Genomic DNA, 144,179 nt, shown 5'->3' with positions numbered 1-144,179 from the left:
GTGTAAAATAGTGATAATCATAGTACCTACATCATTAATGTTCACATAGAATTCTGTACCTTAACCCATGGCCTCTGGAGTGGGGAGGAGACTACTCTAATTTGTAAATCTATAGCCAAAAGCGAAGGGACAAAGTTGTGTTCTGAAGGAATTTTTCTAACTACCTGATTAACTCACATTAATGTCAAAAAACACTGCAGAATATATAACAGTACAAAAAATAAAAATTAAACATTCTCCTATCACCTGGAGGAAAGTGTCAGTGATCATTATCTTTGTATGCATTGTGGCCCTCAATTTTTACACAAAAATATCAAGTATACCATTTTATAAGCTACATTGTCACAAAAGTATCATGAAAGTGGCCCACATCATTACAGTCTTGATGAAGTGTCTCTTTGTTTGTTTGTTTATATGACTAGTTGGTATTACAGATACATCTAATAAAGGTACATAAGTTATTTAACCAATTTAGTCAGTTTCCTGGGTGTTTGGATTAATCCCTTCTCAATTTTCAATGTGGCAACATTCTTTGATGAGACACATTTATGTATGCACATCTCTGTTTCCTTTCCCTGAAATCCTGATGAGCAATCACTCCTTCAAATGATAGGAGCACTTTCTAAAGCTTCTGATACCTGTGCCAAATTGTCCTCCCTAAGTTTGTTCCTATCTGTGCTGATTCATGGTGTGAGGGAGCGTTTGAAGATACAAAGGAGTTTTATCATCTGACAAGAGTTACTGCAGATGCTATGACAGAAAGGAAGCCTCCAGACCTCACACACCCAGTCTTATTTGAAGTTTGGCTTAAATTTTCACCTCAACACTCTTAGAAATTCCACCATGTCTTGGTTCTCTGGAAGCTAATGAACAAAATGAAAATGCTAAGTCATCAATACCAAGCTTTTCCTTGCAAAAATCTGTGATGACTATTAAATTCTAGAGAGCAGAGGAAACTCTGATTTGTCTCGTCATCTTAAGGACATGACCCCCATCCGGTATGTTTTATGTCCTGGCTTCACTGAAAGAATCCTTCTGCAACACTCCCTAATTGTACTGCTCCCCAGGTGGATTGTGAGATGTGACCTAAGGTGCTGAGTTAGTTCCCATAAGGTGTTAATGGAAAATAATGTGCTTTCTTTCATTCAACACTTACTAGGCACCTGTTATGTGCCAAAGACCCCTGCTAGGAATGAAGGTGCAAAGTCCAGAAGCCTTCAAAAAGAAAGTAACTTTTAAATTGCTTGAAAGTGAGGACTTCCACTGTTTAATTCAAAAATTACCATGGCACAAAGGGAGAAATACAAATAGCTAAAAGCAGTCCCAAAGGCTGAGGAAGTGATCGCATGCTCATCAGCTGAACCAAATTGCCTGTGCTCTCAGCTCTCTTAACTCACATCCTTCTGTGCAAGTTTGCAAGTTTGCATGGCAGCAAGAATGCCAACCCCAACCCTCCAGGCTTCTCCTCCTCCTCCACACCTTCTTTAAGGAACTCCTCAAAACACTACTTTCCACACTAAAAAAGCCACATTGGTTTCAGTTGCTTGAGTTTCTACATTTTACAGTAACTAACAAGATGGCATGCCTACAGTTGCCTGGGTGGTGGAAGCCCTTCAGTTTCCTGCAAGATGATAGATGCCTCCCTGGGCTGCTGTGTCTTCTGCTTCCTGCTGCCAGCTTCACTGGCCCTCCCCAGTGTCCTCATCTCCTGCTGCTCACATCCCCTCAAGGTCTACCCAAGGAGACTTCCAACAAACTCCCCCTTCTCTCCTCTGTAAGCTCCATATATAGCATCCCTGTTTCTTTATTCTCACTTCTTTGCCCTTCTAGTCCATCAATCTTTCATGTTATGTTTGTTTGCCTGTGTTGAGCCACATTTTTCTCTTCTGCTAACCCACAAAAATACCTACAGAATAACCCAGACAGAAGCTATGAGTTGTTATATTTTAGGAAGACCTCAAATAAAGATTATAATGGTTACATGTTGAAATCCTATAAGAGCTTCAGAAAATCACAGACATGTTGCCCTACATAATGCCCTTATTTTTTAGCTGGGGTGCATTTGACTTGAAAATGCTTTTCATTGATTTTGAGGCCACACTTGCTTGTGGCCACTTTTAGCTCCAGAGAAGTTAAAAATCATGAGTCCAAGGCTGTTGGCCATGTTCTCTTCCTATCCTTCCAGAAGCAGCCGGTTGGAGCGACTTACTAATTTCTCTGGAGGAAGAGGATTTGTTAGGTTCATGATTTAATGATTATTTGTCTTCTACAAATTATAAAATGCCCCTCTACTCTACTCCTTTCTGTATTTCTCTTCTCTCTTCCTACTAGCACAGAGACTTGTACTTCCTACCAAATAGGTTGGCACCAGGTAAAGACATTCAAGAGAATTAGATTAATGTATCAGGCTCCCTCAGACTCCTGGGTAAAAATGGATTGGGGCCAGTGTGGTACACATGCAAACAAGAGTTAGGAGGTCACTATAGTAGTTCAATAAGGGACTATGGTGCCCTTGGCTGGGGTGCTCTCAGTATGTGGCATCTCCTAATGGGAGTGGCTAAAGAATCAGAACACTCATATGAGCACAAGCTCTAGAATTACTTGGCTCTATAGTCATTTGGGAAAAGATATTTCATCTTTCTAGGCATTGATTAGGAGCTGTATCAGATTAAGAGTCCAGAGTCAATATTGTCTGAGGGCCTTTCCAATCTGCCTCCTTACCTTCCTCCTTCCCAAAAAAGCTTTGCATTCAAAAATAAGCTGGTGAAGGTGATCCAGGGACCAATCTGTGTTCCCCACACCTACTGTCTTATAGCAGAATGAGAAGAAAAACTAATGTGCACCAACCTCAGTATACATGAGCAAGTCACTCCAGGATGTGCAATTATCAAGAAAAAGCTAACAGAGCACATACCTGCCTGCTTTGGAGTTATAAGGAGGACAATGTTTCTGAGGCTGACTAAGTCATAGAAGGTTCTGATCCTTTCTAATAATCAAGTCCAAAGTAAGTGGGCAAACATATTCCCAGACACATTGACAGCTCATTTATACCAGCACTTGACAAATCAGCTCCCTGAATTATCAGTGAAATCCTTTAGTTTCTGATGGGACAACTCCTGAATTGATCTCTATGGTTAGGAATTGCCACAATTTGATTGGCTTAGGCATGAGTCATCCACCAGTGACTAAATCAGAGGCCCACAAGGAACCTCGGAGTCAATGCCGCAAACTGCATAGCTCCTACACAATGGAGTAAGGTAGAAAGGATATTGGGAATCTACCACAATGCCCCTGTACAGGGTGCATAAATATCTAATAGAGTAAGAGAGAATACTGTCATAAGAGATAGCACACTAAAGTGTTATGAGTACTTAGGGCTGACCCAGAAAGTACATTTTTTAAATTTGAACCCTGGGTTCTTCCCATTGTCTTAGTATGGCACATATGGTTGTCCACCTGAAGAGTATGCAATAGAATTAATCTGTGTACTATTAGTTCACAATACCCTATACACCAATATCTACAAAGACATGATTCATTTCCTCTACACCAGGGGTGTCAAACTCATTTTCACCAGGGGCCACATCAGCCTGGTTGAAGGCAGCCTGGTTGCCTTCAAAGGGCCACGTGTAATTTTAGAACTATATAAATGTAACTACTCCATAACAGTTAAGCAAGAGCTTGGCACTGCCACCAGGTAGAAACAAGGTGCAGGGCCGGATAAAACAAGGTGGAAGGATTTGGCCCATGGACCTTGTGTTTGCCACCTGTGATCAACACGGATGATGCAAACACCACTGTAATATTAGCACTGGGCCCAAACAAACACTCAGAGGGCTAGGCTGTGCCTTTCCAAAAGAACCTCACTGGATTATAATTTTTTTACTTACATGCTGATCTCATCCATTAACCTGTGGATATTTCATACTTAATAACCAGGCAGTGTTCTTATCTTTGAATATATCACAATGTTCCATTAAGCAAACATAAACTCTGAAGCTATTTTATCCTTCTATATTAAGATTGTCTTATCACCTGGCTGGCGTAGCTCAGTGGATTGAGCGCGGGCTGCGAACCAAAGTGTCGCAGGTTCAATTCCCAGTCAGGGTACATGCCTGTGTTGCAGGCCATGACCCCCAGCAACTACACATTAATGTTTCTCTCTCTCTCTTTCTCTCTCCCTCCCTTCCCTCTCTAAAAATAAATAAATAAAGTCTTTAAAAAAAAGATTGTCTTATCAGAAAAGGATATCTGAAATTTAAGAAAACTCTAAAACTCCCAATTCTCTTAATTATTTGACTACATAAGAATAAAACATGAATTAACCTGATTTTTAGATAACAAATGCAAAAACTGATCATGATCCCTGCAATGGCCTAATATGACTTTTCTCATATAAGTCAGTGTTTCCTAACCTTGCTTACTCATCATGCTTGCTAGACAACTTTTAAAAATCCAGCTCCCCAGGTCCCATCTTGAAATTCTTACTTCATAGATCTGAAGTCAATCAAGGCATTTGCATCCTTTAAATGTCCCTGTGAGATGGTATAATTATTCATAAAAATTCTCCATGGCTCCCTGGGGAGAACCACACCTCACAGACCCACCTTGGAAACTAATGAACTTAGATCCTCTGCAGAGCCATCTCTCTGCCATAGCATACTGGACAGGTTGGCAGGGCCGTGTGGTAGCAGAGAGCAAAGGAAGGAAAGGGGATGCCAGCAAAAACACAACTCGGTCGGCATGCATAATACCATGCACCAACTCCCTTCCTCCGTCCTCCCTCCCCACCAGTGAGCCTGGCAGTTCCCTTCCTCATTATGCTCTTATGACAGCTCCTAAACCAATGCAACCAATGACCCTGGATGTTGATGTTTACAGAAGTCCATGGAACACTTCTGCTTCTTGACAACTAAACTGAAGGGAAGCCTGGGACTGCAGTGGGGTGAGGAACTGTGAGGACCAGTGAAGCCCAAGAGACTATTACTTCTGGGCTGCAGAGAAGGGTCCCAATGGAATACTTGATTCTAGCGAATCCTCTAACCCAATCCTAAGTGGATTCAGGTTTTTACCACAAATAATGCAGCAGAGGATTTCTACTGTAAATCAAACAACTTTTACATTTTCTCATAGGACTACTATTCCCTTTATATGTGTAGATTTAAATGTCTAAAAGGTGAAGGCAGGTGCACCTCTTCTTAGACCACAAACAGGAGTGGCCACTTTTCAGCTTGGTAAACATATAACTACCTATGGCCATTCCTCTCATGAATTCCAGAACCCTTTGTGTTGTGCAGTCCAAACTATATTGTCAACTTATGGTTCCAAATTCTGAATCTCATTCACTATACTGAAAATATACATAAGAGTTCTGCATGGATTTTGTGCATCACTCAGGCTGAAAACAACCCTTGCTTGTTCCAATTCTAGCAATTCTCTGCCTCTCTCTCACCCTAACCTGGGTTGACCAAATCAACTCTGACATGCTTGTGATCAAATCAAACATAAATTGGCTGATTGGGCTTCTTGCTTGCGCTTCACTAAACACAGCAAAATCTGTTCCACCTTTTCAAAGGTCAGAGATTGCCTGACCACAAAGCAGACAGATCATCATAAATACATTAGTTGACTATTTTATTCAAGAAATGCATGTTTCTAGGTTCATTTAAGCACAATTTAAATATTAAATGGATAAAAGGAAGTAGAAAGAGGAAAAAAGGGCAATGCATCACACGTGGAAAAAAATAAAAAAGCAAATCTTAGACATTCCAAAAGAAATGCTCAAAATAGCCAGAAAAGACAGGATTATTTTTATTCATGTTTGCATGCATTTTTTCTGAAATAGTATTTAATGCTGCATCTCCTTGATATTCTCTCTCAGACCAAAATAAGTAAACATGTCCTTTTAGTCTTAAGATTCATTCCAGGGACTTTGTGAATTGGTTGGACTTAAATACTAGTGGCAAAGGAAGGGGGTCTTTCTCATTTTTATTTTCTGGAGCAAATCACAAGGCTAAGAGACTCCTACAGTTGTTTCTGGATATTTTGTAATTACAAGCATGTTGGAGATATAAAGGAGAAAGGAAAAGGTCAGTGTCATTAAGCTTCAAGGAATTACCATTAAAAGAAATTTCAACTAATATAAAAATTTGGGTTAGCAGGCTTGGTATTAGTCCTTACATTTCTTGGACTTAAATTACATACTAATTAGATCAATTTTATCAGAGGTAGAGTGCCCTTCCATCATTAAATAATAAAAGTCTGCTTCTACCCACAAAGTACATTTGTATGTGAATGTACATAGAAATTTCTATCATCAAAGGCTTAACTAGACATGCAGGACTCATAAAGGGAGAAAATATGTGCCATAAATATTAGAGTTTTAAAACTTGAAACAAATTTGAGTTATGAATTTCCAGCTCTGGGGCAGGAACATGAGAGATGGGGTGTCTGAGTGATTTTCCTGCACAACATGCAAAGCATTGTTTTGCATCATTGAAACCAAGCACCGGGGGGAGTGAGCAGAGTCAACACTGAGGCGTTGTGTTTCTGCAAAGAAATTTAATCATAAGAGACATTGTGTGCTAAACACATCATCCTTCAAGCTCTCCTAATATAATACATCAGACAAACTACATCAATTAAAATAATGTAACAAAACACGGAGGAAAGTAGGAAAGAGAAAATTGCTTGTGGTACTTCAAAGGTACCACATGTACCCTGAATTCCCAGGAGGATTTCCTGTATGGTAAAAAAAACAATGTGAGTAAGCATGCCTTCCAGCTGCAGAGCCCAAATACAGCGACTGATGAAGAGGGCTCAGATTCTAGCTCTTCAAATAAAATTCCAGGTGTTTACCTCAAGGATTGCCTGGAAGAAACAAGTACAACTGGACGCCTAGAAATGAAACTAAAGGAGCTTAAATGTGAAGTAAAACACATCCATCCAGAACTGACTTGCAACCCTAGCACAGGGGATGCAAGATTGGGGTGATGACTAGCTCAGCAGGTGGAAGGCTCTTCTGGAGTGCTGGCCTTGATCCACACCATGGGAAAACACAACTCCTCTCACCTCCACCCCACACCTCCAAAATCAACTCATATGCATATTTCAGAATAAAAGAGGACTCTAACTCACGTTTGATGGTGCTGAAATTTTCTTCCACAGAAGACAGTTTTCTCACTGTGCTATTACTTTAAAAGGCATCTGGTCAAAGGTAGGAGCTCCTTCTTTCTTTCTGCTGCATAGAATTCCACTGTGTAAATGTACCACAGTTTTTTGATCCATTCATTTACTGATGGGCATCTTGGTTGCTTCTAGCACTTGGTTATTGTAAATTGTGCTGCTATGAACATCGGAGTGCATAGGTTCTTTTGGATTGGTGTTTCAGTGTTCTTAGGATATAATCCTAGCAGTGGAATTGCTGGGTCAAAAGGCAGATCCATTTTTTCATTATGCTAAGTGAAATAAGCCAGGCAGTGAAGGACAAATACCATATGATCTTACCTTTAACAGGAACCTAATCAACAAAACAAACAAACAAGCAAAATATAACCAAAGACACTGAAATTGAGAACAGGCTGACAGTGACGGGGGGGGGGGGCGAATTTCAGGGAAAAAGGAGAAGGGTTTGCAGGAACAAGTGTAAAGGACACATGGACAATAACAAGCAGGGGTGGAAACAGGAGGGGGGGTTGGGGTGGGGAAAAAAGGCAGAAAACTATACTTGAACAACAATTAAAATAAAATAAAATAAATAAATAAATTCTCTCCAGGTGAAAAAATAAAAATAAAAATAAAAGGCATCTGGCCAAACCATTAATGAAGATGCAGCCTCCAAGGAAAAATGAAGAAAAGGGATTCTTTTTTTTTTTTTTGCTTTTCTAGTAAGGAAATGGTTTCTGTTTGCTTGTAAAGTTGGGAATTTGAGTCTTTAAATACACTGCCCTGCCTATTTTTTGAGCATATCCAAAAGAATGTGCTAAAGAGCATATAAATGTTGGACCTGATTACAGTTATAAGAATGACAAGGTTCTGGGAATAAGAACTGCAAAAACTGACTTTCCACACACTGGCCATGACTACTGTGGTCATTTCATCAAGTGATGAAAGGCTATAGAGATACAACCCAAATAGCAAAGAGGACACATGGGTGCTCAGTTTTATGAGTGGAATAATTAGTTTAGAGTTGGGATCACTGCCAAGTCAGGCCAATGGGTGGTGTGGAAGTGAACTCTTATTTTGGTCACAAGCACATTAATTGACGGAGGCATTGTGAGTCCAGTGGCTGCATTAGAGACTATGGTGTTCTCATAAATTAGCACTTGGGACTACTGATTTATTCCAAATGAAAAATGGGCTTTTCTTTTGATTAGTGAAGATGATCAGGATCATAATTCAGATAATGCAACTTTCACCTAGGGATGTGACTTTCAGAGAGAGTTAGAACAACCACTGGGTCCAATTCTCAAGTGTCTAAAAGTTTTCAATGTCTTCTGTCTTCTTGTCTATTTGATGTGTCCTTGGGCCTCATTTTCCAAGCTTTAGATGATTATTTTGATAGTTTCTTTACCTTTGGCATGTTCTGTCCATTCAAGCCTGATTTTGAAGATCATATTTAACATAGCTTGAACTTTTATGCACTAGTCCCTGCCCTTGAGCTCCCTTTATGCTAAAGGACATTTATATTTCTGACTTCCCTAATAGATAATAAAGCACTAAAAGACAGGGACCATGTTGTACTCATCTCTGAATCCCAGTGCTAAATGTAATCCTTGCCTTCTATCAAAGTTTTTCCAACATTTTTAAAATAAATTTTTCAAAGGATTTTTGCAGGAATGAATAAAGGATGCACCAACATATAATTCAATGTTAAGTAGAACACTTTGGAAACTAGTATTTTCACAATTTAGCTTCTATTTGTCAAAAATTCTAAAATATTTTTAAACATCATTTACAAAAGAAACAGATTCTCTATTTTCTAGTAAAAGGTGCTATTAGCTGTTTGTAATCTACAGCAACATGTTTGAAAATGAAAAATTTGACCATCTCCATAGCTTGGGTAGAGGAAGGGGAGGCCCCAGCTGGGAATGACTTAAAAATATGTAAATGAAGTTCTCTGACCAACCATCTTTTTCACAAGTGACTGCTGAAGATGTGTAAAAAGAGGAAGCAAAATATGTGAAACACAGGAGAGAGGAAAGCCAGACTGTGGTTCAAGGAGGAACTGGAAACAGAGAAGAGCAAGGATCCTGAGCACCTGGATGGGGAGACACCTGGGCCAGATGTCTACCAAATGCAAAAATGCCTCCTCTTCATGTTGCCTGCATGCCCTTTGCCTAGTGATGCTTATTGTGCAGGAAATTCTAAGGTTTTGGAGAGCTGTGAGCCAGGAACTGCAGATAAAGACCAAATATATCTGAGAAATATATTTCAGTCATCTAAATGACCAAATATATATTTCTCATAAATCACAATATTGCAAATGCATAGAACAGCTCCCATCACAAATAATTATCTGACCCCAAATGCCAATAGTTCTGAGGTTGCAAAATCTTGGTCTAAAGAATAAATTAGAACTCACACATGGGAGAAATTGAAATATGGTGTTGGAATGATCTGTAAAGTTGGGCAATTAGTTACTGGGCAGGTACAGGTCAAAGTTCAGGAAGGAAACAGAAGGCCAACTGAAATACTGCAGTTTGAGAAGATTTGAATCAGGATGATGCTCTCAGTGATCTGCCCATATCCCTTGGGATTTCTGTACCATATTCTGTGCACACCAGCTCCCCAAGTCTTAGTACCAAATACATGAAGAGTTTCTGCATATATGTACCAAAAGGACAAAGATGCAGTAGAAAAGTTGGCAAACGCTGTGGCCAGGTAACTTATAGAAGAGGAAACACTGGACTACAGTGTGGCTATGGAGATGCATTACTCAGATCTCCTTTCAAGAGGGCCTCCTTTGGGGAGAAGAGCTGATTGACAGCCTAAAACTAGAGCATACCAAAGCAATCTTGAGAAAGAAGAAAGCTGGAAGTGTCACACTCCCTGATATCAAACTGTACTACAAAGCTATAATAATAAAAACAGCATGGTGCTGGCATAAAAACAGACATACAGATCAATGGAACAGAATAAAAAACCCAGTAATTAAGCCATGTTTATATGGTCAATACTCTATGACAAAAGAGGCATGAATTTATGATGTGAAAAAGACAGTCTCTTCAATAAATGGTGTTAGGAAAACTAGACACATACATACAAAAAATAAAGCTGGATCATTTTCTTACACTATACACAAGAAACTCAAAATGCATTAATGACTTAAATGTCAGACTTAAAGCTGTAAAACTCCTAGAAGGAAACATAGGCAGTAAACTCTTGACATCACTCTTAGCAGTATTGTTCTGGGTATGTCTCCTCAGTCAAGGACAATAAAGCAAAAACAAACAAATGACACTGTATCAAACTGAAAAGTTTTCACTCACTGGAGGGAACCATCAACAAAAGAAAAAGGCTACTCAATAAAGGGGAGAAGATATTTACAAATGATACATCCAGTAAGGGGTTAATATCCAAAATATATAAATAACTCATACAGCTCAACATTAAAAAAGAAACAAACAATCCGGTTAAAAATGGGCAGAGGGCCTGAATAGATACTCCTCCAAAGAAGGCATACAGATGGCTGACAGACATATAAAAAGATGCTCAACATTTTAATCTTTCATATAATTAGCTTTCCAAAATGCTGCTGAAATCCTGGAGAAGAATCACAGGAGATGAAGGCCATGGCTGCTGCCTTTACCAGAACAATTTACTGAGTTAAAGGTCCCATTTTAAAATACACTTAAAATGACAGAAGTTTGAAGTGGGACTAACGCTGGGAAAGCTCCATCGTTTGTTGAGCTGTTTTGGGCTCGACCTTTGGACTCACGTGTCATTCTTCTGTGCCCAAAGCTAGCATTGGGCAGTTTTAAAAAATGGGTTCTCTAAGATTGGACAGCATTTCAAATTTCCGTAATGGGGGTCATTACACACTTTTAAGACTTGAATAGCCCCACTACCTCCTGGCTGGCTGTTTAAAAACACAAAGGGTTGGCAGAGTTTAGGCGAATTGCTCACATTTGGGGTTTTTATGTATAATTTTTAGACATATGAAAGACAAAATAAGGTGCAAAACCCCGTTCATAAAAGGCCCCATCTGCTGCAAGGAAAATATTGTTATCATGTGTGAAAATTCAACTACATGGTTAAGGGTAAAAATCAGAGTATAATCTAAAAGTAAAAAAGATCACGTTTCCTTAAATTCCATCTCTTACTCTGTCTCCTCCAGTTCATTCCAGTATAAGGTACACACAGCAGACCTTCAGCTCTGTGCAACCGTCGCACCAAATATAGCATTTGTTTTTAATCATGGAAAACTTGATTTTCATTCATTTAAAACCCAGGGTAACCACGAACTTATGTGAGAGTTCAGAGTGAGGCGAGAGATGCCCTGGGCCCGCCCCCTAGAGAATCTGATTGGTCTGAGCTTTGGGCTCACAGTGAATTGCTTTCACCTGCGGGGGTCTCAGCCGGTTGACGCTGACTCATGCTGCCAGCGAGCTCAGGGAGAGCGCTGAAGACAGCTAATGGGGCGCCTGAGCTGTGACATCTTAGAGGCCTCTGCTCACTTGATGTTTCCAGTGCTAAAAGGTCTATGCCTCACTGCTGGATTTACTCCCTTGATCCTCCCTGAAAGGAGGTGGAACAATGACTTATGACCAGCAGGATTTGAAAAGACAAACACTGACTTACAAATCGCCAACTTAAGAGATTTGTCAGAGTTTGCAAAGGCAGTCTGAATTTAAGGTTATATTCAAAATAATATTAATATTGAAGAGCTGTTTTCCATCTCGATAAAATGCTAAGAGTATAAAGAGATGTTCTAGACAGGCTTTTGTCTTAGGGGGAAAATGTAGCATGAAATGATACCACCATTTACCTAATTGTTCAAAACAGGTATTCATCCCCAGCCTTCCCCGCCCAATGGGTTCAAACTTCTGTTGAGTTATCAACTTGTCTTTTTTATTGTGTTTATTAAGAACTGAGTAAACACAAAAGAATATGTATACTATGTTTTTTAAATCATTATAAAATATATTCTTGAGCTTGCATTACTGAATTAATTCCAGAAAATGAACATTATTGTTATTGTGTTCCTTTCATGCCCCACCCCAAACCCACTGCCTTTCTGGAGGTTTCTAAACCTCAGCATCTATGTTATTTGGGACTGAGTCATTGTTTGCTGTGGGAGGCTGACCTGTGCATTGTAGAATGTTCAGCATCCTCGGTTTCTACCCACTAGAGTGCCCATAGTACCTCCCAGACAAAGAAACCAAAAATGTCTTCAGAAGGTGCAAACTTTCCCATGAGAGCCAAAATCACCCCCGGTTGGGAACCATTGCTATAGAGGTAAATCTTATACTGACTCTTGTGTTTATTATTTCTGGCTTATAGTCTTACCACATATATTTGCAATGTCATCTAGCTTTGCTAAATATCTTTTTTAATTTTGCTAAATATTTAAGAATTTAAAAATTCTCATAAATCTAATTGTTAAGAAAAATATATCCCTGGCTGGTGTGGCTCAGTGGATTGAGTTCTGGCCTGTGAATCAAAGGGTTGCCCATTCGATTCCCAGTCAGGGCACATGCATGGGTTGCAGGCCAGATCCCCAGTTGGGGGGCATGTGAGAGGCAACCACACATTGATGTTTCTCTCCATGTCTTTCTCCTTCCCTTCCCCTTTGTCTAAAACTAAATAAAATCTTCTTTTTAAAAAGAAAAATATAGAACAAACTTACAATTAAGGCAAAAGGATGTATTGAATCTATTCATCAATTGGCAGACAACTGATAACTTTATAATATTGAGTTCTGTGGCAGTTTCAAGTATGTCCAAAAACTCCTTGACATTCCCTTCAAAAGATAGAAGATATTTCTCTTCCCCTTGAATGTAGGCTAGACTTGGTTACTTGTTTCCCATAAATAGAAAAAAAAAACAGAAGTGTCAGAAGTGACAGTATGACTTCAGAGACTCTCTCTTTGGACCTCTCACTGGTGGGGAGGGGGCATGGTTAGCCAGCTTTCAGGTAACCTTACTGAAAGTCCCGTGTGGTCAGGAACTGATGCCTCCTGCCATGTAAGCGAGCTTGAAGTGGATCCTCTAGCAGCTAGCTCCAGTGAAGCCCTCAGATCACTACATCTGCAGCTGACATCTTGATTGCAACCTCACAAAATACCCTAAGCCAGACCACACAGTAAGCTGCTCCTGAATTCCTGACCTACAGAAACTGAGAGAATAACCAGTTGTTGTTTTGAACTCTTAAGTGTGGGATAATTTGTTATGCAGCAAGAAATAACTAATACATGTTGATTTCTGTGAATATGCTGTGACTTTCCATTTTATTAATGTTTCTTAATGATATTCAGTAAGTCTTTGTAATTATTTCCATCAAGTTCTGTGGAAATTATTCCCAAATACCTTCAAGTTTTGATACTGTTATGATTTTTTTCTTTTCTTCATCTTCTGTTTGTTACTGGTGAAGTAAAATATAGTTAATTCTGTGTGCTTATTTTGTATTCAGCAATTTCAAACACTTATCTGCAAATGATCTAGGGTTTTCTATGTAGATAGTCATATTATCTGTGAATAATGAGAGTTCTTTTTTTAAAATTCCTATAATAATTGTGCTGGCTAATATCTCCAATACAATGATGAAAAGACTACCAACAGCAAGAAATTCTTTCTTACATGTGACTTTAAATGGAATACATTTAATATATCATCATTATGTGTAAAATTTGCTGTAATTTCTTTGTAAATATTCTTTATTAAACACTAGGGATTTTTTTCTATTTCTTGTTTACCAAGACTTTTTATAATAAATGTTGAATTTTGTTAAAATCCTTTTATGCATCTATTGACATGATTATATGATATTTCTCCTTCAACTTCTTAATAACATTTCTTGATTTTTCTCTTATTAAAAATATTACATTTCTGAACTAGACATTTATTTCTAAATAAATTGTCTCAATTTTGGAAGCAGAAATGAGGGTTCAAGACTTAACTGCCCCACCAAAATGGTTAACCATCCAATATGATTGTAATCTTAGCAAGCAGGGAAATATAACTGATTTTTGGTTTTAAATGTACTCATAAAACAATTTTATTTATTATTGATGATCTTGAGCTACTTTAAAAGCGAATTTTCTCCAAGTATAAGACATTCTGGAAAAGGAAAAACTGTGGATACAATAAAAATATCAATGGTTGCCAGGGGAGAGAGGGATGAATAGGTGAAGCAGAGAGCATTTTTAGGGCAGTGAAACTCATCTGTATGATATTATGAAGGTGAATACATGTCATTATACATTTGTCAAAACCATAGAATGTACAACACCAAGAGTGAACCTTAATGTAAACTATGAACTTTGGGTGATAATAATGTGTCAATATAGATTCATCAATTGTAACCACTTTAGTGGGAGATATGGGTAGCTGGGAAGACTGTGCATATCGTGGGGGAAGGCAGTGTGTGGGAAATCTCTGTACTTACCACCCAATTTTTCTGCAAATGTAAAACTACTCTAAAAATAATGTATTTTAAAGAGGGCCTTTGGTTCTTGTTTCATGTTGTAATGTATATTAGAGTGATTAATGAGCTCTAGGTTTATTCCTAGAATTGACACGCACTGAAACATTCTTGAAGCATGCTTTTATAGTTTTTCATTTAGCAAAGAATGGGATTGGATAGAGGGGAAGTGGAGGAAAAGAGAGACGTAAACAGTTTTGAATATTACATTTCCATGATTTGACACTGTAACACTACATTGTTATTGGAAAATATTTATGTTTGCAAAAACCTGCTGTAACTGAGGATTGTTTCAATTTATATTGCTTTTTTTTCCTCAAGAAAACAGAAACAATTATAAATAACAACCCACTCAATGCCGCAGATGAGTTAATGTTGCCAGATTTTGTGATACTATATACTTGAAATTATATTGTGAGATTACAATCATAATTAAGTCTTTCTTGTGTGTACTTTTGCTATTCATTTTTTTCTCTATCCTGCCTCCTGCTCTTAGTGAAAGTGAGATATCTGAGCCCACAGTTTACTGGATTGTAGTTGTTCATTTGTTTTGTGGGTGACACATGTAAGGCACCATGCATAAATGCTGTGGTTCAGTCCTTCTACAATGAAATAGAAGACCTCATCAGAGGGTTACTAAGCTATTCTGGGATCTTAACAATGTTTCACTCACAGTCTCAAGTCAAAAGGGTAGAGGGATTCTTGCTAAAGGCAGGCCAAAGACTTAGACATTAAAAGTGGAGGATGAGGAACTTGGTCAGATATCAAGGGTGATTGGATATCAAGCCTGGCAAGGACAGGATGACCACAGAAAGCCAAGGCAGAGGCCTAGTCAAGAACAGGGCTCAGAGAAGCCTAACCAAAGTTTGGTCAAAGAGAGGAACTTTGTCACCTTCTACATACCAGTCAAGATTTACATCCTCCTGTTCTGGCAAACTCAAGGGCAAACATTGATCTTTCCTAAGATCTTGGTTGAAAATGACTGATTAGTCTGGTATGGTTCACATGCACATTTTTTAACTGACCATCATGTCTAGCATGATATACCATGATTGGTCAAGCTTGGTTTATGTTTCCATCCCTTTTAATAACAAAGAGCCCACACTGGGACCATATAGAAGAGAGGAAAAGATTCTCAAAGGAACTAGAAAACAAGGACATGAACAAAGGAGCTTTCCCCAGCCAAGTGCTTCTACCATCTGCATGTGATAGACTACTCTTAAGTCAGCTCTAATTATGAAAGCCATCCCCATCCTCCAGGGCCTCAATATAATTGCCATCTCCACCATGCTGCTTTTCTAGTGGGCATGGTGCATGTCTCATCACTCACAACCCTGCAACTCCCTTAGATTGTGAGTTTTTTAAGAACTGTGTCTCTACCTCAGACAAGGGTTTAATCTCCAAAATATATAAAGAACTCACATGACTCCACTCTAAGAAGACAAGCAACCCAATTAAAAAATGGGCAAAGGACTTGAACAGACACTTCTCCAAGGAGGACATACAAAAGGTCCAGAGACACATGAAAACATGCTCAGTATTGCTAGCTATCAGAGAGATGCAAACTAAAACCACAATGAGAAACCACCTCACACAGGTCAGAATAGCCATCATAAACAAAGCAACAAACAACAAGTGTTGGAGAGGTTGTAGAGAAAAGGGAACCCTAGTGCACTGTTGATGGGATTGCAGACTAGTGCAACCACTATGAAAAACACAATAGAATTTCCTCAGAAAACTGAAAATAGATCTGCCTTTTGACCCAGCAATTCCACTGCTAGGATTATATCCTAAGAACCCTGAAACACCAATCCAAAAAAACCCATGCACTCCAATGTTCATAGCAGCACAATATACAATAGCCAAGTGCTGGAAGCAACCTAAGTGCCCATCAGTAAATGAATCGATCAAAAAACTATGGTACATTTACATGATGGAATACTATGCAGCAGAAAGAAAGAAAGGAGTTCCTACCCTTTGTGACAGTATGGATGGAACTGGAAAGCATTGTGCTAAGCAAAATAAGCCAGGCAGTGAAAGACAAATACCATATGATCTCACCTTTAACAGGAACCTAATCAACAAAACAAACAAACAAGAAGAATATAACCAGAGATACTGAAATTGAGAGCAGGCTGACAGTGACCAGAGGGGAGGGAATTTCAAGGAAAAAGGAAGAAGGGTTTGCAGGAACACATGGACACATGGACAATAATGGGGGGTGGAAATGGGAGGGAAGTGGGGAGGGCTGGGGGGTTGGGCTGGGGCAGGTGGAAAAGGCAGAAAACTATACTTGAACAACAATAAAAAAATAAAATAAATTTTAAAAAAAAGAACTGTGTCTCTTACAGTGTGACATACAGCTTAGACAGCTTCAACATAGTTCTACAATTGAAGCTGGATTTCAAATAAAATTTGCTTAATGAACTAATATATTGATTCCCGTTTCTTTTTTTTTTTCAGGTGATTCCCATTTCTTAGGAGTGCATTCTGAATGTATAATCTCTTAATTTTTGGTAAAGCTTTCTCAAAGCTTTACCTTAAACTGAATGATTATTTATTTTGGGGTTCACTTATATGACTATCTGTAGGCATAGTAAGAGGATAGTTTAAGGCACTCTTTGTTAATCCTTTGGAACTCTGTCTTATCACAGAGCAAGCATTCAACTGGGAATCAGAACACTTGGCTCCTAGAACCAACAATGTCATCTATGAAGAGTTGGACCTGGTCAAATTATTGATTCAATACTTCTTATCAGTAACTTAGAGGACACCTCCAATGTTCTTTATGGCTTGAAAACATTTCTATGGTTTCTTACTGTTCCCTATGTACTTGTGGTCCTTTGTCATCTTATAGACTCTCTTCACACTAATTACTTTTCATTACTTCACACTACTTACTTCACACTTCACATTACTTCACACTAATTACTTTACCAAACTGCCTAATTCTTTCTTGATGTAACAATGAAGACTTATATCTGTATTGAGCTAAATACTTTATTAAGAGGTTTAACAACAATTGCATTAGGTTTTCATAAGCATGCTTCCTGGTAGATATTATTTTCCCCATTTTAATGATGAGAACACTGAGTTTCAAAGAGGTCCCATGACTAGTGAGTAGAATGTCAGGTGTTGGACCCACATCTTTACACTCCAAGTTTAGTGCTCTTTCCACTAGTCTACAATGTCAGGAAAGGGCCTAGGACATATTTTTTGTGCTTTCGTATAAAATGAATTAGAATATAAATTAGTATTTCAATATTCACCATAAGACTGGCCTGATCTCCAGAGAAAGGCAAGTAGAACTCAGATCACATGGCCTCAGTTCTCAGAAACTGGAGTAAGAGCTGGTGTCTGGAAGTGGAAAGGAGATGATGTATGGATTCTCAGCCCACATTTGTTTTTATTTTACATGAAATTAGAAATAATGTGCAAATATGCAGAAGGTCAAACAACAGTGCACTTGAAGAAACCTCCAGGCAGAAGGACACTGGTAGGCAATCACACAAGCCTGCTTATGATAACCTTGGAATACTGATAGGAAACCTAAGAGCATTTTTCTTTGAAAGAGCACCCCTATTTCACCTATCTTTCCTCCTTCTTTGATCTTCTTCATCTCCTCCCCAGCCATCCTATCTAAACAGAAGCCTGACAATTTCTTTCAAAATGGCTCTCCATGGAGTACTCCCCTAGGGATTATTAATTAATTTTCTTGGAGTTTTGAAAGCCACTCAACCAACAGGACTCTACCCTTTTTTTACTGCCTATTTTTGAGGTTATTTTATTCTCATCATTGTTACTGATGATCCCTGAGATGTGAGTTATAATACCTAAGACCACAAACCCAGCCCCTGCTGATCACACCCCCACTCACCACTGTTGACTGTCACTCAACTGGTGTGACCCTCAAACAATTTCTTTCAAATCCATATGTTTAATATGGGCCAGTGGCATGATGTTCAGAGACAGAGCTGTTCTCAGTAGGTTGAAAAGGGAAAGGCAATGAGGGGAGGTTAACACCATCTGTGAGGAATAACTGAGGAAATAAATTTAATAGCAACTTTACACAACAGTAATGACCATTAAGCCATATCAGCTACAGGAACTGAGCCAACTCAAAAATGAAATGAAAATAAAGAGGGGATCAATGAAGATGAAATATGTTTCAAGTATCTAATGTTCAGGTGCTTCATATTTTCAAAACTCAACTGGTAAACTCATTCCAATTTGATCTTGCATATGCCTCTAAAAAATAAAGGAATTCAGATTTTCCAAACATCTACAATAGTGTCAACCAAATGAAAACACACAAGAATTTGTGTGTGTGTTGGGAATAGGGGGTTCCTCATGTTCTCCCTTGGAAAGAACAGTAGGTGCCTCTTTCAAGATTGCAACTAACTAGCTTTTTTTTTTTTCCGCCCTGTGCAAGTTACTTATTCCTTCTTATCCTCAGTTGCCCCACATGTAAAATCAATGTAGTTACACTGGCTTCAGAAAGTTCTGGTAAGTAATAAATGAGATATGTGTAGAAAATACCCAGTCCAGTTCCAGGCAGAATGGATGAGCAATTATAGAAAGGTGCTGTATTTTTATTGCTGTTATCAAAAGTTCTGCATGTCAGTATCTAGATGCATGTCAATATCTAGAACCAAGTCTAGTTCTGTATTTCAATATTTGAATATCTGTATGGCAATGCATAGCTATCTGTAGGTCCATATCAAAAACCAAGGATCCTGTCCTGGCTGGCGTAGCTCAGTGGATTGAGCGTGGGCTGCAAACCAAAGTGTCACAGGTTCGATTCCCAGTCAGGCAACATGTCTGGGTTGCAGTCCATGACCCCCCAGCAACTGCACATTGATGTTTCTCTCTCTCTCTTTCTCCCTCCCTTCCCTTTCTAAAAATAAAGAAATAAAATCTTAAAAAAAAAAAAAAAAAAAAAAAAACAAGGACCCTGCCACCATTCTTCCATCCAGCCATGGAGAATGAGAAAGATTTCTTAGCTACTAAATTGCAAGTCAAGAAATTAGGAAAATATAGTATATAACAACTTTGTTTTATGGACTATATATTATTTGCCTTTCAGCTGGAGAACCAAGGCCCAAATGACATTAAAATAGCTAGAATAAATGCTAAAGAATATAATATATTTTGTATCAAATATTTGTAACTTTAATACAAATATATGGCTTTAATTGCAAAATATATTAACATGCCTCACATTTTAACATGCTGCTCTTATGTAAAGACTGCATGTGGTAGGCTGAATAGTTACCCCAAAGATGTCCATGCCATAATTCTTTGAACCTCTGACTGACTTATCTTATCTGGCAAAAGGACCTCACTGATGTGATGAAGTTAAGGATCTTGACATGGAGAGATCATCCTGGATTACTCAAGTGGGCACAATATAATCACAGGGGTCCTTAGGGAAGAGATGGAAAAAGAAGGGGAGAACATATAAGGATGGAATACAGAGTTCAAAATGCTATACTGCTGGTTTTGAAGATGGAGGAAGGGGCCATGAGCCAAGGAATATGAACAGCCTCTAGAAGCTGGAAGAGATAAAGAAACAGGTTCTCCCATAGAGCCTCCAGAAGGAATGCAGCCCTGTGGACCTATTGTAGACTTCTGACCTCCAAAACTGGAAGACATAAATCTGTGTTATATTAAGCCACTAAGTTTTTGTATTTTGTGGTAGCAGCAGTAGGAAACTCATACACTACAGAAATATGGTATGACTCAGCACCTCTCATTGGCAGCCCTAGAAACAAATTGCTATACCTTGCACTCCTCTTTTTGGACAAGGGTAGGAAGTTTATTACCCATTTGTACCTTGACAATTTGAAAGCTCTGATGATGTATTGCAGATGTGTCTAGCAAGCACCACCACAGCACTACTCCATCATTATTTTTACCTGACCATATGCATAAAAGTATCCTGAAACAAAGATTCCATGTAAATATGACCTGAAGTTTTAGATGCCTGTCATCATATGTCAAATCTCTTGTTTGCAAATTCAGATCAACCATTTATTAGAGCAGCTTAAGTCACAATTTATAAGAAACTCAGAGATAACTGGGGTCAGCAGTGATCTACTGTTCCTGGTCCCTAAGGCAATATGGAAATGCAAAAAACACACAAAGGTACTACTTTCTTTCTCATTATAGTAGGTTTTTGACCCTCAAGTATTAATAGCCATCAGTTCTCTACAACTCCCAGAGTCACTCACAGTGTTTTGCCTTGCTGGGCAATTTTTCCAAGAATTTTCCCACTTACCTTCCCTTATGGTGGTTTCTTTCCTTCCCATTTTCTCTTCATACTCGGTGTTATTTGACTAAAGAATAATCTTCTAGCATATTAGAGGTCTAGATGAGTGAATAAAAGAGCTGTGGTACATATGTACAATGGAATCTTACTCTGTTAAAAAAAATGAAATCTTGACCATTTGCAACAGCATGGATGGACCTGGAGGGTGTTATGCTAAATGAAGTAAGCCAGTCAGAGAAAGACAAACATGATTTCACTTATATGTAGAATCTAGTGAACAAAATAAACAAACAAACAAAATTGAAACATGAAACATAGCTATAGATACAGAGAACAGACTAACAGTTTCCAGAGGAGAGTGGGGTCGGGGGATGGGGTGGAAAAGGTGAAAGTGTTAAGAAGTACAGACTGGTGGTTACAAAATAGTCATGGGGATGTAATGTACAGCATAGGGAATATAGTCAATAATATTGTAATAACTATGTATAGTGCCAGGTGGGTATTAAAAAAACAGGGAAACACTTTGTAAAGTATATGATTGCCTAAGCACTATGCTGTACACCTGAAACCAATACAAAATAATATTCAATGTCAGCTGTATTGAAAAAATATATAGCAGATGTGCCCTGGCTGGTGTGGTCCAGTGGATTGAGCACTGGCCTGTAAACCAAAGGGTCACTGGTTCGATTCCCAGTCAGGCACATGTCTGGGTTGCCGGCCGGGTCCCCAGTAGGGGGTGCACCAGAGGCACCCACACAGTGATGTTTCTCTCCCTCTCTTTCTCCCTCCCTTCCTCTCTCTCTAAATATAAATTAAATATTTTTAAAAGATTTTTTAAAAAGAAAAAATATATAGCAAATGAATATCTGGGAAGTCAAAATAATAATAATAAATAAAGTTTTCGGTTAGAAAAAAAAACAGGAATCTATATGAAATCCTGCCTGGTGCTATACACCTTGATGAGTTCTTTGGAGTAAATGTGATCCTAAAAGAAAATTTCCCAGGCTTTTCTGAAACATTTCCTGGCACTAAAAGAAAACTTATGGATTCCGGGCTTGTGGTGTGTTTGATCCAGGACTGGTCCAGAAAGAGCATTTTCCATGAATTCTACATTTCCTAATCTCCTGTCCACTGGTCCATTGTCTCAAATCTTCAATCAGTTCTGTTGGTTCACTCATGTTAGCTCCCTCCCTCCCTTCTTTCTTTTTTTCTCCTCTCCTTTTTTTCTGTTTCATGTCTTTTCTTTCTTTTTCTTTTTTGTTTTCTTTATCTCTCTCTTTCTCCCTCTTGCTCTCCCTCTGTGCTTTGACCCAGGCCATTTAAACCAGGTTTTCCTAACCCTCAAATGCAGAAGGCTTATCATAAGACTTCATTGGAGCAAGTCAATTTTCCAAGGCCACATAGTTGGTCATGGGTGTTGGGAGCTTTGGAAGGCCCTGGAGAATTTTTAATAGACTCTCTAGTTGGAATTAGCCATTCCCATGTTAATGTCAGACTATAGTAGGGGGGCCTGCAGATGGTGATTTGGAGGGATTTATACCCCCATTAGCTTCATAGATTAGACTTGAGGTAAAGAAATCCCCATGCGCACAAGAGAAAATAAATGACTAAATAATGTGTCATCAAATGACTAGGCTAGTTCTTTTGTAATCTTATGTTTATAAGGTCACGTCCTACAAACATACAGGAAAATAAAAAATTGCTTCCTGGGCAGCAGGAGAGTGAGTGTGAGGTTATTGACTTTTCTGCCTTCCCAGGGCCTGAGTTGAATTCTTGTTTTGCCACTGACAAGCCTTGTGACTTTGAACAAGTTAATTCAACTCTCTGAGCCTTAGTGTGGTAGTCTAAAAAATATCTGCATAGTGTTTTACTTGCCTCATAATGTTCCAAGAATTAAATGAGAAAGGGCATGGAAAATGCTTAACATGGTGTCTGCCCCATAATAAAACCTAATAATTAGCAGCTATTATTGGTTTATCATTGAGAGCTGCTGTAACAAAATACCACAGACTGGGTGGCTTATAAACAACAGAAATATATTTCTCACAGTTTTGGAGGCTGGAAATCTGAGACCGGAACACCAGAATGGTGAGGTTGATGAAGGCCTCTTCCGAATTGCCAACAGCAGTCTTTTCACTGTGTCCTCACATGGTGGAAGGAATAAGGGAGCTCTCCGGGTTTTTTTATAAGAACATTAATCCCACTCATGAGGGTCTACTGTCATGACCTAATCACCTTCCTAAGGCCCCACTTCCTAATACCATCACATTGGGGGTTAAGATTTCAACATATGAATTTGGGAGATGAGACAGAAACATTCAGACCGTAGCAGGGAAAGTGAAAGAAAAGAATTTTTAGCCTCTCTGAGCATATATGATCTAAGTTAATACCCATAACAACTCCACCCAGTACATCCTGTTAAGTCAGAAACTCTGGAGAGTCTGAGACCTTATCCTACTTGATCTGACTGGAGGCAAGAGGCTTTCTGTATTAGAGAACAGACAATTTATTACTCAAGGCAAAACAACCAGAGCAGCATCTTAGCACCAGTTCCCCAAGCCTTAATCCCCATGGGGTGATGGAATGGAGGCCAAATGTTACATCCACATGCAACACAGTTCCACCCTCTAAGAGGAACCCCCAATTAGGAGACCTGAAGCTTATATAGCCTGCTGGCATATCTGCCCACCCTCCCCTCCAAAAAAGAAAGATGACTCGTGAAGCAAACCTCACCCATCTAGGGTCAGGGGAGGTCTCTAGCTTTACTACTCTGAATGTGAGCAAATGTCTCTGAGCTCAGTCCCTAAATCTCTCTGACTTCAGGGACACACTAGCTTCTGAGACCTTTGCTCAGAAAACCTGAACCATGAGGAAACATGAAAATAGTCATGGAGAATCATCTCCCTTCTGGTGCCAACCACATTATACAGATATAAGAGTTGTCCACCTTGGGATCAGGAGTAGGAGACACTGAGGCTGGGTCATTATGCCAATTCTGCTTATTTAATTTGTCCCCACAACCCATAAATAGTATTATTTATTACCTTTGTAAGAGCCAGGTCTTAAAGTACTTAATTCAGCTGAACCATTTGTGTGTGCTATGGAAAGCAAAATAGGCTATAAATTACTAAAGTCAGTCCATAGAGAATTTTCCTGCAACATACCCCTATCATTTGGACTTACTACTTATCCAACATTAAAATTGAATTTTTATCTGTTCCATTTCTTTGGGGCATTTTAAAATAATACTAAAAATTAAAATTTACTTTGAGTATTAATGGAATCTAAAGAATTTGTATTTCACATGGAACACTATTAAGAAAAGTCCTGAGACTTCTGGCAAGATGGAGGCATAGGTGGACGCACCATACCTCCACGCACAACCAAGATTAGAACAACAACAATTTAGAGGTAGAATAACACCCAGAACTGACAGAGAATTTATCTGAATGGAAGTCGGACAGCCAAGAAGTTGAAGTAGACCCATTCATCCAGACCGGTAGGAGGAGCGGAGACGAGCGCGGGTCGCAGTGCGTGGAGTGCGGGGAGCCCTGGGTGCCTAAGGCAACCGGGAGTGAGTAAGCCCTCCGGGGCGCACAGCAGGTGGACCCTGAGCACACGAGCGGCAACTGGCGGACCCAGTGAGGCTGCGATTGTGGACCAGGGCAGAGCATGCAGCCCAGGACCCCAGGAGAGGTACTGAGATCCCAGGAGAGTAGGGCTGCCACCATTGTTCGCCTCCACCCCGGCCCCCACATACCACGTCACAACCTAGCGACTGGGGTGCCCAGCCCCGGTGAACACCTAAGGCTCCGCCCCTCACCGTAACTAGACCGACCAGACCGGAAAAAAAAAGAGAGAGAACAACGGCTCAAATAGAAGAACAAATCAGTGCCCCAGAACTCATCCTTTTGAGTGACTAAGAAATAGCTAACCTATCAGATGCACAGTTCAAAACACTGGTGATCAGGAAGCTCACAGAATTGGTTGGTTTTGGGCACAAATTAGATGAAAAAATGCAGGTTACCATAAAAGAGATGAAGGAAGATGCACGGAGAACCAACAGTGATAAGAAGGAAGCTGGGACTCAAAACAATAGAGTGGACCAGAAGGAAGAAAAAAGAAACCAAACAGGAAATAATGAAGAAATAAGATTTCAAAAAAACGATGAGAAGCTTAGGAACCTCCAGGACATCTTTAAACGTTCCAACATCCGAATTATAGGGGTACCAGAGGGGGAAGAGGAAAAGCAACAGATTGAGCATGTATTTGAACAAATAATAAAGGAGAACTTCCCCATTCTGGCAAAGGAAATAGACTTCCAGGAAATACAGGAAGCTCAGAGAGCCCCAAAGAAGTTGGACCCAAGAAGAAACACACCAAGGCACATCATAATTACATTAGCCAAGGTAAAAATGAAGGAGAGAATCCTAGAAGCAGCAAGAGATAAGGGGACAGTAACCTACAAAGGAATTCCCATCAGACTATCAGCTGATTTCTCAAAAGGGACCTTACAGGCAAGAAGGGGCTGGAAAGAAATATTCCAAGTCATGAAAAACAAGGACCTATACCCCAGATTACTCTATCCAGCAAAGCTTTCATTTAGAATGGAAGGGCAGATAAAGTGCTTCTCAGATAAGGTCAAGTTAAAGGAGTTCATCATCACCAAGCCCTTATTTTATGAAATGTTAAAGGGACTTATCTAAGAAAAGAAGATAAAGAGAAAACATGTACAGTAAAAGGATAGCAAACTCACAATTATTAACAACCACACCTAAAGCAAAACCAAAATGAAACTAAGCAAACAAGTAGAACAGGAACAGAACCACAGAAAGGAAGATCACATGAAGGGTTAGCAACAGGGGAGTGGGAGGTGGAGAGAGGGGGAAAAGGTACAGAGAATAAGTAGCATAGATGGTAGGTTGAAAATAGATAGGGGGAGGGTAAGGATAGTATGGGAAATGTAGAAGCGAAAGAACTTATAAGTATGACACATGGACATGAACTAAAGGGGGGAATGTGGGTGGGAGAGGGTGTACGGGGGGGAAATGGGACAACTGTAATAGCATAATCAATAAAATATATTTAAAAAAAGAAAAAAGAAATGTCCCAAACTTGCAAATCCTAATGAAAGTTTTCAGACAACCAGATATTTCGGTAGAATGACATGTCTCACACAAAACACACCTCCAATTAACAACTACAAGCACATTCATATGCATTGTTTTATTCAATCCATTAAAATACCCAGGGCAGAGGCACTTCAGAGGAAGAAATAGAGTTCAAGGTTAAGTGTGTCTTAGAGGTTAAGTAGAAGTAAGTTGCAACATGGATCCAAGTCTTCATATTTGAAAGATGCTAGACTTTTGTTAGCACTTGAACATTCCAAACCAGTGATTCTCAACTGTAGTGTATATGTGTTGGAGGCAGTTCTTTAGGAGGGTCACCATGTCAGATTCACCTGGATGGGGGTTCAAACCATGACCCTTTCAGAGATTTTGCTGTCCTCCTTGAATGAAAGCCACATTGGTTTTGGGAACCTTGCTACTGATAAGATAGTGACCTAGCCCAGGGGATGTTCAGAGAGAAAAATTCCTGAGAACTACTAATCCAATGTTATAACTAACCAACATACTTTCAATGGTTAATAGAAATAATTCCACGTAGTCATAGAGATATGATCATAAAATGAATACAGAAGTTTTTAGTGCATTCTATTCTAGAACAAGTGGTTTATACAGCATGCGCATAAATATTCATATTACTATCTTTGCATAAATATTTTTCATTCTTGATTTCCTTTCATTTAACCAGGTGTATAATAGTTTTACGTCTGTTTATATTTTTACAATGACAGCTAAAGGTTACATCTCAGAATGTGGAAGTCTGACTTAAGTGTGGTGCTTAAATTGTAATAATAATGAAAAATAACTCATCAGTGGGTACCCTTTTGGAGAAGATCACTCAAGGAGAAAATTGTTCTTGACAGTGTTAAGAGCTCTGCTCCACTCCACCAACAGGCAATCATGGAGCATGAGAGAAAATCAGCATTAGCATCAGATAACATTCTTCCAGATGCCATCAAAATTCCTCTCATCTTCCACAAGTACAATACTCTGTTCCTCACCACCTGTTTCATTTGAATTAGTTGCCAGACAGAGGAAAGGAGTGGTGTACATTTCACCGCTGCGCAGTTTCCCAGAAGCCAGACTTTATAATGTAAAATATTTGAGTTTTGTATATTTCTTGAAGTGGGAACATCAAAGGAAACCCAAGACAAACAAGAGCCCTAGGTTGTATTCACCTTCTGCTGAATTTGAAGTGCAGGCATGCCGTCTTCGCTATGGTAGTGCAGGACTGTAAAAATGATCATGCAGGCTGGGGAAGGAATTATGATTGTACTGGGAATTACAACATCTATGTCAAAATATTAAAAACTCCCTGTCAGTTATCAATGTACAGGGAAATAAAACATAGCAAAACTAATATTTATTAAGTACACTGTCATTAGAAACATTAAGAATCGAAGTGTTTCATTGATTTGTAAAATACTCAAATAACTTACAATGGAGCATCTTTTTTGGGCCTTGGGAAATTGTCATACACCTTTCTAAATCTCGATTGGCTGCTAACATTTTATCCTTTGTACCTTCAATATCATAGACTATGTCTGAGAGTTCATTTGGTGTGAAGATTTTTGCCAGCATCACTTCCTCTGGGACATGTTCATTTTTTGTCATAACCACTCTCCTCATCCATGTTGCTATGTTTGAGCTTTCCCATGTTTGGTATGAATTTCACTTCCAGTGTCAGCACATTTGCTTTCTTTGCTGCTCTTTCTTTTCTTTCTTTTTTTCAGCCAATTACTTCTCTCATTTATCCATTTTATATAATATCATGTGAGTTTATCCCTGGAGGACAAGGAGGCAACACAACTATCTGCTTTGCTGTCTGTATGAAAACTGAATGGCAGATACACTGATCAATAAAGTTTGAAAGAAGTGATCACCAACTAGCCAAATGCCCCATACACCAAATGACCAATTTGTTCAACTGAGAGATCAATTTTCAAAATGATAATTTGCCAAATGACCAACTGATTGAATTTGCCAAAATTGCTCATTGCCTAAAACATTCCTTTAAGAGATAATAGTCTTCTTGAATATATTCAATAAAATAAATATTTTATTTTTAGGATCATATTCTTGCTAATGATAGTAAATAAAAATATTAAATCATTAGGTTTTAGAATATAGTCAAGAATATATTCAGTATATTTATAATATAAAATCTTTATAATTATTAATATATTCAATAAACTTTATTAACATGGTTTTCCACAAATATGAACATTAATGGAAAATATATTCATGAAGTCCAAACCAGCCTAAAACCAAGAACTTTTGACAAGGTAATGTGTCTAGGAAAAATACATTAATTGACTATACTCAAGAAGAATATTCTTACAATAAATGTTTGGTAAACTTATAAACTTTGATGAATCAGCCATTAGGTATTAAGTGTTTTGGTCATTGGGAAATTAGCTCTCAACAAGTTGGCTCTTGGCAAACTGGTTTTCAGCAAAATGTCTCCCAGCTCACCTCTCTGTCTCTCACAATATCCCTCCTCTAGGCTGGTTTTGATATCCCTGCCACATGCCCCCCGATGTCCTGTACTCCTCTATCATGGTAAGCATTGTGCTGTTTTTAACCTTGTGTGTCTGTATCCACTTTTCCTGACCTGCAAGGTCCATGAGGTCAGACACCAAGTCTGTTGTCTGTGTCCTGGTACCTAACACAATGTAAGTACCATTCCTATAGGAAACATTGAATTTTTCCTCCAAGCTGGGCATCATATTGGTCCTTTGCATGCATCATTTCATTTATTCTTCATGCAGTCCTAGGAGAAGGATGAAATTATTGCTACCATTCTATAAATGAACTGAGGCTGAAGTAACACAGTAAATACATGACAAAATTAATTTAAAAACTTGCTAAGCAACTTCTCAGTATTAGGAGTTCATAAACATATGTTGAATCGAATACTAATGTTCATTCATAGAGCAGATGCATGGGAGATTATTGTATGCCAACAACTTCTGTCTGCATCATTTCCAAGTAACACAAGCAGGATCCTTATACTGCAAGAACAGGCTTTGAGCTGGGCCCTCAGGAATTAACTCTGAAACCCACTGCAGAACTAGTTCTGCATGAGCATTGCCACCTCTCTTAGTCAAGGTGGAGACCAGGAAGCCACCTCTGCAACTGTTGGCTCCAGGGGCTGCACCATGCATGCTAGGTCTACACCAAAAAGAAAAGAAAGAATGATGCCATGAGACCTGCCTATCAACCGGTACACTGGGATCTTTGGTAATGCAGAAACAGAAAACACTTTGCATACATGACCACAACTGGCTTTGCCAACATAGAGAGCAAAAGCCAGCTCCACCTTGCTTCTCCCTTCTAAGTTTCTCATGAGTGCATCTGATTAGAGGAACCTAAGGCATGCCTGAACCAAGCTGCAAATGAGACTGTGAATTTTATTTAGTGATTGGTGTTCCAACCTAGATGGAGAGTAGGATAGATGGTACATGCCAATTTGCTACCTTTACCATCCACAGTGAACTAATCCTGGTGTTGTCACAATGCCACACCTTATAATGATCCTATCATGTCTACCTAATTTCTTTTTACAAGAGATGGGAAGAGTTGTCCTTAACTCATGTATACTCTCAATACTAACTTAATTGTTATCTAAAATACATAATTGACAATGGGAAGGCCCAAGTTTGGGGAACAAAATAAAGGAGACTAATCTGGCTGATTGGGATTCTAAACCTACAATCCTAACTTTATCAGTACATTGTCCCCATGAGCCCTCTCACATTAGACAGTAACAGTCACTGAAGTTATTTCATCAGTCAGCTTCAGCCCCCTGCCATCACATAACCATGTGTGCATTCCAAAAGAATGAGCATTCATGGTCCCAGCCTCAAAGAGACCTCAGAAACATGACATGTTAAGGGCAACCATAACAGACGTAGAGGAACCCATTTGCAGTGAGGCTGTGAACACTTTCCCAAGAGCCACAGATAAGTTAAATATCTCCAGGAAAAAGAAGGCTGAAAGTAATTTAAACGAAGTTGTTCAATGGAGAAGGGGAAAGGGTCATGAAGAGCAGTATTTCCTAGGAGGTTATTGATTCATAAAGAAGGAAGTAATCCTTGGATTAACACCACACATGCAAGAGTAAAGCACAGAGAAATGACCCTGGTCTGTTTGGCACAGTATCTCCTGCTGCAACCACCAGACCAGTCAGACTTAGGCTGATCCCTGTGAGCCCAAGAGACATATGGAGCCTTCTGGCTGTAAACTGGAGAATGTGATACTTGTACCCAGACTTTCCTCTGGTGTAACCATCCTGTGAGCTTTTTACTGGACTGGCCAAAAAGTCCATATGTTTTCTGTCTGTAAAATAAAAGACACACTTTTCAGTTTCACCAATACTTTATTGGTTTGGATATTTTGAGTGTATTGGCTGTCTCACATGTGGTAGGACATTGATTGTTCTCAATTAATGTCTCAATTTGATCGCTGTCAACTTCAGCTGGTCTACCCATCCAACCATGGAGCATCGTCCAGTAAAATATGTCTAGCATGGAACTTTGCCAACCACTTTGACATATTCGATCAGTCATAGCACCTTCTCCATACACAGCACAGATCTTTTTTGTGTGTCTTTCACTTGCATTTTTACCTTTTTTGAAATAATAAAGCATAATATGCCAAAATGTTGCTTATTTTCTTCCATCTTCAATATTGAAAATGGCTACACAAAAATTCACCAATTTTAATAAGTTTTTTAATGCACACTGATATGACAGCTGTCACAATACAATCTAATAACATCGCTTCAAATGAAGTTAAAGACAACTAAACATCACTAGAGCCATTGTACGGAAAAAAACAAACAAACTTTTTGGCCAACCCAATAAATTTAGATTTTTTTTAAGATCTAAAATTTTGTGTTCCAGGACACGTTTGTATTAATATTCCCCACTAAGTTTTCACTCACTTGAGAACAAGTTAAGAGTAAAATGTACCTGACAGCGGAATATATTTCTTTAATATCTTTATTATAAAAGCCAAAAGGAATGTGCCTAATATTCTCTCTTCTAGCATTTTCATAAATCTTCAAAGGAGGGAAATGTGACAATGAAAAGCTACTCTTTGACATGATGGCCAGTAAACAAACATTTATTGCATACCTTCCCCCTTTAACAGGCATGGAACTAATGTTGTGCATGTACTGACTTAAATACATCAATACTCTGAAGAAGCTCTGTTCTCATTCCTGTTCTATAGCTATGGAAGCTGAGATATAGGCAAGATGAGTAACAGACCCAAAGTCACACAGATATGGGGTGTTCGAACTCGGCAATTCCCTTCTGAATCTAGTCTCCAGATTTAATCATTATCCTTTATTTCATCACTTCATTTCTTCAACAAGCATGTATGGAGCATCTTCTCAGGTAAGAACCTATCCTAGGCATTGAGGGGACAAAGCTAAGGCCCAGCGGCTAGTCTTAAAATGCATTCCCTCCACTTGGGGGCTATGACATATAAACAGACCACCTGGCCCCAGGTCTTCACTGTTGACTATTCCATATCCTTCCACTAAAGACAAATTTGTTTTCATTTCTTTGGTTACTTCAAAATTGTACTTTTCCATAAGAATGAGTAATAATTCAAGTTTATTTCTGAAACTTGTTAGTTTTTCTTCCACTGCTGGGAAATGGTTTCCCAGGAAGATTCCAAGTGTTTCAAAGGCATAATTTATACACAGAGCCTCAGAGTTCACATCAGCTGGTGGCTCGGTTCCTTTTGCTTTGCTTTGCTTTGCTTTGCTTTCCAAATGATGGAAGGGGGCCAAGTAGGCATTTCTAAATAGCTGAAGTCCAGGGAAATGGAAATTAATTCAAATTAACACAAATATTTACTAGGGTGACTTTAGAATCTTACAAATGTTGAAATATCAGAGAAGGAAAATTAATTACGGTGGCAGAGTATATTTCCTAATAGTCTTTGGTTGCATTTGGCAAAAATCAGCTTGAGCCGTCTTAGGCAGAAAAAGGATTTATTATAAACCTATGGGGTGTCTCAGAACCAAGAGAAGGAATAAAGTTAGGCCTTGGGGAGGAAATGTAAACAAGAACCAGAAAGGAGTCCCAAAAAATGTTGAGGGCTGTGTGTGTGTGGATGCACATGTGTATATGTACATAGCGTTGATTGGCTTTTTGTACTTCACTATTCCTGTGGCAAAATATGACTAATCTAACACACCCTCAATTTAAATGCTACTATTCCAAGAACACTGAATTCAACTGTATTTAGTGCCAATTTAAGTTCCTAAGAAAGAATCTCATTAGCCCATTCAGTCATATGTACAATCCTGATCTCATCAGTTTCAGACAGAGTGAGTATGATCCCATGTCATACTCAAGGCTTCCCAGAGGGTCATTCATTCATCCAGTCTTCCAACAAGTATGTATGAAGTGCCTACTAGACCAGGTATTGGGGAAACAGCAGCGATCACACGGACATTTTCATTCTTGTGGACATTTCTTAAAGGAACAGGATAGCTTATGACCTACACAAACTCCCCAAAGATTTCTATCCTACAGTCTCTAAGATTTTTTTAGAAGGAAGGAAAGGGAGGGAGAAGTAGAGGGAGATAAACACCAATGTGAGAGAGAAATATCCATCAGTTGCCTCTTGAGTACATCCAGACTGGAAATTGAACTGGTGACCTTTTGCTTTGAGAGATGATGCCCAACCAACTGAGCTTACGCTGGTCAGGGCTCAGTCTCTAAGCTGTTTAAAATTGTTTTAAATCACGAAACTTACTACATCACAGGGTTTCCCTAAAACCCTAATCTTAATCTTTAGCTTTTATGCATTTATTCCTTTTTTTCAATAACATTTATTGAGCCTCTTCTGTGTATTAGATGCTAAGGAGACTAAGGTGTCCCATCCTTTTTTTAAAAATTTTTAAATTTTTTAAATTTTTACTATTTTATAATGTTTCATTATTTATGCTGTTACAGTTGTTCCAATTTTCCCACTTTGCCCTCCTCTGCCCAATCCACCCCCCACTTCCACAGTAAATCCCCACACCATTGTCCATGTCCATGGGTCCTTCATATATGTTCCCTGACACATCCCTTCACACAGTCCCCACTTCCCCCATCCCCTCTCACCACTGCCAATCTATTCCATGATTCCATGCCTCTGGTTCTATTTTGCTTATTAGTTTAATTTGTTCATTAGATTCCTCCTATACATGAGATCATATGGTATTTGTCTTGCACCCATTGGCTTATTTCACCTAGCATAATGGTCTCCAGTTCCATAGGATACCCTTTTCTTGAAGGGCTTAAGTTCTTTATGAGGGATTCAGACTTTTCAACAAAATTCAGCCAGAAATTTATTAAGGTGCAAATACAGAGATATACATGGGAAATATTGGGGAACCAAGAGGCAATGAGGTTCATTCAATCTTGGGGCAAAGAAGGAATGGAAAGTTGATTTTGTGTTGCTCTACCATTATAATATTTAATTCTTTTTAAATTTTTAAATTTTAAATTTTTATTTTTAATATATTGTATTGGTTATGCTATTACAATTGTCCCATTTTCCCCCCTTCACTCCCCTCCACCCTACACACACCCTCCCACCCACATTCTTCCCCTTTAGTTCATGTCCATATGTCATACATATAAGTTCTTTGGCTTCTGCATTTCCAATACTATTCTTACCCTCCTCTTGTCTATTTTCTACCTACCTTCTATGCAACTTATTCTCTGTACCTTTTCCCCCTCTCTCCACCTCCCACTCCCCTGTTGTTAACCCTCCATGTGATCTCCATTTCTGTGGTTCTGTTCCTGTTCTAGTTGTTTGCTTAGTTTGTTTTTGTTTTTGTTTTAGGTGTGGTCATTAATAACTGTGAGTTTGCTCTCATTTTACTGACATGTTTTTTATCTTCTTTTTCTTAGATAAATCCCTTTCACATTTCATATAATAAGGGCTTGGTGATGATGAACTCCTTGAACTTGACCTTATCTGAGAAGCACTTTATCTGCCCTTCCATTCTAAATGATACCTTTACTGGATAGAGTAACCTTGGGTGTAGGTCTTTGCCTTTCATGACTTACAGTACTTCTTTCCAGCCCCTTCTTGCCTGCAAGGTCTCTTTTCAGAAAACAGCTGACAGCTGATGGGAACTCCTTTGTAGGTAACTGTCTTCTTTTCTCTTGCTTTTTTAAAGATTCTTTCCTTATCTTTCATCTTGGCTAATGTAATTATGATGTGCCTTGGTGTGTTCCTCCTTGTTCATCTTGGCTAATGTAATTATGATGTGCCTTGGTGTGTTCCTCCTTGGGTCCAACTTCTTTGGGACTCTCTGAACTTCCTGGACTTCCTGGAAGTCTATTTCCTTTGCCAGACTGGGAAAGTTCTCCTTCATTATTTGTTCAAATAAGTTTTCCACTTGTTGCTCTTCCTCTTCCCCTTCTGGTACCCCTATAATTCAGATGTTGGAACATTTAGAGATGTCCTGGAGGTTCCTAGGTGTCTCAGTTTTGGTTTTGTTTTTGTTTTTTTCTTTTTGAATTCTTGTTTCTTCATTCTTTTCTGATTGGATGTTTCTTTCTTCCTTCTGGTCCTCACTATTGATTTAAGTCCCAGTTTTCTTCCCATCACTGTTGATTCCCTGTACATTTTCCTTTATTTCACTTAGCACAACCTTTATCTTTTATCTGATTTGTGACCAAATTCAACCAATTCTGTGAGATCCTGATTACCAGTGTTTTGAACTGTGCATCTGATAGGTTGGCTGTCTCTTCATTGCTTAGTTGTATTTTTTGTGGAGCTTTGACCTGTTCTTTCATTTGGGCCTTTTTTTTTTGTCTTGATGCACCTGTTACATAGTGAGGGGTGGAGCCTTAGCAGTTCACCAGGGCAGGGTAACCCACATCGCTGGGTTATGATGCTGTATGTGGTGGAAGGGTCCAAGAGGGAACAGTGGCACTTGCTCCACTCTCTGCCAGATTTCAAACTTCCCCTGCTTCCCACAAGCAAATTGGGCCTTTTTGGTGCTGATTCCCACGTGGGTGGGTTTGTGTATGTTCTAGGACCGTGTGGGTCTCTCCAATGAACTCTCCTGTGAGGCTGGCAGTTTCTCCTGCTGCTGCCTCAACCCCCACAGGTATTTTCAATCAGTGGTTTGAGACTTTATTTCCCCACGCCGGGACCCTGGGTTGTGTGATCAGTCCTGCTCCCCCTTTGTTTTGCCCAGTTTATCTACGTGTAAATGTGGGACCACCAGGTCTGCCAGCCACTGACTTGCCAGCCAGCTGTAGCCTTGTGTGCCCCGTTCCACAATCTGCCACCTCACTGGGTCTGCCAGCTGCCACCTTGCGTGCCCCAGTCAACTAGCTGCTGCCTTGCTGAGAGTCCTCTCTGCCCCAGCTGCTTGAATCTGCCCCTCCTACCCCTATGGATGAATATGTCTTCTTTAACTCCTTGGTTGTCGAACTTCCATACCGTTTGATTTTCTGTCAGTTCTGGTTGTTTTTTTATTTTAAAATTGTTGTCTTTCTTTTGGTTGTGCAAGGAGGTACAGTGTGTCTACCTACACCTCCATCTTGGCCAAAAGTCCATATATTTAATTCTTATATATCACCTAATAATATGCAATTATTCATGGAGGAACCTTAAATGCATATCACTAAGTGAAAGAAGCCAATCTAAAAAAAGCTACATACTATATGATTCCAACTCTATGACATTCTGGAGAAGAAAAAAACTATGGAGACAGTAAGAGGACCAGTGGTTGCCAGAGGATAAAGGGGGTAGGGAGGAATGAACAGGCAGATCTTGGACTCACTGCTGCAGGATGGGTAATTTACCATGGACCATCATACCAAGAGCAGTGTACAGTTCAGTAGTATTAAGGATATTCACATTGTTGTGTAACCACTACCATCACCATCTCCAGAACTCTTTTCATCTTCCCAAACTGAAACTCAGTCCCCACTAAATAATCCATTACTCTCTCCCCTGGCCCCTGGAACCCACCACTCTACATTCTGTCTCTATGAATTTGCTAAAATTCCTTGAAGTGTAAAAGTGGATAAACCCAAACCAACTGAGATTGTAAACTAGCATATACATACTCATAAACCACTTGCAGGGGAATAGAAAAGATGAATGGATGAGTCTGGTATTTACCAAAACTAGTACCACGTGCTAGTGTAAATTTCCTAATAAGTGATGTTGTTGCTAAGGAATCTGCCCTAACACCCTGTTACCTTCTTCCCATACTGCACATCTCATTTCTCACCAGATTCTAACCAGTCTTTGTGGCATATTCATCTCCTTAAACTTAAGAACTCTAATAATCAGGTAAGAGCAGTGGAAAACCAAAATACTATGATGCTTATTTTTCCCTTTCCTTTTGTTCTAATCTTTGAAAGCTGATGTTACTCAAGAGTCTGAGCAGAATCATGTCATCAGCATCAGATGTAGAAAAAACCCTCCAACAGGCCAAATGTGGGTGATGATGCCAGCCAGGTTTAGGAGGTCACAGCACAGGAGTGAGCCAGCATTCCTCTGGATGCCTGGATGCAGAGTTCAAAGGAAACTCCAGCAAATTCTAACTTTAGTAAATCCCCAGGCCAAAGGTAGACTTTTCAGTAAATTAATAATCTCTGAATGACATTCGATGAGTTCTTTCAAAGACATTTCCCTTCATGCTGCCCTGACCCCTAACCTTACAAAATGAATGGAGCCCATCACAGTGACTTTTTCAACATGACTCTCTTTCTCTCTCCCTCTCTCTCTCTTTTTCTCTCTCCACAAAGCTGGAGAATGCCAGCTAATCAATTTATACTTAGGTCTTTCTGAAAAAGCTGAATGTTTGGCGCCTTTAATGTTTATGTTTTTGATTTTAGAGAATTTTGCTTTAACAAAAATTTAAAAAGTATAAATTCAGATGAGAAGCAAAATGATGTTTCATGAATGCATTGGGTATTTACCCAAATAAGCAGCTCTCAATTGTTTTTAATGCCATAGTTGTCTTTCCCTAATAATACAGAAGGTTAATATTGTAAAGCTCAAAAGTGAAAAATTATGGGTAACTATAAATGCACACCTCAAGGCTTAGTTCAGGAGTTAAGTTGCATGTTGCAATTGCAATCAAAGAGGAAATAGCAACATGGCATTAGGGGAAAGAGAACTGACATTTTCTGAGCCCTACCGTGAGCTAGGAATTCTGCTATACCTTGTGCTTGACCCTACTACCACTGCAACAGCTACTACCCTCCATTTTGCACATGAATAATTTGTTTAAGGTCACATAGTTGATAAGTGGCCAAATCAGAATTCAAATCATGTTCTTTTTATTCATTTCTTCATTCAGAATTAGTTATTGGGTACTAGGGAGGACCAAGTGTGGAGGACCCATCATTAATCTTCATGGAAGCCCTAATACATACCAAACACTCCTTTATATGAATTATCAAAGGACCTCATACTTACCCTTGAAACTAATACAAAATAATTTTGAAAGTAAAATGAAATTGAAAAAATTAAAAAATAAAAAGTCTTCACACCAACCCTAACAGTCGGGTGATACTACTATCTTTGTATTGACTATGGAAGCTAAAGAGGATGAATAACTTGTCCAAAGTCACATAGCAAGCAAGCAATGAAGCTACATTTTGAATCTAGGTCTGTCTGGTTCAAAAAGCAATATTTTAATTATTGTTTTAATTAACATCTCTGAACCTCAGTTTCTAGCCTAAAAATGAGACTTACAATAGTTCTGTTCAGAATAGCCAAAAGGTAAAAATGACCCAATGTCCATCAAATGGTGAATTCATAAGCAAAATATGGTCTATCCATACAATGGAATATCACTGACCCATAGAAAGGAATGAAGTACTAACACAAGCTACAACATGGATGAACCTTAAAAACACTATGCTAAGTAAAAGAAGCCAGGCATGAAAGAGCACATATTGTGTGACTCCATTTTCAGAAACGTTTAGAATCATAGAAACAGAAAGTAGACTAGTGATTGCCAGGGACTGCAGGGAGGGGGCAATGGGGAGCGACTGCTAAAGGGTATAAAGTTTCTTTTTTGGGGTGATGAAAATATTCTGGAGTTAGTGCTGATGGTTGGACAACCTTTGTAAATATACTAAAAAACACTGTAGTTTACACTTTACAATGATGAATTTTACAAAATGTGAATTATCATCTCAAAAATAAATAAATAAGGTTAACTTGCATACTAATTACTCAGACTTGCAAAGATTAAATGAAGCAATTTCAGGGAAGTACTTGGCACTATCTAGGGCTTTTTAGGTACATAAAGGCCTCACTAACTTTATTATTATTATTATTTTAGCCCTTGCCAACTTTAAACATTGAAACTTTGTGAAGGAAATTCTGACTTGGCCACTTATCAACTATGTGACCTTAAACCAGTTATTCATCTGCAAAACTAAGGGCAGTAGCTGTCACAGTGATAGTAAGTGAGGTCACATGAGGGGAAGGGCTGGGTTTTGTGTGCCATCACAGACTTGCACTGGGTAACTTACTCTCTGCCCTTTGTTCCTTCCTCTGGGACAGCCTCTTGTCTGTCCATCTGTCTGTCTATGGAACTTTGAAACCACCACCCCACCACCAGTTTCCCACACTGTCTGCCCTCGTTACTGCTTCTCCTCCAGGCCAATGAGAGCAAAGCAAGAGCAGCCTTTGGGTGTTCCTTGTTTGGGGTTATGGTTCCCTAGTTGTGGCCTCATATCATGCTGATAACTGGACAAAAGAACTCAGAGCCTGAAGTAGAACTCACAGGAAGAGGGTAGTTTAAAAATGCCAGTACATGTGCAGTTCTTCCCAGGTGAGGAGAGACGAGGAGAATGGAAATAAATGTGAATATGCAAGCTATATTTGAGAAACTGTGAGGAGGTCAAACACAGCTAGCTCAAAGATTCCAATAGAAAGAAGAAAGGAAAGACAAGCATGGATGAGAGCATGAGGGGTCTCATAGACTCTGCTATCATGTTTGAACCTCATCCTAAATATCCTAGGGATCTCCTGAAAGATTTGACTGAGGGAATGCTATGGTCACATTTCTATTTTAGAAAAAATATTCTTGCAGCATGCAACAAGTAACAAGGCTATCAGTAAAGGAAGAAATTGAAGGGGAGAGATGGTGGACAATGCTGAGTCTAGTTTGTGTCATTTTGAGTTGAACAAGCCTATGGGAACTGGAGATGGAGCTTTCTGGAAAGAGTTGGGTGGCTGCCTGGAGCATCAGAGGGATCCCTAGGAGAGAATGTGAAGAGCGCCACGTGGTAGAGGGAGCATGAGTATTGTTGAGGTTCCCAAAGGGAGAGGGACAGAGCAAGACACAAAAGGGGTTGTGGTGGGGAACTCCAGCAAGTGCTGGCATTTGTGGGCAGTGAGAGCAGAGTACTGAGAACATCATCATTTTTTAAAAGACAGATGCGCAAATTTCAACATGAACAAATGTTGTGATGGGCAGGTGGGTGTAGAGGAGGCATGCAGAAATCAACTGGCTACAGCGTAATCATCTGTTTAGTCCACCATAGTTTTCATAGATTTTGTCTTCCATTTTGAAATGGTCATCATTTTCACACTGTTACAGAGCAAATAAGAGTAACATATTGTCCAATTTGCAAGGCCAACTGCACATCATTGTGACTGTCCCCTCACACTTCTAAGGGCCAAACTTTTTCACCTTGCAAAGTAGAGACATGCAGGAACCCTTCAAACTACATTGAGAAAACTAGCAAGTCAGTTCCCTCCCTACTTTCTTCTGGCTACTTTAGCTCTCTCTTTTTTGGGCAACATGATTCTCTAGCAGCCCAGACAATAAGGGAGCAAGAGTTGAAAACTGGCCATACTTTAAACTCTTTCCAAGAAATTACTTGCTTTTTTTTGAAACATATATATTTCAAAAAGAAAAACGAGTTTAAAATGGTGCTAGTCTCAACATATTCCAATTGAGCCAACGTAAAGGAATATGTTAAGTCTGTTCTTAAAGGCGATGCCCATTCCAGACACAGTCAGACGTGATGGAGCACTTAAACTCTTTATCGTAAATGTGAGCCCTCCTTAAATACCACTGATTACCTCCTCCATGGCCTGTCAGTTTCATCAGAACCAAATATAGCCCCAGATTCCTTCTTCCTTTCGGCCGGAGAATCCTGGACTGTGGAACACACAGCCATCTGGTTCCCCTTCGGAATTGCCGTGTATTATAATATACACTCACATGTGATAAAAGAAAACACAGGGAACATATGGTGTGAGGGTCCGAAGGCATTTGAATGATTGCACCAACAGCCACTTTTAGCTCATTTTATACATAGCCAGAATTTTTTAAAAAAATCTTTTTTGCAAAGTCATTTGCAACAGTGTATTTGTTTGCCCAGCATGATTGCATTCTTAATCCACCCTTTTGATGTTAAATCAGAAAGTGACAGTGAAGCAGAGGGACCATAAATCAACAGGTAACGACTGGGTCTCTCTGGCATTCTTCTCCACTCAGAATGTCATGTCAACCAGCACATATTGAGGCAATTCTATAAATTGGGTTATCTTGAGAAGGGGAGAAGTCAGCAAGAAAAAGGATGGGGGGAAAAGAGCATAGCAAGCTCAAAGAAGCTTGAAATTCCTGATTTGAACCAGGATGCCTTAGTGTATGTGATGGACTGTACCCATAGCTTTGTCTGTCCTGTACACAACTTGGCTCTGACTTTTCAGGATATATGTCTCTATTTCAATGACCCACAATAACATGCTAGTAGGAATGACTTACCTTGATTACAGAAGAAAATAATGTATTTTCCCAAAAGAATATCTTTCTTTCCTTCCAAAGCAGAATCTATTTGTTCTGTCAACCCAAGACTCCTAAACATTATCTTATTGTTTATTTAACAATTACTTACTTAGGAGGGCTGGGTGGGAAGGGTGAAGGGATTGAGAAGTACAGATTGATAGTTACAAAACAGCCACAAGGATGTAAAGTACAGCATAGGGAATATAATCAATGGTATTATAATGTATGGTGTTGGTTGGCTACACTTCCTGGGAAAATATCATGGGGAACACTTTGTAAAGTATATGATTATCTAACCACTATGTTATACACCTGAAATCAATACAAAATAATATTGAATGAAAACTGTAATTTTAAAAAGTTTTTTAAGATACAAAAATTAAAAACCATTTACTTATACAACAGTTTTTACATGCCAGCCATTGTAAGGAACTATAGAAATGATCCCTGCAAGTATAGTCTTACATGCCAGCCATTATTTCAAGGGGTTGCAAGTATATTAACTCTCATACTGTAAATATTATAACACTCAAAATGATCATATGACATAGGCATAATTATTATTCTCATTTGCCAATGAGGAAACTGAAGCCCAAAAGTAAACTGCCCAGGACACAGAACCAGTAGCGGGCAACCTAGCTTTGTGCCCTGATTGGGAATTGAACTGGCAACCTATTAGTGTACAAGACAACACTCCAACTGAGCCATACCAGTCATGGCTCAAAGCCATTTGTTGAGTCATTTTGTTGGAAATAAAGAAAAGAGAAATAGTTGGTTATCCCAGGCAAAAAGGAACATCTCATAATGCACATGGACTATTGGAATTAACCCCGGAACTGAAAACCTCTGGGCAGCACTAGAGACTAGAACTGTTTCTGCCTCTCTCAGTCATGGTCTGTGTCTCCCAGAATCTCCCCTTCTCTCTGCACATCTCCATGCTTCCAGCTTGCTTGTGACCACTCATGGCTCCTCTTCTTCCTCACAGATCCTCGCCCTTTTAGCTACACTCTACATCATGCTCCTTCTCCCTCTCTGTGCTTTTGACTCCATATTCCCCAGAAAATGGCTGGTAGCTCTGTCAGGCCAAACCACATTGTAGTTCCCTGGACAACCTAGCATTGCTGTCCTTTGACTTGAGTCTCAAGTCCACTCCTGCCACTAGACTAATTATCGATACATAAGTATGATAACTAGTCCACAAAAAGAGCTCCCAAGAGTTCTGCTCACTCCTGTATATGTGTGCTATGACAAAGGAGTCTATTTCCTCTCCCCTTGGATCTGGGCTAGGCTGTGGTTTGCTTTGGCAAATAGTTTGTAGAATTTACTAAATCTATTTGTGCAAGTACCATCCAGAAGTTCAGGGGGTTAGTGTGCTTGCTGCAACTCTCAACTAATAAAAGATGGGAGTTAGTGGATTAATGCCTCCACCTCCCATGTTTCAGAGTGACGATTCTTAGCCATGTTCTACACAGTTCCATAGGAGACCCTGGTAGGATTGAGTTTATTGTCCACAGCTGTGACCCACTCATTAACACACCCTTTATTCGTTTCTCCACCCTCCCTGCCTCCCTCTCCCTACTCTCTCACCCACCCCTGCTTCCTGTGATCGCCTCTCAAATTTAAAAAACTGCATCTAAGTCCTTATCACAGGCGCTCATCTCAGGGACTAAGACTGAGATACAGCTGGAAATGAGGGAAAGAAAAGATGAGGTGCTGAAAGAAAATTACACACTTTGGGTGAAAGGCGAGAGGCTGATTGAAGCCAGAAGAGTCTTTACAAAGACAAACCTCCTAGATCCCAGATTGCCCTATGGCTGACCTTGCCTAAAAACAACCTCCCTGTTACATGCTGAAGAACTGAGCAACTGTTGGCTGAAATCTGAACACTCCAGTTAGGGCACTCTTCAAGAAAGTCTCTTTCTAATAAATGATGCAAAAAGTCACTAACTATTGATACACTCAACTTGGATGGATCTCAGTGGTATGCTGAGTGATAAAGCCAATCTCAAAGGGTTACACACTATACAATTCTATTGATATAACCACCTTGAAGTGATAAAATTATAATGAGGAAGAACTGATCAGCTGTTGTCATGAGCTGGGGTTGGGGGAAGACTGTGACTACTAAGGTGTAACATGAGGGGATTTTTTTGTGTGTGCTGATGGAGCAATTCTTTATCCTGATTGTGATGGTTACTTGAATTTACATGTGTGGTCAAATTTCGTAGAAATACACACAAAAGAATGCTTTAATAGTATTGCATCAATGTTAATTTCCTGGTCTTGACAATGTACTCTTTACATATAACATCTTATTGTTGGGGCAAGATGAGTGAAGGACACATAGAAACTCTATCATTTTCCAACTTCTCCCTTTCAAACTATTTCAAAATAAAAGGTTATAAAACTGAAAACTGTTTGAAAAAAATTGAATGCCAAAAGCCAGAGAGACACAGAGAAAGCACACACTTCCCCTTTTGTCTCTCTCAAACAGCTGTTTTGGCCATATTACAGGCATCCAAGGATAAACTAATGAGATAATCCATGTCAAGGGCCTGCTCCAATCTGTTCAGAATACACTTTATCAGTTATTATTATTGACAAAGATACTATGAATTGTTATGCCAGCCACCTAATCAGCCAATAGACTAAGAATATAGTGCAGGCATTTATTGTACTGCTTAAGATAAGGGAATTGAAATATTATCTGAACATTTTCCTTATCCTGATTCCCCTTGGCCCCAACTGCTAAAGAGAATTTCAACTTGGCTGAACATGATTCAAATTGAAGCTGGGAAATAGAGGGGCTGATATCAGTGACCAGGAAAGCAGTCTTTGATCGGGGCACCATCCAGTGAACTTTATGCAACAGTTGCATTGAAACTGATTCTGATGAAAAGAAGATCTGCCTGCCATATGCATGGCTTCCACACAGAAGGCTCTGAGTCTGAAATGTAGGTGCAGGCATGCATATCTGAGAGTCCCAGGGCATAAGAAACTATTTGACTAAAAGCCATATGATGGGACAGAGAGTTGGGGCCAGGTGGTGAGGAAAAGGCTAGCAGCCACATGATGGGAGAATCAGTCACTAGGAGCAGATGTTAGAAACCAAAAGTAGGCTCTTGGAAGGAAAGCAGAATTATCAGAGAGCCTGCAAGGTTTAAATCTTTTCATGTAAGCAATGAAGCAGATCATCAATGTGAAATGTTTAACAATACTTTTTAAACTATTTTTGTCTCTTAAGTGTTAAAGAAAGCTTGACTATTAAAGCTGTCAAATTTTAACTTAAAAAATTTCTCAAAGATATACATTCCATGACCATCTCCCTTGGGTCATTTATCTTTTAACAAATTAAGGGCTAAAAGTTCACCACAAGTCATGAGAACAGGGAAGAGAGAAAATCCACAATGAAAACATGAACAGAGGGTAGGCACAATGTTTTGCCTGGCTTCAAAATGGAAACCTCCCAACCCAGGGGACAATAGCATCAGTAGGAAGTCACTATGAACCCCAACAGAGTGCCTGCAAAGACAGAAAATCAAGGCCATGCCAAGAGATATCTAGCCACTCACATCCCCCAAATGAGACTTCAGAGCAGTGTTTTCCTCACCCAGTTTAAGCTGTAGACCTGCCCCAGCACTCTAAACTCTCTATGCTAAGACCACTATTGCTAAGGCAAGGTTCAAGAAAAGCAAAGTGGTAGGTTTGAAGGTGGCAAAAATATGCTAGGCTGGTTCAGGAACCAGAGGTTGGAACAATTGATTATGAGGATAAATAGTGACTTGTGAAGAGACATGTTAGAAGGGGATTCCATTTTCGGAGTGAAGGCTTCAGGAGAGCTGGGAACCATGTTACAAGTAGGAGGACCTAAGAGAGGACCCACCCAATTTCTACCACATAGTAGGTATTCAATGAAATATTTATTGGACAGACAGATGGATGGATAAATAGATGGAGGAGCATAGGTGTGAAAGGAAAGAACACTGTGTTTCTAATTCAGGTAACACTAAAGAATGACACTAGAGAAGCTACTTAATTTTTTAAAAAATAAACTGCTTTAGAGGGTAGGAGGCAGGGATGGGTGGTGCAGGGGGCACGAGGGGGAATGGAGACAACTGTACTTGAACAATGAGAGAGAGAGAGAGAGAGAGAGAGAAATATTAATTAGAGTGAAAAGCCACAAATTAACTAAACTAAGCTAAAATGCTTTATGTTTTATTAAAGTAAAAAAAAGTGAAATCTTTTCCTCTAGAAATACATGAGAGAGGACAAGGAAGCCCATGTGTCAGTTCTCACAATAGAGCTTGTCATATACCGCCAAATTCTCTTCTCCAGTGGTCATTCCTGAGCCAAGTTTGAGGCTCCTGTGAATAGAGATGTCCAGGAGAGAGGATTCTGGGGTTGGGAGCCCAGCTCTCAGGTGAAAGATTTGAATATAAAGCAAAGTTTTAAAGATTTGTAGCTGACATCACAGGAGTGACTGGTTGACACATAGTGGGGTTAGGTAAAGTGACAAGCAAACCAAAGGCGGAGCCATGGAGGAACACCAGTGTTCACAGGATGGTGAGAGACAGAGGGTTGACAAGGGGTCCAAGAAAGACAAAATAAACAGGAGTAAAATGCAAGACAGTAGGAAAACACATTTCAAGATGGAGAGAATAATGCTGAACCATGAACATTTTTTTGTTTTCTGTGGGCTAGAGAAAAGGTGCCATTTAGAAAACAGGAAGATCAAGAAGAAAAATATTCAATTTACCAAAATTAATGATGATTAAAATCTTTATAAAGTTAATGTGTTATTGCATCATGTCCTATAAATGGTTGAGAGGTTTTATATAACTTCCTGTGTGGGTACATAATTTATATATAGACCCTTTTCTGCAGATGGAAAAGACTTCAAAAATAGGGTCAGTACAGTAACCAGAGGGGAGGTTGGGAGGGAATAATGGGGGCAAAGGGGGGAAGGATTTTCAGGAAAAACTATAAAGGGCACATGGACAAAACCAAGGGGGTAGAATCAAGGGAGAGATGTAGGGATGGCTGAGGTGGGGGGAGGAGTGCTAGTGGGGAAATGCTGACAACTGTACTTGAACAATAATAAAATAAAATGAAATAAATAGGGTCAGTAAACTTATTCTGTAAAGGGCCAGATAGTAAATATTTTCAGCTTTGCAGGCCAGACAGTCCCTGTCACACTACTCAGCTCTGCTGCTATAACCCCAAAACCTCCATAAACAACATGCACTCGAATGGGCATGGTGGTGTTTCAATAAAGGTTTATTTACAAAAATAAGAGATAGCTAGATTTTACCTGAGGACACTAATTTGATGACTCCTCATCTATAGTAATATGTTTACAGGTCTTCTCCATCTTCACAGTCAGTTGCCAAAAGGAGGAAAGAGAATAAACCACATTCAGAAGAACATATCTTTTTACTGGAAGTAAAGACTGCTGCTGAAAATGTCATGTTGACCTTTAGCCATCACAGACACTAGTAAATATTCACAGGAATTGAGAGATATTTTTTAAAAGATTTTATTTATTTATTTTTGCAGAGAGGAAGGCAAGGAGAGAGGGAGAGAAATATCAATGAGAGAAATATCAGTGTGTGGTTGCCTCTCGAATGCCCCCTACTGGGGACTAGCCCGCAACCCAGGCATGTGGCCTGACTGGGAATCAAACTGGTGACCCTTTGGGTTCACAGCCCACACTCAATCCACTGAGCTACACCAGCCAGGGCAGGAATTGAGAGCTATTTGTTTATGGCAGAAAGCTCTTCTATTAGAGAATATGTGCTGTGTCTACAAATTAAAACACAAATTTTTTACTCCAAGCTCCATATACATGCAAATGTCATTGTTTTGTTTCTTTCAACTACTCATGTTGCAAGTCACTTTTAATAGTCTGTGTAAAAACAAAAGAATTCTAATTAGATATACACGTGTATGTTTTAGTTCTTTCCACAAACAGCATTTGTATACAAAATGTTGAGAAAGAGGAAGGTTTTGAAGTCTTAAGAGGGAGATTTCTCAGGAAATTCTTAAGTGTATTAAATACAATGCAAGATTGCAACCCAGTTAAAATCTTGGAAATGTTGTATTCCCTTTAGGGAGAAAAAAGTCAGTATTCTATAAGTGTGTGTGTTTGCCTCTGACAGTGAGTCATTTGAGTTTTGACTACTCATGCAATTGCGTATACTAGACTTTGTTAGTGCTGTGCATTAAATATTCCTAGCATACAGTAGAATTGCACTTCTTGCCTCCTTTAAAGGCAGTCATCTGATTTGCCTTGACCAATCAAATGTGAGCCAATGTGGTGTGTCACTTTCAGGCAGAAGGTTTAAGAGCCACAGATGGCTCTTTTCCTTGGCCACAGTGACCAGTAAATTACAGATGGTAAATGTTCTTTCAGCCTAAGTTCTTGTTTCTAGTATTAGATTCTTACCTGTCAGACACTCAGTTTTTCTGACTAGATAGACCCTGACTAGTAAACAAGCTGGGCTAATTTAATACCCTTGTCTAAACAGCAGTTCTACTGAAGCATGGGTTAAACAGTCTTTTCTGTAAAGGGCCAGAGATGACAGTAAGTCCTCACTTAACATCATCCATAGGTTCTTAGAAATTGTGACTTAAAGCTAAACAACAGATAATGGAATCAATTTGGCCATAGTCTGATTGATATCAACAAGAGTTAAATGCCTACAGCATAGTTCTGGTCACAAAAACATCACCAAATTTCTAAATAAAGACCCCAACATTCTTAATATGAAATATTGAAATACCTGTGAGCTACACACACATTTGAGAAAGATGAATAAACACAAGTAGAAGAATGATTTTCTAACCCGCAGAGTCCAGTTCAGGGTCAAGGTGGCTGGAGCCCCTCCCAGCAGCTCAGGGCAGCAGGCAGGACCCACCTGGACAGTTGCCCTTCCATCGCAGGGCCCCTCACCTCCACACCTGCACTCACTCAGACTGGGGCAATGTAGACATGACAGTTCCCCTCACAGGCACATCTTTGCGATATGGGAGGAAACCAGAGTCCCCAGAGAAAACACAAAGAATATAAGACTGAGTTACACTAGAGCCCTTGGAAAACTACATCCTGTGCATTTCCTCCTGGTCAGGGGAGAGCTCCTAGACACTCTAAGGAAGGGGATAACCAGAGCTCAGTGGACAAACCTATTCAAGCTTGTGTCTCCCAGTGGCTGCAAGATGAGCCTACCAGAAATAAAAGACCAGAAAAACTACATGACTCAAAGTTTAGCAGAAGTGGAAGTACAGAAACTGCTATGGAAATAAATGTTGTGGGTATAAAGAATTGGTTATACAATTATGTGTACTTTTGTATTAATTCAAAATTTCCCAAATCTTGATTACAATACTTCATGAAAGCTTTTTTAAAGATGATTTCTGGGAATTAGTATAATTCATGGCTTTATATTTGGCAAAATTCACATAAAAGAACATTATGGCTGGAATCATGGCCAGTATTTTATCTCAGAATAGCACATGCATTTTGTTTTAATGATTTCTCTACTCCCTGAGAATCTGTAAGGGCTCAGCTGGCCCCTTAATCTATGTGACATTTTTATGACAATTAAAATATCACCCCAAGGAGGGTCTTTCATTCTATTGTCAGGTTTTATTGGGCTATTATAAGCTAACAAAGCAGAATAAAATTATATAGCTAATATTATATTTAAAACATGAATTTACTATATTTAGGGCTATACCAAAAAATACATTGGTCTTTGGTGTCAACCAAATACAATTAATCAAACAGATGTTCAATGTCTGATTATAATTTCTCCCTAAGAGTGAGTTTCTTTATTTGGATCACAGTTAATAAGATTCATCCTCCCAAACATAATGAGAGTTTTAACAGCAACTAAAAATCATCTTATGTGTTTTTGTCAGTCCTTTTCAGTACAGTTGTCCCCCATTATCCTCGGGGGATACATTCCAAGACCCTCAGTGGATGCCTGAAACCTCAAATAGTACTACACCCTATATATACAGTGTTTTTCCTAATCACACACACCTGTTCCCTTAGAGGAAGCATTTTATGGCTTCTCTTTGGCTTTCTGTATTTGAATAGCCAGCATCACTACTCAAGCACATTGCGGCCATTATTAAGTAAAATAAGGGCAACTTGAACACAAGCACTGCTATACCATGACTGCCGATCTGCTAACTGAGATGGGTACTGAGTGACTAATGGGTGAGGACTGTCTATAGCATTGAGATGCTGGACAAAGGGATGAGTCATGGCCCAGGCAGGATAGAGTGGGACAGCATAGGATTTCATTATATTTTACCATTATTGTTATTCATAATAAGTATTAGAGAATAGCTAGCTCTTTTTCTTTCTCTAGAACCACTAGCTTTTTTCCAAAAATTCCCTAATCCCTTGATCTAGTTCTGTTACCCATTGATCATATTTGGCCAAAGATCCTGGGCATGGTCCTAGAAGAGTGCATGTCCCTGTGTGGTCTATTATACGTTAAATCTAGCTAAGCTGCACAACCAACATGGGACACTTTAAAAAACACAACTTCTCAGACCCAACCCAAGACCTACTGAGTTGCAAGCTTCAAAGACAGTGGTCAGTAATCTCCATTTTTAATGAGCCCCCACTCTGATGCAGCTCTTAAGCAAGTGGCCTGGTATTATCCATAAAATCTGTTTTGTTGTCACTTATGTGGCAGGGCTTATAATCAATGTCAAGATCCCTTTCCTTAGCCACAATCTCTAGGTGCTTGTCACACCTCTATATAAAATCCAAACTTCAACTTTTCAGAAGACAAACCTAAGAAATACAAGAAAAATATAAGAAATGCACCAAAAACTGTTTTTGTAATAAACTGCTTTCTTCTATCATGAGCATTTTCATATGTAAGGCAGACTTTACAGTCTATATAAACTGGAAGAAGAAAGTTAAAGAGCATAGCCTCCCAAAATGTCACTGATATATTGAGGATGGTGGCCACTGACATTACAAGGTTCAGGATACTATTCACATTCAATTGTTCCTCTTCAATACCAACCTTTTTCTAGTTATTCCTTCAGAATAAATGCCATCTATGGGTGCTGATTTTTCAAGCAATGTCAGTTTTCATTTTGCTTTTCATAAAATCATATTGTCCCAAGAAGACAGACTGGCAACAGAAATCATATCCCCAATGTATAAATACTAAAAGCCTGAGTGCACCGCCACCAGCAGATGCCCAGCAGCATCTGCCTGGGACCAGGGAAGCTCACAAACACTAGGCCAGTTTGGTACTCCTGGGGGTCAGGTATAATGACAAAATAAAGCCACATTCCTCTTTTTACCTTGCTTACCCCCAATACAGTCTTTTTTATTCTTTACTCTGTCTCTGTAATGTTTAAGGGGTGGTCTTGATCAGAGTTCATATTAGCCAAACAATAGCAGAAGCACCAGCACCCTTTAAAAAGAATTTTCCTCTTCTGATCAAGAGGAAGGCCTAGGTAACATGATTTGCCTCCTCACACAACCACAGAAAGAATTACTAGACCTCAAAATAAATAACACCCAGAACTGTCAGAAAAGCAAGCTGTATTGAAGTCCAACAACCAAGAATTTAAAGAAGCCACATTCATTCAGACACATAACAGGGACAGAGACATGGAGATAGGCGGAGAGACATAGAGACTCCATGTGACAGGAGAGGTGGTGGCGGCAGAATGGGCAGTCCCACATTCACATGTGATGGATAGACTTTGGGATAGATACCTTCAGAGAGGCAGATCCCAGCCCCAGGCCAGACCACACAGCCCAGAGTTTCAGCACCAGGAAGATAAATCCCCATAATTTCTGGCTGTAAAAACAAGTTGGGGTTGAGATGGTGGGAGAAACTGCCATATTTTCAGGAGACTCCACTTAAAGGGCCTGCATGAACTTAGAATGTACACAAACACACCCCTCTGTGATTTACCACCAGGGCAACAGCTGGAAGGGTGCCAGCTATATATGGGGAGAAAGTGAAGTGATTGGAAAAAGGGCGAGTGCCAGGTAAACCTCCAGAAGCCAGGCAGTGGCATTGTTCCCTCTCCAAGCCCTGCCCCCACACAGAGCCATGTGGCAGTGAAGCAGGTTGCCCTGCCCTGGCGATTACCTAGAGCTCTACCCCACACAATTTACAGGTGTCTTTTCTATGTAAGCCATTACATGCTAAGACAGGAAGCAAAAGCAGCTCTACCTAATACACAGAAACAAACACAGGGAGGCTGCCAAAATTGAGGAGACTAAGAAATGTGGTCAAATGAAAGAATAGAACAAAACCCCAGAAAAAGAACTAAACAAAAGGGAGATAGCCAAACTATCAGATACAGAGTTCAAATCACTAGTGATCACTATGCTCAAAGAACTCACTGAGTATGGCAACAACATAGAAAGAAAAGAAAAGAAATGAAAGTTGCACTAAGTGAAATAAAGAAAAATCTATAAAGAGCCAACAGTGGAGAGGATGAAACCAGGATTCAGATCACTTGGATATGGAACATAAGGAAGAAATAAGCATCCAACCAGAACAGCAAGAAGAAAAAAGAATTAAAAAAAGAGAGTAAAAGGGGCTTCTGGGACATCTCCTAACATACCAACATCCAATATATAGGGATGCCAGAAAGAGAAGAGGAAGAGCAAGAAGTTGAAAATTTATTTGAAAAAATAATGAAAGGAAACTACACTAATTTGGCGAAGGAAATAGCCATACAAGTCAAGGAAGCACAGAGAGTCCCAAACAAGTTGGACACAAAGAGAACCACACCAAGACACATCATAATTAAAATGCCAAAGATTAAAGATAAAGAGAGAATCTTAAAAGCAGCAAGAGAAAATCAGATAATTACCTACAAAGGAGTTCCTATAAGACTATCAGCTGATTTCTCAAAAGAAACTTTGCAGGCTAGAAGGCGTCGGGAAGAAGTATTCAAAAGTTATTTCAAAAGAAGTATTTTCAAAGTTATGAAAAGCAAGGACCTACAACCTAGATTATTCTATCCAGCAAAGCTATCATTTAGAATGGAAGGGCAGATAAAGTGCTTCCCAGACAAGGTAAAGCTAAAGGAGTTCATCATAACCAAGATAATTATTACAGGAAATGTTAAAAGGACTTATTTAAGAAAAAAGAAGATCAAAACTATGAACATTAAAATGACAACAAACTCACAACTATCAACAACTGAATCTAAAAAAAAAAACTAATCAAACAACCATAACAGGAACAGAATCATAAATATGGAGATCACATGGAGGGTTATCAGTGGGGAGGGGGAAGGGAGAGGGTGGAGGAAAGGAAAAGGGAATAAGAAGCATAATAGGTAGGCCCCAAATAGACAGTGGGATGTTAAGAATAGTATAGGAAAAGGAGAAGCCAAAGAACTTATATGCATGACCCATGGACATGAACTAAGGGGGAGGATTTCTGTAGGGAATAGGGGTACTGGGCAGAAGGGGGAAAGGGGGGGAAACTGAGACAATTGTAATAGCATAATCAATAAAATATATTTGAAAAAAAAAGAAGAATTTTCCTTCATTCCTTGAATTGTCTTTTACAACAACCCTAAAAAATAATAATGTTGTCCCCTTTTAACCAGCGATAAAAGTGAGGTTAGTAAAAGTCTAAGTGGCTTGTCCAGAGGCAGGGAGCTATGGGTAGAGAGGTCAATACGCTCTCAGGATGTAAAGCTCTTGGCACAGCCTACCTCCTTTCACTTGGCTCTGGTGTGAAAAAAGGCTGAAGTTGGCAAGCTTGACTTTGCCTTCCTTTTCATTGGGTTGGTTTCAAGAGTTAACCATTCTAAAAATATTTGTACTACATTGGAGAAAGGGGGATTCTTGGAGACCAAAGCGTTTTAAGGACCCCATGGAACTTTAATGAGAGAAAGGGAGAGACGGAGGAAGTGAGAGAGGAGAAAGAAAGGGGGAGAAAGGAAGAGAGAGGAAGGAAAGAAGAATCTGTTGCTGGCGGTGACAGACCAACCAGAGATAAACCTCGTAGCTGAGCCACCCACATGTCCATCTGAGCACTCCTGATTTAGAATGGTCTTCTCCCGCTTCAAGAAATTTGGTCTAATTCCTTCAACCAAAGCCAAACTTAGTTTCTATTTCACTCCCAGCCTGCTAACTGTCATGGCTTCTTCTTGTTAAAACAGTGTTTCCTAAAGAAAAAATTATATGTGTATATATACATACACACACACATACTGAATACACAGAGTTTGGTCCCTTAAGCAAAGAAATTATTTATACTCACTTTGCTAAAGTAATTCATACGATTGATTTACACTATCATAACTTCTCTTTTTCATGTCATTAAATGTTGATAATTTTTGTACTATCAGCCAATGCCCTATTTTCACCAATGGCTAGCACATTGGAATCCTTTTCTCACCAAAGACAGGCATGTGACATGGGGTGTTTATTGGACTGGGAGGAAAGCAATTGGATCCTGTTTTCAACTCAGCTGCAAACCTTTGGTAACTCATCCAAGCTCCCTGGGTCTCCACCTACTCCATCTACTCCATCTATAAAATAGGTGGGGAGATCCTCACTCTTTGAAGTCTACTGCTTGGACTAACAGCATCAGCATCACCTGGAAACATGATAGAAAGGCAGAATCTCAGGACCCACCACAGACCTGCTGACTCTGTATCTGATTTTAACAAAACCCCTGTGATTTGAATGCATGGCTAAGTGGTGAGGCCTTGGGAAAGATAGCTTCTGTGAGTACAAGGGTACCTCACCTGAGACTCTCTATATGGCCTGGATTCTTGGCTCTTACTGAACATTGGAATAATTTGAGGAACTTTTAAACTTCTGATGCCCAGACCAGTTAAATTCAAATATCTGGCAGTGCCAACCAAGCAAGAGTACTGTTTAGATGCCCCTGGTGATTCCAATATGCAACCCTGATTGGAAGCCTCAGCCTAAGTAGTTATTCTCTTCTTTGGTGCCCTGTAGTTCATTGTCTCATGTGTTATTTACTCTAATGTGCATGTTTTTTCCAGTCTCCAAGAGTAAAACAGAATTTAATCCCTTCAGTTCTGACCACTCTCTGGCACAACTAACTGCAGGGAGTTGACAATAGCAGCCTTCAGCCACCGAGTCCGGGAATTTAGCGACCACTTCGGGCATCTTGGATTTTTATTTAGGGGAAGCCAAACAATATTTGCCACAAAACCACTAAGAATGGAACCACCACCAGTAACAACACCTATTAAGCACCTCTGGGTTGTGAACACAATAGAACACAAAGAAGTGGAACAATCATGTATCCCTTCTTATTCCTATACACACACACCCTTTCTAGAGCACTCAGAAGAGAAGATCAGCAGAAGAGGAAAGAGGGAAGAAACAAGGGAGGGAGAGAGAGAATCCAAACCTGATCCCAATGAAAGCCATTCTTACAGCTGCCTGGTGAACATCACTGATGAACAGGTCTTGGGATGGGCAACAAGACCTTCTAGAGTAGTTTTTTATAGTTGCACTTGGCTATGCACCACATATCCTTCTTTCATGTTCCTAATATCCTGGGTTAATGGACTCCATCATGGATTGTTATATGCAGACCAGAGTATGGGAAGCAGAGTAATGGCTCCCAAAGATGTCCACATCCTAATAATCCCTAAAACCTGAGATGGTGTTACCTTAGATGGCAAGGGGGATTTTGCAGATGTAATATAGTTAAGTGTCTTGAGATGGGGAGATTGTCCAGGGTTATATGGACACAATGTAATCACAAGTATCCTTACAACAGGAAAGTGGAAGAGTCAGAGTCAGAGAAAGAGATGTGATATCAGGGTCAGAGTCTGTAGTGATGCCACTGCTCTCTCAAAGGGAGGCAATGAGCCAAGGAAGTAGAAAAGGCAACAGAGGGGTTCTCCTCTGAGCTTCCAGAAGGAACCAGACCTATCAACCTTGATTTTAGTCCCATTTAGACCTATTTTCAGACTTCTGACCTCCAGAACTGTAAGATAATGTACTTATGTTGTTTCATGCCACTAAGTTTGTAGCAGCAGCCATAGGAAACTAATACACCAGGAATAAGAACAGCCTTCCTATCATAGCCAAGATTCCTCAGCCCACAGGGAGCAAAACCAGGTTCCTGGCCACACTGACAGAGTCCCATGTTAGGAGCATGTCATTCATTGGGATGTGCTTCAGATGACACCAAGACCATGGTCCACTGTGCCTAAAGAGGCTCTCCCTAAAACACCAAAGGACAGGACAATTTCCCCCTGCCCCCACCACTACCCCCATGCCCAACCACTTCTCCTACTTCTATAAGTAACAACTACTACAGTCTAAAGAAGTCAGGCTTCCCAATTTGCCTGAACATTTAAGATATTTTAAGAAAAATGAAGGATTATTTTACCACAGATCCCTTTGTGATAGATTTACATAATCCAGACCACCAGGGAGGCCATCAAATTTAATCAGTAGTTGGAACAATTAGTTCATCTGATAAGATCAGAAGAGTTCATGTTGCTATCTATGTTGAGTACAATTACATAGCTATTCCATCATATATAGCATCAAATATAACATCATAAAGATGCTCCATCAAGATCCTATAATTTCCTAAGTGTTCCACTAGTCTTGACAAACTTTGTAAAAGTTTTGCTATACCTTTTGGTGTATAAGTAACCAATGGCAGGCTTTAGCCAGAGCATGCAATCTTTCATTTTATGTATCCCGATGATCCTGTCAACTACTATGTCATTTTTCCAACACCAGGCATGTCTCTCATTTCCTACAGTAACTGGATGTGCTGCAATTTAATTCAGTTGAGGCAATAACTACCTGGAATTAGCAAAGACCACACAGGTTAAAGTTTAGTCCCATAAAACTGTTCTTACTTCAGATACCAGTCCTAAATGGGGTTCCCAGGCTACTGACACTTATGCCTAGACAACTACAAATGTGGGGGTTCCCACAACCTGCCCCCCTTCAGGTTTAATATTTCACAAGAATGACTCACAGAACTCAGGAAAGCACCATACTTACAATTCTACTTTATTGTAAGATACAAATAGACAGCCAGATAAAGAAGTACATAAGGTGAGGTCCAGAAGGATCCTGAGCACAGGACCTCTGTCCCCCTGGAATTGGGGTATGCCACCCTCCTGGTACATTGATATGTCCATCAACCAGGGAGCTCCCCCAAACCTCATCATTCAAGACTTTGGGAACTATGAGCCAGCAACCATGGATGAAGACCAAATACATAACCAAATATATATTTTTCTGATAAATCACAATATTTCAACATCCTACAGAGAGAATAGAGAGAAAGAAAGACCTTTCTAGTGGTGAATGGCTGTGCCCAGCTCAGCTGTGGGAGAGCCAGGCTGAATGGCCTTCTCTATTTTGAAAAGGTCAGGCCATCTGTGTCAGGCTACCTATGGTTTATCTTTAATAAGTTGTGCCAAACAAAGAATGTATGCCAAGTTCATGGCTTGAGGAAGACACCAGCCTCCACAGCTTTTGGCAGAAGGTATTAATATTTTTTTCATTTTAAAGTCAGGATCAGAATGAGCAGAACACATCCATTAGACATGGTCAGAGACCAGCAGATGCCTACATGTGTAATTTGGCAGCTGTGTGTACCAGGAACTAGAAGGTGATATTTCCCATAAGTAAAATTACGGGTCATTAGTCCCTGGTAGGTGAAAACCTATTACTCAGAATTTATGAATTGATAATTCTATTTATCACAAGGATATGATGACTCATTATTTTCCCTCCCAGAAAGAAAGCAAGTTTTTCCTTTCTTGTGGTTTCCATTGAACATATTTTGATTGTAAGGTCAACTGAAGAGGAACTGTTGCCCTTTTTATCATCTACAGGTGTGTCTCACTTAATGCAATAGGTAGAATCCAGAAAAAATTATGACTGCATTAAATTTCTAAATAGGGAGTCATATTTTAAACCTGCAGGGAGAACAAACAACTTCAATGAAACTTGTAGTGAGCAATTACACACTTTATTGCTAAGTCCTTGTTCTTTCTCACGGGTTATAATAATGTTACAGAGATAGCTCCCACTTCCTCCAGGCTGCCTCATACCCTTTGGTAAGGCAGGATAATGAAAAACAGAGTAAGTGCATTCATTTGTTAATTTTTTATCGCATAGAGAAATGAAGACTCTAGCACAAGAACAACTGACAGCCTATTTTTTAGTTTTGCAAGCTTTTAAAATTTTATTTTTTATGGCAAACACTAGGCAAGTAGAAGGCCAAAGGTTGGCAAAGCCTTCTAATTAACTGGGCATTAAAATTCTCTGTGTGTGTCCCTCAAAATTGCAACTATCTCCAGAGGGCTTCAGGGCCTGGGGCAAGTCACAGGGGATAACTGAGTCCTCTAGTACTGAAATACATTTCCTCAGGCAAAATCTGGTTCAAATGAACTTCAAAGCCCCCTCAGGTCAGGAGAAACCAGAGCATAAATGTCAGGCTCCAAAGACTATATAACACTGTGATTAAAATAAAAGAAGTTATCACAAGGGTAGGAAAAGTCACAAAGAGCAATATTCAATTATTTGTTTGCAAATGATTTCTGGGCCTCTCCTCACAATCCCAGAGGATGAGATTCAACAAGGAAATAGGCACTGTTGCATATATCAAGAAACTCACAAAATAGCAACGGAAATATATGCGCATGTACCATGAGAAAAAGTCTCTAATTAGATGCTAAATAGCCTGGTGGGTCATGGAGGGCTTCACAAGAGTGAACATCCAAATCTTATTTTTAAATATTCATAATCTTAAAAAAAACTAAAATAAAAAGGTCTGTATGCATATATGTAGATGGATACACACACTTCTGAAACTGTGCATTACACAATCTTTGAATAAATTTGACTTCAGACTTATTATCCTGTAGCCAAATTTGGTCTCCTGATATTTCTTAACTCATATATTAGCAGCCCCTCTTGAAAATACAACATGCCCACTTTTGCATTCTGTGTTTCCATCCCTTCTGGTTCTAAGTTCTGGTGGAGAAAACCAAACTAAAGGGAATTATGAAGTTCCCAGACATGTCATTATAACACGATATTTATAACATGGTAATGAAGTATACAAATCAACAAACAAGTGTTGGAGAGGATGTGGAGAAAAGGGAACCCTAATACACTGTTGGCGGGAATGCAGACTGGTGCAGCCACTGTGGAAAACAGTATGGAATTTCCTCAGAAAACTAAAGATGGAACTGCCTTTTGACCCAGTAATTCCACTGCTGGGATTATATCCTAAATTAAGAGCCCTGAAACACCAATCCAAAATTACCTCTGCACCCCAATGTTCACAGCAGCACAATTTACAACAGCCAAGTGCTGGAAGCAACCTAAGTGCCCATCAGCAAATGAGTGGATCCAAAAACTATGGTACATTTACACAATGGAATTCTACGCAGCAGAGAGAAAGAAAGAGCTTGTACCCTTTGCAACAGCCTGGATGGAACTGGAGAGCACTATGTTAAGTGAAATAAGCCAGGCAGTGGGGAACAAGTACCATATGATCTCACCTTTAACTGAAACATAATCAACAAAAGAAAAAAGCAAACAAAACATAACCAGAGTCATTGAAATTAAGAACAATCTAACAATAGCCAGAGAGGAGGGGGGAGGAGACAATGGGAAGAAGGGTTTTCAGGAACTACTATAAAGGACATGAGGACAAAATCAAGGGGGAAAGTGGAAGCAAGGGAGGGAGGGAGGTTTTGAGGGGGTGGGGGAGGGGGTGGGGAGAAAATATAGACAACTATAATTGAACAACAATAAAATAATTTCAATTAAAATAAAAATAAATAAATTACAGTTTACCTATCTTTTTAAGATTTTATGTTGATTTTTCTTAAAGATTGTATTTATTTTTAGAGAGGGGGAAGGGAAGGAGAAAGAGAGAGAGAGAGAAACATCAATGTGCGGTTGCCTCTCCCATGCCCCCAGCTTGGGACCTGGCCTGAAACCCAGGCATGTGCCCTGACTGGGAATTGAGCCAGCAACCCTTTGGTTCACGGGCCTGCGCTCAATCCACTGTGCTACACCAGCCAGGTCAAGATATTATTTATTTATTTTCATAGAGAGGGGAACAGAGGGAGAAAGAGAGGCAGAGAAACATCAATGTGAGAGAGAAACATTGATCGGTTGCCTCTTGCATGTGCCCTGACCTGGAACTGAACCAACGACCCAGATATGTGCCCTGACCAGAATAAAACAGGTGACCTTTCACTTTGTGGGACAATGCCCAACCCAGCCACATCAGTCAGAGCGGTATAGCTTTCTCTTGTAAAGGTGCCTACCTCCTTAACTGGGACTGGAGATAGAATATTAAGTGGTTAGCTTCTTCAGCTGCATAACTAGACAATTTCATTTTTCCTGAAGCAGAATCCTATAAGAAAACAGCAAGCACATTGGTGGATTTTAAAGAGAATGAGTATATTTTCCTAAAGAGAAATTCAACTGTAAATTCCTCCCCCCAAAATGATTTCAGTTTGAATGGCTAAATTCTGAAAAGCACACCTAAGTCATAAATGCCCAAACAACAGAGGCTGTTTTTATCTTGCTAGAAAATACACCACTGGCACCCTGAACAATACCTGATATGCTGCAGGAGCTCAATAGGTGGGTGGGTAGGTTGGTGGGTGGATAGGGTGTTATCCTGAGTATAACACCCTGAGTTTTTTGGTCAAACAAACAAAAAATTCAAATCAGCTCCTTAAAAAATAGTACCTGGAAGTTATAACACAACCCTATAGCATATGCTTTGGAATTTCACATATTTATCTTACTGTTAAAATGGATATAGTTCTGTTTCCGTAGCATGATTCATTTCTTCTCAGCATATCCTTTCATTACCTTCACGAAGTCCCAGGTTAAGGAAACTCTCTGGCTATATTATAAATTGGTATATCAATTGAAATCAAGATAACCATACCCAGAGTGTGGGCAAAACAGGTGGGCAACAGCCTTTGCATATTTTTGTCTCCACCAGCTTTATTTCTGTCCAGATGTGCTCCATTTCCCATCTGCTTTGCCTAGTGCAAGGTCATCTCTGCTGTTGTTCATACCTGGAGATCATCACGCTGTTTATTGTGAGTGCTGAATCATTTCTCAAGACAAAGACACTAAGAGCAAGCAAAGTGTTTCAAATGCAACCTGATTGATCTTTATCCTCTCATAGTGGTTTCTGGTCTAATGATAAGGTATTGCTTTCTCTTTCTATTGAGTGGCAACTGAATTTCCTTTTGCAACACACACTGGTATTTTTATTGATTTGCTACATCTGTCTAGATGCATCGAAGCTGTCTTCATTCAGCCACTTTCTTTGACCTTTGGGTGAGATACTGGGAGTAAGGCAAGGGTTCCTCTTTATCCTCTCAAAGGGTGAGGTCCCCTCAGCACCCAGCATTAACTTAGTCAATAAACCTTTAAAGCCTGTAGCCATACTCAGGCACTGTTCTATGCCCAGGCAATGTTTGATTATTCCCCTGAAAGAGCTCATGGCTTAAGATAGGAAACAGAGAGTTAAGTGGAAAAATAATTTCATTCAAAAAAAACTTCTGTTAAAGAAATATTTGCCAAGGCTCAACTACAAGCACAAGAAAGTGGCCACAGCAAGCTCCTGAGCATAAGAGCCTCTCCCGGACCTCTGAAAACCAGGTTTCTACCTTCATGATTTAAAACACAACCATGAACAATCCCAAGGGAAGCTACAAATCTAGCCCAGTACCTAAAGAACAAGGGCCAGAAGATAGTTGGTGGGAATGCAAACTGGTGCAGCCACCATGGAAAATAGTATAGACATTTCTTAGAAAATTAAAAATGGAACTGCCCTATAACCCAGAGATTCCACTTCTGGGAATACATCTGAAGAAATCCAAAACACTAATCCAAAAGAATATGTTCACCCCTATATTCATTGCAGCATTATTTACAACAGCCAAGAGTTGGAAGCAACCCAAGTGCCCAACAATAGACAAATGGATAAAGAAGAGGTTGTACATATGTAGAGTGGAATATTACTTGGTCATAAAAAATGAAATCTTAACAATTTATGATAACACAAATGGACCTAGAGGGTATTATACTCAGTGAAATAAGTCAGACAGAGAAAGACTTATATGATTTCATTTATATGCAGAATCTAAAGAACAAAAAAATACCAAAACAGATTCATGGATACAGAGAAAAGATTGATGGTTGCCACATGGGATGGGGGTTGGAGAACTAAGTGAAATAGGTAAAGGGAATGACAAGTACAAATTGCTAGTTACAGAATAGTCATCAGATGTAAAGTACAACACAGAGAACATAGTCAACAATATAGTAATAACTATGCATGGTGTCAGATAGGTGCTAGATTTATTGGAGGGAGGTTACTTCATAAATTATATAATTGCCTAACCCCTATGCTGTATACCTGAAATTAATACAAAATAATATTAAATGTAAACTGTAACTGAGAAATAAATTTTTTCAATAATTAAATTCAAACAAACAAAAAGAAAAAAGCCAATATTATACCCATAAAAATATCAAGTACTAGAATCAATAGATACAGGATATAAATTAGCCATACCCACTCAAAACTTGGGATTCTCTCCTCTCTCCCTTTATCTGTCAAGATCTCTTATCCCCTGGGTGAACATCAGTTACTTCCTCACCTGCCCGTTGTATGCCATTTGAGTTCTCCAGGAAGCAGGCACTGAGATGGAGTTAGGAATGCAAAAGGTATATTAGAGAGTAACCCCTGAGGAAGTAGGATTGGGCAGAGGAAGCGGCCAGACTTTGATGTTGACCTGACAATCTCTCCATCAACCCAAGAGGGAATTCCAGAGCCATGATTGGCCCTGGAGGAGTCCTGCATTGGGAAAACTAAAGCCTTGTTCAGTTTTTATCAGGGACTACCCTGTGAAGAGCATTATCTTGACTCTAAAACTGAGGCAGCAAGCCAAACACATGCCTTGCGACTCAGCAGTGACCTTTCTCTTGAAGGTTGAAACAGGATCTGAGCAGCATACCTCCATGTCTGCCATAGACAATCACCTCTTCACTGGGAAAGAACCTCAATGCCATGTAATTCTAACAAGGCAAGGAGTCAAGACCCTTTGCTTTTGTTGTCACAGGGATGAGCACATGCCCCAAGGAGGAGCCATCAGAACCCATTTTGAGCACGATACATAAAGTGGTGATGAACTCTAAGGACCATATAAGCTTGTTGCTTCTTGGAGACATCTTGCTACTATGGGGACAAGCCTGTCTGAAGATCAGGTAGATGCAAAGAGAGATGGAGCAATAGAGAGCTACACTGGTGGTGAGTAAGGTATCTTTATGAGCCACTTGGAATCCTCTTGGCCTCTGCTCTCACTCTGTCCTCTGCAATTGAGAACAGCTTTATGCAGGCTTTGACCAGCCTCGTGCAGAAGCAACCTGAGAATGTTTGCCACCACAGGACTTCTCTGACCTGCAAGAAGTTCACTTTCTACCCTGAGGCTTCTTTCCTGTGGGACACCTATGGAACCTGCCCAGCACTCACATGTGCAACCCATAAACGTGGGAGGAGTCAACACCCATAGGGTCATACTTGATGAATGGGGGACAGAGCCGATGAATCAATGCATCCCTTTTTGTCTCTGGGAAGGACAGTGTTGAGAAGCACACACTCCAGTTTCCCATAGTGCCAGGCAGCTCATTCGTACATCTTTCACTTAGTTCTCCCCATCCCCTTTTCAGTGCTGTGCCAAATAAGCTACCAGCATACAAGCCTTTGTCTCAGGTTCTTTTACAAAGGAACCCAGTCTATGACAGATAACATTATTTGAACACTTGGATCCAGCTCTTCCTCATACTACTTCCTTGGACTCTCTAGTTTCTTGAGCCAATAAAATTACAAAGTTCTTTTTGCTGTTGTTGTTGTGTGTGTATATGAATATGTGTGTTTAAGCTACTTTGAGTTGAGTCTTTGTGACTTGCAACCAAAAAAGAATTCACCTCTACAACCTCATTTCCCCTTTTAACTCATTCATCACCCCATCACATCGCCACCACTTCCACCTTACCAACCCTCCCTACCTCTTAGTCAGCTCCAGTATGGTGAAGTGTCATTGATGGCTCCTCCCTATCCAGATGCCAAAATTTGCAGCCTATCAGAGTTTTTCATCTAAGTGTCTCTTTTATTTTTAAATTATTTTTCTTGATTATGCTATTATGGTTTTCCCAATTTTCCTTCCTTTATCCCCCCTCCAACCTGACCCCCTAACCCTCCAGCATTCCCCCTCCCTTAGTTCATGTCCATGGGTTGTACATATAAGTTCTTTGAGTCCTCTGTTTCCTATACCATTTTTTATTTTTCCCCATCTATTTTATGCCTACCAATTGTGCTTCTTCTTCCCTGTACCTTTTCCCCACTATTCCTCCCTTCCCCCTCCCCACTGAAATCCCTCCATGTGATGTCCATTTCTCTGATTCTGTTCATGTTCTGGCTGTTTGCTTAGTTTTTGGTTTTGTTGTTTTTCTTTTCTTTTAGATTTATTTGTTGATAGTTATGAGTTTGTTGTCATTTTATTGTTCATACTTTTTACCTTCTTTTTTCTTAGATAAGTCCCTTTAACATTTCATATAATAAGGGCTTGGTGATGATGAACTCCTTTAACTTGACCTTATCTGGGAAGCACTTTATCTGCCCTTCCATTCTAAATGAAAGCTTTGCTGGATAGAGCCATCTTGGATATAGGTCCTTGCCTTTCATGACTTGGAATACTTCTTTCCAGCCCCTTCTTGCCTATAAGATTTCTTTTGAGAAATCAGCTGATAGCCTGATGGGAACTGCTTTGTATGTAACTGTCTCCTTTTCTCTTGCTGCTCTTAGGATTTTCTCTTTGTCTGTAATCTTGGTAACGTAATGATGATGTGCCTTGGAGTGTTCCTCTTTGGTTCCAACTTCTTTGGGACTCTCTGGGCTTCCTGAACTTCCTGGAAGTCTATTTCCTTGGTGATATTAGGGAAGTTTTCCTTCATTATTTGTTCAAATAAGTTTTCAATTTCTTGTTGTTGCTCTTCTCCTTCTGGCACCCTTATAATTCGGATACTGGAATGTTTCAGGTTGTCCCAGAGAGTCCTTAGCCTCTCTTCGGTTTTTTGGATTCTTGTTTCTTCATTCTTATCCAGTTGGATATTTATTTCTTCCTTTTGTTCCAAATTGTTGCTTTGAATTCTGGTTCCCTTCTTGTCCCCGTTGGTTCCCTGAATATTTTGCTTTATTTCATTCTGGGTATCTTTCATTTGTTTTTTTTATTTCATTTTTCAACCAAGTTCAATCAGTTCTGTGAGCATTTTGATTGCCAGAGCTTTAAATTCTCCATCAGTTAAGTTGGCAATGTCCTCATCACTTAGTTCTGAGGTTTTGCTGTGTTCTTTCACTTGGGCCATATTTCTTTGTCTTGAAGCACCTGATAAGTTGTAAGGGGTGGGGCCTTAGGTATTTTGGCAGGGCAACCCTCTTTGCTGCACTGCCTGTGGGGAAGGGGCCATAGAGGGAGCAATGCAGCTCACCTGCTTGTCTCTAGTGCACTTTACAACAGATTCTCATGTCAGACTGGAAGTGTCTCCCACCCTGGCAACCCCAGCTGTAGCCCACAGTCAGCTCTGAGTCTCAGTTTTCCCCTTAAGTCAGTCCCTCCTGAGCATTTCGGGAGTCAGCCCCACCCCTCAACCACCTCCCTACAGTTTTTCTGAGTCATCCACCAGGCGGTGTCTGCCTTACTGGTCTGGTTGTTCTGTTTGGCTGTTTCTTTAATTCCATGGTTATTGGAGTTCCATGCAGTTTGATTTTCTGGTGCTTCTGGTTGTTTATTGATTTTATATTGGTTGTTATCGTCCTTTTGGTTGTGAGAGGAAGTGAAGGGTTTCTACCTACGCCTCTATCTTGACCACAACTCTGAAGTGTCTCTTTTAAACAGCACATTGAATTTGAAGTTCCTTGGGGACCTCTAGCTGCATTCTGAACAGGAAGTTAGAGAAGCCCATCTGGATTTCCAGAGAATCAAGGCCAGGATGTGCGAAAGATGGTCAAAACTGAGAGCCTGGGCGATCTTGCACAGACAAGAAGGCCAAGGCTGGTGCCCTACAAGCCCCATATTTATGGGTTAGAAGAGGATATTGATTATTTTTGCATGTCACATAGGCCCAGAAAAAATTTCAGCAGCAAAATTTCGAATGCTTCAAAAGGTAAAGAAGAATCTAAGAGGTTGCAGAAGCCTCGCTGAGTGCAGTGCCCCTTTCCTCATATCCAGACTCCATCTGAAAAGGCATCAGCAAGGATCTGGATAACAGAGGTGGCAGCAAGCCCTTTTAGCATCTTCAGCCATATCTCTGAGTATCAAGTCTCCTGCCAAAATAGTTCCCTAGTTATTGCCAATTAGATCATTAAGACTGTTGACCGAGGCAGGAGCATGGTTTTGGAAGGCTGAACCCCAATTTCTGCCCTCTTTCCTAGGCTAAAGTATCTCACTTGTTATCTTTGATTTCCCATTTTCCATTAAAACCCTGTGAAGTTTCTGGTGGCTGTTGATCACTTCCATGGCAGAGTGGCAAGCCTGAAATGCACTTCATTCTGAATTTGTGTACAATTAAGGGTTCAGGAAAGGTCCCCAGGCTTCACAATTGTACTCAAACTGTACCATGAGGAATTTAAGAGGGGACAGAGAAAGAACAAACAGTTTACAAATCTGATCAAACTTAACTTAGAGAGGATTGGGAAGCGCACGTCGGAAGCAAGATACTATACTAGATCAGATGAATAAAATGGGAGGTGACAGCTGATTTTTGAGAAGACATTTTAATGAAGTTTCTAAGTGAAAAAATAGTTGCTGACAGCTGTTGCTACTATGATAGCAGACAATTTTCTTGGCCTTTAACTAAGAAGGCATTTTGTCTTAACCAACATGTCCATATTGCAAATGCCAGACCATCGGCACATGCAGCACACAGTTCATGACATTTAAAACTTTGGGTGTTGGCCTTCTCTGCTCTTTTGTTCTTTCCAAACCTCCTGCTGCTAATATTTGCCTTTCAGGATTACATAGTAAAAGACAGGATAAATTCATTGGTCACAATTTCTAAAACATTAGTTTGCCAAAACTAAATTATATGTCACAAAAACAAATAGAATCTGAGCCTCAGTGCTTGTGTTTTTGCAGGATATGTGCTCCAAAAAGATGGTCAGGGAAGTAGGAGGGGGAAGCTGAACTTCAAAATGCAAAAGGCGAAAACATTCTGTTCACCTCCCTGATTCTGGGTGTCTCCTTGGCCTGCACACTCATTTGCAAAGAGAAGCCTTGCAGCACTCATTTTTCTGAGTTTTGATGTACTATCTATAAGATCTGTGGGCTAGCTTAGCATGAGGTGTCAGATGGTTCTTACTTCTTTCAACATCATGATGTTGCAAATGAGATGTACAGTTTGTCAAGCCAAAAAGGATGATTTAGTATCTGACATAATGCCAAACCAGGGCCCCTAGGGTCAAATCCAACTCACCACCTATGTTTGTGTGGCCCACAGAGCAAGCTGGCACTGTGATCCAGGGGACTAGCCAGGGTATCATCCTCCACCCTTATTTCCCCTCTACTCCCAGAAGTAGCTGCTGCTCAGGGTCCATACTGGTTGCCGGTTACACATGGGGGCCTCTGCTGTTGGCAACTCCTGGGCAGTGAGCAGCCAAGGACCCTCCAGCCTGCTTCCTGCTGAGCAGGTTTGGCTCCTCAGGAGGAGGGAAGAGTGTGCTGGAACCTGGGTGGCGGTCACTGAGACAGAGATTGAAACTGATCAAGACAGCATGCCCACCCCGAACCCACCACCGCACCCTGTTCTGCTCTGTGGCAGACCCCAGCCCTAGGGCTGGTCACTGTTCCTCTGGAAGTCTCCTGCAGATGGCATTGGGCACAAAGTTGCCCATCACCCAAGACCAGCCACCTCAGTAAATGGGACAGGTCATGGCAGGACCTCTCTCTTGTTATATCAGAATCTATACAATATCCCCAGTTTTGCCTCTTGGTTTTCAAAGTCAGAAATATGTACTACCTAGCCCTGTGTTGGAAAATCAGAAGTTCTTAATATGCATTCAAAAAAGAAATACAAGCTATATATTATATGTATACCAGAATGTACACACTTGTGAAAGCTGCATTAATTCTTTAACTTTTGTGTCATTTGCACACCAGCCTTGGTTATATTGGGTATTTGAATGCCACCTACTGGGCACAGATGGCCTCCACTCATTGGACATGATCATTCACCCTCTAGAACAGGGCAGTGACAGCTGTCATGTGCTTGCGTTGCTTGTGCTGGGTCACACTGCACATGGCAGCTGTCTGAAGGCCTTGAAACAAACCAAAAGGTGTTCTCTGCCACAATCACCATTTATCAGTTATGGACAAGCAGGGCTCCTCTGCCTCTTTGTGGCAGGGGCTGTCCTCTGCTGCGTAGTATGGTTCTCAGCATCCCTGGCTTGTATTCATGTAGTGGGTTCAATGTGATCCCTTCAAAAAGTATGTCCAAATCCCAACCCCTAGGACCTGTGAACATGACCTTATTGGAAAACAATGCCTTTGCAAATGGAATTAAGTGAAGCGTCTTGAGATGAAATCATCCTGGACTTGGGATAGGCCTTAAATCCAATGACAAGTGTCCTGCTAACAGAAAGAGAAGGGATATCTGAGACACACAGAAATAGAGGGAAAGGCCATGTGAAGGCGAAGGCAGAGAATGGAGCAATGCAGCCACAAGCCACAAAACGCTAAGGACGTCCTCCAGAAGCTAAGAGAGAGTCACAAAACATGTTCCCTGCAAAGTCTTCACAAGGTACCAATTCTGCCAACATCCTTTCAACTTCTGGCCTCCAAAAATGTGAGGGAATAGACTTCTGTTATTTAAGCCATCCAGTTTGTAGTAGTTTGATAGAGCAGTGTCAGGGAATTAATATAACTCACTAGATGCTAGGAGCTCCTTATCCCAGCTGTGATGAGCAAAATGTCTCCAGATATTCCCAAATGTCCTCTGAGGAACAAAATCACCCCCTGGTTGAGAACCACTGGGGTGGCATTATAGACTCTAGACTCTAAAGGGAAGAAATCTTCCATCCTAACCAGAAGGTAAATGATAGCCAGCCATCACACCAACTGAACCCAGGTTAAGACCTTCCACTTGCTAGCCAGATAGGAAAGGCATATTGAGGGAGTTGAAATGCAGAAACAACCAGTATCTTTCTCTCTGTTCATTAGACATCCTCTCTGAACCACCACTGGACAAGAGCAGGGGCCCTTTTTAACCCATTTTGATCACTAAACATTAAGAGAATTGTAATCATCACTTGTTTGCATAGTGCAGGGTGGGGGGCAGTTAGAAGTAAAGTCCAGCATCCTGGAGCTCAGCACCCTTACTCACTCAGGGAGGCTCTCCTTCACAAAGGTGTATTTTGGAGAAAATGCATCAATGGTCTGCTTTGCCTCCGGACCCTAAGCCTCTTCCACTACCAGTGAAATAGAGATGCTGACTTCAGCTCTATCTCTGGGGAAAATAGTAGGTGACAGTATTGTTGCTAATTAGAAGTGGGCTCAAGAGTCATGCTGCCTGGTTTCAAGTAAAGCTCCCGTGAGGCCCCAAACCTCCCCAATCCCCACAGTCCTCATCTGTACAAGGGGGTAGCCATGGCCTACCCAGCTCAGATCGAGTATTCGAAAATGAAAACATGGTGAATGTAAAAAGAACTCAGTCTGGAGTCTTACTGGTAGAGCAAAGGGGTCAGGAAATATTTGCTATTATTATGGAGAATAAAACCCATTCTTAAATTACCACACCAATTTGGTGAGAAAATAGAAATTACTGGTGCTGCGTTGAAGGCTCAACCAGAGGTGCACAAGGAACTACAACACCATTTTGCCTCAGCCTCCTTGAATCCCCCAAAAGGAGTCAAGTTGCAGTGTCCTGGGATTTGCCTACCAACCCAGAGTCTCCCTGTGAGAATTTTGGGCTGATGGACTTCAGCCACCTTGGATGTCACTTCGCAAAAGATTAGTATGCTCTATCTCTAGCTATATTTTTATTCCCCTATAGACATGGCTATTAAATGTACCTCTTGGATACTTTTCCACTAAGTAAATAGAATCATTTTCTTATACTTAAAAGAGAGAATCTATTAACCAAATCCAGAAATACTGAAATTTAATCTCATTTGTATGCTCTCTCAACACTGAACACCAAAAGAATTTTCCAGTTGGTGGAGCATTTTTCCCCTTTGATGTGACATGTTCAGCAAAGTCATGAGCATGGATTTTCTGAGCCACTAGTCTCTGCAGATTCAGTTTGATCAAAGATGCACCAGGCCTAGGAGAATCTTGAGATTCCACCTTCACATTCTGTCTTTGGAAGTTCAAGATCTCTCAGCTGAGCAGCCCTTCTCAGGCTGGGAAACACCAAGTTGATTACCACTTTCTTTTGACATGTGACATTTTATACAATGGTGGATCTGTCTCTTGTGAGGAAACACTATATGTCTCCAGCAAACTCTGCCAGGATTATTTTTTAAAGATTTTATTTATTTATTTTTAGAGAGAGGGGAAGGGAAGGAGAAGGAGAGGGAGAGAAACATCAATGTGTGGATTCCTCTCACGTGCCCCTACTGGGGACCTGGCCCTCAGGCAATGAGTGGGAATCAAACCAGCAACCCTTTGGTTTTGCAAGCTGACACCCAATCCACTGAGCCACACCAGCCAGGGCTATTTTCTTGATTTATTCTAGGAAAAAAATCAGAACTGAAGAACAGGTTTTCAGCACTTATCTGTTCTGCAAAAATATGTAATGATTACCATCAATATACAAAATACTAGAACTGACACTGAAGAAAGGCAATGGAGACAGAGCTCCTTGATCTTGAGAAACTCATAGATTTGACCAACAATCCCAGTTTTCCCCTTCAGAATTCCCACTTTAGGAATCAATACTCTATATTAGCTCTGATCTGAAGAAATAAACTAGAACCACAAGTTATCACATCTGCTTTCAGAGACTGTGCTTTGGAACTTAAAATTAAGCTATTATGTAAAGCAAGGCCTGCTCTCATGAACTCTCAGAGTCAAACCTGAATGTCAAAGTGCAGCTCTGAAACCATCACAGGCTCACATGGTCCCACCCATCTTGGAAACAGCATGTGCTTGGCAGTCACAGTCTCGAGGCCCAGTAATTGCACAAACATGCTCAGCTCAATGGCGTTTATTTCCCCCACAACAGCCCTTGCTAGGAGTCTGCAATCACTGTTTATCCTTTCCCATGTCAGTCTGCGGGAGGCCCCCTCTCTGCTTTTCTTCTCCCCTTGGCAGCTGGTGCTGTGTATGTTTGGTTGAAACAAACATTCTTTCCCGGGGCATGCACGTCTGTCCCCTCTCGGCGACCAGCACAAGGCCTTGAATTATGTATGTCTTGGTGGGGTTTTCACATGGGGAATGGCAATGCTTTGGAGGGGAGGCACTGAAAGGGACTGAGGACAAGGCTGAATTCTTTCACCCTCATGCCACACTGAGGTGTCCCCTCCCCTTGACGAGCCTTGACTGATGATGCCTCTCTGTATTCCATCTCGGGGACAATTTGGAGCTCACATTACAATATGACTTCTGGAGACTTTGAAGTTCCAGCTGCAGGGGTAAAAGCACTGTAGTGATTAGGGGCCCAGCCCTCTCTGGAAGGGGGATGGCTGTACAATTGAATATGAAATGCAATTAAAAGGAGCACCTGGGCTGAAATCAAAGCACAAAATGGGACTTGGGCTCCAAGCAGAAGAGGGCTCATTCAATCACACAAGAATGTTCAGCTCTAAAAAGTGCTTGATTCAGGAAAACCCAAAACTTTACAAAACAAAAAATGAAACAAAACCAAAAAGCCCCTCCAACTTTGCCGGCACAGGAAAGGGATGCATGAATTGTTGCTAACAGCTCCTGGGCACACGTAGTCCAAGCATGTTAGCAGAGGCTCCCTCGGACGCTGGTGAGATCTTCACTTCTTCCTGCTGCCCTGGTGTCTTCATACTCTGCCAGGCGGCCTTGACTTCTTACTTTTTCCATCCCTTCTCACACTCATTCTGCCCCTGTACATCCAGGGCTAATTTCCCAGAGGCAAGGCCTGTTCCAGGTGCATATTCTCAAACTTGAGCTGCATCCTAATCAGCTGTTCAAACTCAGGTCACTGGGCTCTGTCCCAGGACTTTCTGGTTCACTAGGTCCAGGGTGGGGCAGAAAACATGCATGTCTAACAAGCTGCTGGTGGACCCTGCTGCTGGTGGGCCAGGGACCGCACTTTGAGAACCAGTGGGTTAGGCCAACCTGTTTGACTAAGAGACTTATGTGAACAAAGGTGGGTTGTCATGTTGTAGGAAAAAAGATCCTGGACTTAAAGGCACCAAGAAGAACCAAGCTTCAGCTCTAATCAGACTGTCACCAGGCTATATTTACTTGGGTGAGCCCCTGGAGCCAGAGGTTCTCAAACCTGACCATGCTTTAGGTCTTGATAAAGGTGATGCCAGGCCCCACCCAAGAGTGGTTGAATCAAAGTGTCCAGGAATGGCCCCAGGGCACCGGTGAGCTATAAAAACTCCACAGCTGCCTCTGCTATGCTTTAACCTCTTAGAGCCTCAGCTTCTTACCCTGAACAATGGGTATCATCATTTTTATCTCACAGGATCATTAAGAGGAATAAACACAAATAAATGTGAAAACCCCTTCAAAAATGACAAAGTACAAGTCAAAGGTTAGGGGTTGCTTTCCCTTGCGGAAAACATATTTAAATTTAATAGAGATCACTGATACCTCTTCATATCCAAGTCAGGACAGAGATTTCTGGCACAGGTATAGCTGTGGGGGAAACTTGGAAGGTAGAAAAGCATTTGAACATGTTCATCCTATTCCACTAACATGCACATCTTTACTTATTTCTGTTTTAAAATCTCTCCATATTTTCCATCCAGTCTAAGAAAGAAAGTTATATTACCCCTGATGGCTATCCAGTGGCTTGGTGACCCTAATCTACTCTACTTCAGGAGTCGGCAAACTTTTTCTGTAAAGAGCCAGATAGTAAATGTTTTAGGCTTTGCAGGCGAGGCAGCCTGCCTTTATTGCAGCTGCTGAACTCTGCCACTGTAGCTCAGAATGAGCCACAGACAATTCAACAACAAATGGGCATGGCCATGTGCAAACAAAACTTTATTTACAAAGACGGGAGGGTGGCAGGCTGCGTTTGATCCACGTGCTGTACTTTGCCAAGCATGGCTCCAAACTTTCAATAAAGACACAAAAATGTTCAGAGTCAACTCAAGAAGCCACCTGGGAGTCTTTCTAATGAGATGGAACAAGCAAAGATCACTGAGGAAGGGGGACAGGGCAGATCATGCAGCCAGCTGAACCGAGGAGCATTCACTTCAAAATCCCCAGCTGGTGTGAGATGTGTGCCCAGGTAAGATAACTGTGATCTTTCCAGGAGCCTTGTCATAGTCTCAAAAAGAGGCAAATGTCCCCTCTTCCATAAATTGTTGCTTTCTGCTTCCCCAGCCACATAGACACACTAAAGCCTGTCCCCAGGCCTTAGACTCCCCACCCTGTCTTTGCCTACCACCAAGGAGTTTCACCCAGCTTTATGAAAAACTCACCAAAACTCCCGAACCCTCCCATTCCTGGCAGGGCTTCCCAAGGGCTGGCACGTGGAACCCCAGTCCCATGAAATGAAACTTACCGATTCAGTTAGCCACAAAATCCACTCTTTTCCTCGGGCACCTAGCAGCATCCTGCAGAAACAGTGCCTCCTGGAAGCACTTTGGGAAGTGCATCCCCACCAGGTGGTGATCTGGTGGTCCTCCCCACGCTGTAATAACTACCTGAGACTCCTGCCCCATGGAGTAACTGGGCACTGGGCAACATCCTGGAGAAAATGCCTTGGTGATCATGTAGACCACCCATAGCCATTCTTGTAAAGGCTCTAGTCTTTCTGGGGACAGCCTGGGTTTGAGAAATGCTTGAAAAGGAAACCTGTTCATCAAAAGGAAGCCAGCACCCATTTCCACTTGGGTGACTATTAGCTGGAAACAGGTGGAAGCCCTAAGAGTGGGTGTGAGTGTGTGAAATCAACATGGAGCCCTGCAGAAGGCAGGAATGTTCTACCACTGGCAAGTGTCCTCGGGACGCAATCTGTCTGGCACTCTGCAGGACAAGAATATATGTATGTGCTTTCAGTGCTCTCACAGACTCTGTTTGGACCGAGGACAGCTGTGTAATCTTTGGCATATGTGTTCCACAACAAGCGCTGGAATGACATAGAAATTGCTCCCTTCATTCTGTGAGCCAAACCCTGAGTTTGGGGGGTTGGAAATCCCCACAAGGTGCACTTTCCTATTGCTCATTTGGAAAGAAAAAAAAAGCACGTCTTTAATGAAATGCAATTTTTAAGAAACTGCCAAAAATAGATGCTCCCTATCTGCCTTCACAGATGGTAGCTTCTTCCTAGCCAATTAACTACCGATGAACTGGGAAAGAGCTATAGCAACAGGCATGCCAGGCTCCCCCGTGCTCAGCCAGCCTGATTGTCCCGGGGAGACACAGGAGTTTCTGGTCCTGTCTCAAGACATGAAAGCTCAGGAAGAAGGCCGCCCAACCCCAACATTTCTGTGCAAGGCCATTCTGGTTCACTATAGCTAAACTCCCAGAATTAAACCTGGTGGGTTGTCACCTTTCAGACAAATCATGTTCATTTATTCTCCCTCTCTGGTTTTTAACTACATAGTGCTGAATGGAAATATCCAAGGCCCACAAAAGGCTGGTTTTTCATGACTTTTACTAATGAGATGTATTTCTACATTAACACCATGCTGGTGAGATTGTTATGTCTGGAAGTATAGTGGGTATTGGGTTTTTACATTGTCTGAAAATTAGCAAGTTACACACAGTCTTGTGTTTCATGAACTCTTGATCCAAATTTTAAACTAATCAAGAGCTCAATATTTACACATATTTATACATTTCTGCCCCCCCCCAAGCCAATACAAAGCTACAGAAAAATGGAATTTCTTACCAAGTGGTTTCTTTTCTAATGATTTCCTATTAATTTGGAGTCGGAAAGAATTTTTTTGACATTCCCTTAAGTGATCTGAGGTTTAGCTTGTTTTGTTTCATTTTGTTTTTTTTTAAATGACCTCAGAAAGAGTTGGAAACACAGGCAATTGGTTAGCTCAATCTGTGTTTACTTGTAGGGGTGTTGTAATTAAAATGAAGTGTAATGTGTCCTTTAAGGACATAAAGTTAATTAATTAACAATTAAAGCTACTGGGAGGGCTTCATAACAGGAGATAATATCTACCATTTGTGTGGCCTATTCCAAGCCAAGCACTTTACAATAATTAAATCACTTAATTCTCACAGCTATGCCACTGGTCAAGAACAGTAGTTGGCTCTACAGAGATGGGGAAACCCAGGCTCAAAGAGGTTCAGTCCCTTTGACAACGTCACACAGCTAAGAGGCAATGGAGCTGGAATTCAAGTGCAGTTGTCTAAGTCAGTGTAACTCCCTGAAAGCTCAATACAGTATTGAAAGTTGGTTAGAATGCTGGTTATGTTTGGTCTTAGGATACCATTAGACCACAAAAGTTTCCAGACATGGCTTTAATACCACTGATATACCAATGGCTTGATTTATGTCTCCAACCCTGATTCCCCTCAACTCTGCACTTGAGTGTCCAACTAATATCTCCAATGTAACACTTCCAAAATAGAATTGTTTGCCTAGTCTAGCCCATCTCAGTAAATGGCAAATTTGTTGTACCATTTTATATCCACTCCACCAGCAAATCTGTTGGCTCTCTCTTAGAAATGTATATGGAATTCAAGAACCCTGGGGAAAGCCTCCATCATAACTCACTTACTGGCAATAGCCTCCTAGCTTCTAGTGTTGTTTTATGACATCCTAAATGGTTCATGTACAATGCAAATCAAATTATGTCATCCCTCTGAATCCCATGTCTTTACCTGGCCCTACAGGCCCCTGAAGCATCTATGTATATCTACCTTTCCCCACAAGGCAAGACAAAACCAACTTGAAATACCTCACTCCCTCCCCAAGGACCACACATCCTGCAGCCACTTGCCCGTAGCAGGTCCTCAGCGGGCTAGACCTGTTTCCACCTCAGGACATTTGCACTTGCTGTCTCCTCTGCTGAGGATAATCTTCCCCAAGCTGTCCCTGGGACTGGCTCCCTCCCTAATCAGAGGGGACTCCTCTCTCTGCCTCTTCCAGGTAAAACATATGTGGGCTTTCTTTGTGCTATTTTGTTTCAAATTTTCTGTGAAGTTGAAATTTTAAAAATAAAAATATGGTAGGAAAGAACATAATTCAAATCCTACATTCTCAGAGTAATAAATAAAAATGTTCTGTTGAAATAATGAAAGAATGAATGTTAGACCACTACTCAAGCTGTGCTCCCAGGCTCCATGCACAGAGCAGACACACAGATGGCCTAAGGACAATGGTCCTACCCCATCTTGGGAAATTGTAGCCTCAGTCTGAATGTTTAGCTGGCCATCATCCACCAGGCTAAGAACAATGGATTTTAAAGCTGACCAAACAAATGTCACAATCTTGCATGACAATGTTAAGACAGGTCTCTAACTTGGCCAGATACTTCAGCAGTCACCAGAATCAGGTAGAAATGCTGTAAAATCAGCATCTCTTCCATTTACATTGTGCTTCTTGAGAAGTCTGTGCTTGTTATATTTTTAAAAATAGAGTTTAAATATTTAATTTTTAATAAGGTGCCAATGTTTACACAGTGTTACAATAAAAAAAATTGCTTTGTGGTTGCTCCAACACCAAATGCAAATAGATCTCATAAAAATTGCACGTAGGCTCGTTCCCAGCACACCAAGGCTGTTGAAAAGCTCGTTATGACCACGTGGGTGAAAATGGAGTCTGCTTCATGCTCCCTGAGTTAGGCATACAGCCTCTCCCTTCCTGTAAATCATTGCAGAGGTTGGAAGCTGAGTCTGATAAAGCACTGCCCAGTGAGATTAAAACAGAGATGTACTACGACAATTATGTAATTCACTTCTCCAACTCAAGTTTCTTCTCTCTTCAGCTCATCACCTGATAATGAACACTGAGTAGTATTTGCATGTGTTGATCACTTAAAGTAGCCAGCTCTCACCTAAGTAAAACAAACTGCTCAAAGTTTTTCAATTTCTGTGACTTATTAGGACCAAAAATGTATCTACTGACCTGTCTTCTCCTTTGTGAGATCTTTGGGAAGGACTGAATGGAGAAATTTGAGATTGCCTTTTCGTAAGTTAACAGCAAACACTGAATGCTATTTGCTTCTAGCACATTCCCTTTCTCTAAAAGCCACACACACACCTGCATTTCCAGGTGGTGTCTGACTTCTACGACACAGTTCCTTTGTAACAGGGAGAGCAACAGATAGGTCGATGAGCCTACTTAGAGAACTCCTTTTCCTTTGTGTACTTATGTCTATTTACATTTAAAAAACAATTCAGAGAGAATCCAGTAAGTTCTACAGATGTCTAGAGCCTTTGGTTCTGGAAATGTTCCTCTGAAAAATGTTTATTTCATCTCCACATTCCAGCTCTACTCCTCTTGCTCATTAGATCACCAGGTTAAGTGATGAAGTGCTACAGTAAATATTTTGTAAATCCCTACCCATGTGCTTTTTAACAAGGAGTGACGAAGTTGAACAGCATGTTCCCCATGGAGTGTGATGGGTGGCTGAGTAGACTACAGGGCTGAGTTAGGGCTCCAGGTAAGGAAGGCAATTGGCTCTTGTAGCCCCTCTTGCAAACTCCCCCATCCTTGACCTTCACCTGCCTGTCTGACTCTGGCCCTTAGTTGAGAAGAGCCTGGACCCCACAACAAATTGGAGGTTCAACTTATGAAGGAAAACAAGGTTAGGTTATTTAACTCAAGTAACACTCCCAACTGTTCCCTGTGAATTCACAGATGTCTCTACGTTAAGCATTGGGGTGAAAGACATAACTTCCCTTGGTGACTTTGGCCCAGAGGGAAGTACCCTCTCCTCCCTCTATGGCCTCAGCTGGAGGAGAAGGTCATTCTCTGGTGTCACTGATCTTTGGCTGTCTTTTCACTGTTTCATGTTCCCTACTGAAGCTCCTTGTTTTCAGCTAAAAGGCTATCCTGGATTACCTAACCCAGACTATGACTAATACTCTTTGGAACGCCACATGGGAATAAGAGGGGAACTACATGAAGCAATCCCTAAGACTTTTTCAGATTTAAAGTCCAGGAAACTCCAGCTTCACTTGCATTTGTTCCATGGAAACCCAATAACAATACTAATATTAGGATCTGTTACTCAATATGTACGTGCCATGGATGAAAGAACAAATTTTGTTCTATTTTAAGAGTGAATACTGAATTCCCTACTCCTGTATGTCCACACTGAAGTAGCCATCTGATATTATTTTGGAGGGAGCCAATTACAGAAACAAATTGTCCATAGTTTGTCAGTGTGATCTAACTTAAACTTTTTAAACATATCAACTAGAAATTGTCATAGAAAACCACTTTTAGGTAGGTTTTTATCCAAGATTAACATTTTTATTTGGGCTAAGAAATTGTGGAATCTGATTAGGAATTCTGTGTCACATCTGAAAGAGGAGTGGAGACTGTAAGGTTAGAAGAGAGTGTTCAAAGGGCTTCAGCAAACAAAGGTAAAGAGGATAGGAAGGACAATGACAGGGGCACAATGATGGCATCCAATACAGCAGACAACACCCCCCCTCCCAAGGACCAATACCCCTTCCTCATTAAGAGAATCTAAATCTTGTTCAGAGAGTAATATGCCTCACTAAACGCTGTCCTTCCCAGACTCACATGTAGCTGGGGGTGCCAGGTGACAGAATTCTAGCCAATGGGTGAAAGCTGGGCATTTCTTGGACAGCTTTGCTTTCTTGATATTATCATTGCGCCTGTTATTAGCCTCCTCCTGCTTAGAAAGCAGACATCACACCAGCAGTTCAGTAACCATCTTGAGACTATGCCACAAAGGATGGTGGGAAAAAAATACCAAGGAGTGTGGACCCTTGATGATACTATGGAGATGATAGTCCTGGGTATGCAATCCCAGGTTTCCTATTCAGCTCATCACTGTTGATTGGATTTTCTTTGATTTGCAGCCAAATGCACCCTTGATACATCAATATCCAATAATGATATTGAGAAGGATGAGGATGACGCAGTGAAAAGAGAACAGACTAAAGAGAAAGAGCAACCAGGATAACTCTTATTCACATAGATCATACAGTGGACCTAAAAAACATAGCTTAATTTCTTCCCCCAGAAAAGACAGAAGTCCTGACTGAAAGAATAAATGCATCATTACATTCAATACAAAGATGCCCAATGCACAAATTGGCTGTCTAGAATTTAACTCCGTCCTTCTGTGCTTTGATTGCTGGTATGAAAATGCATGCTTATACATTAAAGCTGGGCATTTTGCATCCTACAGAGAAGAGAATGGAACAGATTTAGAATCAATTTAGTATTTCTCTTGCAATCCATTTGGAGGAGTTCCCACTGAGAACTCATATGCCTCACCCTCTCTGCAGTCATATTTCTTAAGATCTGAGAGGGAAAATAAGTAGTAACACTGGGTAGCCTGTTCTGATTCTTGTATAGGCTATTTGGAAATTAAAGCACACTTATGGCAAGCTGGCAGCATATAGGATATGGCCCATAGAAAGTGCTGCACTGATCAATATTTAAGAATGCGCAGGCAAAAGCAATAAATAAGCAAATGCGATGAGGATGCAAATCAGTGATTGGGTGTGTACACTCTCAAAACAAGAATGAACCCCTTTGCATGGAAGGGAATACAGTGCAGCACTAAATGTTCCGATTGTTCACCAGGCAGTCCCAAGATGTTGGACTTGGAGAGAGAAATGATTTCTTCATACTCATCATAACAGGTGACCCTGATGTAGGTTCAGAAACTGATGGATAAGTAAAATAATAGACTGAGAAAAGAAGCAAAAAATGGGGTAGACATGCATGAACCCATACTTACAGTTTTCACTATGTTCAAATTTAATTTCTTTTTCTATTCCAACAAAGTAAGTGCAAATATCTTTAGTCTGATTCAGTAACATAGCAGCAAAACTTCAGGAACCAGTAAGTAAGGACACCGACACACCAATAGCCCTTTGCCTTATGGACTCAAAGCTTCACAAACATCAGCCTTGAACAGAAGGGCAAACATTTGTTGATTCAGCATTTGTGTTCCATGTCCCTGTACAAACCACATAGTTTACACCCACCCACATGCCCCCATAGCAGTTAGTAAAGTCATTAACAAACACAATTTGAAACTTATAAGGGGTTAAAGCTATAAAAATGCCTACTCATTGATGTATTTTTTAACAAAAGGTTTCATCTGTCTTCCCTTCCTTTCAAACAAAGCTTTTGGATCATTCTTTAGAATTATAACACATCATTTGTTTACTTCTTTTAAAATGACACAGTTGTATTTTTCTCATAATAATTGCCATCTTGTTTCTAATTAAACATGATGGATTCGGGATCCTGGTTTGCCATCTGGGCCATATGTCTCAGAACATCCTTTTTTGTGATGATGCCAAGAAGTCTCCTGGAGAAGAAACAAAATAGAGAAAAGAGGTCAACCTTGCAGTACTGACTCATGTCTGTCCCTTAAAACCAGCGCCTCTCTCACTTTTCACCTGGGCATACAGAGAGACAACGTTGCCAGATTCCCTTACAGTTGGATGTGGCCAACTGAGTGAGCTCTGGCCAGCGGTATATGGGTAGACATGAGGGATGCCCCTCCCAATTTGCTCACAGATTTCCTCATACTCTCTCTCCTGATCTACCGAACAGAGGCACAGGAGCCAGTGAAGGACTCTGAGGTAACATGGGTTTGATTTAGGAGCCACCAGATTCAAAGACCTGATCCTTGCATGACTGTGTGTTTACAGAGCCCAGTCCTGCTACAACCCACACTGGATGTGACACGGGGGAGAAAATAAACCTGACACACCAGGCCACTGAGATCGCAAACTTGTTTATTCCAGCAGCAAACTTGTGATGACTAATACTCCTAAATTTCAAGATGAGAATCCATAAAATAAAAGGGTTTTATCAAAGCCATCGTCAAAACTTGCCCACCCCACAGAAATTCCAAGTGTAAGGTATTTTAAGTATAGTAACTGATGCTATTTTATATCTATCTTACTAGGAGGGTACAGTTTCACGTTCATCTCGGACTACATCTGTAAATTACGTCCTCTTCCAAAATTCCATTGCTTTCAACTTAGAAAAACAATACCACCTGCCAGGGTCACTTGTGTAGGGCCGCCTAGACAGTACATTGCACAACTCCAGGGAGAGCCCTTCACAAACACTACTGTGTAAATAGTGCCCCCCAAATTATGCAGTGCACACTTGGATGTCCATTCACAACACCCCTTGCTTTGCTCTTGATTTTATTAAATATTTAAATGACCACCTGCTGGAACAGATCATGCCTTCTAGCTAGGTACAGTGAAGGACTTGAAAGAAGGTGATATACACAACTCCTTTGGAGAAAAGAAGTTCCATTGCAAAATTAGTTTGCAAAATGCTGCTCACCATGTCTCCATCAAATCCAAGGAAATGGGAATGGAGAAGTAAACTATGGCAGTCTGACACTGTGGGATACTGTAGAGCTATTAAAATGACCAGCTTCTCTGTATCTGTATAAAATGATGATGTACCAAAAAAGCAGAAAACACAACTGTAACACACTGCCATTTGTCTAATTAAAGCCAAATCAGTCAAACTCATCTCTTACTAATAGAAAGTAAATATTCAAAGGGAATTCAAATATTCAGAGCAGTATTCAAGTCAGTTACATCTGGTAAAATGCACACTGATTCGTGAAATTATCATGCCAAAATTCTGACTTCTTTGTCCCTGGTCACATTGGACCTTAAACAAGTGATTGATTTCTTGTGTTAGTTTCTCTATCACACTGGGGGAGACAGCAGATACTACCCCTTCCACATTATCACATAGGAACAACTCAGGAGATAGGAAAAGAGTAAAAAGTGGCCTTTAAAAGCATGTTTTAAAAAAAGAATAATGACAATATAAATGACAAAACACTGAAATAAAGCATCATGACTCTATCACGATAATCAAAAAATTAGGAAAAATGTAGAAAGCAGAATAGAATTAGAAAACCAACATTTTGCAACCACGATGTAAGAATTAGTTCAGTCAATAATTACCAATGGCCCTGGCTGGCGTAGCTCAGTGGATTGAGCGTGGGCTGCGAACCAAAGTATCGCAGGTTCAATTCCCAGCCAGGGCACATGCCAGGGTTGCAGGCCACGGCCCCCAGCAACCGCACATTCATGTTTCTCTCTCTCTCTCTCCCCCTCCCTCCTTTCCCTCTCTAAAAATAAATAAATAAATCTTTAAAAAAATAATTACCAATGGATTCCAAAAGCACTGGGTAAATGCCTGCTGGAAAACAGAAAATTCACGTGGTCTCAAAGCATCCCTCCACAGATTACTTACAAAAAGAAAAATGTCCCTTTACAAGTGAGGGTTCCGGCCATCACCACCTCATCCAAGTGATGGAGCTTATCACCAACAAAGTCGGAAAAGCTGACATTATGACATCATCTACTTTGAAATGTTGCCAAAAACTACTTAAACCAAATCAAACCATGAGGAAGCAATCAAACAAATTCAGAATGTGAGACTACTGGTCTGGACTCTTCAAAAAAAATCTATGTCACAAATAACAAACAAAATAAGGCAGGGAGCTATTTTAAATGAAAGATGAATGAGGCAAAACAACCAAATGCAATGTATGAACCTTGAAGGAATTCTGGATTGAAATTTGGTATGAACTAGATATTGAGTGATAAACTGAGCTATTATTAATTTTGTATAATTATGGTTTAGTGGTTATGTAAAATGAGTGCCCTTACTCTTAGAAGATACATGCTTCATTCATAATTTCCAAAACTTGGAAGCAACCAAGATGTCCTTTAGGAATTTAAATAGATAAATAAACATGCAGACAATAGAATATTGTTCAGTGCTAAAAAGAAATGAGCTATCAAGCCAGATAAAGATGTGGAGGAACCTTCAATGAATTTTGCTAAGAGAAGCCAGTCTGGGAAGGCTGTGTGATTCCAATTCTCTGACATTCTAGAAAAGACAAAGCTAAGGAGATAGTAAAAAAAGACCAGTGGTTTCCAGGGGTTGTGGGAAGGTCAGAGAAGGAGAGATGAACAGGCAGAGCACAGAGGATGTTTAGGGCAGTGAAACTGCCCTATGTGATACTCTGTGTGATACTATAATTGTGGGTACATGCTGTTCTCCATTTGTCAAAACCGATAGAACATGCAACACTAAGGGTGAACTCTAATGTCAACTACAGATCTTTTCACAACAATATATTGCTATTGGTTCATCAACGGCAACAAAAACAATGCACCAATGAAGATGTTAACAAGAAGGGAAACTGAAGGTACAAGAGAGGGAATATGGGAACTCTGTACTTGCTGTTCAATTTTTCTATAAACCTAAAACTGCTCCAAGAAATAAAGTCTATTAATTAAAGAAAACAAAACTCTTGGAGGGGAGGGTTTTGCTGAAGGGATATGGGTAGTGAAGAAGGATAAAGTCTGGAATTGTTTTTCATTCTAGCTGTTTAGAGCTACTTGACTTTAAACATGTTCACATGATACTTTAAATATGTTTCTGAAATTTATCAAAATGCAGTCAAACTGACGATGCCCCAGAAAACCAGATGCTGTTTACTAAATCTTCCAAACTGAGTCTGAGTCCTGACTCAGTCTACTTGAGCTGCCATAACAAAGCACCACAGACTGCGTGGGTTAAACAACAGAAATGTAGGTTCTCACAGTTACGGGGATTGGAAGGTTGAGATCAAGGAGCCGACAGGGTTGATTTCTGCAGAGATCTGTCTCCTTGGCTTGCAGACATCTGCCTTTTTGCTGTGACCTCACATGGCCCTTTTCTCTGTTTGAGCATCCCCAGTGTCTCTTCCTCTTCTTATGACGACACCAGTTCTATCAGATTAGGGTCCCACTCATGACCTCATTTAATCTTAATTATTCCCTTAAAGCCCATATCTCCGAATAGTCACATCAGAGGTCAGGGCTTCAACGTAAGAATTTGGAGCATGGGGATGACATAATCCAGTGCATAACAGCCTTCAACTCCCTTTAATATAAAAGGCGAATAGGTAGAAGGCAAGCAGAATGCCTATAACACACCACTAAGACAGTGTGATCACAATAGAAATGGGAGCAGGTGTGAGCAGTTGGCCTCGGAAAGGTGTGTCCGGACACGGTGGGAAGAAGTTCTGCTGCTGGCAGTTGCTGGCTGATAGATAATCCCTCAGCTTCAAATGCTCTTTTGTTCTCTTTGAAATGTGTTTTCTGCTTGGAAGCATGGCTCAGGACATGTGCCTCTGAAGCACTTGGGTAACACCACTTAGATTAGATTAGACCCATGTCCCTCAGTGGATGACAAGCCCCTGGTCTTTATTTTTAAACACTTCTTGAGCCTTTTCCGGGTCTCCAATCAAATAGATCCTCAGTGAGATGATCAAACCAATGTTGCTTTTAAAAAATATGACTTGTTGGTGTTTGCAAAGTGCTGAGAACTTGCCTAGACCACACACACACACACACACACACACACACACACCACTCCTCCCATATCTTTAAAGCCTGGTTTTTATTTCCTTATCTTTACCCTGGAGACAGCATCAAAGATCAGGCTTTTGCCTAAAGCAGTCCTGACAAGACCCCCTTCGAGCCCTGCAACAATGCCTGAAAGTCAAGCTGGTTACAACAGTTCAGCGGGGCAAATACAAATTCAGGAGCTGCCTTGGGTGCAGGCATCAGTTTTGCCCTGGCCCTTGACAATAATTACCACTGAAGAACGCTGCGCATCCATCTGGAAGGAGGCGACATCAGATCACGCAGGGGTCACTAGTACTGTGAAATGTCCCACTTGATTTAAATCAAGACTTTGTACTTCCAGCCCTTTGGGTAGTAGTTTAAATGAATCCAGCAACTAATAAATGGCCAATCTAGGACCATGAACATAATTCAGATTAAAGCAGCTGAACTCTTCTGGGGTCACCTAGCACATCTTGGGAAAAAGCTGGCACCATCTCCCTGACTCGCTTGTTCTTTCTAGATCCTGTGTGTGGAAAATCCCATCCAAATTCACTCTTTGCCACTGTAGGTTTCTGGCATTCTGGAGACAAAGACTTCTCTGGTTCCTGGTCCGGTTTCACAACTACCTTGGATCCAATGCCCCAAGAAATCCTGGGGATGACGCAGGCCCACAGGATGAGCTGGGCTGTCAGCTACAGGCAAGGAAGGCACACAGCAATAGAATAATCAAAAACGCGCGCTGGCTTAAGACATGCCTGCCCTGGCTGAAAGCCGGGGGAGATGAAAGGCCCTGCACATAAGGACCCCTTGCCAGCACTAACTTATCAGCATCTGTGTTTGTTTAAAATATGTAAAGCGAGAGCAAAAGAGAGAGTGAGAGAGAGCGAGGGAGAGTGATTTTGTTTTCGCATAGAACATTCGGAGCCAATTTCAGCACCCAAATCTTCACAGGAAAACCTCATGGGGCTCCATGAGGTGCGAGCGGGTGTTAGGAGCAGAATTTCCTGCCAGAACTGCAAATTCCAATGGTAACTGACATTGGATGATTATTTTAGAGGGAAAAAGAAACTGCTATGCACTTGAGACGACATGGATGATCACAGTAGTATTTATGCCAAGTGCTGGGAATTCAAGTACAATATATACATGGGCTTCAGGGTTTTGCAAAGTGGGTTCTCCTGACCAACAGCAGCCCTTCGGGGCTTGTTAGAAATATACATTTGACGCACCCCCCACCCCAGACCTGCCCTGGGGCCCAGCACTCTGGGGTCCACTTGGAGGTTTAATCCTTGAGGATTCTGATGCACACTCAAGTTTGTGAACCACTGAGTTCCTTTAAAAGTCACGGCAAAAATAATCTCTAGCCTTAACCATCTGTTTATTTGTTCCCTATTGATTGCCCTTCCCAAGGGCAAGACACCCCCTGCCCAGCTGTTGTCAAAGCTAGGAGGACACCTGTCCTGTTGGCTAGGAGTTCTCTGGGTCGATGTGCAAATCCAGCTGCTTGCAGAGCCCTGTGCTGCTGTTTATACAACAGTGGGACGAAGGCTGAATGAGTAAGGACAGCTCACTTGGTTATTCTCTGGCATCCAACCCAGGGTCACTCAATGGCAATGCTAGTGACGCTTAGGGCCCGATGATTCTTTGTTGCAATGGGGGTTGTGCTGTGCATTATAAGGTCCTGAGCAGTATCCCTGACCTCCATCCACCAGATGCCGGGAGCACCCCTTCCCCACAGTTGTGGCAACCCAACTCTCGGGGTGGGGAGGAGGCAAAATCAGCCAAGTGGGGAAGTGCTGGATTAAACTGGAGTGTGCTGGCTCTGGAAATGTAACCTATGTCAGGGAGTAAAGCCTCTGGAGCCTATAAAGGCCTAAATTATACTTAGGAGACCAATGTCTCCGCAACCCACCCCCCACACCTCCTAGCCCCAGCCCATAAAGGAGTGAACTGGGCAGACAACCAGAGACTCTAGGCTACCCTGACCAAGCCGAGCTCTTCCTCCTACCAAGCTTCACAGGTCATGGAATTGGGGGTACACCTCTGAGCCCAAAGAATGGTCCCAGGGGCATTTCACTGCTCATGCCATCATGACCCTTTGAGCTTTGCAGTGCTGCCTGCCTGGTTTATATAAACACACAAAGCAAAAGGAATGCTGCTGCCGCAGAGACAATACCACGGGACTGCTAAGTCTCTCAGCTCTCCCATAACGTTTGTGCTGAACACATGGACTTGTTTTGACCGCACTGACAAAGTAGGGAACAAGCTCAGCATAACAGAACTTCACATTTGCTTCTGGTGATTTCATCCATGAGGTACTCCAGGTGAGTGCAGACAACTGCACCCAGCTGGGCCCCAGGGCACAGGAATACACAAAAATGCTCGAGAGCTGTAGCCCTTACAACACTCAGGTCCACGAGCCAACCTCGGGGTCTCTCAAGGTGATGTGACCTATTTATTGTCATATTGCTATATTTCTTAATCATTTAATGTGTCTAAAATGGTACTGCCATTTTTATTACCTTTCCATCTTTCTTTTTTAATGTGTCACTGACGAAGTTTTTGAGTATTGTGCCCCTAACTCTATTTTTTTCTCACAAGCCCTGTGCTTCTCATTGCCCAGTTTTGCATATGACCAGCACCATGAGTGTAAGGCAGGTATATGTCACATCACAGCAGAACAGGCTGTGCCTTCTCCTTGAGCCAGGCTTCACCTGGGTAGTACAAAAGCAGCCCCAAGCTCTTTCCTTTGCCTCCTTCCCTTTTTGGCTCAACCTACAGCCTCAGGCCAGATAGCAGTCCCACCTGGAAGCTTTTCCAGCCTTCCTGGGCTGCACTAGTCCCTGTGTTAAGTTCCCACAGCTCCCAGTCATTGTCTTCTCAACGTACCCACAACAACATCCCACCATCCTCGACCAAGTGCTGGTCCTTGAGGGCCCTAAGGACCAAGACCACCTCTCGTTCATCTTGTTCTCCCAAGTCTGGCCACAGTACACATTCCATCAACACTAGTCCAGCCACTCACCCACTGCGTGTCACCAGGCATTGCCGGAGCCCCAGTTTCCGGAAGATATCTACCACCGTCTCCATGGGCGTGTGGTCCGTGACTGTGAAAGGACTGAGGTTTAGGACACGGCGCAGCTTCAGGGGTTGCGGGCTGTTGGCCGGCAGCTCAGGGGGCTCCTCCGTGAAGTACATGATGGAATTGCTCACGATGCCCTCCTGCCTCTGTCTGGCATTCTCTAGAATGAATGGGCGAGCAGAAGGATGAGCCACACCAAAATCCCTTGCTTAGCAACTGTCCCGACCCCAGAACCACAGGAACACACATCCTCCCACCACCCGCATCCTAGAATCCCACAGAAAAGGGGTTCAGAGGGAAAACTCCACATCGTTAATGAAGGGCTTCAGCCAACCATCTATGAAATCAGCCATTGCTGGGCTAGAGTCCCTTTGCTATGACCCCAACCATTCACTGCCAACATCTTAAAACATAGGCCTGACCATGAATGCTCCTTTGGGGGAATGCATTGCTTCCCCTGAACTCCAGGGCACCCAGAAGGCCCAGAGCCCTCCACCCTCACCTTTCCAGCACTTCTTCACCTCATACCATGGGCTGAAGTTTGACATGACAAGAGACCTCATTTAGCTACTTAGTGACCTTAATACATCGGTTTGTTTGTTTGTTTTTTCCACAAACTAACTCACAGTTGGCCCAAATGGTATTTTGAGTCCAGAAAGGAACAAGAAATGAACAGGGCCATCCCAGGCTCACAGCCCAGAAATGTAGCTCAATCCCAAATAGGATCCTTGGAACCAAAGAAATACCCCTAGAAAAGTCGCATCTCCCTCCCCTTAGATCTCCATTCTTAAAAGGGGGCCATTTTGAGGATTTCTCCGAGAAATAGAGTAAAACTGTTATGGTAACAATTAGCCTATTTCTATCTATAGGCAAGGCCATGTAAAAGAGAGCTGAAGAAAAGTGGGGTAACAGGAACTCATTAGAATACAGCTTTCTGCAGCACTAGAAACCCAGGCTATTTTAAGTCACACATGAAACAAATCCATCGGTCTCAAGATATTTCTCCAAGGCAATTTTCCTTCTGTTGGAATGTTAATCTTTCTTTTGGTTCATGGGAAAAGGTTAGGAAAATTGTACAGTGAGGCTTGCCTTCAAATGAATCCTGGTTTTTATAATATAGTTCTTGCTTTCTCAAAGACTACAATTCACCTATACTGTTCGAACTGCCTGCTCTACGGCCATTAACTGCATAGAGTACTCTAATGGAGAACTGGCAGCATTAGGGGGTCAGGCGAGTTGGAAAAAGGGTCTCTGTTTAAAAGAGAAACAAGGGGCCCACTGGGCAAATGCCTGCACATTATTTGGGTCAGGTTAAATCTAGTCACCTCACATGGGATATGATTCATCCACAAATGCCAGATGACATTGAGGCACAACGCATTTTCAAATGGAGATGCTACATGACGCACACCACCCACTTCTTTCCTAAATCAAGATGGTTCTGTCCTGAGCACTCAGGTGGGAGGCAAGAGTCAACACGTACCTACTGGCTCATTTTCATACACCAATTGATTCACCAAAACTCCCACATAACGAGAATCCCATCTCTTTCAATAATCAGGTTGAAATTAGAAATGGATCAATCCACACACCTCAATCAAGGACTGATCACATGAATTTGCTGAATCCCTTATAAAATCAAATGCAACTTAGTACCCTGTCAGTCCACTTGTTGAAATACATGAGCTTCCATTTCCTTGGCTATCTACTGTTTGGGTTAGAAGCCCGATTCTAACAACAGCTAGTTCATTAAATTCTTGCTTACCAGTGCATTCCCAGTGCCTGGAGGATGCCTAGCATACAGCAGACACCAAATACATATTTGCCAAATGCATGCATGAACCAATCCATCAACAAGTGAGTGAAGAGTGAGTAAGCCCACTAAATGTTGGACTTGGCTTTGCCTGTCATGTAGAACAGAGCCTATTGCACGTAGGAGGCATTAGGAATGAAAGCCCATGAGCTAGTCAATGCTGGACAAGGAATAAAAGGCAGCAGGTGGGGTTAGAGCCGGAGGTCTGAGCTATGCTCCTTGCTATTCCAAAAGCACCAGCTGCTGCTCTCTCCAGACGAGCTCTGCTAGGCCACTTCAGAACTCTGTTAGAAAGACACGTTCAAGCTTTGAACTCTGGGGGTGGAGATCCTATGCACAGGCCAAAAGCTGGTGAACAGAAGAAGAACCAGCAAGAAAGCTCCACACATCTCTCCATGAGGGTGACCAATCCACTCTCAGTTTGAACAAGAAATCTTCATTAGTCACCCAAATGCCTGCAACACATTTGAACATGTAAGTTCACAGAGGGTCACCCTTGAATTCTAGCTCCTAGAAGTGTTGGGGCACATGGTGGATACGCAAGAAATATTTCCTGTGTGAAAGGTTACACTGACTCCTCTCCCAGGGAAAGATCTCATGCTGTAAGAGACTCCCACACCCCAAACACTCGTGGGAGCCTGTGTTAGAAAATGATCCCCCGAAAACACCCAATGTTTACACATGTGAAAGACAAGAAGGAAATGCACCAAATATTAACCATGGCCTTCTATGGCTTTGAGAATGCGGAGGCCCTTTTCTGCTTGCTATTTACTTCTGACTTCCCCAATATTCTCTAAGTATGTATTACTTTCACTTTAAAAATGCGGTAAACTTCATTTTTAATTGTTTTAAAAATCAAGTAGTTAAGCTGTTTTTAACAAGGAGGTTTATTGTACATTGTACCAGAACTGGTATTAATGACCATGGCTTCCGAAAAATGATGTACATTTTAGGAGCACCTGCTAAGGTCATTTGACTTGACATTCCACTTTCTAGCAGCAATATGATCATAATGCCAGGTTCAGGGAGGGTAAGAAAGTGTTGATAAAGTGAATTTCACAAACTATGATAAGCCAAAAAATTGTAAAAGACTAGAAATAATCACATATTCAGTAAGCTATTACAATGACTTTAGAGCAATGGTTCTTGACTGGGAGCAATCTTTCCTACCCTCAGGGGACATTTAGTAATATCTGCAGATACTTTGGGTTGTCATAACTGGGGGATGGGCTTCCTACTCACATCTACTGAGTCGAAAACAGAGATTTTGCTCAACACCCTACAGTGTGCAGGCCAACCCCTCTCAATAAAGAATAATCCAACCCCAAATATCACCAGTTTTAAGGTCAAGAAACTCGAATTTAATTATGTTTTTAGGGTAGTAACACTCCATCCTCCTCATTAAAAATGTTTCCACAAGAACACATGTAATTAACGAGAAAGATTAAAATGGAAAATAGGAAGCAACTAGAGTGGTAGTCGGTACAAAAATGATGTGATAACAAAGTAAAAAGTATTTAGCAAAGAAAGCAGATTATTTCATGATGTTATAGCTCACTAAGGCATAGAGAAGCCCCTCCCTATATATGTTTTAGTCCCCAGCAGAAAGAACCAGATAACACCCACTGTTCTCCTGGCAAAAAACCTCTTGACTTCTAAACGGCCCTTCTAACAGATCTGCCATTTATGTTCTTATTCAGTCCTGGACGTAGATCCCTTTCTGCAAGTAAGCATCTTCCACATGCTGCAGAATCATCATTAAATCATCCACCAGACAAAAAAAATCAGAGTTCCCTTAACTCCTGCCCATAACTCTAACTTTCCATCCCTTTAATCATCTTTGTGGCTTCCCACTGAGTCCTCTCTCAACCAGTACTCACTTAATTGCGGAACTCAAGACTCAGAAGAGCCTGAGCCCTGCTGAGCAAGAAAAGAGCTTCATATTTGCAAATGGCACTGAGGGATAAAGTCCCATTTACCAGGAATTTGAACAGTGGTCCCATATGGCCCTGTATGCTAGTGTGTAATAGTGAAGAGGGCCACGCTTCCAAGATGGTGCCAGTGATGTATTCTCTAACAGAGACGACAGCCATGGTTGTCACATGAACAGCTGCTACAATTTTTAACATGACCTATAAGAAAAATCCTGATTTGCCTATTTTACCATTCTTTTCTTATCCAGACTATCTCAGATCTATTCTACAATTTTTGCTCCTAATTCCCCTGAAAGCAGAATCTGCATGGGATCATTACTAACTAAATGCTAATGTCATATTTCCATATTCACAAAAGGGTATATATAATTTTGCTAATATAGGTCACACATTTCTCCACCAGAATACAGAGAGTCTTCCATTTCCACAGACCAGGAAAACAGCTTTTCTGATTGCTCAGAATGAAACACTCCTTGCCTTTCCACAAACCATGTAAATAGCAGCTTCTATACTATCCTTGGTCTGATTGAAAGCATATAGGTATTATTTACACTGTGTGTTGCCTCTTCAGACATTCCAAACATAGCTTCGAGGGGAGCACTCAGTTGGCAAGCTTAAATTTCTTCTCTAACTGGTTGATGACAATTGCTGCTTCCCACTTGATTACAGTAATGGCTTTCAGCAAAATTAGTAAACTGTCTCTTAGCAGGTGTGCCTGCAGCTACACAACAGGTAATGGATTCTATGACATTTATTACTTTATTTTCTTAATTTCAACCTTTGCTTAAAGGATTTTAGGGATTGAATACATTTTTTAAAGGTTGCTGATTACATTATTTTAGAACAAACCCAACCTTCCTATACAGCTTTTTAAATTTTTGTTTTTCTATAAGATGATATTTATGGATAAAAGGCACCTACCTGTTAAGCAACAGGACCTATAAGAGAAGCCTCCTTACTGAGCACTTAAGCACAAATGTGCTATCATGTCTAAAATAGACAATCAGGTATTGCTCTGTGACAGGTAAATATGTTTGAGCAATAACCTAAAATTACAGGATATAGTTTATCTAAATTTATTTTACAAAGCCTTCAATGAACACACTTTAAAGATAGCTCCAAAGCTATTTAACATGTGAAGAGATTTGGGAATTCAAAGGGAGAGCCTGAGAGATAGTTAACAAAGGGTAGGGTGAAACAAAGGGTTGTCCAGTGGGGTGTTCTGCCTTCATACCCAGGTGAGTCCCACTGACAAATTTCATCAACACTCTGAAAGAGGGAATATATAGTAAAATCATTGGCTGCACACCTCGGCCGCACCACGGGCCCCAGCCTATGGTGAGATACTGGGATGGTGTACAGGTCACAGGGCAGGCACATGAGCAGGATGGCATTTGTGATTGTCATGCATTGCAGACACACTCGGGTGCTCCCTGCCCTGCTGTATCAGGAGGTCCATTGGGACTCCCATGGAGCGAGCCCCCCCGAGGCTCACTGCTCCTCCTGGCTGGGGCCTCCAACCATTCACACCCAGGCTTTGCTCTTTGGAACCCTTCTCTTCCTATTCCCCCTCTAATGCAATCATTGCTAGAATGATGGGGCACACAGGCGTGCTTGTCTGAGCCACCTGTCTTCAGGACACCCCACCTGGGCATGGGCCCCTCCCTCCTCTTCCATCTCAACAGCCTACCCCCCAGCCCAGCTGATTTTAGTTAGCACACGAGGAGGGAAAACATCACACAGAACTGACATGACTTCTGCTCATTAACCCACTTGGGCCTCAAACTAGTGGAATGGGACATAATGTCATAAAATGAAGTAAAAGGCTTGTGTGGACCCAAGGGAGGCACCCAAGGCAAACAGCATACCACCTCAGTAGTTAGCCTGCCTGAAAGTCTGTCTGACAGCAGCTCAGCCCAGGCCAGCCCTGCCTTCCCATAGCTTCCTTCTCAGCTTTGCCCTATAGTGAATTCCATAAAAGGCAGCCACTGATGCTTGCCTCCTAGCAGGACTGAGGCCCAGGTAGCTGCTTGCAAACATGGTGGTCATCTTCCAGCTAAGCATGCCCTCTCAAGACACTTCTCCTTACTTTGTGACGTGGGAACCAGCAGCACAGCATTACTGGGGAGCTTGGCAGAAATGCAGAGTCTTGGGCCCCACTGCAGATCTACTGAGTCAGAATCTGTACTTCAGCCAGATCCCCAGGTGACACAAATATACATTCAAGTATGGGATCCCCTGGCTGAAAAGCCCTCTGACCTTTGTACATTCTCTCCACCTTCTTTGGGAATATGAGGGGTACAGAGGCTGCCATTTGCCTCTGAGTAGCACGAGAGCCTCCTTCTCTTTACTCACTTATGGCAAGAATCAGTTCCCTCCTCTGGGCAAATCCAATGAGGCGCTCAGAGTCCCTGGAGACCACCACAGGGAAGCCGTTGTAGTCGGTCTCTTTAATGAGCGTCTCCACATCCTCCACGGTCATGCTGTCCTGGGTGAGCACAGACAGGGGTGGCTCTCCCCGCCGAGGCCGCATGACATCAGTGGCCAGGGTGCGGTGAGTGAACTCATCCTTCACATCCAGAAATGGGTACCCGTTTAAGTGGATGTGGGCCTCATAGATGCCTTCTTTCCCAAAGGCATCAGCCACCCACTTGCTGGTCACAGCTGCCGCCATCAGGGGTACAATGTACTCTAGACCACCCGTTAATTCAAACATGATGACCACCAACGACACCGTCATCCTGGTAACTCCACCTGTAAGTGAAGAGAGGAGTGAAATTCTGAAACTCAACCCCAGACACTCAGGAGGACAGGAATTGTGGAAGCTGTCAAGTTGGTTGTCGTAAATTCTCCTGACAGGGGAGTATGTAAGGAGACAGCCCCATCCTGTCTCTTCTAAGGAGACAGTTCCACATGTGGCCCATGTTCAGACCTCTGGAACTGCCACCAGGCTCTGTTAAATGAAGCCTTGCATCAGGGAGCCATGAGTCACATCTGACTGGACAACTTGGTTCTCTAGTCACCTAGGACCACATGCCTTGCTTTTTGGTAAGTGGATCCTATATGGGCTATGCAAGTTTCTGACTAAGCAAGCATGAAACCTGGACCCCATAAGCTGGAAAACTGTAGAGACTCTTATGGGCTACAGGCTGGAGAGGGACCCACCCTTGTGTCCTTTGGTATTCCAAGAGAGAATCCATACCAACTCCTAATCTTCCAATGAGCTTCAACTGGGGTTTGTTGACCTCAGCACTAAGAAACATTTGGGACCAGATCATTCTTTGTTGTGGGGGCTGTTCTGTGCACTACAAGATGTTTAGCATGATACATGGCCCCCACCCACTAGGTATAAATAGGACTTCTAACCCCAGGTGTGACAGCCAAAAATGTCTCCTCTATTGTCCAGTGTTTCTGAGAGGCACAGTAGCCCCCAGTTCAAAACCACTGTTCTAGACGGTACCGCTGCCAGATGATAGAGACTCCATCAGCATCCATGAATCCCTGAATGATGACTAAGTGGAGAGAAACCGTCTGCTAACTCACACTATACACCCACACACAAGAAATGATTCTCCTTATTTGTAGCGGTTATGATCTATAAAGTCACCACAAACACTGAATTACCAAATTCTGAATCACTGCCGTAGGGGAAACATAAGGTTAGGGTTCTGTGAGCCTCTGATCACAACATTCTTGTCAAAATCAATACAAAACTTTATGCAGAGACTTTGTGTTTCTCTTCAGAGCCATCTTAGTTAATATAGGTGGCTGATTCTTTAATGCTGAACTCAACAGCCAACAGCACTGTGCAATGTGTGCCTGAAGGAAGCTTCTGTAGCGCGTGTATTTTCTCCTTAAGGCAATCCCAGGCTTCTCACCCTGAGAACCTCAGACAGCACCTCGGTGCTATGCTTGGAGGCCATTGTAAACAGCAAATCATTAACAAGACGTGCAAAAGTGCAAAACATATGGCAGGCACTGACTAGACCATTAGAAGGGCATTTGTGTACAATCTGAGAGCTGAACCAAGAGGGTAGACCTTCAACTTGGTCAGCCTCCAATGAGGACAGACACGTGTGTTGGATAACTCCAATTTTCCACTGCTCTGTGACTGTCCAAGAGTGACTGTGAAAGCCCCACAGATATTGATTTAGGGATTATAAGCAAATGTTAGCAAGTTGACAAATTCCCAATTATGGATACCACGAATAATGGGGACCAACTGCCTATCACGGACCAGATGTAAGCCTGGGTGTGTTGAGCCACTGAGATTTAGGGGCTTATTTGTCACAGCAGCATGACCTCTCTGTGAGTATTCATGTGTTCCTTGTGACCAGTCCTCTAACCGAGATCAGCCTTTGCATGTGGTCCGTCTCAACTTTCCTTGGATCTCTCACCCCCACCTCATCCCACCTCTGGCTGTACCTAGGCAAGCTGCCGCTCCCACCATTGCGTAAAGTCCTGGGGTGACACAGTCTGCTCCAGGCCTGCACCAGTTCCTGAAGATGATCCAGTCGTGGTGATGGTAAGCCAGCTGTTCCACGCCAATTCCCACCATCCTGCCCGCCATGGCTCCCACAGCCATGCTGGGGATGAAGAGGCCTGACGGGATCTCCAGGGAGAACACACAGAAAAGAAGCATGAGGCAAGGTGTCCGGATTCCCACCTCCTCACCCCCAGTATACACTATGCCCCCTCAACACGCTTGCATTTTGCTTCAGTCCTCAAAGGAGGTGCAGCCCTTCAAAGTAGGTCACTTGGGAAAAGGTGGGACAAGCGATTGCTCCTCCTTAGTCAGCCCTATCTACCGTGACTTGGAGAGAATGCAATTTTACACTTTCATTTGCTGGACTTCAAAAGCCGGCCTGGTCTGCCTGCTGTGGATTAAAGAATGATAAGCCCCACTGCAAACAGCATTCAGAGCAAGCATCTGTCACTTGAGATACTCACCACTTTCTTGCTCCCCTTGCGTGTCCTCCAAATTGGCTTTTAAAATTAAATGTCAAGCCACAGCATGAAAATGGAAAAGAAGGGCCCGCGACTGTTCACAGGTAGAATAAAGAAGCTGAAAGCAGCAGTGCAGCTGCCTGGATCTTCTAAAAAGCTTTCAGCGGCTTACTGCCCTCTTGAATACAGAGTAGTCAAACACCTTTCAGGGGCAGGGGGCAGGGCCCTTTTCCTGACAAAGCCCATTTTCCAAAAAGTGCAGTGAATGTTTTCAAGCCAGGTTAGAGGTAGCAAACACATAGACTATGTGAACTAAAAGATCTTGGTAATAGTGTGCTTTCTATTTTGCTGTGTGAAAATACATTCTAATGTGTCTAGTGATCAGACATGCACTACGGGGAACACACATGAAGACTGCACATGAATGCAACGCTGAGTGGGAGCTGCATTTATGCCCAGCCCGGATTGTCATCAATCTCAGGAAGCAGGTGGATCTTTAACCACATTCGAGGTAAGTCCGGATCCTTGAGTGTGATTTCTAGAATGTGGGACACTCCTCAGGAAATTATTCCTTTCCGAGCTGCCCCTTATCCCACGGCCACTTAATCCCCTGTAACTTCCAAGTCAACTTCTCCCAGTAGGCACCAGAAGATGTGGCCGGTGTCTTCCTGTCACACAAAAATAAATCCCTTTGCTAGGAGAGGATGGATCAGAAACAGTCAGTTGTTTAAGAAAGTCCATCCAACCTTGTTCTCAGGGCAAAAATTCGGGTTTGTGTTTGGGCATTACACACTCAATGTAAACTCTATACGTGGTTCCTAACACTTTTTAAAAAGAAGCAAATGAAAAAACAGCACACAACAAGCAATGGTGACGGAAAACGATGGGGGTTCTGGAGGAGTCTCGATGTTCTGCTCCTGGTGCTGGATGCTGGTTACACAGGCGTGTGTTGTTCCTAGATGTTCACCAAGCTGTACACATCTCTATCTGATTACTGTGCTCTGAGCCTCGGCTTTTTCACTTGCAAAATGCGATGAAAACCTCTACTTCATACGCTTGCTGTTCATTGAAAGCATAGTTTCTTAGTGATTAAAAGAATGTCCAGTGCCCATCACAAGACAACATTCAATAAAAGTCAATTCCCCCTTTCCTCCCATCACAATTTTATTTTAGCAAATCGGGTACTATCCCCAGAAGGACATGGGTGCCCCCCACCCCGCCACATCTTCCTCCCCCTTCATTTACCTTCATGCCAAAGGTAAATATGGTAATGACGATTTTGAAGATCAGCGCCAGGGCCAGCTGCCACATGGCTGTGTATACCCCGAGCCCGGCCGGCCGGTCAGGAATGTCATCCACAGGCCGGGTCATGTTGGGGTCGTTGATATAGTCACAGAGCTGCGAGGACTCAAGGGCCCCACAGTCATTGAACAGCTCAGAGATGAGCTCGCTCGTGCTCTTGCGTGTGTAGGGGTTGGGGTAGGCGATGATGGCTGTGATGGCAGTCACCACAATGACCTCCAGCACCGGGTACTTCCCCAGCTTGGTGGTTTTGCGCCTCCTGCACCAGGCGATGTTGCAGCGGATAAAGAGGGTTCCCCACAAGCCCCCAAAGACCCCCAGCAGGATGAAGGGGAAGAGCTCGGCCATGTACCAGGGCGTGTGATATTCCACATAAAAGAGAACAAGGCGGCTGTTCCCAAAGGGATTGATGGATCGCAGCGTGAAGGCCGCCACCAGGGCCGCAAAAAAGGACCTCCACAAGGTCTTCAGGGGAAAGTAGTAACTAACCTGGGACAAACAAGGAGAAAATTAAAGACGGGCCAAAGATGGGCAGAACTCACTTCCTCAGTCTAGGTTTAATTATAACCCAAAAGCACCAACAAAGATATTTAGAGGACTCTGTGACTCTGTCTAAAAGTGGAGTGGATACCAGTCAAGGTGTTTTTGAGCTATGTTTAAGAGAAATAAAAATATTGAATCATAATTCTGTTTATGCCACAGAGACCCTTCTAGAAGCAAATAAACCTCTGAATTTGACTCTACAGACAACAGACTAGACCAAGGGTTGGAAAACCCTAGCCCAGCAGATGTAGCTGAATGCCACATGGGTTAAGAATGAATTTTACAAGTTTAAATGGTTCATGGGGAGTATTTCGTGACATGTGAAATATTCAAAAGAACGCTATTTTGTGACACGTGAAAATCATATAAAACTCAAACTTGAGGGTTCATAAGGAAAGTTGTGTTGGAGTGCAGTCATGCCCAGTCACATATATGTTGTCTGTGGCAGCTTTCCTGCTACATGGCTGGGTTGAGTCGCTGTGACAGAGACCAGGAAAGCCACAAATCCTAAAATATTTCCTATCTGGCCCTTGAGAGAAAATGTTTGCTGACCCATGGAATAGATCGTTTGGGTTGCCAAAACCAAAAATGCTTAATTAACTTGGCTATGAGAAAGAGGGGACACTGCAAATCTTCCCCGAAATGTATATTGGCAATTTTTTTTTTCAAACAATTCTCAAAAGCAGATATTTAGCAGCAAAACTCATGGCTCCTTATTGAGCTACAGGAATCATGGCAATACTCCTTCGAGTCTAGTCCTCAGAGGACTTTAGACGGAGGCCTACTGCTGAGCTAACCCTGCACGTATCCCTCAGCCCTCAAAACACACTCCCACAGCCTCCCATGCTCACCTCTTCTAGACTGAAAAGCACACCTCCAATTGGAGCACCAAAGGCAACAGAGACTCCAGCTGCAGCCGCCGCCGACAGTACCTGCAAGGCAAAGCATTCTGTGTAGCCCAAGGCCTTTCACGAAAACAAGTGTGCATGGGGGGTGGGGAGTGCAAGGGGGCACCCTCCAGAAGATGGAAGCTGGGCATGCTCACCTCGCGCCTCTTGCCCTCATTCTTGCTGTACTTGGAGAAGAGGCTGCTGAAGAAGTTGCCACAGCAACAAGCCACATGTACCAGCGGCCCTTCCTTCCCAAGGCTCAGGCCTGAGGACACTACCAGCACCAGGGTGACGGTCTTGATCAGCAGGGTCCACTTACCCAAGTAGCCCCTGATGATGAAGCCACTCAGAATGGTCTTGATCTGCAACAGAGGATGGAGAACTAGGACACGTGAGCTACTTCAATGCCGCAGCTGGGAACTACTTCCCTTGAGAAGCAGTTCTCGAGCTTAGAGTCACTAAATCACATGGACGAGAGCCTGCTTTCAGTTTGACTTAGCTATACTTTTACATTAACTGAACTTATATTAATATAGAATTTTATGTTATATTCACAGAAATATGAAACAATGCACAATACATCTTAATTATTCCTAGAGTAGTAGTAAGATCATAACAAGGGCCAAAGAAGTTCATTATCAGGGTCTCGTTTTATTCTTGCATTTTATCCTGTTCACATTAACCCTCTGTTATGTTGAAAAGAGACATGAAGCTATTGATTTAACTGTTCACTTTTGACTATTGAAAGATGTTCCAGATGGAGACAAAGCACAAACAAAATGCCGATGGGACTTCAGGTCAGGTCTGTGGCCTAAATGCAGCCCGTTGCCTATTTTTGTATGACCCACATGATCGTTTCAAGAGTGCTTTCAACATTTTTATATGTAATGTGTAAACAAGACTCCTAGCCTTTTCGTGAGAAGAGTGGCTCGATTTTGTCTGTTGGCTTACAAAGCCTAAAATACCAACTCTCTGTCCTTTTCCAGAAAAGTCTGCCGACCCCTGCTGCGGGCCATGGGTCTATGGGTGTTTACAGCCAATTCTTTCAACTTTTCTGTACATGTGAAAATATATTTAATATCATGTTGCAGAAAGGAGATGCTCAGTATTTTCTAATAACACACCTCTGGGGGATTTGAAGATGTTTGAATCCATGATAACCTCCTTTCTTCCAACGATTCCTACCCTCTTGTGTTAAAAAGGACTTTGACTACTGGTAAAGTTGTCTTGCGCCATTTTCAGACCAGCCACATTTTGTAAGTGCCAAATAATGGCGTTCTTCCTAAAGGTGGACATGAATTTGCCTAATGCTTTTAGACTTCAACTAGGAGCCAATCTCAGTGACAAACTTCATCTGTTGGAAAACTGTATTCTTTGGGATACAGAAGCATCACCAGTGGCTAAAGAATTTCTTACCTGAATGGCTGAAATGGAGTGAATGTTTACTGCTGAGCTACCAATTTAGAAACTTGCAATTATAAATGAGTTAAGACACCGCGAGAACCAGCCAATACAATTCACGGTCAAGTTCCATTCTCCCGTTGTATAATATCAATACATACTGGGACAATGTTATCTCTTGTTGGTGTTAGGACATTTATGTCACTTCAAAGTGCCTCCAGGTGGACATTGCTCTGCCAGGGAATCAATTTCTCAGAAGCTGTTACAGTCCTTTTCAACCTTAGCACTCACTGGACTCACCTAAAGAATTAAGAGCCCCAGAGATGTGATGTCATTGGTCTGAAGTGTATCCTGGGCCTGAGGATTTTTACAGGCTTCCCAGGTTCTTCTAACATGCAGCCCAGGTAGAAAAGCACTCACTGCTGTGTTCCCAAAAAGAGCAGTACAGGTAACCCTAATTTCTCAACAGTTAAGGGACCATCCTGAACCCCTCTTCGGCATCATGTCACCTTTGGCAATTTGGAGAGGGTCATGAAGTGAGCTGATCCTCAGAATTTTAAAGGGGTGTGAATGGACCATTTTCATCTCAGAATTGATAGCAATCTGTTTTTTACTTCTAGGGGAAAGATCAAGAGCAAGTGTGCAGGCACGCGTGCACAAAGAGCTCAAGGTGGTCCCTCCCATAGAAAATGAGTGAGGTGTGCTGGTGGCACAACCAGATGGTATTTCTTGCACTAGCCTTGAATTAATGGCAGCCAAACTCGCAGTGGTTATACTGGCTTTCAACTAGTAGTACGTGGCCTATTTGAGCCTGTGCTCTGGGCATCTGTGATCCGTTTATTTAAGGGATGTTTTATTATGCCTGCCACAATCCTGCCCTTTTGTGTTGCCTTGAATAAAATGATCTCAAATTTTTTGTCAGTTAGCTAATGTGGATTTGGACCCTAAGGGAGAGTTTAAAAGCATAATACCATTTAGAAAATGACAAGTATCTCAAATACCTGAGCCTCCGCCAGCCATGACATGTGGTGAATGGAACAATGTAATAGGTATTTTGTAATCTCTACAATGATTTTATAAAATTGTCATGATCAAATTAGGGACTAAAGAAAGCAAATTCATTCCCAGGAAAGGCCAAAATCCAATCACTTGCTTTCATTTGAATAGAGACCAAGTCAAGCAAGGCTTTAATGAGATGAACTTCAGCAGATTGGGGACTCAGTAGGGTTAACTTTAAACCTTTTCTGGTAAACAAATATCTGTGAGAGTGTTCAGGTTTTGTCATGAAAGACCAACTCAAAGTAAGTTCTAACAGGACAGGATTAACTGTGTCTTTCCTACACAGTTAATAATGGTTCTGATAATGAAGCAAACAAAATAGAAAGTGGGCCCCTCTTGCATTGTCCTCTCTAAATCCCCAAGTCCAAGAACGAGTGTTCACTTGTAAATGCGCTTTAGACAGCTTAGACAAGAGTATTTCCTACACAGAAAACCATTCTCTAAATTTGCATTTAAAAAATGTTTCCAAAGGAATCTCCATTCTAAGTAATCAAAATGCTTCAGAAGCAAATGCTGGGGAGGACAAGCAATTTTTTTAAATACTTTTTTTAAGATTGTATTTATTTATTTTTAGAGAGGAAAGGGAGGGAGAGAGAGAGAGAGAGAAACATCAATGTGTGGTTGCTGGGGACCGTGGCCTGCAACCCAGGCATGTGCCCTGACTGGGAATTGAACTTGCGATGCCTGGTTTGCAGCCCACACTCAATCCACTGAGCTATGCTAGCCAGGGCACAAGCAATTTTTTAAATGTGCACAAGCTCAGTGTGGTCGCTGTTGGTCTGACCCTGCACACCCCATATAGCAGCTTCGAGCGGATCTGCTCAAACAACTCCAGGCACATTTTCTAAGTATTGCAGCGAGTGTCTTTGCTAAAACCAAGGAGAGGGTCCGTATCTCAATTTGAGAGAAGTCATTGTATGTCTTCAGTTGGTCTTGACTGGGAAGAGGTTGTTTTTATCGGGGAACTATTTATTGACATTTACTTTGTACTCTGCCCCTTCTCTCCCAAAACTGAGGGTAGGTACTGCACCTTTGGGTTGCAAGTTTCCAGCTCTAGTATAGTAATGAAAATGTTGCTGTTACTGAGTCATAATAACCAAAATTTAATTATAAAACCTCTACTGGGTTTCTGATGCTTTCAAAGACGATTGTGAACTCTTTTATGAATGCAGAAACAGGTGGTATATAGTATATGTGGTTAACAGCATACGAATAAAACAAACACCCATGCACCCCCTGCTGTGGGTAAGAATGCAGACCTTTGAAAGCCCTGTGTCGGCTTCTTCAGTAGAACCCCCTTCCTCCCCCACTCCGAACACCTCCCTGCCTTGCTTTATAGCTTTGGCACGTGTGTGCATCACTGAAGATGTACTAAAGTGTGCTGTTCCATCAATAGCATCCTACTTTATCTATTCTTTTGTGACTTAGTTCTGTCTCTGGACCTCCCTGTTTTGCATTTCATCCCCATCAATGCGTTCCTTGCATTTTGTCACATAGGAAGCTTAATGCTGAGCATTTTAGCCTTTTTTGGAAAGGCTGTACAGAGAAAGACGCCCACTTCGGATGAAGACCCAGTTCGGGCAGCCCCTCCCACACAGAGCTCAGGTTCCCGCCCCCTGTCTGCAGGATCAGAAGCTAAGCCTGGCATGTCTGCTTCATGGGAGGGGAAGATGGCAGTGCCCATCACACCTTTCAGGGCTGCTTTAAACTTCCTGCCAATTCTCCATTGGCCATCCCCTTATTTTGACAAGGTGGCTTGAATCCGAAAATGCATACCCTTGGCAGCAGGATCCCAAACCGAGATGCCAACAACAATCTGTTCCTTTTAAGGTCCAGGGTGCCTTTACGTCTTAGGTATCAAATAAAATACAGTCAGTTCTGCCATCACATTTGTTTGGAAAACACACATTTGTTCCAATACGTTTCAGGCATTAGGGAAGAACTTGAGCATAACAAATTTTGCGTCTGTTTATGCACAATTTCATCTGGGAGAAACACGGCGTGAACGCACAAAAAAAACAGCACCAGCTGAACCCAGCCGTGCAGGAATGCGCAAAACGCACACAGGCACGTGCCTCAAACACCTACAGGTCACATGCGCGCTAGGGAGTGGGCATGTATCCCTTAACCATTGAACATGTGCAACACGGCGCTACTGTTTTTATCGGGCTCCTCTTTTTTCCATGTGTCACCAACAAAGTTTCTGAGGGCTGTGCCCCTAAGCCCACTCCGCCAGCAGGACCATGTTCATAGTATGCGATGGTGCACAGCATCGGGCTTGTGAAGAATGCAGACTGTGTCAGGACGTAATTGGCTGTATTAAAGAAGTGGGATGGTACTGCAGCTGTTCTGGGGGTTCCTGCAGCAATATGTTAACATACACCATCAAAAAGTCAATGTGATATATTCAGTCTTTTTTTTTTTGTATTGTTCCTGGAACAAGACATGTCAAGCTTTCCTTTCGACAATCTTTTAATTACTCCAGCCCTTGCCATGAACTGCCGGGGCCAGCAGCAGTGCTGGCAGCACCAACGAAGCGCGTGGGTGCGGGGAGTGAGGAGCCGCGTGCATCTGTCGCCATAATCGCTCACATCTTGCAACTTACCATCTCCACTGCCTCTGGGCATGGCTGTGGCACCAACCCAAAGAGAACTGAACTGACTGCTTATAGTGATCATAGAATAACTGAAAGAATTGTTTCTGGCTAAAATGTTCACTGTCTGGGCTTTTCAGGAATTAGCTCAGTGACCGCTATTCTACCAAGAGATCATCCTAGGTTTCAAGTCTAGTCTCAGGCATTCCTCCTGATCCATGAGGTCACTTCCCTCATACTTTGGTTACATGAAAGTGCTGAAAAATGCAAGAACTCTGAACTCATGGGGATGCATTCACAGTGCACGCCTTGAATGTGGAATGAAGTTTTGTAAACACTGCTATCGCCTTGTCACCACAAGAGCAAATTGTGGCAACAAACCTCCACTATTGTCTATTTCCACATTACATCATAGATATACTTATGAGCTACTCAAGTGCCACACATATGCGTGTGGTTAATGAATTCTGACTCCACAGGCTTTGAGGGTTATGCGTGGTTTGCAAAGACAAGACTTTAATCATCTGAGAAGCACTAGAGCCTAAATCCTGAATATCAAGCATAAACCCTGAGTTCAAGTCCCAGCTGACCAGCTTAGTGACCTACGGCAACTTACTTAGCCTCTGTGCGCTGCAGCTCCTCAACTATCGAATGAAGAATAGTAGTACCTACCTCATAGGTTCATCATGGGGACTCAATGAGTTAAGAGATGTCAAATGTTTGGAACTGTGCCTAGCCCATAAGTGCTACAAAGTATCTGCCATTCTCATTATGGGCACAGTAGAAATTCAGCCAGCACTCACCTCCGGTATACCAGAGCCACAGGCGTAGGGCGCAAAGACGCGCACCAGGGAGACAGCCAAGAATGCAAACAGCAAGGCCCACAGGATGTACAACAGGTAATTCAGAATGTAAGCACTGGCACCCTGAACAACAGACACAAAACAAGAGAGAAACTGGTGAGCCACAGCAGACCGACAGCCCCGCCGTCCACTGTGACAGCAGAAGCACGGGCCAGATCGGGTAGCTTCTGTGTGGGTCCCATGTCAATGAAAGGCAGTGTTGCTTTTATCGACTCTTGCTACTGCCACATGGGCATCCGCACACACAGCCAGGGCTTCTCCGCAAGCAGTTTGCACAAGCCTTCCACCAGGTGATATCTCTCAGTGACCAGAGAAACTAGGAAGGAGACTTACTTTGAATCACCACTTGCGCTCAAGTTCATGAAAGGCGTGATGCAGAAAGTTCTGTATTCAAGCGCCTGCAAGGTTTGTTTTGTCCTGTCTACAGCGGGTCGGCCTCCCTTTGCTTTCACTGAGGCCACAGCCACGGCAGCCACAGCGCCAGTGACTATGAGAACTGCTGCTTAAATGTGTGCCTTGGATCCCCGGTGGTCAGCACCCCCATGTCCCCTGGCGGGACAGCAACACAGAGTTCCAGGCCCTGCCCCAGAGCTGCTAAATGAGACACTCCAGAACAGGTGACTGGCCAAGTATCTTAGCAGGCTGTCCAGAGGGTTCGGATACGGGCTAATCCTAGAGAGGCACTTCTGCAGGGGAAGTTCGATCATCAATCAAAGTGAGTCATTGAACCATTTCTCCCAAATTGTCTGATGTGCGGAGAAAGCTTTCGCAAGAAAACACACAGTTTGGGCTCCCTGGCACTGAGGACCTGGTCCACTGGGTGGAGACCACATTTCCTTAGGCCTCTGCTTCTTGCCGCCATGTGGATCACTCCAGGGAGGGGGAGGGGAAGCAAGGTCACCTGCAAGTCAGGCCATGGACACAGCCACACGTGTGCCTATTAAATGCAGAAACACGTTCCAGGAGACTGCTCGGCCTTTACAATCACATACATTCACACCTATGTGGTGGGAAAGCGGACCGAGGAACACATGTCGCCCACTTAAGAACGTACCTCTTTCAACCTAAAAATAACTTCTCACTCTTGCTAACAGTAATTCTTTGAATCAAAACATAAATCTTAAATCTCTAGAGTATAAAGCTGTAAAATGACGGAAAAGATGGACAGCCATATTCCCCCCCCCAAAAAAAAACACATACTGCAAGTAGGAGAGGAAAAAAATAAAATAGGGCGCTCAGCCAGTTTTGCCTGTCCACTGCCGTCAACCCAGGAGAATTTATTTTGGAAGCAATGGCGAGCACTGAGAACGTGTGAGATTTCAAGATCCTGTCTACTTCTGAGAGTTGAAAAAATTAATGTGCAGGTCTCCAAGAACAGGTTTAGCAAAATGGCAAAGGGCATTGCAAATGTCTTCAGCTGAGCTAAATCCACCAGGCACGAAAAGGCGGGGCAAGCCCTGGCTGGTGGGGCTCCATGGATTGCGTGCTGGCCTGCGAACTAAAGAGTGGGGACAGGAGGAAATAAAGAAATAGATGACATCTCCCAAGAATAGTTCTAGCTTGAGTGGTCTTCACATTAGCCTCCATGTGAATCTTGGCAGCCTAGCTCCCCTTCACCAGGGTTTCTGCTCTGTCAGTGACCCACAGTCATTGTTATAACTACTACATTTTGGTGAGACATTAACTCTTTTCCCAAACGAAGATTTTTAATCAGATCTGAAGCTTTTTGTGCCACGAATGCCAGCTCCCAGTCTGTGGTTCACCACCACACCCTGTACCCGGACATTCCCACCATAGAAGACCCAGACACATGCGATGCCACCTACTCATAAAATGTATTGGGAGATAACTGAAACCACAGTGAGATACCACCCACGGCTGCTAAGATGGTTAGAATCAAAAACAAATAATAACAGGTGTGGGTAAGAATAGGCACAATTTGGAACCCTCATGCATTGTGGGTGGGTGTGAAATGGTGCAGTCCCTTTGAAAACCAGTCTGGCAGTTGCTCAAAAGTTAAACATAGAGTTTCCACATGACCCAGGAATTGTCCTAGTACAGGGGCATCAAACTCATTTTCACCGAGGGCCACATCAGCCTCATGGTTACCTTCAGCCACTTCAAAGGGCTGAATGTAATGTTCAGACTGTGTACATGTAACCGCTCGGATGAAACAAGGTAGAGGGCCGGATTCGGCCTGCGGGCCTTGTATTTGCCGCCTGTGTCCTAGTAGCTATATACCCAAGAGAAATGGAAACATGTCCATACAAAAACTTATACACAAATGTTCAAAACAAAATCATTCACAATAGAGTGAAAGTGAAAGCAACCCATGTTCATCAACTGATGCATGGATAAATAAAAAGTGGTCTTCCCATACAATGGAATGTTACTAAGCCATGAAAAGGAACAGAGTACCAAAGGTGTTATTTTTTTTTAATCAGATCTTATTCTTTAATGAGAAGGTATAAAAATCAACCTTATTTCTTCAGGAAACTACTCTTGGTTAAAAAAAAAAATAATAAAACCACACACAAGACTTTTAGAAATATATACAAGTCTTGTGCACATGAAACAGTAGGGAAGCATTTTTCTTTTTTTTATTATTTTATATATTTTATTTTTAAAGAGAAGGAAGGGAGAGAGAAGATGAGGGAGAGAAACATCAATGTGTGGTTGCCTCTCATGTGGCCCTCACTAGGGACTCAGCCCACAACCAGGGTATGTGCCCTGACTGGGAATTGAACCTGCGGCTCTTTGGTTCACAGCCCACGCTCAATCCACTGAGCTACGCCAGCCAGGGCAGGGAAGCACTTTTCAACTGAATCTTGAACACTAGAGCGAGAAAAGGCGAAGTCGCACCAGTATGAAGCTGTGGGTGATCATCAGAATAGACGCTTGAAGGTGAAAGCGCAGACACATTCACACAGCGCCCAGCGGTGCCCCAAAGCACCTGTTGGGTGGCAGGCATGTCCAGTCAAGGCCCTGCCCAGAAACCCACCTCTGACTGATTCACCAACAGCTCTGACCATTTCTGCCACAGGGGACACTTGTCCCTGTCCTCAAAAGTGGTCTCAGTGGAAGTCCAACAGCATTGCTCGTGGCTGTACCAGAAGGCAGACAGACAGATTCCCTCCTTCAAGTCGGTCATCCAGTCGACAGCGAGATCGATGACCCCAGCCAGGGTACCTGGAAGAGACAGCAAGAGCCACCTAGAGGGACTGCCACATGATGACAGGGTGAGAACGCACAGCATGGGGCCATTGCAGGGCCAGCAGCCAGGAAGGCCACACACCAGAGAAGGACATGGACATGCCCAGGCTGACACACACATAGGAAGTTTCTTCATTAGCCAGGAAGTCCCTCGAGCATTTCAGATGTGGGCAAGGCAGTGCCCAGCCCAGTGAGATACAAAGGCCGATGATACGTGGTCTTTGCATGCCTTTAACCATGCAAGAGAGGAAGACACGCAGGTCTTCACTCATCACAAGCCACTGGGGCCAGGCGGCTTGCAGAAGACATCTCCTACAAATCTCAGGAATAGAGGGCATGCACCCTACAAAGGCTGTAACCCCACAGCAGCTTCTGGGGCAGGGTGCTGGGATCACACACATTCACAGATCTCAGGAAAATGTGCCAGCCCAGACAAAATGGAGGCGTGATGACTAGCAGCCTCATCATTTAAGTCAGGTTTGGCCACCAAATGGGAACTAAACTTGGCAAATCTCACATATTAGAACTCTGTGGATTTTTTAAATTCTTGTATAAGGGATTGTAGGTCGATATAAGTAAATAACGACTTTAAAGGTTGAGAGAAGTAGGATATGAGAGACTAGACAGTAGGCCACAAAGGGCTACCTTGGGTCTCTTTCTAGAATAAGCCCCTCCAGTCTTTTATGGTGGCAAGGAATACGCTCAGCCTACTAAATTTTCCGAACTTTGAATATCACTTCCCCACCTGTATCAACACCAAAGGTGCCCATATACCTGCATCAGGGCTCGCCCCTCCCTGTTCTTCCCGTTACATTAAGGCTACATGTTGTTCTCAGGAGGATGCCTGAATTCTCAACAGGTCCCGGACTTGAACAGCTGGTCTGCTGTACCTCTCCAGCCTCATTGCTTTGCATCACTAACTCCCATACCTACCCACCCCATGTTCGTGGAGGCCAGCAGCTCTGCTCTTTACACCAGCTCAGGCAGCACTGCCCTCCCCGGATCTGGCAACCTCCTATTTATCTTCCAGATTCTGGCACTTACGTCACCTCCTTCAGGAAGCCTTCCATGATTTCCTAAACTTGAGCTAGGTATACTTCCCAGGTATTCACCTATCACCATATGTATCATATCCTGATACCATGGTTTTATATATGTAATATCTCTCTAATATATAATATCATTATTACTATATATGTATTATATAAAGGCATATCCCATGTTATTGAGCTCTGCTTTATTGCACTTGACAGATGTGTATTTTACAAAATGAAGACAAGACCCTCTTGCAGCATAAAGATTATGCACTGCTTTTATTGCGATACTTGCTTTATTGCCACATTTGCTTTATTGTGGTGGTCTGGAACTGAATCGCATTATCTCTGAGGTATGCCTGTTTACTCCCACTAGAGTCTAAGCTGGGGCGGGAGGAGAGTCTATTGTCTGGTTTGCATGCCACCATGAGGATCAGACCAGATGTCCATGCCCTGTGTCTGTTCTAAGTGAGCAAAGGCCATGTGCCTTATCCATTGTTGTGTGCCTTCAGGTACATGGTTAGAAAGATTTATCCATCTTGAGTGAAGGAGTATAATAAATGAATGAACATCAGAAAACTCAGGTCCATCAGTTTACTCTGGCCACCAGTTGAGCACCTAGTTGCTATACACCAGTCACTATGTCACGCCCTGAGCACACAGTAGTGGGCTAAGCTGACTCAGGTCCCTGCTTTCATGGGTGGAGAAAGAAACACTAAACAAAATAAGTAAATACATCAAGAGCTCTGTTTGAAGGTGACTAGTAGTGCAGAGGAAAATAAAAGGGTGGGCAAAAGTAGATTCACATAATACAAATAAATAATATAATGAGTAATAAGTAAATGATAATACCAGGATAAACGCTGTGTTTGGTATACTCACAACTGTAAATCTACTTTTGCCTACACCTGTGCAGCGCACTACAATGCTGTAGATGCTTTGGAAACTAGTGTGGAAGTTGCTCAAAAAGTTAAATATAGTTACCATCTGATCACTCAGTTCTACTCTAGGCATACACACCAAGACTTGCACATCAGTGTTCACAGCAGCACAACATCAAAAAGTAGAAGCAACCCATATGCCCATCAATTGCTGAATGGAAAAATAAAATGTGTTACATTCATACAATGGAATGGTATTTGGCAACAAAAAGGAATGGGGTATGGTACAGCATGGATAAACCCTAAAAACATCATGCTGAGTAAATGAAGCCGATCACAAAAGACTGAATATTGTATGATTTCATTTACATGGAATGTCCAGAGTTGGCAAACCATAGGGAGGCAGAAAATAGATGGGTGGTTGCCAGGGGCAGGGAGGAGGCTGGGGACACTGGAGCTTGACAGCTAAACAGTATGGAGGTTCTCTGAGTGTGATCAAAATGCTGTAACATTGACTGCAGTGATGGCTGTACAACTCTGTGAATATACTAAAAACCACTGAATTGTGCACTCTAACTGTATGAATTATATGGTATGTAAATTATACCCCGATAAAGCTGTTGCATACAAACATACAGCACATACGTCCAGTGGGCAAGGGGGATGAGGCTCAGACAAAGAGAGGCGTACTTTTAGAAAAGGCGATCAGGGAACACCTCAAGTCAAAGATGACAGCTGAACAAAGAACTAAAGAAGGTAAGGGAACGGTCCTGCTGATAGCCAGGAACCAGACACCCCAAATTCCACCACCAGTCATTCACTCGTCATCACATCATCCTGCACCCAATCTTCCAGGCTGACTTTGCTTCTCACAGTGCTGGGAGTTTCAGCTCCCTTCTAAGTATGAAATAACTACGACGCCCGGTGGTGACTGCCGATAAACACTTCGTTTGTGAAGCAGCAGCGACACCCAGTGGTTACTTTTAATAAGTGGTTCGTTAGTGCTTTCTTTTGTGGAGCAACAGTGACACCCAGTGGTGATTCATAGTAAATGCTTCGTTAATGCGTCTTTGAAATTTCGTTTGGTGGAGTAATAGCGACACCAAGTGGTGAGTTCTCATAAATGCTCTACAGAGGAGACCCTTTTCAGACCTGTCCATCTCAAGAGTCAGAAGACAATGTCCAGGGAATGGGAAAGTCAATGGGGTGCACTTTGCTGACTTTCCCTTCAAGCTAGGTACATCCAGATCAAAAGAACACTTTGGCCACCTTCACTGCTAGTATCATGCCACTCTTGCCTTCCTCTTATATGCATTTGCTGATGTATCCAGGGGCTAGCCTTTCTCCAGTGGGTCCTTATCCAAGCTGCATGTTAGAATCACAGGTGGAGGAGGAGAGGAGGAAGTGGGGTTCTCCACTCAGTGCTAGGACACCATCTCCAAACATACTATTTGAAACCTCAGGGAATGTTATTTTTTTTTAATTCCCCAGGTGATTCTTCCTAAAAGAACTGACGGAAATCAGGTTGAGAGTGAAGCCAATTGGTTAATATCAGGTTAAAGACAGCCCAATCAGACCTTAGATTAGTCAATAAATCTACACTGTGCTGTTTACTCTGGCAAGATGGCACAAAATCTATTTCGGATTTCTTCATTTCTCTATTCATGTCTCCTTCCTAGGAGCCAAAGATACATACATACATACATACATACATACATACAGTGTATGGTTTTATAAATCTATTCTAAATAGGAGGGGTTATAAAGGTCATGTCTTCATAATTCATAGCCAATTCACGCCCTGCCTACTTTCAAAATCCATAGCCAATTTGCGCCCTGCCTACCTTCAAAGGTCTTCAGAGAAGCAGTCAAACCAATTGGTGGCAAGACATCGTATAGCCATAAAATTGAATTTCCCTTCCAACACTGCTTGCCGTTATGTACTGGGAATGCCACTGGGAGAGGACAGATGGAGCAATGGACGAACAGCCCCTGAGACTAGAAGGAAAGTAGTCCCCCTTAGGCATTCCTCTTGGCTTTCTGTGATGTGTCAAAGCCGACGGAGCCCCTCCTACAATTGTATATGGAACAAATGAAGAGGCACCCAGGAACTGAAATTCTCAGTAATCACAAAATCTACATCTGTGCCCCATTAGCATTCTGTCTGTCTTAGAGCATTTGCTATATTCTGCCTGTATTATAGTAATTGTCTGGTCAATCCTATAACCATAACTCATGTTATAGCTAGGGGGTTTATGAAGGGTATGTGTTTAGCATGCTCAAATTCTTTATTGTAGACATTAACATTCAAAGCCTCCTAAAAGGAAGCAAGTTCCAGGAAAGAATTTCCATAGAGAGCTGGTGCATTAGATATTAAAAGGGTAGGTTTCTCTTCCACAGCCTCTGCCATTCACTCTGGAAACATGGTGTCGAGATTACAAAAATGAAGGATACAGAGGCCCTGAGGGTCAGAAGAACATATGGGCTGGACATATCTCCAGCTCCTAAGGTGTCTCACATATTTGCAGTGTCTTGGGATGCTCACAATTCACTCCAGGGCCCGTCAGTATTAGTCAAGGCCAGCCTTGTATGGTATTTTATTATTAGAGAGAAAAATTTCTCTGTCCTTTCTTGCCTTCTACATACCCAAGTAGTATGGAATGTAAAATGTGTGCTTTTAATGAAATCCAGTATGGCTATGGACCTTCGTCCTGTGTGGAAAGACCGGCCAGGTCTCCAGCTACAGCTTTGCAGTGACCACCCTTGGGCCCCGCCTTCAGGTCGTGCCTTATAGATGACAGGTTTTTATTATTTTTTTAAATGTATTCTTAGAGCGAAGAGAATGCAGGAAGAAAAAGAGGGAGAGAAACATCGATGTGCAAAAGAAAATATCAATTGGTTATCTCTTGCACGCCCCCATCTAGGGACCTGGCGTGCAACCCAGGCATGTGCCCTGACTGGGAATCCAACCCGCAACCTTTCAATGCACAGGTCTGCACTCAATCCACTGAGCCACACCAGCCGGGGCTGGGCTGGGGATTTTCTGTTAAATGTATGGTCATGTATTTTGCTGTCAGGCATTTCAAGCACTACATTCCTCGCATGGGGTAAAAGAGACACACTCCCTCTTCAGAGTGCAAACCCAAACAGCTCGCGCTTTGGGGCTCAGTGGCTCAGCTCTGCCCCGGGAGCACCCTCCCACGTACCTGCCAGCAGGCCGATGAGCAGCATGACCACCCATCCTGACCAGGCGTCCAGCAGACCCTTGATGAACTCCCATACAGACTCCTTGCTTTTGCTGGTTATCTAGGAACAGGAAGACACAGTATCATCTGCACACGTTTTCCAATTCAGGCTTTCTTGCCTGAAACCTTCCTCAGGAAACAGGGTGCTGGAGAACACAAATGTAAATGACCCACCGATTTCCCACGACGTCCTTCTTTCAGTTACCCACCGCAATGACAAAATGGGCTTTCTAGCTCCAAAAAGTCCCTCACTTAAGCAAACTTACGAAGTGTGATTTGATCTTCGATTATTCAAAGGCCATTTTGAAGGGAGACGTCGATTCAGTGCCACCATTTTGAATAGAATTCTTATCTTAATCGACATCGTAACACCGTGTTCACAAAAGAACCTCCTTAACAAAGACATCACTAACTTCTTTTGTTTTCCACATTCAGTGTTAAACACCAGAATGCTGGATGCTCTGGCATGGATCACACTCCCAAGGCAGGTGGATACATGTAAGCACATGGCAAGAGCACCCATTTGCCTCCCTGTATTAACAGAAGCCCAGTCTTCTGAGAGTCAGTATTCTCAGGCCGCCTCTCCCGCGGCCCCTCCCTTCCTGAGATCCCAGCCTAGCGATGACACAGGAACCGAAGTGTGACCTCAGTAACTGTCCAATGAGAGCAGAGGAACCCCTTCAACATGCCCCTTATGACGGCCACCTACCTTTCTGTGCCTGTCAGTGTCCCGTGACTTTTCCCTCAGCCAGTCAATGGTGTGGAAGTCCTCATACGTCCCCACATCAGGGAATGGCTCATCGAGAAAATCCATCAGGTTTCCAGAGCCGCTCATCACTCGTGCATGAAACCATGCTAGTTACACCTGGGGGAGAAAGCCTGTGGTTAAAAACACAGGCGGGGTATCGGCACACACCCGGCAGAATAGCCCGCTTGTACTATTTTCTCACATGAGGAAGAATTATTTCAGCACAGGCATCTCTGCTGTAATGAAATGCACACATGCGTACACAGTCTTAGTCCATACGGACTGCTGTAACAAAAATACCCTAGATTGGGTGGCATTAGGAATGCTGGAGGTACTCCCGCACTGAGCTGCAGCAGCACTGTAAACAGGGAAATCGCCAATATAAAGGCACGAGAATGCAAAACATGTGGCCCTAACTAGACTGTGGACAGACGCTTGTTCCCAGTGTGAAAGCTGAAACAGGACTGCGGAGGGCTGCCTTCTTCAGCCCCAGCCAGACGCGCGCTCGGCTGGAGACGCAACCGCTTTGCAACTCCGCGCATGCGCATGTGTGTGAATGGACGGGAAAGTGCCATGTGCCCCGATGTGGGGCTTATGAATACATTTTAGCGAGTAGGCAAATTCATTCATACAGAGCTACAAATAATAACACTCAGCTCTACACATTTCTGAGAAATCTCACGTTCTGCAAAAGCGAGGGGTCAAAATGAGAGAGAAGGCTGGAGGGATGAATGGGGTTGAGGCATACCACTCAAAATCGAATCATTGTAACCAAACCAATAACTGCTTGTCCTGGTAGACCACTCAGGCAGACAGCCTATGGGGCTGTCACTGTGGATAGTCAAAATGCAGAGCGACAGTAGAGTGTCCATGCTGGCAATGCTGGAACCAACTGGTGTGAGCCAAGGTAATCTGCAGAGGGGTCCAGGGAGGTGGACAAGGGGATAGACAGGCCATGCTGTAGTCTGAATGTTTGTGTACCCCCACACAAACGTGTATGTTGAAATCCCAACTCCCAATGTGATTGTATTAGGAAGCGGGGTCTCTGAGGGGGTGAGGTCCTAAGGGCAGAGCCCCATGAATGGGAATAGTGTCCTTATAAAAGAGAATCCAGGAGCTCCTTTGCTTGTCCCTTCCATCCTGGGAGGACACAGCGAGAAGTCTGTCCCTGGGAAAAGGGTCCTCACCCAACCACGCCGGCCCCTGGATCTCAGACTCCCAGCCTCCAGATCTGTGAGAGATAAATATCTGTTGTTTATCAGCCACCGGCCAATGATATTTTGTTACAGTGACCGGAATGGCCTGAGACAAGGTGAGAACTGTGCCAAGCAGGCGACACTCTGGCCTGGGCCAGGAGCTCTGGGTGCACGTGCTCAGTTTTCATTTTTCTTAAAATACAATCAGCTCTGGCTGGCATAGCTCAGTGGATTGAGCTCCGGCTGCAAACCAAAGTGTCGCAGGTTCGATTCCCAATCAGGGCATATGCCTGGGTTGCAGGCCACAGCCCCCAGCAACCGAACATTGATGTTTCTCTCTCTCTCTCTTTCTCCCTCCCTTCCCTCTCTAAAAATAAATAAATAAAATCTTTTTAAAAAGGGCTCTCGCTGCCAGGACAGTAGCAGAGTGGAGGGCTTACTCCTTTCCTGCATAACAATTCCACTCCCATTATTCTGGCTCCTCTTCTCTGAAAAACAATTGCAAAGAAATGAAGGCATCGGCCACGTTACACCGCCCTCAGAGCCTGATTACAAATCACATCGGAGCCCATCCGAGAGGGAGAAAGTGCTTTGCAGAAGGTGCAGAGCTCCCCAGCAGTTAGCAGGGAAAGTATCCCACTCTCACAAAGACAAGAGGTTGGAATAAGCACTAAATAAAAATTCCTTTGGCAAGGAGGATGGAAATTTGAATTATAGGACGAGAACCACAAAAGTGCTGAATAAAGAGGCGAAGGGTAGTTATAAAAATATTTAAGTGCCGGCTTCTCTCGTTGCTTTATGTATTTTTATATACGGAGGGCTCAACCACGACCCGATGAAACTGCATTTTAATCAAATTGAAAAGTCACTATGGGCAAAGTGGGGTAATCACCTTACAAGCAATAAAGTGGCCATAGTGATTGATTTATCGGCCATCTGCACAACCCAGCTGCCTTAAAACTTGAAAAGTTTGAGGGCTGAGCCATGCCAAGCTGAAACATATACTGGCTGATGAGTGCCCAGGGAAGAATCATGTTGCATAAGTTAGTAGCCTCCAATAATAAAAGGGAAAGAGTAAAATTAGAAAGCAAAGATTTCACTCTCGTTTTTACAAAAACAAGACGGTAATAAGCCTCATATGATATGTGGTAAAGAAAAGCCCTGATGGGAAAAAGAAGATGGCAGACTGCAGACCCGCCGAGGGGAGCCTCCGGGAGAAAGACTTGGGCTGCAGATAGAAAAACTGCAGGCTTGCACACTGTATCAAAAATGAGTTCTCGTTACCTAAGATTTAACCAAATCGCCAGTGAAGCCACAACTCCGGGCAATCATGGCTGAAACAAAAAACTCACTCTGCCCAAAAACGTCCGGCCCACACATTCGAACGGCAATTTTCAACGAGTGTGCCACAAGAATTTTTCACACACACAATAGCTGGCGATGTAGCCAGCTAGGGGCACTGACCTCTTTTCCCCGAGTTTGTCAAATAAAAATAATGACAACAGCTAACACAACAATAGCCATCCGGTGTGAATCGATGAAAATTACACCTATTTTTTTTTGTCAGATCAGCAGAAATAGAATATATTTTCTGGTGTGCTGCAGAATTTCAGCAACGAGTTTATGTGTGCGCGGAGTTGGCTTTGAATGTGCCGTTTCCTCCACCTGGGCCAGCTTTCCTGTCCTCTATCTGAAAAGCTCCTATTCCCCCTCGTGACTCTGACCTGCTTGACCCCATCTGTGGAATGCGCATTAACTTCTCCGGAGGGAGCTGGGGGCTTCCTCCCTGGCGATGCAAAAGCATGAAAACACGAATATGTCTGGCGTTTTAAATATCTTTTCCTGAAAACTCCTCAGAGTGTTTACATTATTACAGACTATATTCTCTTTGTTCCAAAGAAATCCATCTATTCGTGACACAGAGACCAAACGTTAGCACCAGCCCCTTTTCACCCCCTCAGGAACAAGCAAACGTTTTTGAATTAATTAAAAGTATTTGTCTCTGCCCCAGATACTGGTTAAGCCCGTGGGATTTCCCAGAAATTTCAGAGCTATCCTCACCGCCAGCTCTTTACATCAGCCATTACAAAGCAGAAAATCACAAAAGAGAATAAAAATAACAGTACTCTTCGTTGTTGGCAAAATTAAAACGTGGGGTAGTCTCTGTGATAATCCCGCTCCTTCCACAGCTATCATAAAACCTGTGACCCTTACTCCCGTAACACTTAGAAGTGGGCACCAGAAAGTGGGATTTAGAGATCGCTAAATACACACAAATGTATATACACAAAGCAAGCGGCACCTAAGCTGTAGGATATGGTAGAGCCCAGCCCAAGTCCATGGCCATGCTTGTCAATGGGAATTCCCAGCACAGCTGCTACAAAGACTCTGATTTCTCCCCCCTCGGACCAAAGGAAGACAGACATTAGGGAAATGGGGGATTGAGTTGGGAAATCATCCTGGGGCACATCCAGGACTGAGTTCTCCATCATCTCTTAGTCTGTCCTGTTTTCTGTCGAATGAAAGTGTTAGTAAGCACAAGGAGGAAATCGAACACATCCATTTTTGTTACATTGAAGAAACTACTCTGAGCTACTCAACCGGCCACCTGTAGGGGACAGGTCTGGGTTAGCTTGTGGTAAGCATTTTAAGAATTCTTTTCGCAAAAAGAACACATCTATGCAGATCAAAGAACAGAACAGGAACAGCCCTAGACACCCCCTTGTGGCCCCTTCCAGGTCCTGCCCCACCCTTAAAGGTACCCGCTATCCTGACCCTCACACCATGGACTGATTTTTCCTGTTTCTGAACTTCATATCAGTGGAATGTCTTATTACCCTCTTCTTCTGTCCTACATTATTTAATAAGATCCATCCACACTGCTGAGTGTAATTATCATTTGTTCATTGTCTTGGCTCCTATCACTGCAGACTTCTTCTACTTAGGGCCAGATAACAAATATTTGAAGATGTGTGGGCCATGTGGCCTCTGCTGGGATGACCCGACTCTGCCATCGTCACAGAAAAGTAGTCAGAGATAATAATGCACAAAGTAATGACTGGAGCTGTTGCAATAAAATCTGACTGATGGGCACTGACATTTGAATGTCATATCATCTTCAAGGGTCACAAAATCTTTCGGTTGTTCTGTAATCATTAAAAACTGGAAAAGCCATTCGTAGCTCAGGAGTCATACAGACTCGCCTTGGCCCTCAGGGTGCTTGGTGGTGGGAATAAACCCCTATGGGTTTCGCCGTCGTATTTGGAGGGAAAGACATTGGCATGCCTTTCCACTTGGAATCATGACATGCGGGCTGCCATCATGTGGCATTATTGACACCCACTTGTAGATGTGCCATTGTACGCTTTCCACCGTCCCCTCCTCTCTTGGCCCAGCAGTGATGAGGTGTCACAAGAACCTGACCGCCTTGATGCCAGTGTCCCTCTCCCAAACCACACCACGTCGCCTTATCTTCCACCTTGCTCTCTTCACTGAGCCCCAGGTGACTTGAGCAGATGAACCAGAAAGTCGTAAGTCAGAGGAAAAGACTAAGTCTCCAATCAGCAAGGAAGACCGGCCACCCAAGGGGTAAGTGCCAGCAGATTCCTTTGCCACCAACGTCTCCTCCTGGTTTCAGAAGCCTTTCCAAAAAGCTGTCCTCGTCCCTTTCTCCACTGGGGCTTGGCTATGTTCCCTGCAGAGAGCCAGATGGGAACTAGTTTCCGTTTTGCAGGCCATACGGTCTCTGTCGCAATTACCCCCACTCACAGCCACGGGAGTGGAAAGCAGCCCCAGAGAGGGGGTAAGTGGAGGCATGTGGCCGTGTGCCTGTGACACTGCATTTACTGGAACTCGTGGTGGAGTGGGGCTGTGGTTTGACGGCCCCTGCCTTAGGCCAAGCGCATATTGGACATCTGTGACCTGCCAGGCCCCGGTCCAAGAGACCAGAGCACGCCACAGCCCTACAACCCTCACCGAGCAACAGAAGCCAGCAAAGAAAGCCCCATGACCCACGGGGAGAAGGCCAGAGATAAGCAGGCACAGCCGTCCCTCACAGAGGTACTGGCAGGAGGGATGATACCACGGAAATGCAACTAAAAGACCTCAGTTGCCATGTGTCAGCCTGGAAGCTTTGGGAAAATAAAAGGCGGTCGTGCGCACACATGCACATGCACATGCATATACACACTTGCACATACATGAACACACACAGTCTGGGGTTTGTATGATGTCCTACAACCAGAAAAATTTCTCTAATGGATTAGCTATTTAAATGCTGCAAGATCCCAGAAACCCTTGGTTCCTAAATAAAAATATGACCACACCATTGTTCTATAAACTGTTTGCAGCCCACGGAGCTGGAGGTCACCCACAGCACAAGGCACCGTGAAAGGTTTTGGACACAGGGAGGAGAGCACCTGAGAACGCAGAGTTCAGAGCCAGACCTTGGTTAAATGGCTGCTAAAGAAAAAAAAAAAACACTTCCCAAAAGCTTCATTTCTCACAGGTTTGCCAGGAGCTCCAACAACAAATCACGAGCACAGTTTCCAGACTCACTTTCCGTGCAACCTACGCGGATCCTACACGGCACTGAGCTCAGGGGCTGGTGTCTGCTGGCTGCCAGCTCCTTGGTGCTCACCGCTCCTCTGAAGGCCACCATGCTGGGTGCAGCTGGTCTCCCAGGGGGTGTCGTTGCATCACATGGCCACCAGATGGTGCTGTACACGCAGTTCTTCTGCCTGTAGTAAGCTGGAGCAGCCCAAAAACACCGGCGGGGAATGCCTCGACCTTTCTCCATGTGCTCCAATATGCAACTCCAGCCTCCACTCAAGACACGGCAGGACACCTTCACACCCTTCAGGGGCTTCTCTTCCTCTGCCTCCCTCTACCTCAAATGGCCCCCAAATGTACCGGTAATGGAAGAGTCTTAAACACAGCACGTTGACCGCGTCAGACACATCAGAATACAGTGTGTGACCCCACCTATACAGAACCATATCAATGATGCCAGGCGTCAGGGGGTGACACAGATGTGCCTTTTACAATCCGAGAAGCCATACATTTAGGTGTTACGTGCTTGTTGGCAACTTTGTGCTATTTTGCGATCTTATTAAGAACTATAAAAGTGTGGCCTGCCCATCAGTAAATGCACATTGTTAGGCACAGTTTTTGTGTGTGGTTTTCGCTCAGGGGCACCCATCCCTTCTTCTGGCATCGGTATTGTCGCCTTTCTCCCACAGACTCGCCCCCACTCTCAAGGGCCTTGGGGTTCAGGTAGAGGGGACTGTGCTGGAAAGAAAACCCCTGGTTACATGGGAAGACATGTCAGGCCGTCTAAAAATGCTCACTTTTCCCCCGACTGGCATGGCTCAGTGGGTTGAGCACCATCTCAAACACCAAACGGTCTCTGGTTCAATTCCTAGTCTGGGTGTGTACATGGGCTGCAGGCCAGGTCCCTGCTTGGGGAGACGCGAGGCGCAACCAGGAAATGTCTGTCTCACACATTGACGTTTCTCTCCCTCTCTCCTTCCCTCCTCCTCTCTCTAAAAATAGATAAAATCTTTTTTTAAAAAAAAAGATTAAAAACTGCTCAGTTTCTTTTGAGGCACGCTTTTGTTGTCGTTTGTTGAGGCTTTGTGTTTCAAGGAGTGTGCTTTAAAATGGGCATCTGAAAGCAACATGGGGCGTGGCCTGGAGGAGGCAAGGACTGAAAGGGGACACGAAAGCACTAACGTTGAGAGTGGGGTTGCTGCGGGCGGAGAGGCCCCAGGGCCCCACAGTTAGGTGTGGGCCCAACAGTCAGGCGCGGGCGCATCACCAGCCCATTTTCCGGGTGAACATTCGGCAGCCCCAACAGCCAGGCACAATGCCTGCCTATGGGGGACGCGTGGGACCCCCACAAGGCCACACGAGTGCAATGGAGAAAAAGGAAGTGTCTCTTTCTAGGGCTGGTTACCCTGGGAGCCACCGGCCATAGTGGGTGTGTACAGGAGGGGGAAGAAGCCAGGCGGCAGAGACCAATGGAAACATACCCAACAGGCAATTCTGCCTCCAGGGGATGCTGGGCAATGTCTGCAGAGCTGTCACGTCTGACAGGGGCACTCCTGGCATCCAGTGGACAGACACCAGGGACGCCGCTAAAGCCCCTGGAATGCGTAGGCCAGGGCTGTGCAAAGGATGACCCCACCCGAAATGTCAGCAGTGACAAGTTGAGAAACTGAACAAACAAGGAAGAGATACTCAGTGCCTGAGGCCTGGGGCCGGGGGCCCGGGGCCTGGCCGGGCCAAACCCCATGTTCTTATCGCAGTGGAGGACGTGACAGGGGAACCGCTGTAAAACTTTCTCAAGAAGTTTCTCTGAAATCAATTTGGATGAGCTGATTCAAACAGTACTACAGGAAACACCTTCCTATACAAAGAGTCAGAACGTTCGACTACAACCCCACAGATAGAAGAAGCTCCACAAATCCCAATCACAAAAAAAAAAAAAAAAAAAAAGAACGAACCAACAGATACATCCTGATCAAATTGTTAACCCAGGGCAAAAGAAGACAGCTGAAAAGCAGCAAGAGAAAAAAGACACGTGCACCAGGACAATTACTCAACCGAAGTGCCCATGAAATACTTTCCTTCTCTTGTAAAATGCCTCTACTGTCATCTCTTACAAAAATGATCTCCCACTGAAATGGTTCAGGTCAAAAACTGGCGTTGATGTGCTTTTTTTTTTCAGGACATGGGCTCCCTGCGGTGTTACAGGTCGGGTCCCGTTCACTAGGGAGGAGGAAAACAGGAGATGCCACATAAAAATGCCAGGGACCAGAAGGGGGTGGCCAGACACCCAAACCCCATTGGCATTTGGGGGCTACTGTAGCGAAGTCTCCAGGCCATGAAGATGGATGTGCAGATAAACGTTTTCATGAAATATGGGCAACTGTCCATTAACTTAAAATCAATACACTCAAGCCCTGGCTGGCGTAGCTCAGTGGATTGAGCACAGGCTGTGAACCAAAGTGTCGCAGGTTCAATTCCCAGTCAGGGTACATGCCTGGGGTGCAGGCCACGGCCCCCAGCAACCGCACATGGATGTTTCTCTCTCTCTCTCTTTCTCCCTCCCTTCCCTCTCTAAAAATAAATAAATAAAATCTTTTTAAAAAATCAATACACTCAGAGTCATCATCAATGTGCCCTAACTTAGCATCGATATACCCAAATCCGGCAAGAAGCTCCTCTCCTCCCTTCGATGAGAGACAGGACACACACCAGGAACACTCGCGGGGCCATCGGAGAATGGCGGGGCTTTGGAAAAGGCAAGACTGCGGTAACCACAGGCTGGGGAGCTGACCTCTTCTCCCAGAAAACTTCGGGCTCTTACCAGTTGTATTTGCTACCCAGTGCTGCATAACGCGTTAGGCCAGAACTCAGCAGCTACACATAACCATGTGGGATCTTACAGTTTCTGTGAGCCAGGACGTCGGGAGAGACTTGGTTGGGTCTTCCTGGCTCGAGGTCTCCTAGGGGATTGTGGTGGAACTACTGGCCCTGCCTACAGCCATCTGAAGGGTTAACAGGAGCAGGAGGTCCCACTTTCCAGGAGGCTCCCAGACATGCTGGCAAGTCGGTGTGGGCTTTTGGCAGGAGGCCTCGGTTATGCTCCACCCTGCACCTCCACAGAACTTCTCGGTGCCCCCGGGACGTGGCAGCCGGCCTTTTCCGGAGCACGTAATCTGAGGGACAAAGCAGAAGCAGTGGGATCTACTGTGACCCAGCCTTGGAAGTCATAGGCCATCCCTTCCGCAGTATCCTATGGGTGGCACAGGTCAGCTCTGAGTGGCCAGGGTGGGAGAGGACCACACGTGGGCATCAGGGCCCATATTTTCACCTGGCTTTGCCTGCGACGTCACCCATTTCATTATTCACTCGGAATCTCGGAGCCTCCCTTTTTTCAATGCAGACACCCTTAGAACACTGAGGGGCCATGGGTCATTTGCCCCTTCCAACTAACCCTCCAGACCACAAGCTGGGGTCCCCAGGAGGGCAAAGACCGAGGGGTATCGACAGAGCAGATCTCAGTGGCCACGTGGTGAGGGGGCCAAGGGTCACAGGACCCAGGACAGGGTCACGTCCCAGTAAGAGAGAAGCTGAGAGACAAAGGACGTGCAGAAACAGATGTGAGAATTCAACTTTCCCCATTTCAAAATTGGGCCTGAAGCCAGTGGAGTGGGGAGGGTCACTTCCTCCTCCTCCTCCTCCTTCCTCCTTGGCCCACCTCCCAGGCCCAGGTGCTCCGTGCTCCTCCAGCCCCAGCCGGGGGCTGCAGGACTGAGGAGCAGGTGTTGTAGCTCCAGGGCCGTGCTGCTATCTGTCTCCTTTTGAAACAGGGTCTGTGAATAGGAAAGGGACTCGGGCGAAATCCTGTGGCGTTAGGTGAAACAATGAAGTCAGTGTTGTCACATCCCCACCTCAGGGGACAGGGAGAGGGGCGGGAGGGCTCTGAGGCCCAGAGACTCCTGCTCACCACAACACCAATGACAACAGGTTGGTCTGGGGCATCCTTCTAAACCCATCTCCCATATTCAGTCCATAGCGCTGTGGACGGGCTCTGAATGATATACGACCACCCTCGGCCCTTTGTTAAACAAACTGAGGCAGAGGAAAGGAGAGGTCCTGGGCCCAAGGGTTCCAGACCAGAGGCCTCAAAGGCCCTAGCAGGCTCCAGGGACAAGTCAAAGCCTGCTGGCTTCCCTGTGACCTCGCAGGTGGCCGATGGCTCACACTTCCCTGAAACCACCTCGCCCCGTTCATCCCCGCGGGCTGCCACACTCAGCGCCAGAGACTGGATGGCGCAGATAACAGAGACGCTGGCCTCACAGAGCCGGAGGCCACGGGTCTGAGGTCGCAGCGGTGTCAGGCTCGTTCCCTGGCTCGTGCAGGGCTGTCTTCTCCCTGCGCCCCTTCACGGGGTCTTTCCCCTGGGCCTGTGTGCATGGAAACTCCCTCTTCTTATAAGGACACCAATGAGACTGGGTTAGGGCCCCCCTAATGACATCATTTTAACTTGATCACCTGTGTCATGACACTGTCTGCAAATAATGTCGCACTCGGAGGGGCTGCAACCTTCACGTACTAATTTGGGGGGACGCGATTCAGCCCACGACAGCTGTTCTGTGTCCCTCACTCACCTGGGACTGCTGCGTACTGACCCCCTCATGGACCACGCTCTCCCACAACAGTCTCTGTTCTGCTCATGCAGGGTACACTCCCTTGTGGAAAAAATCAGGTTTGAACAGCTCCTCATCGCTAGCAACTTTGCCCCGGTTAAGTGCAGGGAGTCATCGAGTACAGCCCTGAGGTGTTCCTCCCACTGTCCTTGGAGCAAGGCCACAGAGGAACATGGCCGCAGGGCGGCCTACCCATATTCTAGCTGGGTTGCCAAGGACAGCGCTGACATGGCAGTCCATTCCTAAGCTCGGGGCCAAAGCCGTGCTGGTAGAAGGCGTGGCTAAGCGAAGAGGAAAAATGACTCATCTGTCATCGAGGAGGGCAGCCCTCCTAACGATGAACCACAAAGCCTTTCAAAGCAGCTAGCACCTCCAAGGGTTACAGCGCGGGGGAAAAATAAGTACCCCATTTAGTCATCTACAGCCAGAAAAGAAACGAAGACCCAAAAGGCAGGGAAGCACAGTCAGCCCATAGACAGACGTAAAAACCGCGGCGTGGGCACAAGGGAAAGAGGCCTGGCCACCACCCCAGCCACTGCGGCCACCACGGCCACCAAGGAAGGGAGAAGAGCAGAATGCAGCCACTGTGGGCATGTCCCCCTCTGGCCAAGCCCCAGACCTACCCTGGGCATCGGAGTTGCTGCTGATGGGAGGGTCCAGGGCCTGGCCTGGCCCTCCCAGACTCCCGTGAGTGAGTTCAGTCACCTCCCACAGGGAAGGCTCTGGCCTGGAGCTTCCAACCAATCCAACCAACGGCCAGGGTCCCCGCTCCTGCTTACCGCAGAAAGACCAGCACGACAGGAAGCAAGTGCCCTGTGAGCGAAGCTGCAGAGGGCAATAGGTCCAGGAGGAAGGAAATCCAAGATGAGGGTGTACCATGGCCGGCAAGGGGAGGGGGAGCTCGGGTCAGACCCTGATGGCCCAGGAATGATCTGGGCGGGGGGAGGGGGGGGCGCAGTAAGCGGCCTAGGGACTTAGCCCTCAGGCCCTACAAACAGCCAGCTCACAGAATGTCCTGGGCTCAAGGGGCAGTGAGAAAGCTGTCTATAGGCATAACTGTGATCCCAACGACCATGGCCACCAAACTGTGGCCTGAGGACTCAGGCGACTTCATCCACAACAGGACAGGCAGAAGGAGACATTTCTACTGTCATATGGAGACCATACATGCCGGGGCTTTTGCTGTCCTTGTGGCCACAGCCCCGCAAGGATAACACTGCCCTGACCTGGTAGGAGAGACCCATCTGGAAACGTGGGAATTACAGGAGCAGAATCCGCCCCCTTTGATAGGCGAGGGCCCTCAGGCGCCTAACACAACATCGCTGCTAAGTAAGCGGGCGGCACGGGCTAGCTCATTGCTCCCTGGCCACCCTGCTTTCTCCCTCGGCCACCTCTGAGGGAGCCACCCTTTGGAACACAAGTCTCAACGTGTCACTCCCTGACCCAAAAGAACCCGGTGGCCCCCTATCACATCTAGAATGATCCAGGGTCGGTAGCGCTACTGCTGAGCTCCCACATGGCCTCAGGGCCTTTGCACCGGCTGTCCCCTCAGCCCTGAGCTCTCAGCTGCCTCGATGGTCACAAAATCCTCCCTCACTTCCTTCAGGTCCCTGTTCCCACGCTAGCCCTCAGAGAGGCCTTCGTGACCGCCCTAACTAGCATTCTCTCTTTTTTTTAAGATTTCAGTTATTTATTTTTAGACAGGGAAGGGATGGAGAAAGAGAGAGAGAGAAAGAAACATCAATGTACAGTTGCTGGGGCCGTGGCCTGCAACCTAGGCATGTACCCTGACTGGGAATCGAACCTGCGACCCTTTGGTTCGCAGCCCACGCTCAATCCACTGAGCTACACCAGCTAGGGCCACATTCTCAATCCCTCACTGTCAGTCCTTGGCCCCCTCCTGTATTTCACTGGATGGCAACATATAGAAAATGGACTTGGTTTCTCTTTCCTCACCAGGAGAGTCATTTCCACAAGAGAATGAGCCTTACCCATTTGATTCTAGTATATCCCACTGCCTAGAGTAGTAGGTCTCTACCAGGGGCAAGTGTGCCCACCAGGGTACATTTGGCAATGTCTGGACTTTGGTTGTCACAACTGGGGGGTGGAGCAGCAGTTACTACTGGCCTTGAGTGGGTGGACACCAGGGATGCTGTCTAGCACGTGGCTGTGCGCAGGGTGAGCCCCGCCCCCCATAGACTATGCAGTCCAAATGCCCAAGGTGTCAAGGATAAAGAAGCCTGGCCTAGACACACCGCAGGGACCCAGCAAATATTTGCTACTTGAGCGAATAAACAATGAACATTGAGGCTCACATCTATGGAAATGCCTGTGCAGTTCTCATGATACTGACAGTCTCTTCTCAGGATACTATTATCTCGCTTCCTTCTTCATTCAACACATGTTCACTGAGAACATACTGTGCCATGTGCTCTGTGCTGTGTGTGCAGTGGGGAGTGGGCCACACACAGGCCCTGACCTCTGAGCTTAGAGGGAAAAAAAGAAGATTCCGTAGAGGCATCCAGGGACCTGGGTGCTTCCCCAGCTCTGTCACTACCAGTCACACGGCCTCGGGTAAGTAACCCGACTTCTCTGGACACCTCTTCCTCCTATGTAAAATGTGAGGGCTGCTTGGATGTTGAAGCTCCCTTCCAACACCTGAAGTCTATGCATTTGATTGATCAAAGAGGATCACTTCCTCTTTAACATTTTTATATCTATGCAATACCATTAGCATCGATTATAAAAGCTTCAGTGAGCCACATGTCCTGCAACAGGGAACTAGTTCAATAAACGACCACCCGACGGGACACACTGATATCAAATGATCTCCAAACAAAGGCACCTGGAGCTCAGGGGGGAAACATGCCTCACTCCCAGACCTCCTTGGTCAGAACCCCCTGCATGTCCAAAGAGTCTACATTTCTTTTCTAACCTTTTAAAAAACTTCTTGCCCTGGCTGGCGTAGCTCAGTGGATTGAGCACGGGCTGCGAACCAAAGCGTCGCAGGTTCAATTCCCAGTCAGGGTACATGCCTGGGTTGCAGGCCATGACCCCCAGCAACTGTACATTGATGTCTCTCTCTCTCTCTTTCACTCTCCCTTCCCTCTCTAAAAAAATAAATAAATAAAATCTTTTTTAAAAAAAACACTTCTTATCATGAACATTTTCAGGTGCACAGAACATCATCCAGAGGAGCCCAGTGAAGAGCCCTGACTGACCCAACAAGCGTTGCTATTGAGCCATATTTGCCTCATCTCATTCTGTCTCCATTTTCCAGAGTCATTTAAAAGTCAACTGTTGATCTACAGCAGCGGTCCTCCAAGTGGGATCTGAGGACACCTTGGGGGTCCCCAAGACCTTTTATGAGGTTCCATGCTGTCAAAATATTTTTTAAAGATTTTACTTATTTATTTTTAGAGAGGGAAAGGAGAGAAAGAGAGAGAGAGGGGGAGAGAGAGAGAGAGAGAGAGACATCAATGTGCGGTTGCTGGGGGTCATGGCCTGCAACCCAGGCATGTGCCCTGACTGGGAATCGAACCTGCAACACTTTGGTTCGCAGCCCACACTCAATCCACTGAGCTACGCCAGCCAGGGCAAAATATTTTTATAATAATCTTAAATTATGTACCCTTCCCATTTTCATTCTCTTATGAGTGCAGGGCAGAATTTTCCAGAGGCTACATGACACATAATATTGCAACAAGTCGAATGTAGAAGCGGGTATGAGCGTTCATCTAGCCAGCCATTCGTTAATGGTTTTTAAAATGTAAGAAGTGACTTATTCTATCATGACACTTCACCCCCGACTAGTACAATGTGCAACTCCAAAAAGGAAGGCTCTGCATACACACGGTGTATCTATCTACTGCTGTACAACAAAGTATCTCGAAATATGGTACAGAAACGAACATCTGACTGTTTCTCCCTCTGCCTACCATCCGGGAGGGGCTTAGCTAGGCGTCTAGCACACCATAAGATTATCACATCTCATAAAATTTCCAGTAGTGTCCTCGTATCAGCTAGTAGGCAGTTGCATAAACATAACCCAGCTGTCTCCAAATGCCTATAACAGATCTTTGTTCAGGCCAGAAGCCAATCAAGAGCTACCAATGATATCTGATGACTGTCAAGGACTGAATGTGTCTCCTCCAAATTGACATGTTGAATCCTCACACCCAATGGGATGGTGTTAGGAGGCGAGGCCTTTGAGAGGTGATCAGGTTATGAGGGCGGGGCCTTCATGAATGAGAATAGTGCCCTTCTTTTTTTTTTTAGATTTTTTAAAGATTTTATGTATTTATTTTTAGAGAGGGAAGGGAGCAAGAAAGAGAGAGAGAGAGAGAGAGAGAAACATCAATGTGTTGTTGCTGGGGGCTGTGGCCTGCAACCCAGGTATGTACCCTGACTGGGAATCGAACCTGCGATGCTTTGGTTCGAAGCCCGCGCTCAATCCACTGAGCTACACCAGCCAGGGCAGTAGTGCCCTTCTAAGAGGCCAGAGAGCTGGTTGGGTCTCTTCTCACCATGTGAAGACACAGTAAGAAGTCAGCCATCTGCAACCCAGTAGAGGGCTCTCACCAAAAACAGACCATGACCTAGCACCTTGATCTTGGACTTCCAGGCTCCAGAACTGTGAGAAATGAATGCTGATAGTAAGCCACCCAATCTCTGGAACCGTCCCATAACAGCAGAGCTGAGCAGGGCAGTTACTCAGTCTCATAAGTCTCATTGGATGAAGAATCTTCCCTTTTCATTTTTTTTGCCTGATATTGACTTGTTGCAAAGACAGGGCCCAATGGCTCACTGAAGGTGCCAAGCCCTCTAAGGCACACGGGGGTGCACGGGGCCACTCTGGGGTACGGCATACAGAGGAGCTGCCTGGACAGCCCGGAATGTGACCTGTACAGGCAATGGCCAGCAGAGGTTAAGGGGGCTGCTGGTGCTCACCCTTCTGCACATCTTCCACACTGAACATCAGCCCTCTCTGGGAGACCAAGTTTTATGGGGCCAGGAGAGTCCAAGAGACAGCGGACGGCAGGGGAATGGGCAGAAGGACACATTACAGTCCCGGGCCAGGGCGGGGGGGCAAGGACAACTATGCCCCTACCCACAAAGCCACTGTCATCACTGCTTCCTGCCTCTTGGGAATTTTCCAGCACGTAGACCCCCTTACGTCTATCCGATCCCTGCAGAAAGGCAAGGAAGCAGGACCAGCACACGCAGCTGGTCCCGTTTTATGGGGATGGCAACTGCTCTGCAGGGAAGGGCAGCAGCCAGAGCCACCCTGCCAAGTGGCAGAGCCAGACTTTAGCCGGAAGTCCCACACGCAAGCTTAAAGCATGTGACCCCCACTGCCCAGAGAGGGTATCCACGTCAAGGCTCGGGGGCAGTTTGCCTCGGTCTCCCCTCCCTGTGGTCAACACCCCACTGCCGCAGCCCACCATCGGCGCCAGCAGCGCGGGTCTTTTCGTTCCCTGCTTACAACGCCTCTGCTGGCACCACTCAGCCCACTTGTGCAGATAAAGAGGGGGACTCCACACCAGGTCCCACACCAGGCTCCAAGTGGCCCCACACAAGGACAACGTCCAGGCGTGCCGCACGCCGAGCCCAGCGGTGGCGGACACACACTGCCCTGCTGTCCGCAGGCTCCTCTTCCCCCGACCCCCTTCTGCTGAGGTGGCTTCCCAGCTACAGCGAGCACACAAATAAGCCGCCCCTCTTTGACAGAAGCTACTTCTGGACCCCACAGCATTTTTTAAAAAGCCTCCACATTGTATTTCCTCTACATACAACACGGTAGAAGGGAACCTGAACTCTGACCAAGGGCTCAGCAACGAACAAATCCCAGGAAAATGAATTCTAGACTACTGGGGCCAGAAAAACATGTAGAGACCTTCTAACTCATTGGTTCCCATTCGACCAGTGGAGCCCCCTGCCCACCCCCACCAGGAGGGCAGTGTCTGGAGACATTTTTCGTTGTCACAACGTGGAGAGAAGGGAAGGCGTGTTACTGGCATCTGGGGGGTGGAGACTAGCGACGCCGCTAAACATCTCACAGTGTGCGGGGCAGCCCCATGACGAAGAATGATCCAGCCTAACATGTCACTAGTGCTGAGGGGGAGAAACGCTGCTCTCAACTCCTGGGTTCCTTCCAATATGAGAAAACCGAGGCGCAAAGACACAAAGTGACTCATCCAGGGTTACACGGCCCCAAGCCAGAAGCGGAACCCGGGTCTCCACCACTTCCTTCTCCATTGTCTGTTCTGCTCGGGTTGGACTGGGGGACAAGCGAAGGTGGGGACCCAAAGGAAGTCAACCTGCGCCAAATGAAGAAGGCAGCAATAAGGAAATTATGGGTGTGCAACCACAGAGAGGAATGCCTTCTTCAATGGACAACGGCACTGCCTTGCGAGTCCCCCAACAGTGGCTGGTGGCTCCCACTATCAGCGATGTGAGTTCCAATAGAGTTCACTGCCGCTGCAGCTCCCAGGGGGCAGCCCGGTTTACAAGGAAGAATGCCACTTTCTCCTCCTACGTGTGCCCACATCTGTCCTCGCCTTGGGTGGGTTCTGAACCAAAGGAGGGCGTCTGCACACACGTCCGGACCTCTCAAGAGTCCGTAAAAATCCCACTGAACCGAAAAGTCACCTGACCCCCCTTCCATCTGCCGCTGAGTCATCGTCAGCCCCTCCTGTCAGCAAGCTCATTATTCTGCAAGGGGATTCACAACAACACTGGGAATTCTTGGGTTTTTGTGCTTGCCTCCACCCCCACCCTCTTCCAAAGACCATTTTGTTCTTAAGAGAGCTGATTCACTCTCTCTTTTTCCTCACATGTTCTCTTTAGGGGCTGCATTGTATTGGAGTCGATATTATTGGCTACTGTTATTTTTAAATCTACTTCAAACACCTGGAGGGGAGAAAATACATTTATGAGCTACCCCCTTTAAAGGCTGCAACCTTGCAAAATAATGCAAAAACGCTTCGGATTGCATGTCTAGCTCTTTAAACTGCTAATGAAGAAGTTTCCGTTGCATTCAAAGCAAAGCAGCTTTTGCTTGAAAGAAATCAGGCTCAATTCTGAGGACAAATCCCGGTCACAATTCGTAAATGGACCGTTATTTAAGAAGCACAATGACAGCTGGAAATAGCTGCTAGTTATCTTGACCAGGCCCTACTCTCTCCTTCGAAAGCCTGTATTAGTGATCATTCCAGATTTTTTCCCTCCTGAGCAAGAGACCAAGTCTTCCTGCCTGGCCCCTGCCCACTTTCCTGGGATGGGCATGCAAAAGACCCAAGTCACGCTGGCCTGCAACAGCCCCTCTCTCCCCCGCCCCCGAACCTGGTGCATGCAAAACTGGAGCAAGCAGAGACCCCGCTTTGCCTTCCTGGGGCGCTGCCGGGACGCAGGCCTGCGGGTGGGACTAGGAGACGCGCGCCCCTTACCTGCAGTGCCGCATGGCGTAGCCCGGCCACCCACCTGCACAGCATCCTAGCTAGAGCATCCTTTCTTCAACGCCAGGGCTGCGAGCGCGGTGACGTCACCGGAGGCGGGCCCCACGCCACCACGTGACAGCCTCGGGGGCCCGCGGGAGGTGGCGAGAAGTGGTGGGCAGGCTGGCTGGGCTATGGGGAGACCCTGAGTGTCTCTGGAGGTGAGGAGCCAGTGGCGGGGAAGCCAGCTCCAACCTCCCTTCTGGGCGCTGAGCTCGCTGCGCGCAGCTGGCTTGGCCTTCCCCCAGCTGTGGGAAACAAACGGCAAAGAGGGAGAAATCCAAATGATTACAGGCTCTGCGCACGTAATAGGATTTCAAGAGAGCTAGCCGTAAGGGGATTAGTAATAAAAGGAAATAATTTAATGTTTTGTTTTAAAAAGTCTTTATCAAATGCAGTGGAGAAATAAGTATATTTTCTGTAAGTGAAATTGACAGTGAAAACATAGAGCGCATGGACATACTTTACATAGAGGGCCAATGTTTTCAAATCGCATATGAAACAGGAGAGCAAACACTTGCATTTGAAGCATATTCATTATGGAATATTATACTAATTGCACTGATGAATCATGCTCTTAATTACTCCCAATAGCTACATTCCAGCATTAACCTGTATTTGCCAAAGAAAAAGGTGGTGACAACACATATTTATACTACTCCCTTGAACATCTGATTACTTCAAGTCAAGTCCTTATTGCATGAGCGTGGCCGTCCACATGTCTGTGTGTGTTTTCTTAAATCTTCTGGCAGAGACTTTTGATCTGTCTTGACATGACAGAGTTAATTCACAGTAGCTCATTATTTCACGTTTTCTAATTTTTATCCCGTTCTGCAGAAGTGAGTCATTGTCCTACTCTAGAAAATATGTACAATGTCAACATTCCTCGTGCACAATCAACAACAGCCGTGCCTAGAAAGCCTGAGACAATTCCAACTGTGGTCATTTTGTAAATTAGAAATGGCATATTTCAAACTCAAGCAGCGAACGTATCAGCCTCGCTCGCCAAACCACATAAACGTTTTTGAACTGTGAAGGGACAAAAGCAAGAACTGTTTTTATTTGTATTCCAGTTTCACAGAGACTCCGTTTACTTGCGCTTGCGCTGGAATCACCATTTTCACATTCCCTTCCTCGGGCCCCTGGAGGGGATGTGAAAATGGATTGTTTTACGAGCAGGGCCAGGCTTCCTTGCTATTTATTCCAGCAGCTTCCGTGTCCTTCTATATTTAACCCCAGGCCTTTGACTGCCATTCCCTCCAGATGAACACAATTTCTGTTCAGAATGCCAGGCTCTAATTTGGGGGTAAATATGACCCTCTCTCTCAGCCACCGATTATTTTCAACACCAGATTTTAAAAATCCACCAAGTGGCCGTGAGGTTTTCTAGGTCACTCTGCTCGAGTTTTGTTCCTTTGCGTGATAAGCAACTTACCTTCTGCTTTCAGATGCCTGAGAGATAGAGTTAAAATGTTACCGAAATCCCCTCTCCTGTGGGTTCAGGGTCTGATGGAGATAGAAATTGACAGGCTCGCTCTCCTGCCAGAGGTGACAGGCGATTTCAGCCTCACACAGCCAGGCCTTCCCACCCCACCCCCCAGCCAGCCGGGGAGTGTCACGTGCTCCGCCCAGCCACTCAGCCCTGCCCAGCCAGCTCTGTCACCTCTTGTCTCTGGAGGCCGCTCGGGCCAACTTCCTTCGCCTACACTGGGGCATTCTTGCCCGGAGAGAACCCAGCGTCCCCAGCACAGGAAGCGCTGCGGGGCTGTGCAGACCACTGCAACACAGTCCCCAGAATCAGTGTGGGGCGGGGGTCCTATAAAATGCCCTCCTGCGGTCTGAGGTGATTTGCTGTGTGTTCCGGATTGGTGGAAATGTCGAAAGCAGAGCCACCTTCCTCCTCCGAGGGTGGCTTTTTTGCCCATTGCTTAGTTTCACCTTCCGTTTTCAAGGGGACTGACCGCTCAAGTGTCAAAGGCATTACAGCAAATAGGCAATTCAGAAAAGGCCGGAAAACCGTGCAATTTTCATCAGAATGCGATAACTCTTGCAACATCCTCCATGCCCACCGTGAAATGTGTCATTTTGGCAAAGGTTTTTTTAATTTAAAAAAAAAAAGATACCACCCATGAGAATGTAAATTGAACAATCTTCCTTGTGGGATGTTTAGCATTTTTTACCAAGAGCCTTCCAAGTCTGCATGTTTGAAAAATACTGTGGTCCCCGTGACTGTGGAATTTTGACGTAGGGGGGAAAAGGAAGGGAGTACAAACAACCACTTTGGGAAAGTTTGCTGTAGTATTTGTTAGTTATGATCTCAAAGCACTGAAAGCAAGTTAAATCTCCAAAAACAGAGGATGGGTTAAATTAAAAAGACATCTGTTCAGTGGAAGACTCAAAATTAACACGGAAGTAGATACTTTCTGACATGGAAATCCCTTCACAATTTATTAAATGAAAAAAAAAGCAAACTCTAAAGTATTGTGTGTTGATTGACCTTTCTAGTGTACTAGGTGTGATATATTTCTATCTGCCCAAGGACTGTAATACATGAACGTGGAAAACAATTAGGAAGTGAATTCATGAAAGCATCAAGCGTGGTATTTCACTGGTTACTGGGATGAGGGGTGTTTTGCGTGTTTCTTCTTTTTAGTTCAGCTACATTTTCTCATTTTTCTGGATTAACGTGTGTTGCTTTTGTAAGAAGAAACAGTTACTGTTGCTTGTTTTCTTAAAAGCACTATAGTAGACATGCGATCATGGAATAAACACTTTGGGGTACTATTTAATGCAGATTTTAATGGAAGAATCTCAGATCTTAACCACAGAGCCCCCAGAAAACAATTCCTAGTCTTCCTAGATTGGTCTGCTCATAAAAATCTTTCTTTAAAAAAAAAAAAGCTATGTTCTTTTACTGGAGCAAGATTCCTGACCAGTATGCAGTGATACATTTACTAAACAGAGACCTGTGCAGAAATGACATACTATCCATCTAGATAGGTTTTCATGACACTTTGCCTATTGATGGAATAGTTTCATACATCAAATAGTTTTTAATTTGACCAGGCTGCCCATTAATTTAGCTCTGAAAAAGTAAAGTGGCATTTCATTTTAAGCTGCTATATTTTACAGCATTGAAAAGCATAGGTAGCTCTGGCTGGTGTGGCTCAGTGGATTGAGTGCTGGCCTGTGAACCAAAGAGTGGCCAGTTCGATTCGCAGTCAGGGCACGTGCCTGGGTTGCAGGCCAGGTCCCCAGTAGGGCACACTCAAGAGGCAACCACACGTTGATGTTTCTCTCCCTCTCTTTCTCCCTCCCTTCTCCTCTAAAAATAAATAAACAAAATCTTTTTTAAAAAGCATAGGTATTAGGTAGCTTCTCAAAATGTTGCTCTGTGGAACAATGGCATTTAGCAGACAGAGCAGAGTCCACCATCTTGCCCAGACTCACATAGATGGGTCTCGTTTAAGAATGCTATGCTCATTCTCAATAGCTGGCACTTAGAGACAAAAGTACTCCTGACCTGAGTTTCTTAACCACCAGTTCGGACTTCTCACTGAAAACCCATCTTCTCGGCCACATTTTACAGAGCCAATGAGACACGCCAGCAATAGCCCTGTGTGTAACTGAGCTTAGAGCAGCAGGTCTGTGTGATGGTGGTGGCAGGCGCTATTATCATATATATACATCCCAGGTATATATACATCCACCTTTTTAAAATAGCAACTTGAAATACACAATGAAGAGTACAATATACTCAGAACTGAGTTTTAAGCAATCTGGTATCCTGAATGATTTAGAGATTTCAGAAACTGATAGCAAATTCTACATGTAATATTTTCCAGCTATGCAGACCTTAATGCATTGATTCAAATCCCTTTACTCCATGAACACAGCCCTGGGGTCAGCCTGCAAAGACCGGGGATTGAACCTGCAACCCTTTGGTTTGCAGGACGATGCCCAACCAACTGAGCCATGCCAGTCAGGGGTAAGTTGACAAAGTGTGACAATGTGTTTTGCAGTTCCAACTCGAAAAGTCCTATGTGTTCTGAGAGGGAAGCATACCATCCTTTGTGTACACATTCAGTTTTATTGTAACAAAGCAACTTGTACACTTTTAACATTTAAAACTGAGCATTGCCCTTCCAGTGAAACAGAAATTTTAAAATGAACAGGCCCAAAATTACAATAGAGAAATGTCAAGCCTGAATGAGATTGCACAGGTTGTGCTGACCCTCCCACTGAGTGGCAGGGCTCAAGTCCCCATTCGGAAAGAATTGTATTTGAAAAGCATCATCTTCAATCGCAAGGATGTCCACTAAACATCACACTTAAACGTGCCAAAGGGGAAGCTGGCCTATAACCCCTTTTCTTTTTGAGTTCCTTTTTTTTAAACAAGAGAAAGTAGACAGATACGTGTTGGCAAATGCTCACTGTCCATATTCACATAGAGACACAGTGTAATCCCTGAGTCCAATATACAGAGAAAGGAGGGGGAAAAAGCTGGAATTCTATTCGCTGCTACACAGGTGCCTAGCACCCTCCAGCTTCCAGCAGAGCTAAGGGAGCGGAAGGTTTTTCTTTTTTCCCAGTGTGTTGATTCCGTAATGTTTCTGTTGAGACAGGAAGGGACAAAAATGAATTTGGAACAGAAAGGGGCAGAGGTTTCCCCCGCTGTATTCTGCTGAACGTACAGCGCCCCCAAATGAGGTGAGAACCATGGTGTGAAGGACAGAAAGGAGACCTCAAACGTGGGGAGACCGAGCACAAGAGAAAAAACAAAAACCAAAAAAAAAAAAAAGGACTGTGACTTGCTCCCAGGGACTGGAGAAAGTTAAAAACAAAGGTTGGAATCCATCAGTGTTCCCTCAGGCACCTTCTCCTTCATCTTCCTCTCCTTCATCTTCCTCTTCATCACCATCGTCTTCTCCTCCCCCTTCTTTATCATCCATGTCAGGGACCAAGCAGTACTGTAGTGGGTTTGGCCACATGTCAGCGTTGCTGGCTTCTCCTGATTCATCTGCACCTGCATCAGAATGGTCGGTAAAGCGGGTGAAGACGTTGTCCGGTTCCTCACGCTGCCTGCCTTCGCTCTGCGTCCCACTCGAACGTTTTGTCATATCCTTCCGAGATTGCCGCTTAATGTCAGTGGACTTTGAAAATGAATCACCAGCCCTGGCTGGCGTAGCTCAATGGATTGAGCGCGGGCTGCAAACCAAAGTGTCGCAGGTTCGATTCCCAGTCAGGGCACATGCCTGGGTTGCAGGCCATGACCCCCAGTAACCACACATTGATGTTTGTCTCTCTCTCTCTCTCTCTCTCTCTCTCTCCCTCCCTTCCCTCTCTAAGAATAAATAAATAAAATCTTAAAAAAAAAGAAAATGAATCACCACTCTCATCTCATTCAGATAAAATTCTCTGGAGAGAATTTTGGTTTTCATATAGGGATTTTCATGAAAATATTCATCTATTCTATAACCTGATGTACTATCTTCAAGTTCCATCACGTGAACTCTTGGCCAGTAATGCAGCGCCTCTTCATCCCCTTTCCCCAGCAGTGCAGACACTTGTGCGTGGTTGACACGTGTTGTTACCCAGAAACTGGGGATTTTGGTGATCAGTTCTGACCTCTTCTGGACAAAAAAAAAAAAAAAGGTTGGCAGAGTTTGTTATATCCCATTCTACTTCCAAAATCTCCTCCCTGGATTGTTCATTAAATCCATTTTATTTGTTGCGTTTTGTCCATATGTTCAGTAGCTCCTTGCTGTCCCTTTTCTCCCTTCAGTGTTGAGAGGCTGCAGTGTGCTCTGGCTTGGGGACAGGAGGCAGTCCCTTCTTTGATCTAGGTGGGAGCAAAGATTGGCATGTGGGGGCCCTGCCGGGAGGCATGTCTGGGGGTGAGACCACAGGGAAGTCACACGTCTGGAAGAAGCTCGGAGAACTGCTGCTCGGAAACATCAGCAGGAAGGAAAAGGCAGGCCAGGAGCTGGTGTTAACGTTCAGTCGTGTGGGGGACCAGGCGCCAGTTCTCTCCCACTTAAATCCACTCCTTACTCTGCCCTGTGGACAGAGAGTTCATGGTCACCATCCTGCGTGAGCATATTCTTTAAATACTTAAGTCATAACATTTGAGCTTTCATTTCTCCACACGGGCACCTTCTTTTTTTTCCCTCTCTCAGATATCTGCTTTTCATCCCTTTGAATCTTTTTCCTCTTGTTTATCCACTGCTGGGACATTTGGCAATGTATGGGGATATTTCTGGCAGCCACAACAGGATGGGGGCGCTGCTAGCAGTCAGCGGGTGGTAGGCAAGGGTGCTGCTGGGCAGCCCACAGTGCCCAGGACGGCCCCTCAGCGGAGAATGTTCCAGGCCAGGGTAGCAGTAGTGCTGAGGTGGGGAAACGCTGCTGTAGAATGACGTAAAGGTGATACTGCTGGCATGTGGGATATGACCACCTGTCTATTCACATACTGTTTCCCCATCGATGCACAGGACACTGCCAAGGGTGGTTAATCTGGGGCCAAGAATCCAGTGGCTGCGGCATAGAGGTAGAAGGGAAGTTGTCGTAGACATGGGAACATATTCCATAGTAAAAACCAGTGTTCAAGCGCCCTTACGTTCATGCCACCAATATCACTGGATTCTCGCAGCAGCCTGACAAGGAGCGGGGTGGGGGGCGGGGGGCGAGCATGCTGTGGCCTGTTTGGAAGTCAGCCCTGACCTGACAGTAGTCGCCTGCTCCACTGCTTGGGGAATGCTGTGCTCAGGCAGAGTCCTCCACCAGGTGCCTGAGCTGGTCACGCTGGCAGCCCCCCAGCTCCCTGGGGCCCTCCGCAGCATTTGCCAGGTTACATCCAAGTCGTTCCCTCCCATGCACACCAAGGCTTCTGCAGGAGCGGGGAGCTGAGCTTACCTGTCTTTGAATGCACCGGGATCAGCACTGTCTCTGAAATGCAATGTCACATCAGAACCAAAATTGTCTCCAGATGTCCTCGGCCAAAATGATCACCTTTTACCCGACACCCATCTTGAAGGAGGACATGACCGGATTACAGCATTCATGTCTGGTCTGTTCTGCCAGGCCTCTGCCAGCTTCTGTTTTCCCTTGTGCGAAGTGGGGAGCTGTGGCCATCGTCGCAGTAATACTCTGCAGCACAGAAAGAATAGGCAATGCTCCGCAGAGCTGCAGCAGAGCCTGAGACACGAGGCAGGTGTACACCCCTGCACGTGCTTAGCAAAACATCCTCCCAGATTTTGAGCCAAGTGGGTAAAGTGAATAAAGGCTCTACAAACACACATACGGTACTGTATGCAAAGCCCCATGTGGACCGTATTTACACTCCATCGTCAACCACAGAAACTCAGTCCGCGGGGACCTACAGGATGTGCAACCCCTGGCTGGCTAGGAATCACTTGTTTCCCTTGCCCAGTAGTGCGGAGTTGTCAAACCAGAACGGCCTGTTGTTATTTTAAAATGTGACATTTTGCTCACTATAAGTTTTTCCACCAAATTTGGTTTTTATAAATATTACCTTTATTAGTCATTTTTTTCTTTTGGTGCCCACATACATTTTGCAGCCAAGGCGAGCGCCTTCCTTGCCTCCTCTGAAATGCCCGACTGAGTGTCTGGTCAGTCATTCTGTAAATGGTGGGTCTTCTAAAGCCTGGAGGTGAGGACCTCTTTCTTCTGGCCTTACGTCCTGAGCTCCTGCGTATCTAGGCATGCTCTCCAAGTGAATACATGAGTGAGCCCACACCTAGCTTGCTGCTATCCACATGGTCAATGCCATCTAGGACTTGAGATCTAAGTGCATGACACGGGCTACTAGAATATACAATCTAGCCTCCCCCGTGCATTCTGAGCTGTGGTCATAGACCATGGTGGCCATCTGAAAGCTGCAAATGTGACCATCTTATCCTGATGTCTATCCAAAGGGATGGCCTTGGGTGAGGTGACAAACAGCAGCTTTGAAAGCCCTCTGCATTTTTTAAAGATTTTATTTATTTATTTTTAGAGAGGGAAGGGAGGGAGGGAGAGAGAGGGAGAGAGAGAAACATCCATGTGCGGTGGTTGGGGGTCATGGCCTGCAACCCAGGCATGTACCCTGACTGGGAATCGAACCTGTGACGCTTTGGTTTGCAGCCCGCGCTCAATCCCCTGAGCTACACCAGCCAGGGCTGAAAGCCCTCTGCATTTTTGCCGTGGAACTGTTGTCGTGGGTGCTGTCCCTTCTAGGAAGCCTGGGGAGACAACCTGGATAGCACTAAGGGCCAAGAGAACCATGCTTCCCCGAAGGAGCCCCTCCACCATTTTCCTCTCCAACAGTAAGCACTGTGTCATTGGCAGCACCTCCTTTTTCTCCTTGGGTGCCAGGAAACTCAGGTTGTCCTAAGGCAATTTAGTATACCTGTCTCCACACATTGGGTGTGCTGGTCCAGGTTCAATAACCCGGCTCTCCAAGGGTAGGGAGTGGGGGAACCCTGGTTTGTAGCGTTTGAAGAATCCCATGGTGTAAATTCGCCCACCACGGCTGGCTTCAGGCCGCTGGGTGTGAAGTTGGAAGGTGATACAGCCTCTCCCTCGGACCGAGGCGATGGAAGTAAGCTGAGTGATTGCACCTGGACAAGGGGCACCTTCTTCCCACCCTGGTCTTTGAGAAAAGCTGATACTTGTCCAGGTGCTTTGGATCGGAAAGAAGAGTTTCGTCGAGTTGCTCTGCTTCTGTGTGGTAGCACAAGTTTCTACTCACATTTAAATTCATTCCAAGGAATCAAATCTAAAATCCAGTCCCTTGGTCACATTAGCCACCCATCCAGCACTCGATAGCCACATGTGGCTAGCAGCCACCGATAGTTCAGACCAGATACACCACAGTCCTGTCCTCACAGATAGTTTTATTGGATGGTGTTGTAAAGCACTTATTTTCCATGCATTCCCAATTTATTAAATAAAACAGCTTGTGTTTATGACCGAGGCGATTCTGCCTGTAATTGCAGGAAAGGAAGAGCCATCTGGCCGGGGTGTCTGCTGGCGGCAAAGGTAGATCCCAGAAGGCTGCATGCCCCTGGCCACAGGGCCCAGGCAAGATGCTTCCAATGCCACAGAATGTGAGACGGTAGCATCCGACCTTCTGTTGCAAAGCAACCATGGAGACGCCTGATAAGAGTGCACACATATCGGGATAAAGGAGCACGTCCTTGAGAAATGAGCGCTTCTGTGCACAGCTGAATAATGACGACTCCCCCGCCTCCAAGAGGTTCCTAGCTCCATTCCCGGGACCTGCACGTCTGTTACCTCACGGCACAAAAGAGACTCTGCCGCTGTGATTAGGCTGTAGCTCCCGAGATGGAGAAGGGACCCCAGGTGACGTCATCACAAGGGCCCTTACAGGAGGGAGGCGGGAAGGGCAGACGCAGAGAAGGAGGGGTGACCACGGAAGCAGAGGTCGCAGACACAGATATTTGAAGGTGCACCACTGCTGGCCTCAGAGGAGGAAGGAGGGGCGTTAAGCCAATAAACACAAGCGGCCTCTAGAAGCTGGAAAAGGCTGGGGAGCGGATTGTCCCCCGGATCCTCCAGAAGGAATGCAGCCCTGCCGACACCATTGTTTCAGCCCAGCGAGACCCCCTAGACACTTCTGAACCCCAGAAATATAAGGGAATAAGTCTGTGCTGCTTTAGGCCACTACGGCTGTGGTCACCCACTGTGGCCACGACAGTCCCCTAGTGGAGCTCTGACTCACTGACTCGCTGACTCGTGTGCAAGGCTCGAGGGCTAGCCGTGCTTTGTGGTGACCCGCTGCCCTGTGCTCAGAGCTTACCACCCATCGATGGTGGGCAGGCTCTGATGAGGGCAGTGCGGGCCTTTCCAAGTGCAAACGGCCAGTGATGTGAGGAGAAATACAAACACCGTCACGCACAGTCAATGCGCCCTGGGCAGCTCTAGTAGACAAGACCTGAGTAAAGGGACAGCAAACCCAGACTTGATCGGCAAGCAGTGAAGTGGAGCTGCGTGCATGTACGTATGTGCCATGGGGCTGAAGGGCGTCCCTCCAAATTCATGTGCACAGCAAGCTCAGAATATGACCTTATCTAAGAATCTTCAAGGTGAAATGTATGGGGCCCGGAAGTGCAAGGACTGGTGTCTTCGTAAGAGAAAGGGGCCCTGGCTAGTGTGGCTCAGTGGATTGAGCATGGGTTGCAAACCAAAGCGTCGCCAGTTCGATTCCCAGTCAGGGCACATGCCTGGGTTGCAGGCCAGGTCCCCAGTGGGGTCCATATGAGAGGTAACCACACACTGATGTTTCTTTCCCTCTCTCTTCCCCTCTCTCTAAATAAATAAATGAAAGCTTGGAGCCCCCAGAAGCTTCCAGAAGCTGCAAGAGGTCAGGAAGTACCCTCTTAGAAACTCTGTGGAGGTGGGGGGTGCAGTCCTGCCAATGCCTTGAGCTCAGCCCCCTGACCTCCAGAATGACAAAGAAGAAAATTTCTGTTGTTTTAAGCCACCTGGCTTCTGATAATTTATTATGGCAATCCCAGGAAACTAACATGAAGGGGGACCCAAACATCAAGGAAACAAAGAAAAGTGGCTTGGGGCGAGATCGGGTGAACAGGGAGGGTGGGGCACAGGGGCCAAGTCATTTTTGGTCAAAAACTACTGAACACTCAGTGCAGTGTGGGCAGGTGTGCTCCTAAATCACCCATCATGAAATGGGCAAATGCGTTGAGAGTCTTCAAAAAATTCACTGAAGCCAAATGCAGCCTCTCACAACAACGCCAGCTGGTGCACTGATGCAGATGGGTTCCTACAACACTCACCTAGCACGGGAAGCCTGGACTGCAAGGGGCCCGCCCTCCAGAAGATCATTTTGTTTTTTCTTGGGTCCCCCCATATGTATGTATGTATGTATGTATGTATACATATGTATGTATCAATCAACCAATTTCTGAACCTAATCCGGCACAATGTGCCTGCTTTTCATAGACCAGTCACAAAAACTGACTAGATCATTGGCCACAAAGAAAACCTCAGTAGATTCCAATGGAGAAAAAAAAAACACCACAAGCAGGATATTCTATTTTGAAATGAAAGTAGACATTCATAACAAAAATTTGTAAAGACCTTTAAATCTGGAAAAAATGCTAAAGGCATGTTAATAAATACTTCTTGGATCAAAGGGGAAATACAAAGTGAGATTATAGAATGTCTTAGGAATAATGATCATGAAAATTCAACATATTAGTGGACAGAGAAAAGCTTATAGCATGGGCCCCCAATCTCCATCCTTCTGGTCCAGTCTGCAGACACGGCTTGCATTACTTCCTGACTTCCACCCCTGTTTTCCCACTTGCCCCCTCACACTCCCGTGGAAAAATTTCCTTCCATGAAACTGGTCCCTGGTGCCAAGAAGGTTAGGGACCACTGAGTTATAGTGCTAAATTGGTTTAAAATAAAGATAAATACACCCAACTCACCCAACTACAAAAAGACAATTAAGACACACACACACACCAGAAAAGAAGAATTAATGAGCATAAAACAGTATTTCGTGAGTTATAAAACAAATTACAGGAGAGCTCACAAAACTAAAAGCTGGTTCTCTTTAAAAAGGAAAATTTTTGCCCTGGCTGGCATAGCTCAGTGAATTGAGCATGGGCTGTGAACCAAAGTGTCGCAGGTTCGATTCCCTGTCAGGGTACATGCCTGGGTTGCAGGCCACAGCCCCCAGCAACCGCACATTGATGTTTCTCTCTCTCCCTCCCATTCCCTCTCTAAAAACCAATAAATAAAATCTTTTTTAAAAATCTTAAAAAAAAGGAAAAAATTTTAAATTAACCTAGTAACTAACCCCATCGAGGAAAAACAAAGGAAAAACACAAGTACAAAAAGCTGGAAATGATGATGGGAAAAGACCCATCAAAATGAAGGAAATTACAAAACACTCCTCTGTACAGCTCTCTACAAACAACTTGGGAAACATAGATAAAACGAGGCATTTTTAAGAAGAAGAGAATGGACCAAAATTGGCCTCAAGAGATAAGTATAAAAAGCTCCATTTCCATAGAGGAAATAGAGAAAATTGTGTAAGGAGCCCCATGTGCACAAAGCATGGAGCGCACCCAGGTGTTTCCACAGCAGAATTCGCCCAAACTTCTCTTCTCTGAGCCAAGAAAAAGAAGAAAAATGGGCACATGGGTTTTGTGGAGTATAACATGAATCACCCTGGCCGATAATGCACTGAAAATAATACAGAGTATGAATGCAAAGATCATAAATGAATCACTAGCAAAGCAACTCCAAACACATTCCTATCTGTGTATCATGACCAAAGTTTATTTAACAAAAGCAAGGATTGTTCTCCATTAGGAAGTCCACTGATATAATCAATCATGTTTTTAGAGTTACGGAGGAAGATCATATGAGCATCTTATAGCAATAGAGAAAAGGAATTTGAAAACATCCAACATCCATTCATGTTAAAACCACATCACATGGATAAAAACACAAAATTACATAGACCAAAACCTGTCAAGAAATATCCAAAATAGATGACTAAAACTGTAAAGCATTCCTGACAGGTGCAAAATGAGTCTTCAACAAATGGAAATACATCGGTTAAAAGAATTCAACATCATAGGATGTTCGTTCTCCCTAATTTGTACATTTAATGCAATTCCAGTATCAGTGTCATCATTTCCCCTCTGGAGCTAGATAAGTTGATTATGAAATCCCTCTCAAGGAATGAATAAGCAAGGATCACCAAGAAAACCCTGAAAAAGAAGAAAGAAAGGAGGGCCAGCCTTAACAGGTATTAAAACGTACCTGTAAACACCTCTACTTAAAGTAGCATCACTCAAAGAAAAGCACGCAGACATCTCATTGCTGAGCTCTGCACATGGCAAAGTCTCACTAGTGTGATAACATTATACTGGTGACATTGTGGGGAAACTGTCCCATGCACTGCTGGTGAGAATGCAAAGTGATCCACCCTTAGGAGGGAAAGGTGGCGATACCAACTGAGTGCCACATGCATTTCCCCTCTGACCATGGGACCCCACAACAAGGC

General features: G+C 43.4%; 1 protein-coding gene, 1 long non-coding RNA gene and 1 pseudogene across 5 annotated transcripts; 1 reads left to right on the top strand and 2 right to left on the bottom strand.

Annotated features, from left to right (window-relative positions):
- Window positions 1-77,499: 77,499 nt before the first annotated feature.
- On the bottom strand, window positions 77,500-132,714 carry CLCN4 (chloride voltage-gated channel 4). 4 transcript variants are annotated; one of them, XM_028522271.2, is made up of 13 exons: window positions 132,546-132,714; window positions 131,063-131,358; window positions 113,162-113,317; window positions 112,414-112,513; window positions 107,082-107,269; window positions 104,021-104,143; window positions 98,320-98,526; window positions 98,126-98,206; window positions 96,675-97,220; window positions 94,908-95,094; window positions 92,838-93,236; window positions 86,679-86,895; window positions 77,500-79,572 (listed from the first exon to the last, which is right to left on the bottom strand). In XM_028522271.2, exons 3-13 carry the CDS (start codon window positions 113,285-113,287, stop codon window positions 79,482-79,484), a joined length of 2,265 nt encoding a protein of 754 aa, XP_028378072.1. In that variant the 5' UTR covers window positions 113,288-113,317; window positions 131,063-131,358; window positions 132,546-132,714; the 3' UTR covers window positions 77,500-79,481. The 4 variants fall into 4 exon arrangements, with proteins under 4 accessions (XP_028378072.1, XP_028378073.1, XP_035872179.1 ...); XM_028522272.2 differs by having other exon boundaries at window positions 131,097-131,358; XM_036016286.1 differs by having other exon boundaries at window positions 131,063-131,348.
- Window positions 132,715-134,147: 1,433 nt separating this feature from the next.
- On the top strand, window positions 134,148-134,909 carry LOC118498371. Its single transcript, XR_004900869.1, has 2 exons — window positions 134,148-134,257; window positions 134,475-134,909. It is a non-coding gene; the product is annotated as an uncharacterized LOC118498371 (long non-coding RNA).
- A 977-nt stretch (window positions 134,910-135,886) lies between these two features.
- LOC114505564 lies at window positions 135,887-138,244 on the bottom strand (annotated as a pseudogene).
- Between the last annotated feature and the right edge of the window lie 5,935 nt (window positions 138,245-144,179).

This window comes from Phyllostomus discolor, chromosome X (genome assembly GCF_004126475.2).
Source record: "Phyllostomus discolor isolate MPI-MPIP mPhyDis1 chromosome X, mPhyDis1.pri.v3, whole genome shotgun sequence".
Classification (NCBI taxonomy): domain Eukaryota; kingdom Metazoa; phylum Chordata; class Mammalia; order Chiroptera; family Phyllostomidae; genus Phyllostomus; species Phyllostomus discolor.
The sequence above is the reverse complement of the archived record's forward strand: the minus strand, read 5'-3'. Positions and strand labels throughout refer to the sequence as shown.

Coding starts and splice junctions, on each gene's coding strand:
- CLCN4 (XM_028522271.2), bottom strand. CDS start 113,287: ATGAGCGGCTCTGGAAACCTGATGGATTTTCTCGATGAGCCATTCCCT. Junction 98,207..98,319: donor ATGAGGGCAAGAGGCGCGAG/GTGAGCATGCCC, acceptor TTTGCCTTGCAG/GTACTGTCGGCGGCGGCTGC. Junction 97,221..98,125: donor TGCTTTTCAGTCTAGAAGAG/GTGAGCATGGGA, acceptor TGTTTGTCCCAG/GTTAGTTACTACTTTCCCCT.